This window comes from Silurus aristotelis (genome assembly GCF_946808225.1).
Source record: "Silurus aristotelis genome assembly, chromosome: 25".
In the NCBI taxonomy this organism is placed as follows: domain Eukaryota; kingdom Metazoa; phylum Chordata; class Actinopteri; order Siluriformes; family Siluridae; genus Silurus; species Silurus aristotelis.
In genome coordinates, this window is record NC_139598.1 from 13,427,389 (window position 1) to 13,569,888 (window position 142,500).

Sequence of the window (142,500 nt, forward strand, 5' to 3'; positions counted from 1 at the left end):
ATAAATATAGATTTCTTTCTGATTTTTCAAGCCATACGGTATATGGTTCTTCCCTAAAGTGTTACCACAAATTTGATAGCATAAATTGTATAGGATGTGTTTAGATGCGGGAGGATTTAATGTTCCCTTCACTTTAAAAGTTCCAATCCTGTTCCAGCATTACAATATCACTGTACACAACGCCAGCTCCATGAAGATATGCTTTACATTGGTTAGAGAGGAAGATCTTGAGTGGCCTGCTATATAGCTCTGACCTCAACCCTACTGAACAACCTTGAATAGAATGCTGATGGTGCCCCAGGCCACTAAAGTATACTAATGCCCTTGCAGTTAAATGAGCACAAATCTCTACAAGCACACTATAAAATCTAGTGGAACATTTTCCCAAAAGAGTGGAGAATATTATAACAGTAAATGGGGACCTGATGTAGAATGGTTTTCAAAAAGCAAATCTTATGTTTAGGTGTCTACAAACTTTTGTCTGTATAGTGTATGAGTAATTCATCCTTCTTATTGAACATGTGTAACCCTTAGTTTGCAGTCAAATAAAACCAAAACAGCAATACTCTTCTGTCCTCATATTTAATAACCAATCTAGAAGTCATAACAAAAGAATTCAAAACTCAGCATCCTCTCGCTACATGAAAGCAAACTTCAAAATTATCATACACATGGGTTCCTTTTCTAACCAGACAATATTCTTTAATGCAGACAAATTGCTTTTTGTGCGTATCAGAGCTTCAAACACACACACTGCATTTGGAGTAAACCTACATATAAACACACTCGCACACACACATACATGTAGTGCAAATCAAAGCTGCTGTCTGCTATGATGTAGCCGCGTAAGCATCACGGCTTCATGCAAATGAGGGGGAAAGTCATGTTTTATTCATTCTTTTTGCACTCTGCACTTCATTCAGGTTTATTTTGCTTGGATATCCTTCACTATGATCTTGTCCTGCCCTCTCTCAGGAACAAACGCACACAGATACACACATAAATGTCAGCTGATTAATTTTACTCTATGTGCTGTTTTGTGTGGAATAAGCACAATGAATGTGCAAAAGAGGAACCGAGAGAATAAAAGAGATGGAGAGAGAATGGATGTTCACTTTAAAAGATGACACAACACAGGTTTGTACCAGGTGGCAAGCACTCGATGGATCAAATCATGATGAAAAAGATGAAGAAATGAAAGAGCAAAGGTAAAAACATGAAACTTACAGACGCACTCAAGCATAAACTAATGGAACTCAATGAACATGGCAGTGTCTCTCTGTGTTAGAGGATGTCTTACTTTCTGCTAGAGCTGAGCTAAGAGCTGAGCATCTGTGCAAACTCATAGAAAACAACCAAAACAATCCCAGGTTCCTTTTCAGTACAGTAGCTAAATTAACAACAAATCGGTATCTGAAAAATTTATTTCATCACGGTTTAGTAGTGAGGACTTTATGAATTTCTTCACTGGAAAAATTGAAAGTATTAAAAAAACAATTGTGGAGATCCAACCTCTGACAGCATCTTCTGATCCAATCTCACCTAAAATTCCACAATTACAATTACACTGCTTTACAAGTGTAGGACAGGAAGAGCTGTATGATGTTATTGCCAAAGCCAAATCAACAACATGTTTGTTAGATCACATTCCAACCACTGAAAGAAGTGTTTCATACAGCTGGTGAGCCTCTTCTGAATATGATTAACTCATCACTATCTTTAGGTCACGTCCCTGAGCCCCTCATTAGGAAACCTAATTTAGATCCAAATAAACAATCAAATTACAGACACATTTTAAATCTTCAGTTTATGTTTAATATTTTAAAAAGATTGTCTGCCCAGTTCTGTTCCTTCTTACAAAAAAACAATATATTTGAAGAATTCCAGTCAGGTTTCAGGCCCCATTATAGCACAGAAACTGCTTTAGTTAAAATCACAAATGACCTATTTTTTGCTTCTGACCAAGGCTACATCTCTCTGTTAGTTTGACTAGATCTCAGTGCTGCATTAAACACAATAGACCATGACTTTCTCCTGGATCACCTACAGAATGACATCGGCATTTAGGGATAGGTATTAAGTTGCTTTAAATCCTACCTGTCTGATCGTTGCCATTTTGTAGATTTAATTGGAGAACTATCCAGGTTAATGCAAGTAAACTATGGGGTGCCACAAGGTTTGGTCCTGGGACCCCTGCTTTTCACAATATACATGCCCTTGTGAAATATTATTACAAGGCATGGGATTAGCTTCCACTACTATGCTGATTTTTCCCAGCTATATATCTCATCAATACCACACGATACAGCTCAATTGGCTCGGTTAACTAGGTGTGTTAAAGAATTAAAAGATTGGATGATGCATAACTTTCTTGTATTTAATTCTGATAGCTCTCCAGCATTTCTCTCCAGCATTTTAAACTGCTTTTAGAAGCATGTAGTGTAACTACTAGTTTAACAGTAAAAGACCTGGGAGTTATTTTAGACCGCAAACTATCTTTGGAAAATCATATCACCCATATTACAAAAACAGCCTTCTTCCAGCTTCGAAATATTGCCAAGCTAAGAAACATGTTGTCTATATCTGATGCAGAGAAGCTCGTCCATGCATTCATGACCTCCAGACTGGTCTATTGTTATGCATTACAAGGTGCTTCAATAATAAACAAGCTACAGTTAGACCAGAATGCAGAAGCCAGAGTTCTCACAAGGTCGAGAAAATATGACTATATAACCCCAATCTTATCATCCCTACACTGGCTACCTGTTAAGTTTCAGATCAACTACAAAATATTACAAAACCTAAATGGTTTAGCTCCAATGTATCTATCCAGTCTTTTAACCTCCTTGAGATTCAAAAACTCTGGACTTCTAGTAGTTCCTAGAATAGCAAAGTCCACTTCGCTCCTAAACTTTGGAGTAGTCTACCTGACTCCCACTTTCTTCGTCTCCCAGCTTAAAGAGCAAATTTAAAACTTATTTTTAGCAAGTCCTACATATAACACCTTGTGCTCCAGTACATCTGATCACATGCACAATATCAACCTGTGCTTGTTAATATTATGAACAGCAGCTACGCTAATTTCTCTCCACTGCTTCTCTTTCCCTACCCATTCCGAGGCATCGTGCGGGTGCGCCAGCTCCAGTCACATCCCACTTCATGAAGATTGTGGACCTTTAAAGAAGTAGATGCCGACCCCGCAAACACCCCAAACCATCTAGAGACGTACCAGCGCCAATTGGATTTCACTTTATGTAGAGTTTGGACATTGGACCTCTTTGAGTGTTTAAAGGCTCTGGCATGGAGAAGCTGGTGAGCAATTTTATGAGTTGCTAAGTGGGTCCTGGTTATATAACCTCAAATGACTGTATAAGACTGTAGAAAGGACAATACTCATAATCTTTCATTCCAGTGCTCATGTTAGATCTCACTCTCCAGTGTTCTGTATTGTTTAAAGACTATAATCACTTTTGAGTCTGGTTCCCATCAGGGTTTCTTCCTCATAACATCTAAGGGAGTTGACTTGACTTGACTTTCGCATCAGCCAGACATTGAAATCTGACATATTTTGAAGATTCATGTACAATCAGTAAATGGTTTACCATGTGTAGTAAAATAAAGTTTCAAATTTCTGAATATGAGGTATAACAGTATTTGCAATCAATGTCATGGTCATACACTCTTTTTATGAATAGCTTATATACATATCAAAAGATATTGTGATCGGTAAAAGCGTCCACTACATAACAATAGAATTGTAAGACACTTTAGGGTACCCATTCAACCTTATATTTTCCTTGGAACTCTCTTACATGTAAAATTTTTTGGACCATCCTGGTTTGGAAAGAGCTCAGACAAAATGAGGGCTGCAATTGCTGTTGCTTTGAGGACTGCTGGCTGCTTTTTATTTTTATTTAAAAAAAAAAAATAATTTGTTCATCTGCTACCCAGTATCCCTTTCACGTTTTACATTTTATTTCCTACAGTTGTCATACACACACACACATACAAACACACACACACACACACACACACACACACACACACACACCGTATTTTTCAGACTATAAGCAGCTACCTTTTTCCCATGTTTTGATCCCCGCGGCTTAAACAACGAAGCGGCTAATTTATGATTTTCCCGGTTTCACAAACTTCAAGCCAAAAAACTGAACCCTATAACATAAGACCAATTAAATTTCCGAACGGAAATGAAAAAACGCACCTCACCTGTGTTCTGAGCTGCACGGCTTTGGGAGAAAAAACTTCCATCGGGTGATTCTTAAACCTACGACGATGCCAAAAGATAAACTTCCGAGAGAAATAGTTGTGAAAGGAAGGAGGAAGACAGTGAACAATGACTTACTTGGTCGGCTACTGTTTAGATACAAGCCGTTGTAACGCGTTGAGTCTGGGTGAAGGGAGAGCTCGCTAACTCCAGTTCCAACAGAAATCATATAAGCACAGACATGTTTCCAAAACTCGTGCTTTTTTATTTTTCTTGGCAACAGCGTTACGGCTTAGACGAAGAAACTTAGAAATGAGCATCAGAAAATAATAAGCACATAATCCTCAGTCTTACACACACACACAGTAATACCAGGAAAATGCAGTGGCATGCTATTCCCAAAATACAGCTATGCTCCTAAAGGAAGCGCAACACATTTCACCCGTTACACCGTGTGGAACGTGTCTTTTGTTAAAGCCTGTGTAAAGTACATTAGTGCGGCTTATAGACAGGTGCGGCTTATTTATGTTAAAAATAAAAATATTTGTAAAATTCAGTGGGTGCGGCTTATATATGGGTGCGCTTTATAGTCCGGAAATTACGGTACATACAGACAAGGTACCCTGGTCTAATGATTCACAATCTCTCCAGATATCAATCTAGTTTATTATCTGTGATTTCAAATCCGATCCATGTAGGCACCACCTTAAAAATGATAGGACACTGATTCCAAATACCATAACCAGTGTTGATAGTACTGCAAAATTGACTTGTTTATGAGTCTTCCATCAGCCTCTGAAAGTCACCTGGCCTACTTATATGTCACTGATCACTTTCACCTGATTCCAGTGTAAAACTTAAATTTTTCTTACCTTGAAAAATTGTTGAGATTCTTGTTCCATGGTTTAGAGTTTTGTCTTCCCTTTTCTTGTGTCATCATGTTGTGCTTGGTTTTCAATTAGTTTATTTTGTTCTTTGGCACTTGCATTAAATATTATCTGCACTTTCAACACATTTCTATTGAATTATATTACAGTGTGTGTATTTAAAGCTAATACACGCAGCTTAGTTCACAATTTATCTCCACCATCTGTTTTATCTGTGACAGGAAAATTTGGTTAAACTGTTTGAAAGAGAGATGATTTATATGTGAGTTTTAGAAAGCTATCCTTAATAAAAAGCGCTCACTATTTTTCTCTTTTTTTCTCCTTATTTTGTTTTGTCGTATAAAAATAGCTCTGTCATTTCTGATAGTTTACCTGATGTTCAGTGCTTCACAGTGCTTGACAGTTGCCCTTTGATAACACAACAGCCTTGAGTGTGCTAATGAAATTGTATTTCCATTTCTTTTTTTATTAATATCCCAGAGCTTTGGCTTCTGAGAATGTTACTATATATACTGTACATATATTTGGCCTGTCAAAATTAACGTTATACGTTATAACTTAATAATGCGTTAACGCAAATTAATTTTAATGGCGCTAAAGGTGAATACTATTTTATTAAAGCACGCTCCAAACCTCTACACTACAACCGCAACTGTGCACCTACATCATCTGGAGCAGTTCAGAATCAATATTTGTCTAATAACATGACTAAAACATTAAAATGTAAATAAAATACAACCTTCTCACTAGAGATGCAGACTTATTTGCACCGCTCCTCAGATGCTGTAAGTCAGTGGTAGCGCTCGTATTCACTGGTCTGGAAGTGGCGAACAAACCCTTTCCCGAGCTGAGACAAGCTAGCTAGCTTCGGGGTTGGCCGACCTCCTCACAATGTCTAGCTTTTCTTGAAAATGGATTTTTAGGAATATTTTTTTTAGGAACAATCAATTTCTCTTTCTCCGTAGGAAAAAAAAAAATCTAACTCAGATGTATTCATGTGTGCAGAGAACTTGGCTGTAACAGTTTCCCTTTGACTAACCAATCAGCGAACGGAAAAATGCTGATGCTATTTTGGGCCAGCTAGCTGGCCCTGTGAGGCAAATTTAAAACCTGATTGGTCAAAGAAACAGACCCATTGGTAATAGAAACTAAGGTAAAAAGGCCAGCAGTACTGACTTTGAAGGCCCAGGGAAGATTAGATTGATATAGCAGCACATAGAGGCTGAAATCTGATAGGGCAAAAAATCTAACACCCACATACACGTACTGGAAGCAGTTCAGCCAAGAGAAACACTACAAAATGAAAAGAATAAACTGTTGGGAGTAAATAAATACAATTTTACGAAACAAATATTAGAATTTAGGTTGTAAATGTAGGTCAGTGCTTCTGATAGTGTTTTGGCCAGCAGAGAAGGCTTTGCTGGCCCTGACTGCCCACCACCGATATATATAGTAGAATGTATTTTATTCAATATGATGCTTCATATGTTTATATCATTGTAATAAATGTCTCTTCATTTGTTTATGTATAGAAATAAAATCTGTAAATAAAAAAAAAAATTAAATAATTATCTACTCATTTATATACAGAACCATTGGAGGTTTACTGGCTACATTGTAGTTTATAAAGAGATGTTCAGAAAAGATAAACTTATTTATAAATTGCCTATACAGTTTTAAAAGATATCTTTAAAAAAATGTCCAGCTTAAAATGTTAAATATATAAATGTATAAAGTGTAAAATGTACAAAGGCATAAATCTTAAAAAGAAGCTTGTGACTTTAATTGGAAACAGATTTAATCAAGAAAAAAGCATTTGAAAACAACATGCATTTATCTTACATTCAATGCATGTACTACACTACAGTCTTAACTGGTTTATCCCCCACATGAGCATGCATTTAATTAAGTTCTTATTTAGAGTCCCATTAGGACCTTAAAGCAGCCAGTTAATAAGTCCTTAATTACAATGAATTAGGTGTTTAGTGCAAAACTTGTTCATTGTTCTTTTTTTTTTTGTCTGACTTTTTAATGACTAACTTGTGTTTACTTGGGTACCTATAGTATCTACACTATACAGACAAACGTTTTGGACACAGAACTATAAGGTTCATATGTTGAACATCTTATTCCTAGTTGCTTGTGGTCCAGTGTAAAGTTTGTACAGTCAGTGGTGGTTTGGGGAGTTATGTCTTCTGCTGGTGTTGGTCCACGGTGTTTTATCAAGTCCAAGGTCAGCACAGCCGTCTACCAGGAACTTTTAGAGCACTTCATGCTTCCCTCTGCTGACCAGATTTATAAAGATGCTGATTTAATTTTCCAGCAGGATTTGGCACCTGCCCACACTGACAAAAGCATCAAAAGTTGGTTAAATGACCATGGTGTTGGTGTGCTTGACTGGCCAGCAAACTCACCAGACCTGACCTGGTATTGTCAAGAGGAAAATGAGAAACAAGAGACCAAAAAATGCAAATGAGCTGAAGGCCACTGTCAAAGAAACTTGTGCTTCCATACCACCTCAGCAGTTTCACAGACTGATCACCTCCATGCCCACCACCATTGAGGCAGTAATTAAAGCAAAATGATTGGTCTTATGAGGTATTCACATTTTTTTAGATTGGTGGGCCAAAATCTTTAAAATTAAAAGAAATAAACACATAAAATATATCAGTTTGTGTGTGATGAATCTATATAATATACAAGTTCTTAAATAGTGACTGCAATATTTTTTAGTTTAGTTCAGATTGACAGGATTCAGAGATTATTGTTAACTCTTAGTGAAAGTTAATGTAATATATATTAATAATGTATGAATTATTTGTCTTGGAGTCTTGTTTTAATTTTCTACAGAGATCAGTGGCTTAACTTTGGAAAAAAAAATCAGGATCGCAAATCCACTCACAGTTTTATTTTTTTAGCGATGGGATTTTGTTATTACGTTTGAATCATAAGTAAGCACTGTGCAAACTCTATTTTTATTTATTTGCTGCTTGAAAGTGCTATAAACAGCAGGCCTACAGCTTTCACACAAGACCATTTGGACCAATTTATATGCAATCATATTCAGCCCCAAACTCCAAATTTGGTCATTTAGAATGAGATGAATGACAGGTGAGGGGTCTTCACAAATCTCAAACACCCTATTTTATTTATTTATTTATTTATTTATTTATTAAAGATTTACAGATGTTGTTATGGATATTTATTGTTATGAATTCTGCACTATTAAGTAGGGAAATGCAACAACTTATGTCTCAAGAAGAATTGTGACAAACTGTGTCACCAAATGTTTTTTTATTTTTTAAGTATAAATAATTAATTAAATTATATTGACATCAACTTCACAGCATAATTTTTGCATGTGCATTGCACACATTTTCACAATACTACAGTCTGATTAGCCATTTTAACACAATAGCACCTGTCAGGATTTGGGATATATTTGGCAACTTTTGAAAAAAGTTGCCAAAACATTTTGGCTAATTTTTTTAAACTAAAACATTTTGGGCTGTTTCCAGCATGCAGTGTTTGGTATGTCCCAAAACTGCTTAAACATACATACATAAACCAATGAAAAGGTCAAGGGCACCCAAGACTTGTATAATGCTCCAGGTCTTAATCCACTTTTATCTGTAAAAATATGATGGACCAACAAGTTTGATCCAAAAAGGCACCAAATTACAACTTACAGGTCATGTTGCTAACATTTTGCTGTCAAACACCATAGCACATCATCTGAGGTCTGGTGGACTCAAAGACCCACCCCTTGATGGGTCAGAGCTGTTTATGTAGGTTTATTTATGACCAAATCTTCACATATACACAAATGAAAAAAACTTTTCTCTTCTGTCAGCCATTGTGTAATGAATAATATATGCACAATATTAGGCAGGTGGTTTTAATGTTATGGCTGATTGGCATATATATATATATATATATATATATATATATATATATATATATATATATATATGTCGCATTAACAACAAGTATATTGAGGCTCTTATTCTAACATTATCTCCCAATCACAAGGATTTAGAATCTATCAATAAACACAACCATTTGATTTTTCAAATCTGACCAGTTCATTAAAATCTTGGATGTTGTTCTGCTGTCTTTTTGTCTCTCCTCACAAATATATATATATACTTTTTTTTTTTTTTTTTCTTAATTCAAGTGCACACTAGCACTGTGCCAAAAAGCACCTAAGCTGCAATCTTAAGAAGAACATGATGACATCAAGCTAACTAGAATAATAAACAAAAAATTCAAAATGAATGCAGATAAACAATCAAATATTTATATGAACAGTTTGTTTCTAATATTTACAAATTATACCTACTGCAGGCTCTTGCATTTAAAATGATTCAACTAAATAATATATTAGTCCCTTATGTTAGTCCCTAAATAAGATATAAATTAGTGTGTATAAATTGTTAATAAGCAAGCCAGTGGATACAGCGGCAAAGAAAAACCCCCTGAGAAAAAAACATTAGAGAAACCAGGTTTAAATGGGAACCCATACTCATTTGGGTAATGCGTTTAAGTTTGAGATGTCAGTCATAGTCATGCTCTGATTATTGCATTGACAGGAGGTTATCAAATCGCCACGGCTTGCTCATCAGGGACAAATTCACACCATTCACCTTAACTGTTGATTTGTGTAAAGCTGCTTTGAGACAATGTCTGTTGTGAAAAGCGCTATACAAATAAACTTGACTTGACTTGACTTGAAATTTAACCCCTTTGGGGCATGGCTCAAAATGAAGTGTTAAAAGCCAGATTTAAAAAACCATGTAAAACATCAAGACATAATACAAAGAAATCAGCACCAGCTTCAGTAACTGTGTAACAGCAACATGTTCGGGGCTGCAAAGGAGACTTTGATGATTAATGTAGATGAGTATAAGTCTGAAAGATTTAAAAGTGCTTTGTTGTGTTTTTATTCTTACTTATTGGGTAAAATATTCATCATTGTTCCGCCTGATTATGTTTAAAAAATACATTATATATAAAGTTCCTCAGGGTTATATATTTGGCTCCTTTTCGGTTTTCTTTGTAATTGCTCTCACTGGGTCAATTCTTGGAGAAATAAGACTTTAGTTCTGGCTTATATCCATATTCATATCTATTTCAAGTATTAATATAGAAATAAATTTTTTATGTATCTACATTAACAAAAAACCTTTTGCTGTACAATTTAAATCTGTGGTAAGAAACTTGAGTGTTTTTGTGGGTTTGGTTTCAGTTGAAAAATCTTCTTAAATTTGTGACCAGTAACAATATGATGCATACTTTTGAACAGTCTCACATTATAATATTAGACAAATTAGAATGTGTCGTACCACATTACTCTGGCTTCCAATGTCTGGTATGGCAAATTTTGTGTACAGCTACTTGTTTGAACAATGAAAGGATGATTTGTTTTCCCACATGTTCCAATTAAAATCCTGTGATGCAGGTTTGTTTAGAATAAAACAAGAATATGTGGTAAAGCAGCTTTCTTGTTTTGTGTACCCAAAATTCATAATTTACTAATAATTGTATCTATTGCATTTATTTTTATAATATATTTATTTATTTATTTAAATGTTAGTTATTGTTGTTAATATTATGTCTATATTGCATTCTTATTAGAGGCTTTTTTTTCATTATTTCCTTGTCTATTTAAGATTGCATTTAATGTATGAAAAGTTTTATAAAATCAAATTAATAATAATAATAATAATAATAATAATAATAATAATAATAATAATAATAATATTAATAATAAATCAAAAAAATTATATTAGTTTCTTCTATTTCCTTCTGTGCACCAGGTCTTTGCCCCAAAAAGATGTTATGCAAGAACATATTTATGAACCTTCATAACAATCATAAGCACAAACACAAACACAAACACACACACACACACACACACACACACACACACACACACATAAACCATAAATAAACATGGAGAATTTTACTCCCAAACACCAGGTTGCTGGTAACTCGGGAATTGTTGTCTGATAAGATGGACATCAGAAGAAATAAGGCTATGTACTTTAATGTAATTTAATCTATAAAAACCAAATAAGATCATTTTTCATGCACGTTGGTGTCAACTGCTAACACCAACGTGCAAAACTTCAATTCTTTAAAATGATATGAAATGATGTAATATTTAGAAAAGGCATCAGTAAACCCTCACCAGTGTTACATAGCAAAGTCTCCAATCTGTATTTGTTTTTATTATCATAAATAGCCATGTAAGTTTGTTCTTTGTAAGTTTGTTTGTCCCTGATGAGCAACTGTGGCAAGGAAAAACTCCCCAAGATGGCATAAGGAAGAAACCTTGAGAGGAACCAGACTCAAGAGGGAACCCATCCTCATCTGGGTTGCACCGAATGTCCATTTGAAGCAGATATACAATTTTGCGGGGTACAGTGATGATGATTAGAAGCGAACTGTATTCCTGAGTCAGTGTAGGAGACTGTTGACATCAACTACAGTCCAATCCATCCTCAAAGCGCCCGTTCTTACTCCGGAATTTCATTTCTTCTCCCATCCCTTGCTTTCTTTGAATCTGAGTAGAAATATATATATATATATATAGTGCATGTATCTACAATATTTCTACTCAGAATTGAATAGGTCAACACATTCTGATCCCCTGAGCTACACACTGCAATAATTGTTTGTAGCCGTTTATAAGACTTATGTTATCTAAAATGTTGATGTCTTGTGGAAGGTAAGAGAAAGACCAATGTGTTAATGTGTGTGTTAAGGATGGTGGAGAATATGCTGAAGGAGCAAGCATTCTTCTATTCTATTCTATTCTATTCTATTCTATTCTATTCTATTCTATTCTATTCTATTCTATTCTATTCTATTTAATATTAAAATGATTGATGATTAAAACTGCTGTTGGATTACAATGACCATTTACACCAATGGAAGGTCGTACATTTGTTGCAGAACACAACCTTACACAGTATGTCAGTCTCAAGCTCTCATTCACAAACAATGCATTTTAAATTCAAATACTATTTATCTTTTTCGAGGGAACAATGTTTCATTGGTTTGCTTGCCCTTTTAGTACAATTGTGAGAAAGCCCATTTATTGGCTGATTTTCACCGTTGAGTTTCTTTTGCACCTCATGTTAAAAACTGCAATAATTGCTAATTGATGCCTACTAAGGCAAAGACCACTCTGCCCCATGCTCATTCTCAGATGAGAATAAGGACAGGACAGTTAATGGCATAGTTGCCATGTTTTATATCAAATTGGTCTTATTCAAATTTTTTTTAATAGTAAAATTTTATTGTACTTCTTTTTGTAAATTCGAAATGCACTATAGTGATAATTTATTTTTTTATGCAATAGCTGAAAAAAAGAATGAAATTACCAAAATTCCTAGGCTTGTTTAAAATATTTGGTGTAGGTTTTGAGATGTATTTGGACTGGAATCGTAGCCCAAGGTTGGCCACTTTATTTGCCAACTACATACAGAACACTACTAGATACATTAGTATTGACAAATGTTTTGAGACACCTAACATTTCCTGCCATATGTTTTTTTTTTACACAATTTTTACCACAAAGGCACAATTGCATAGGGCGCCTTTGGATACAATAGCATACATTTTTTCCTTCATTTGAAGTTGCAATAAATTCACAAAAAAATTTAAGGTATTTCTTTTTATTATTTTTTTTTATTATTTTACATTTTTTTAAAAGATTGATATGGAAAAAATTGGGATTAAATGTGCACAGTTTACACTCCTACTCAAAAGTTGTTTTGTTAGTAAGGAGTCGGATGGGGCATAGCTTTTGCTCTCATTCTGTCATCTTGTCAGTAAGTACAGCTGTGAACTTTGCTAGATAGCATTATTAGAAATAGTTTTAGTCTCAAAGCCTCATTAGCGAGTACTTCAAAGCCTGGAGACAGCTTCCCTGGCACTTTTTAGTCAGCGTTGTGAAAAAAAGATGGAGTTTGGACATGTATACTCTGAGCATAGGCATCCTTCTTAAATATTTTTTTTAAAACATTATTTCAGCCATTATCTGAGTGTGTTAATGACAGCTAAAGGAGCCAGAGATTTATTTGTTACAAAGGGGATGAGTACAGAAGTCTATAAAAGCTTTGAAGGTTTCTGTGTCTTTCTGCAACCGACGTCAACAGATTCCCTTAGCTGTGATCTCATGGGTTGCACTGAGGTGACGGTTGCTCGTTGCTTTTCCTATGAATGTAGAACCCAGTGTGAGAGGCTGATTTCCATGTCAGAGGTTGTTTGGAGGAAAAAAAAGATTGTGGTTCCTTTCTGGAGATGTGTTCTATCTAAATTACAAGTTATGATGTACTACAAAGAACATTTCTAACATGAAATGTTTAGCTTCCTTTCAAGCAGCTTTCTTTATGCTCTTAAATACATTCTCTCTTGTGTGTACTATAAAGGTAAGAAGGAGGTCAGCTTTTTAAAGACCATATTTTCAGATTGAACAAAAAAATAATGAATGAACTGAATTTCTAAGAGGTTTCACTTACAGACACTTGATTGTAATAAACTCACTGGGTCTTGGTTATAAACTGAGCTGAATCTTGACCTACTTGCTTACTTGTATAAATTGTGTCGTCTGTAGACAGTATTCATGATAAATGTATTTCAAATCTAAAATAGGATTTTGTAAGTTGTATTTGACAGGGTTGATGAAAATTGCTTCATATTTTGTATCAAAATACTTTAGTGTTTAGTATTTTTGTAGTTTTAAAATACTGTAAAACACTTTGTAGGAAGTTTACATGATGATATCATAAAAATGCAGCCTCTGATTGGAGCCTACTTGAAAGTTTGCATCGACTTATTGAGATCAGAACAGAAAATAGATCAATATGGAAGAAGGTAAGAAATGTGCAGGCTTCCAGCTTTTAAGTTGGTTTCCAATGATTGGTTAATAAATATTTGATTGCCGAATATTGTAGCCTAATTGAAGTAGCTCTTTAGGAGGATTGTGATTCTGCACACCATTGCATGAATGAACTATCTGACACATAATATATTATTATATTAATGATTAAAAATCAAATGATTATTAGTTAGAAATTATTTATCTGTTAACTGATTGCATATGTCAGATTTATTGCGGGATTACATGGTGTTGAAGTATGGAATAGTAGCCATAATGCTTCAGTATTTCTTTCACCCTGAATATGTCTCCAACCTTCCTTCGCTCCAAAACGACCCCAAACCATTAAGCTTCCACCTCCATGTTTGACTGTGGCTGTGAGGTAGTCTTCTAACATCTTCTCTACTGTTCTCTGCCTTCAGAATCAAGTATGTACGGTACATGCACTAGTACATGTGGATTGTTCTTAAAACCTCAAGGAAAGCTACAGGGAGAACTCATTTCAAATGGCACGTCTCTGCTATCTTCAGAGTATAATAGAGCGTTCTAGGACATGTGTGAAAAAAAAACAAGTAGGGGGTCAGTACATTTCAAGTTGGACTGAGAGGCACCACATGGGCAAAGGAAGAAAAAAAAATGGGGGATGGGTAATAGAAGCTGAATAGATGGATTTGCTCTGTTGGAGTTGTATACATTACCCAGCAAAAACAATCTAAGAGTGTGGAGGTATATTGGGCCAATACGACTGAGAGCACAATGTAATAAAACAACACATACATGCACAATTCCAGTATAGGAACCCCAGAAACCTCAGTGTGTATTCGGGGAAAAAAATGCTACCCAAGCACATTTAGGTGCATATAGGAGATATTGTAATATGTGTAGTGAAATTTATAAAACTAATAATGTAAAAAAAAACTGCTGCAGCAGAATCTAGTAGTATTTATTGTTATTATTATTATTATTATTATTATTATTATTATTATTATTATTATTATACTGTTAATGATTATTTGCATTTTCATTGTTGTGCTGCTGTATTTTACATATAGATCATCTACGGTATATGTGCTTTTTTGAGTCACAATGTATTATGCATTCTGAAATGCTTTCCTGCTTGTTATGATTGTAAAGAGTGATTATTATATTAACTCCTGTCCTTTTTAACCTGACATTGTCTCCTCTGACTTTCCTCATGAGGACATCAACAAGGTGTTTCTACCCACAGAGCAGCTGCTCATCTGATGTTTTTTGTTTTTCACACATCTTGTGTTCCTAGGAAAATGTCACAGGACATTTCTTAAAATATCTAATCCATCTGACTCCAGCAACCATGTCACTGAAATTCAAACTGTTACAAGCTGATGTTTGATGTGAACATTGAGCAAATGAAGTTCTTCACTTGTATATGCATGATTTTATAAATTGGCTGATTCCTGATTGGGCAATTGCATGAATGTTCAGATGTACACATTTTCCTAATAAAGTATCCAGTAAGCGTCCAGTAAGCATATAGGATGCTTTTCCTTAATGGGCCACCTGTCATTATGTGTAAACTGCCAGTTGGCATGAACATCCTAACCAGAAACATACCACCTCCTACCACTATATTCTATGCTAAGAGAAAAAGGCACAGCATGGTGCATATCAGTAGTTCAGGATTGTTCATATATATATATATCACATATATTCACATATATTATAAAGCACTAAATCAGTTTGTTTAATAAAATATAGGATTCTTTGAGTTTTTAGACACTGAGTAGAATGTTTTCCTCTTTTTTTTCCCACTTTTCTTTGGCACGTATAGTGCATTACAAATAATTACACATAGGCTAATTAAATTTAAGCCACAAAATGCAGAAGTCAGGCAGGTTTTTATTAAGCACATTATCTGTCCTTCACTTGGGTGCAGTTCACTTCAAGTTATTTAGAGTTTCATTAATGCCTGCAGGCTAATTATGCTCTTACTGATTTACTGATTTAACCCCTCAGGCTAATCCGTAGCTGTCCCTTGACATAAATACATTCTCAGAGACTTTACTGTCTCCTTTCACAGCTTGGCCGCTCTTAAAAAAAAGAAAGAAAATCTAACGGGCTCACAGAAATTCCTGCTACATTTTAAAGGAAGTCAATTTCACTCTATCACTGTTGAATCGTCAAGTGTGACTGGCAGGTACTTAACTCCCTCTTAACCTGTTTTTCCGAAGGATCGCTTCATTCCAAAGCTTAATGTCCGTTCCGAGGATGTGCTTACGGAAAAGCAGACGAGATTAAACGCTGCCCGTGTATTAAGAGTTTTGTAAATCTGTTTAAAATTGAAAATATGAAATATGTTTTTTTTTAAACACAGTGAACAGAGGAATAGAATAGAGGAGTTGATCAATTCAACCATATTCTGGGAGGATGGCCAACCTAGGCAAATCCTGCATAGTTTAATTATAAACTGTATCAAAAGTAAATATAATTTTGTGTAATTGATGTTCATTATGGATTCATCCGGACAAGTGTTTAGACAGCGAGGCATAAATCATATTGAATATATGAATAATATCTCTTGCAATTTTTTTTTTCTTTCACTACCTCACACTTCTTTATCAATACATTTCTACAAAAGAGCAGAAAGCACCTAATGTACTTCATTCCAATATTATTACTTTTACTCTATATACTGTATTATTTTGTGCCATTTATACTTTTGTATTTATACTTCTAATGCTTTTGTAATTGGACATCCTAAACTATTACTTAGCAGAATTTCCAGGTACAATATCGTACTTTTGACAGTTCTCTGATGTCTCTTTTAGGTTACTTCAATTAATGATGAAAAGCTGTTGTGAGACAAATGGATTAAGAATACAATCAAGAGAATTAGCGACCAAGTCATTCAATAATATAGCCATGAATTACAGCATATGAAAAATTAAGAACATGAAAAACAAAAGAATTTCATAAATAAAAACAAACAAAACAAAAAATTTAATTACGACAATTGACTAAAGAAATGCTGCTGTATAGACAATGGAAGGCATATAGGTATAGTCATAACTTAACTTACGATCTAAATCAGATTTTCAGGTGCTGTTTCAGTGTTTTTACACTGTTCATACTGTAATATTTTACTGGCAAAGAGACAGGTCCCACTTCTTTTTTTTTACTTAGCTTTCTGTATGCTTGGTCTTATGGAGCTTTGTGGGCTTCAATAAAGGCAAATGTGCTATGTGGTGAAAAGGCTTATTGCTTAATGGGTGACTATATACACAGGTGAGTGAGACAAAAATCAGCATTATGAAACATTTATAAATCTGGAGAAAAATGTTGTCTGGTTTTGCTGACACATTTGAAGCCACCTTCTCTATGTAAGCAAACCTGTGAGTGCTTCACGATAATTTAATTTCATCTTAATGTTTCAGGATTTGAACAAATTCTGTTGGATTTGGTCTATGAACACTGAACAAGCACTGTTTCAAGTATATAAAATAGGTTTAAATGATTATATTTTATTACATTGTATGATATTATATATTAATTATTAGAAATTTTTGTCACATACATGACCACATAAATTACAACATGTAGTGAAATGTTTAAAATGTCTGCGATATAAAATATAAATTAATTAATGAATTAAAACATAAAAAAAAATAGAGGAATAAAATAGAATTTGCAAAATAATTAAAAAGAATATACTTGCACTGAAATACAAATCACATTTATATATAACCACATCTATAAATAATCACATTTAGAATAAAAAAGAAAAGTGGAATCACAAAAATAAAACATGGAGTATACACATGTAGCAGCATTTACTTCCTGTGGAGGCGATAGAGAGAGATGTGCGTATGAGACCAAGCTTTAGTTCTTGGTGTTCTCCTAGTTGAAGGCCTGACTTGTCTGTGGGATGAAGCTCTTCCACATTCTCTCTGTGCTGGTCTTCACGAAGCAAAAAGCATTTCCCTGACCACAGCAGAAAGAACAGTCCTACAACAAGAACAGAGAACAAGTACTGACACTTAGTATGAGATAGCCAAGACCACCTAAACGGAGACCACGCCAAGACCTGAGCATGTCAAGAACAAGATAAGACCAAGAATCTAAGGGTTTTAGACTAAGAAAGACAAAGAATAAGGCAGGGCATGAACGAATCAAGACAAAGTCCAGACCAACACTTTTCAAATTCATCTGAAACATCCACATAGCTGACCAGAGCTGAAATTCATATCTTTATTTAACACCTATTTTCCATGCTTTATTATCCACCTAACATATAACAACTTTTGTGCAAAAAAAATGGCAAAAATGTAACATTTACCGTATTTTCCGGACTATAAGCCGCTACTTTTTCCCCACTCTTTAAACCCTGCGGCTTAAACAATGAAGCGGCTAATATATGGATTTTTCCTGGGTTTTTCCCGGTTTCACAAGCTTCAAGACAAAAAACTGATGGTGATTTTTAAACGCACGACGATGCCAAAAGATAAACTCTTGAGAGAAATAGTTGTGAAAGAAAGGAGGAAGACAGTTAACAATGGCTTTCTTGGTAGGCTACTTTTTAGATACAAGCCATTGTAACGCGTTAAGTCAGGGTGAAGGGAGAGCTCGCTAACTGTTGCAACAGAAATCATATAAGCACAGACAGGTTTCCAAAACTTGTGCTTTTTATTTTTCTTGGCAACACTTAGAAATGAGCATCAGAAAATAATAAGGACATATTCCTCGGCCTTGCACACATGCAGTAATACCGGCAAATGCCGGCGGCAGCCTATTCCCAAAATGCCGCTCTGCTCTTTCACCCGTTACATCGTGTAACAGACACTGTCTTTCGTTAAAGCCTGTGTAAAGTTCATTAGATTCAGTGTAGACACCTGCGGCTTATTTATGTTTAAAATAAAAATCCTTGTCAAATTCAGTGCGTGCGGCTTATATTTGGGTGCGCTTTATAGTCCGGAAATTACAGTAATATGCAAAAACTGTATATCTTAGATATATTAGATTCTGTGAACTTTTATTAAAATAATAACAGGATAATAATAGAAGTATTTATAGAGTAAAAGTGATTCTGTATTTGGGGTATTGATGCTCATGAACAGTCACTGAGAGTGAACTACAAACAAGTTTTCACTGTTTTGAGTTTGAATAAAATCAATATATCTTTTAGCATTTGTGCTCATATTCATTAAAACAGCTCTCTTGCTTTTGTCATATTGCATTATTATATTAGATATTATACAAAACAAGATCTCATGCAAGTGCTTTTTTTGCAATTAGTATTTGTAGCATTTGTATTCATTTCGGTGATACTGTTAACACAATTAATTTTTTATCCAGCACAACAGAACCAAAATAAATTGAATTCAAAATTATTGATTGCATTTTGAAGCAGAAAGCTTTAGTTCTAATCACATTAACAATGTTAATAAAAAATAAACAATTAAATCAACATTAAAATAACAAATAATGAAATTAAATTAAATTAAAACTCGAAATTAAAATAACATTACAAATAAATCACACATTGTACCAGCTATTTAGTGACATACCTGTAGTTGTTATTTTAACAGGCTTTAAAATAAAATCCAGAGTCCTTGTAGTCTAAGACTGAGACAAGACAAAAGTACAAATATGGTCACAACTGAGACAAGACCAAGACCTTCAGAAAATGGTCTTGAGTGTTATATTTTACTCTTTGTATTATTCCGATTGTCTGTGTTTACTATGTAAAATTACATTGACACCGTTAATATAATTTCGGTTGGTCCATGAGTTGAATGGCAACACACAGTATTCTATCTATCTGTGGTTTCTTTGGGATACGAAGTTTGTCAAGGATTTAAAAATGGCACACATTTTGTCCAAAATATCAAGTAAATGGTATTTAATTTTACAGTTTACAGAACTGTTGTATAAATGCAATAACATGCTCATGTCACCATCCTGCTGCTGAACATCAGCATGGCTGTGATTAATAGAAAATGTTATTATAACAGCACTGATGCTGTGTTTGCGTTCATTTTCTCATTGTTCTGTGCACCCTAATCATTGTACATTGTTTAGCAATAGGAGGTAACTGCTTTCAAACCACATGATGTATAGGAAAATTCATTAATTCGATTATAATATCGCAAATTATTATTGGATTCTATTATATAGTTTTTGTCGCCATTTATTATCAACATTAAGCCGTTGTAAAGTGTGTGTTAAATTGAGCTTTATGATTAGTAAGAAGGCGTTCACTATTATACCATTCCATATCCTTATTAAGCTCAATTAGCACACAGCATCTCATAGCTCATTTCTTTACTCTACACTTTGAATGTACTTTTCCTACCTTTATTCTGCACAAATACAATACACACAATTTGCACCCAGCATTTCACTGTATTACTGCTCAAGGTTTGCCCCATTATTCAACTCAAATAGTTATACCAAACTATAAACTTTACCTCTATACTCCGTTTTGCTTTTGTACAAAAAATAACCCTACAACTGAGCTTTAAATGTCAATACAGCCAAAACACAGTTGGGAAATCCTGTCTCTATAAACCAAAGTGTTCCTTTATTTTGCAGCATTACGATTTCTGGCTGAAAAAAAATATGTTGCCTCCAGTCGTAACTGGCTGTATCTTTTTCTACCAAAGATGGTAAATAAATTTGACACAGCAAATCAATGTCAGATCACCAAAAATATTTGTATTCAGTACCAGTCGACAATGATTTTAAAGCCAGTGTGCTGCACTAATGTGAATCTTCATGCGATGGAAAGTATTGACTGTACAAGTTACAACATTACGTTTTGTTCACTGCACAGCCTAAACTCGGATAGATACAACTTTAGCACTTTAAAGATCGATAGATACAACTTTATAGATAGATAACACAAAATTACCACTTTGAGGTTTCTTTTTATGGACTAGAGATGTTACAGCAAGTTTTTTCTTTCTCCACTTTGCTAGGAAAAAATAAAAATTGAAATATGGCTGGATTTTTTTTACATTACATTGACATCTATGGTATTTGGCAGATTATATAATTAGAGTGACAAAGTGCAGTTTCGATAAATCAATAAATACATTATAATGCTGGTTCACTGGGACACAGATTAGGAAGACCATCAGCCTAAAACTCTTTTAGAATAGAAAGTAATAGACACTTTTAGACACTAGAGATTCAGATGTTCCTACATCAGGTGGAGGTTACTTCCAACACCTTGGTGCCAGAACAGAGAAGAGACTTTCTTGTACCCTGAGAAATAGTGGGGCAAAGGATATGGTGTTCTCTTCAGCAACTTAGTGAGCTGTGATTGTCTTTGAAATATATTTCTTAAATCAGGAAACCCAGCATGTCCTTTGTGTAGCAAGAGATGAATAACAGGTAAGTCAATAATAATAATAAAAAAAAACAGAATGCAAGAAAGTGGCCCTAAAAATTGAATTTTCTCTTTATTTTACTCATAATCTCGACATACCAAAAATTGTTAACTATAAAAAAAATCACAAACCCAATTAGTTAATGTTTCCTACTTGTCTATTTGTCTACCCTGTGCTATATAGCTCAACCTTAATGGCTTCATTATATTAATGTAGACGTGTGTAAGGAGGAACACATTTGTGCACCGTTAAAGTCAGTAAGTGCTACGTCTTCCAGAGGATATGCTTTTGTGACTTATTGTGATGAGTTTTTTTTTTTTTTTTGAGTTTCGATATGACCATTATTTAACACAAAAAGTATTAAAAATGCATAGAAATGTGAGATTCATCATATTGCAAGATTTATTCCACAGACCTGCAAATCCTCTTTTCTGATTGGTTGGCTACATTCATTTGCTATAAGAGAAGCAATGATGGACATAAATGGATTTTAACATGTGTGAATATTCTTAGCATGCAGCTGTACAGATTTTTAAATCTCTGCATTAAGTTAAATTTTACTTAGAACAGTACTGTTCTACGGCAAGACTTCTTAAAGCTTTTATCATCAGGGACTCTTTAAACTGTAAAAATGAATTAATAAATTTACATAATTTGTAAAAAAAATTATAATAACAATGCAAATCCAGTCAGCACAGACACACTGTATATGCAAAAGAATCAGGTGCATAATTAAAATGTGTAAAATTATATATATATATATATATATATATATATATATATATATATATATATATATATATATATATATATATATATATATATATATATATATATATATATATATTTATTGTCTTTATAGCACTTTTTTTTTAAGAATGTAAGAATTTTCACTTATAGTTAAATGTTTATCTCTGATGAACAGGCCTGGGGTGACTATGGCAAAGAAAAAAAATCCTTAGATGGTATAAGGAAAAAACCTCAGACTCAAAGGGAAACCCATCCTCATTATACTTTTATGTTGGGATTACAGGGAAATTCATTCTAAATCAGAAGGGGGAAAATTCAAGTTAATACCAAGAGAAAAGTATTATTATGTCAAAATCACGAGAACATTATTTGGTTATGTTTAGATTACAATAAAACTTGCGATGTCAAAATCCAGAGAAAAAAGGAAGAACAAATAATAACACTGCATGACCTCTTAGCATTTGTGCACAATAGAGATTTTATGCCACAACTTATATACCCTCTTCCAAATCTCCTAATGGATTAGCTATCCAACAGTCTATCTCTTTTGTTGAACATGAATACTGGGTGTCTCATTTGAAAAATTTAGCATGTTCCAATTTCTGGTCATTTGAATTGGAATTTTGGAAAAAGCACTCAAGAAGTGTACAGGTTCCACTCTATAAGGCAGATGCTAGTAGGAAATCTAATGCTTCTCTATTCTGCAAGGCAAGCTTTGTAAATGCAAGTAGCTCTTTAGAGAGTTTGCCAATTTCCCAAAGAAGTTCTATTAGCCAGTAATTCATCTTCACTATACAGGTCATTAATCTGTTTTAATGCTGACATTATTCTAGAACTTGGAAGAAGAACACATAGAGCTTCCACCCATGTGGATTTGTGTGTGTGTGTATATAAAATATAAATAAAATATATTTTAGATTCAGTGATCCCCTTCATTTTTTATAAAAAAAAAAAAAAAAAAAAAAAAAGAACTTAGTACTGTTCTGCATCTTAAAGAAGTAAACAAACCAGAGGACCTTCAACCTCAGCAACACCCAGCCATACATACAGTAAATAATAGGTTACTTCCTCCCTCTGCATAACTTTTTGACAGAAGTCCATTGCAGAAACAATGCAAACAAGAACTACTGTCTGTCTTGAAAATGTGTTCTTAGATGGAGTCTTGTTTTCTTTTTTTTTTTTTTTTTTACTAATGTCTTTACCCAGCATGTAACATTTTTACAGTCACAAAAAAACAATTTCAAAACCTCAACCACTTCTTATAAATACAATTACTTTTTGGCAGTCCATTAGTAAAGATCTGAATAAACCAGGATGGATGCCAAAATACCTAATAGACTAGGCTAAAAACAAAACAAAAAAACTAACAAGCCTGTGAACAAAAAATGGTAATGATTTTAGGATGCTTCAAGAAATTTCAGAAAAATACTGTTTATGAGATAATACATTGCAGTCGAACAAAAATGTATCTTTACTCACATATAAAAAATATCATACAAGCTTTATTTTTTTCCTCAAACTAATTAAGCGCAGTGTGACTACATGTTGTCTTAGCAGGAGAATTCTGACAGCTTTAAACTGCAATTTATTTTGCTCAGTTTCGACCTGCATGCTCCCAATTCTGAAAGATCATCTGTCAAACGTTTTGCAAATAGCGGTAGGCTTTTTTTTTCTCTGACTTTTGAATAAAAACCAAAAATTACTCTGATGACAGCTAGCTTACTGAGACTTCTTGTACGGCAGCAAACTATGAATAAAAAACTAATAGTTCTGATATAAAAAAACTTATCACCAGCGACTGGGTGCTGATATGTCCACCTTTGCTGCTAAATGTTGTTTGAGTTTGTTTGTTTTTTAAGATTATTTACTATTTAAACTTCAAATGTTCTCTCATCAGAAATTGATTGGATTTTTCTGCTGTTTTTTTCTACTGGTAAGTTTTACTGCGGTATTGTGTGCATTGGGATTGGGGAAAAAATTGGATTTTTTTTGTTTGCATGAATGGCATGAATGCATAAAATGTTTGAGAATTCCCACTTGATATTTGATCCATTACTGGATTGACACCACATCTGCCTTCAGACCTGGGATGTAGCCTAAAGCCATGTGAGCCTGTTTTCCTGAGTAATAACCAACAGGTCTTTGTTTACCCCAAAGTTCTTTATTCAGCACATGTCACAAACCTGTATAATTTGTAAATGAACAGGGGGAATGCTTTACAGGTTGTGGGGATTCCCATAGCCTTAAATCAAATGTTATTTATTATGCCTTCACACTAGGCATTTTGTTTATTTACCTGAAATGAGTCAGCTCACATGATAATATCCATGACAACACTGCTAGTCCTAGTTGGTATAGAAAAACTAACCCCCATAGGCTTCATTTATTATAAGATTAGAAGTTGGATTGCTGCAACAGTTAAACCAATCTGTTTATATCAAACGAGCATTACAACAAGCAGATTGGTTTAACTGTTGGCAAGAGGGGTATTTTAAGCTAGCATCTGCTCTTGCCAACAGTTAAACCAATCTGTTTGGTTTAAACATCATCTATCAATGATTGTCTCGAAATTTTACTTATACTGCAATGAAATCTACCAAGCCCAGCACTTTGACCTCTGTAGTTGTTTTTCTTGCCTTAGATCATGCTCATGCTTCAATAATTATACATGCACTTCATGTATCTTTAACATTCAGTTCATTTGCAACATCTATCTTAAAAAAAGAGTCTAATTAACTTAAAAAGTATGAACATTGCTATTCCTTGGTGTATGCACGTCTTTCTAAATATCAAAATGGATTGTGCAATGTTGTGCAAATTTTTCCATGAGATCCCCACCATAAACTGGAAAACTTACTGGAGTGTGACAATTCAGATATTAGATTCAGAAGATCTTTCGAACAGCTTCTAGCACAAATAAAACCATGCACCCCAGAAATCTCATTGCTCTGCCCTTGGGTGCATTGTGGCAACTGTAGGAATTAACTCTCACAGCAGCAAAACACAAACCTCAGACAATTATAAAGATAGTGTTCTCTTTCTTTCTAACACACATACATACTGGAGTATATTACAGCAATAAATCAAAAAGCCAAACCCGAAATAACAAATGAGTTCAAACACAGCAGCAAATAAACTAAAAATATCACAACCCTTTAAATAGCCAGGAAAGTATGTGTAATTGTTTTATTGTTTTATTGTTGTTTTATTATATAATATTCAAGATGTTTCTTTCCTTCCTAATGACTACTAAATTACTTTAAGACAATTTTGGAAGGTCACAACTACAGTTATTAGTGCTGTAATGTATTTGATTACAGTATCACAGCATGTACGGAACTGTACTATACTGTACTGTAATCACTTTTATTACAGTATCACAGCATGAGGTTGATGTAACTGTATGATATAGAACAAAAAAACGTATTATTTGGTGTATTACACTGAAAAATAGAAAACAAAAGAAAACAAAACATTTCCAGACTCACTTTGAGAACAGCAGTACAGCTACAACGATATTCAGATGTTAGGTTGTGTGTGCTTAGTCTGGATTTAATACAATAATTTACTTTGAAAGTAATCATAGTTGTTCAGTAACTTGCGCAGTTGAGTCAAAGAATAAGTATAATAGAGGTGTGTCTCAGTTATGCACTATTTCACTTTTAAGCAAACAAAAAATAAAAATAGACGTTGTTTTCCTCTTTGTCTTTAAGAAGGTCTAGACAAGACATGATCTAGGAAAATCCAGATCCAGTTCTGAACTTCTCTCCTGTACCATGTACAGCTCTTAGTAATGATACTCAGTTTAATTAAAATCATCAAATAAACCCTGGCAAAGAGATTACAACATCGAACTAAAATTTCTAAAGCTAACACTGAAATGAAATGATAGACCAACCTCATCCTCTAAGCACATAAATGTTTGGCATCGATGTGCCATTTCAAATGAGGTGGTGTCCTGAAGCGGTGCTGTTTAAACCCGTTGACCTTACTGATGCAAGGTTAAGGCCTGGAAGCAGATCCATCCTGGTCTTGGTTCGAAATTAAACCGTCAATATAGATAATGCTATAATAAACCAAGCTCGATATCCTGAATCCAGCCTTATGCCTTTCTTATAACCACTGTTCTAAATTGATTCTATTAGACCTGCGAATCCAAAGGACTCTTAGAAGCCCACATTGCAGAACGAATAAAATGTAACATGAATTGACAGCGAGACAGAAAGTCGATATGGTCTCGCGGACCATTTTCATTATGAAACTCGATCAATGGCTGATTTTGAAAGAAGGGAACATTCTGGGTTCTTTGTGAGCACGATAATGCCACTGCTGTGTTCAGACTAGTTCGGCAAGCTCCCTCCAACTAACTCATGGTTAGCGAATAATAAATCTTCTCTTTGTGTGATGTGACGAGTGCATCTGAATCGCATGATGCTAGTTTTAAAATGGTTAACAACAGTGTTTACTGAGAAATCATTGAACTGACATCATTTGTGTGCATGTGTGGTGGTCAACTAATTGGATGACCCAGTAGATTCATTCCACCAAAATGAAAAACCAAAATAAAAAAAAAACTCGAGCCAGATGCTGCAGCCTTCAAACATAACCAACCTGGACTCAAACACCCAGAACACACTTTTCCCGCTCTGACTCTTCCTTTTACTGATTAAACACAGGGTTGTCCAGTGACACACAAAAATTCACACACACAATTTTAAGGACCTTTATTCAGGAAAACAGTGACACAATACACTCACTGACTTGTAACTAATCCCAGGCCATGAGCAGCTTTGTTTGATCTTGCACAAACTGTATAGTTACTGTCTTTATCTACAGGTAATCCTCCACTTACGATGAAGATACGTTACAACATTTTTATTTTTTTTACTACCAGCAGGGGGCATACATGGGCGTTTTTAGGACATGCTTTTATAACTAAAATTGCTGTTTGAAACATTTGAAACAGAAAAAAATACACACTAACACCGAGACAACTTTACTCAGTCGATCGCTAGCGAGAGTGAGGCATCTCACAGGGCGAGAGATACGCTTATCCCAGCTGGGCATCTAGCGTATCGTACACCGTACGCTGCTACCTGTGCCTGTTGAGTGAAATGTAAAATATTTTTACAATTTAGACGTATCGGTTCCCTGGTGGTCTAATGGTTAGGATGCAGCGCTCTCACCGCTGCGGCCCAGGTTCGATCAGGGAACCAACCCCAGCCACTCTTAGTGCCGGTCCCAAGCCTGGATAAATGGGGAGGGTTGCGTTAGGAAGGGCATCCAGCGTGTGCCAAATCAAACATGAGGCTGGTCCGCTGGGGCGACCACTAACGGGAGAAGCCGAAAAAAAGAAAGTCGTATCGTCATCGTAAGGTCGAAAAATCTTAAGTCGAACTCATATTAACTCATATTGCACCAGCACACCATGACAAATCCCTTAATTCCTTGATGATTGGAATGTTGCTTATACTCGCAATTGTGTTACGGAACAAGATGTCAGTTACTGTATGTGAGTCGTCTACATCTCTGAATACGGCCCTAAAAACGATTCCCCTCACATCATTGAATGTCATTCTCTGCTCACGTTTTCTCGGAACAGAGCTGACGTGACTCTAATAAACGCAATCTGTAGTCTTATGAGCTGTCAAAAGCATCCATGTGCTGTCTCTTAGACTATAGTGATGACAGTGGATAAATTGTTATGGTTGAATACTAATCAGAAATACCAGCTGAAGCCACCACTTTCTGAGTTAAATAGAGATTTTACCCAACAGCTTCCGAGTGCAGAGTGATGATGTCGAATGCCACATGTGACATGTGGCTATTAAGCCATCAGGAAAAATGAAAATAGTATACTTCTTTTTAATAAAAATGTCATTAATGTTGTGTACTATATGATAAAAGGGCTAATACTGTGGGAATGTCATCTAAGCAGCCAATACATGTGGCTTCTATATGCAGCCCAAAAGAGATTTGTATTCATAATGTCATGTTACAATAGCAACCATACATAAAAGTAAAGTGCAAGATTGTATTAAAGAGGCCACTTCATTTATATTGCGATTAGGATAACCTATAACAATTTCCATTCATCAATATCCAAACCCCAAACAGAACGTCATTAGAAGATAAAGAAATAATAGGCACCCTGAAATTTGTAGCTTGTCCAGCTATAAGTTTTCCATTATGTTAAGCAGTAGAGTATCTACTAGGACTTTTTCTCTGCGTATAATTAGCATTTAAATTATTCGCGCTGAGACGGTCACATTACAGCTACATCGCCATAATCTATTCTTGTTGGTATCGCATAGAAAAAAGAATTATCGGAAAATTTATATAGTGATGACTTCCTATAGTGCGTTTCTTTTCATTCATCTTTTTTGCTTTCGATAGTGATTAAAGACTAAGAAGTCTCTCTAGTCTAAAAGTAAACCAATACATTTGTCATGTGACTAGCCTGGAATCAGTCCACCAATTAGGGATTCTCTTGCTTAGTCAATGTAGAATCAGTAGCCATCCCTTTTCAGGTATTTCATCCATGTACACTGGATCAGATCAAGCATATAGTCAAGCAATCAAACATTGTTGGGAGAAATGGTTGTATGAAAGAAGCTCAGTGGCTTTAATCATGACACTGTCATCAAATACCTCCTTTGGGACAAGTCAAAGAATTTTAGCCTTCCTAGATCCTCCCCTCTGTCAGCTGTAAATACTATTATTGTAAAATGGAAGACCCTAGGAGCAATAACAGCTCTGACATGAAGCAAACTGTGGCCAATAAGTTGGAAGCAACACTAGCAAAACATCAGTACTGCACTTCAGCACTTCTTCCTGAAATGGTTTCCTGTGGCTTTCGACAAACAGATGAAGTGCACCTGTATGGCAGGTGTACAAAGAAGGTATGTACAAGATGAACTCCATGTGGTGTCGAGGTCGCTAAAGGTTGCGGAAGGGGGCTGGGCCACAGCTGAAGTGTGGAGGGGAGTTAAGCGCAGGTGGAATGTTGAGCTGGAGAAAAAGCACAGCTGTACAGGGCTTTGCTGCTGTTCCTGCAGTTCCGTATGAGGAGGAAGCGCGATGAGTCGACATAGTTTTTCCTCACATCTTACATAGAATAATTTTTTTTTACATTGCTATATTGCGAATTTCCCAATGTTTTAAATACAAGTTGCTTTATATGAAAACATTATTGTGGACTTATTTTCTTTCATAATGAACTGGATGGTTTTTTCATATTGTACTGGATTGTACTGGATATTGTTTTGCTTATGGGCTTGATCGTTTCGCCAAGCTGCCTCTCTTGGGCCCTTTAGCAAGGCCCTTAACCCTCTCTGCTCCGGGGGCGCTATATCAACTCTGACTTTGACCCCAGCTTCCTAACGTCGCTGGTATATGTGTAAAAGGATTTCACTGTGCTGTAATGTACATATGACAAGCAAATGCATTTATTCTATGTAGAATATATAAAATTTCTAGACGAATGAAGAAGTCTAAGTTTGTAACAAATGTGTGTTAAAAAAAAAAGAAGTGTGTTTTTCTTCTGAAAAGGATTTAATTACATAAACTCAATTTCGATCAATACATAGAAACAAAGTAAATTTGCTCAAGCATTTCTCCCCATGTTGCTTAAAAAATTAAGACAAATACAGCAACACTTTTTCCACTTGAGATTCTCTGAATTTGCATTGCTAAACTGGTGTTCTATCTTTTAACTTTGTGTTGTTGCTGTTTGACTGAGATCTGTGCTCAATGAGGGCCCTCTTGTGGCCGGAGTTTATGGTAATATGCTACAGGAAACGTTCACTTCAGCTTCCAGCTCCTCTGCGACTGCGTTAGGTTATGCTTTGCACTGCATCTTCTCATTTTCCTACATTTTCTCCAAAAACTGAAAATTGTTAGGGCAGTGAGGATGATTGATATTATAGGTTACTGAAGGTCTCCTCGTTTAGAGCTCAAGGCCACTGGTGCTGCAGCGCTCTGCTGTTACCTAATATCCTGTGAAAATCATCTATCCCTCTCTCCCTTTCTTCACCCCTCTATCTCTTCATCTCTCCCTCTTTTTCTCTTTATCTATCTACAACTTGCTCTCAATCCCTCTCTCTATCAACATCTCTTCCTCTGCCCCTCTCTGCTCATCCATCCATACATTTCCATCCATCACTCTCTCTACCCCCCTCTCCTCATCCCAATCTCCATCTTGTCTCACAATTCCTTTTTACTGCACCCCCTATCCACCCATCATTCTACATCCATCTCTCATCCCTGGTTTTCTATCTATTCCACTCTACCTTTCTGTGTTTCTCCCTTTCTGTCCATTCTTTCACAACTTTACACATCCTTTCCTCCTCTCTCTTCTACATTCTCATTATTTAACAAATCTTTTTCTCTGTCTCTAAATATATATCTCTTGAAACCCCTTTCTGGCTATCAGTTTCTATCCAACCCTTTCTACCCCCCAACATCTCTTTTCTTCCTGCTAATACATGAATTGTGACTAATGACATTTAAATACAAATGTATGACATTTATGACACAGTGGAAATATATTTAACCTGCTCAATATTATATTACATCATATCGCCACATTTGGTGCTTTATATTCCAATTCAATAGCTGGATATTGGATTGTTTTAACTCCCTGGTTGCTTTTAAAGTGTCTTCGACACTTCATATTGCTTCAGACAACAATACACCAGTGCGGTAATGCTGCTATTGTTACCTTTGAGGATAACGCCATCTCTTGCTGTTTCTGTAACATTGCTCTTCTTGGTCAGACTGCTTGTATTTTGCTGATACAAATTTTGACAATAAATGGCACCAAATAAATTTCTATAAACAGAAAATAATAGTATTAGCCTTTTAAAAGGCTTCTCTTGTTGCAAGTGAATGTCCAACACTGTACATGGATCTTGGATTCCACACAGAATGTTTTAACTTCTACATACCTGAAGCTTGTCTTAAATATGGTCTTGCATTTTTGGTCTGTTTTTAGCTTAACATTGCTTTTACTCTAAGTTGCTTACATTTTTTTTTTTTTTTACAACTGAACAATTGTGGGTTAAGGGCCTTGCTCAAGCACCCAGCAGTGGCAGCTTAGTGGTGCTAGGATTTAAACTCACGACTATTTACAAAATAAAGGTTTAAAACAACAGTTTGTGTTTTTTAGGTGTATCGACACTTTACTGTGAGATTATAAGTAGTTGTTGATGTCTTCAAAGTAAATGCCCTATATTTTTTGTATCTTCAGGCATGGTGGACACATTTTCCCAGTATCCCGACTTGCACACTGATTTATTTATTTATTTATTTATTTATTTATTTATTTATTTCTTTCTTTCTTTCTTTCTTTCTTTCTTTCTTTCTTTCTTTCTTTCTTTCTTTCAAGTTAAACATTGTATCAGTGACCAATTGTCCTGTTCCTTTCTTCTATTCGGATCTGCCCGATTCATCCTGATGCCCTACCTCTGGATGGAGTTCTCTCCGATTAGAGACCACTCTGTGCAGTTGAGGATCCCACTTCATGTGGAGTTTGGACATTGGACCTCCTTGAGTGTTTAAAGGCTCTGGCATGGAGAAGCTGGTGTTGGATCTGTGATGATCGCAAATGTTGAGCTATTTTATGAGTTGTTCAGTAGCTCCTAGTTTTATAACCACAAATGACTGTAAAAGACTGTAGAAAGAACATTACTTATAATCTTACATTCCAGTACTCATGTTAGTTCTCACTCTCCAGTGTTCTGTATTGTTTAAAGATTTATAATCACACTCTTGATATCACCCAAATGAGGATGGGTTCCCCTTTTGAGTCTGGTTCCTCTTAAGGTTTCTTCCTCATAACATCTGAGGGAGTTTTTCCTCACCACAGTCCATGGCTGGACATGAGCCATGGCTGCTCATCAGGGATAAATACACACCCTTCACCTTAACTCTTAAAATTCTGTAAAGCTGCTTTGAGACAATGTTTGTTGTAAAAATCACTATAGAAACTTGACTTGACTTGAGGATGGTTCCACATGAACAGCTTAAAGATCCACAGAGTTCCCTTTTGAGTATGGTTCCTTCCAAAGTTTCTTCCTCATGCCACCTCAGGGAGATTCTCCTTGCAACTGTCATTACTGACATGCTCATTAGGGATAAACTTAAAGGCAAGAATATATACATGAATTCAAACGTCATAACCCCTTTTCCTCTTAAAGATGCTTTCTGACAATGGACCTACTCACTAGAGATGCAGACTCATAATTTTCACCGCTTATTAGCAGCTGTAAGTCAGTGGTACCTCTCGTATTCACTGGTCTGGAAATAGCGAACAAACCCTTTCCCGGGCTGAGACAAGCTACCTAGCTTCGGGGTTGGCCGACCTCCTCACGATGTATAGCTTTTCTTCAAAATTTATTTTTAAATATGTCCGAGACCAAATCAATTTCTCTTCCTCCTTAGACACTATAAAGTCTAACTCAGATGTATTCATGTGTGCAGAGCGCTACACGTGTTTTGCCAGTCGAAATTGGCTGTAACAATCTGATTGGGTAAAGAAACAGAGCTATTTATTATGGAGACAATAGTAAAAAAAAAAAGGCCAGCAGAAAAGATTTTGCAGGCAGATTAGATTGACATGGCAGCACATAGAGGCTGAAATCTGATTGGACAAAAAATTTAACATTCACATACACGTACTGGAAGCAATGCGGCCAAGAGAAATTCTACGAAATGAAGAGAATAAACTGTTGGGAATAAATGAATACAATTTCATGGAACAAATATTAGAATTTAGGTTGAAAATGTAGATCAGATCTATCCATCCATCCATCCATCCATCCATCCATCCATTCATTCATCCATCCACAAATAAATGAATTATACAGTTTACTCTGCATTTCTCGCTACATGGCAACTTTCTCAACCGCCAACCGTGTCAGCACGAGCTTAACGTTTGAATGGCCCAATAACCGCGCGTGCCCTCCCCGTCATTCGAACCGTCTGGATGTGGACAAATCATTCGGAAAGTGACGTCATCACGTCGCGTAGTAAATAAACGGAGTGACCGGAAAGAGCGACGAGCTGAAAAATGACTGAAGCTGCTCCAAACTGCCGTGTTTCCGACCCGAGCCACGGACTTGACCGCTTTAAGTTTTTTTATTCTTCATAACCGGAGTTCTTTATCTCCATTAACACTGGATTCCTGTTTTCCCACTACTGCAGTGTGCTGAGCTCAGGTTAACCATGAATGACTAGGGTTAGCATGAAGCTAGCTGCCAGATCAAATTAAATGCTCCAGAGCAGAAATACTCCGCGTATTACTACAGAGAGAATGTATATCATTCAGACATTATACGTTATAAACGCTATTTAAACAAACCCTGGACACACTGGTAACGTTAACCAGCACTGTAGCTGTTTTACTTAGCAAGTTAGCTCGTTAGATAGCGTCCTTTCTTGTGTTGTGATATTTAGAAGGTAGAAACTCCTCCAATTATTATAACAAAATCTCAGTAAGTACACGACAGAGCTGCTCGCTAGCCAGAAGCAGCTATCCCTCGAGTGAGTGGATGAATGAAAGTGCTGAGGCGACTGGAAGCTAAGCTAACTGGCCCGCGGTTTTTGAAGCTTCACCAGGAAGAAACTCGGACATGTCGGATTTAACACGGGACGTTGTGGAGCTGGTTTGGGGGAAACAGGCGAGTAGCAGCGGTGTGTCTGCGTCTCTGTTCCGCAGGTGGACCCAAGGTAACAGCAATCACACTGCTCCCTGTGTGTCCTCCTCCCGTCCATACTGCTCCCTGTGTGTCCTCCTCCCGTCCATACTGCTCCCTGTGTGTCCTCCTCCCGTCCATACTGCTCCCTGTGTGTCCTCCTCCCGTCCATACTGCTCCCTGTGTGTCCTCCTCCCGTCCATACTGCTCCCTGTGTGTCCTCCTCCCGTCCATACTGCTCCCTGTGTGTCCTCCTCCCGTCCATACTGCTCCCTGTGTGTCCTCCTCCCGTCCATACTGCTCCCTGTGTGTCCTCCTCCCGTCCATACTGCTCCCTGTGTGTGTCCTCCTCCCGTCCATACTGCTCCCTGTGTGTGTCCTCCTCCCGTCCATACTGCTCCCTGTGTGTGTCCTCCTCCCGTCCGTACTGCTCCCTGTGTGTGTCCTCCTCCCGTCCGTACTGCTCCCTGTGTGTCCTCCTCCTCTCCGTACTGCTCCCAGTGTGTCCTTTTCCTGTCCATACTGCTCCGTGTGTCCTCCTCCTGTCCATACTGCTCCCTGTGTGTCCTCCTCCTGTCCATACTGCTCCCTGTGTGTCCTCCTCCTGTCCATACTGCTCCCTGTGTGTCCTCCTCCTGTCCATACTGCTCCCTGTGTCCTCCTCCTGCCCATACTGCTCCCTGTGTGTCCTCCCCTTTCTGCTTATACTTCTCTTTGTGTGTTCTCCTCCTGTCCATACTTCTCCCTGTGTGTCCTCCTCCTTCTGCCTACACTGCTCCCTGTGTGTCCTCCTCCTGTCCATACTGCTCCCTGTGTGTCCTACATCTGTCTGTCTGTCCCTCTCAGTGTTCTCTCAACATGGTAACTCCCCTACACCTACACGCATGTATTCAGCCAGTCAGGAGCTTTAATAATAAATGTCAAACATAATGGCAATAACGAAATTTTAAATCTTGGTAACTATGATTGTGTTTTGTCTGTTGACCTCAGATGAGTAGGTTTGCGTATTTATGAACTTTGCAGACTTTATAGCTAAAATGGTCACTTTTTACAACTGGTGGAGCAGATGGAGTCTCAGGAGGTACATATATTGAACATTGAGGCCTGATGCTTATAAAAGCAGAGCACTGAACGAGATTCTGATAAAAAATGGTTTGCAATTCTGACTTACTTCTTGTAAACATCCAACATTTTTGGTGCATCCACCGTTAATCATGTTGTGGGCCTGAGGTTTGGAGCTGTTGGTGTATGAGCGAGGCTCCTCTGCATCTACTGTCGTGTCCCTTCTTCCCCAGAGCTGATTGTTAGACAGGGATTTCTCCAGGGATCTGAGGCTCAGTTTAATACCATGTGATTCTATCGATTGTAGCCCATTTACTTTTCAATGAGTAGAGAGAAGGCAAACTTACTTTCTTTCTTTTTAATGCAGCTAAAACGGGCTTCCATATGAATTTTCTCTTCGCCCCCCTCTGTTTTCTCCCAGTTCTTCCCTTTTTTTTTTATTCTGCAGCATCTTCTCCCTGTCCAGAGCGATCCAGTGTTTAGCAGGTGGTGCATCAGTAATAAAGGCCCGCAGGGAAACGCAGTGCTTCGCGTGTAGTTCAATGGACTAAACAAACGAAATAATTTGTCTCGATTGTATTTTTTATATTTAATACTCAAATTACTCGAGGTACTCGAGTTCAGTCCTATTCCATGCATCCGTTTTATCACCTCCTTGGACCCATCCAATATAGCTACTTTTTTGAATGAGAAACTAGCTTTAGAAACATGACGGTAAGATCAGGGATATTCTGTCTCCTCCCCAGTTATCCGCTCAAAATATAATGTCGTATATGCAGAATGCGTTGGAACAGGAGATTCGCTGCATGCTGTGCAGCAGGTCTGTGATGCGACCATGTCCACATGGACCAGGATCTCCTCTTGTGGAATCCATGCTGTAAATAATTAGCCTGAAAGCAGCTGAATATTAATGTTGTGTTTTCGCTAATGTTGTCAGTTTGCAAACTGCACCGCTCACGTGATGATCATCAAACCGCAAAATCCCATGAACCGTTTCTTTCTGCATGCAGTAGCTCTGAAATTCACTATACAGCATCCCTGTATAGTGAATTTCAATTGGGTGTGAGTGGGAAGTAAATGGATTTCTAATAAATTCTTTCCTCTTTTTTCCTGCAGGTTTTGTCTTCAGCGAGACAGAGCACAGCGCACTGGAGCAGTTTGAAGGTGGACCATGTGCTGTGATTGCACCTGTGCAGGTTATTTATGTAGTTTGAACATTTAATAGTGTAATGGAAATGTTTTTTTCTTATTCTGTAAAGGCTGTAAGCATTCGTATCGATTCGGGAAAAAAAAGGTTGAGGCATGCATCGTGCAAATTTGATCGTCTTTGGTGATGAAGTGGTGCAACAAAGGTTCATATTAGTTTGAAATTTTGGGACATTCAGGAAAGTCGGAAGAAGTTTTTGTGCCCACTGATAAATTTCTCTGGTATAAATGCTCACCCATGCAGAAACATTACAATACGTACAATAATAAAACTTTGTCTGGGCTTTTTTCTTTTTCTGGTCTATAGCTGACCAGTTTCTTTACTGACCAGAGCAGAAGCTGATGGTATTCTTTTATCCAGTCCTCCTTTAAACTGCATATCAGCTCACCATGTTTGTAAAAGTGATGATCAGTTAATGTGTAAAATAGATCAGAGTTGTTTTTTTTTTTTTTTTTAATACTCCAGCTAGCCATCTACTACCAATATTTGACCACCGTGCCCTGGTCAAAGCCGTCAAGATCACATTTCCCCAACTTTGATGTTTGATGTGAAGATCAAATGAAGCTCCTGACCCGTATCTGCATGACTTGTGCATTGTTCTGCTTCCACTTGATTCATTGACTGGATAATTTCATGAATGTGTGGCTGTACAGAGCAAAATTCAAATCTCACCAAGTGAAGGGTTTTCCTGATGATCCATTCAGACACCAGGGTACATATTCATGAAGCTTTTAAATATAAATGTCACCTAAATTAGATTTTAATCCTAAAATTTTATCTGCTAATGTTTCTCTGTAAGGGTAATTCTTAAAGGACTAAATCTGTGGGGGGGAAATAACATTGCTTTCTGAACTACTTTAGTGCCATAGTATCACATATTATGTAATGCAGTACTAATGGAGATCATAGTTTACACACACCCTGTTACTTGGTCACATGAACTCTGCACCTGTGTACAAAAGGAAAACTATAAATGTACAACACAGTAAATGCCCTCTTCTGAACAGCTGCTATTTGCTTAGCCATTGCCTGTCAATCGTGGTAGTGAATAGTGATCAACTGTTCGGACTGAACCCACACAAGGTGTTAAAAACCCAGCTAAGTTATAAAAGTGGTCGTGACTAGCTCTGTTCTAGCGTTGTCTCTTTCACTGAATGTCCTCCCTCAGATTCCCGAATTCTCAATGCACGATGTGGCAAATGTAAAAAAAAAAAAAAATAAATGATGATGAGCATGCACTTGATCGACCTGTGGTCCTGCCTCGCCTTTTTTCAGTCATGGAGATGATGGGCTGTTCCACTGTGAAGACTGTTTACTTTATCTCAGGGTTGTACCCGTACACCCAAATGTCTTTACTAGTAATGATCCTCGACATGAAGTACAAGTCATCCATGGCACCTTGGTGTTCCTTCTGCTCCTGGGTCAGCAGCCTGGAGATGACCTTGGCAGCAACACTGCACATGTTCAAATCACAAGTAAAGATTACCTGGATAGTTTCGAAAATGGCAGGGGGTTGGGGGTTGAGCTCGTTGAAGGTGTTCCTGATCTCTCGTGTTCCCGTCATGTTCTTTCGCGCCTAAAGCTCGCGTGCCCCTCAGAACACCTTGAACGACTCATTTCAGCAACTTGCTCCGTGGCAGATTTGCCCAATTTCACATCAGAATTTTACGTTTGCTCTTTGTTCTGCCTTGCTGTGCATGATGAAATCCCAGACGTGGTGACGCACGTGGCCTGAATTGCACCAGTTATACACTTCTGACGTACACAGAACAATGTCTTTTGGCACACTGACTCATGTAGGTCGGTGCTCCCTGTGACTGTGTGTGCAACTTTGTGCTGCTATCTGTTGGCATGCTACAAAACATTTTAATACAACCTCGTATGAAAACCCCACAGCATAAGATTATAGCATCTAGTAAGATTGCCACATGGTAGAGAGCAGCATTTGGTTGCTGTGAGGCAGAAGAAAAGTAGCTAAACATTGAAGGAACATATTAAGATAATGTATTACAGCAAATTTACAACAGAAACAAAACGAATCATGTTTCTACAGCTTGAAAATAACAATTTATTGTTAATAAGAAGATTATCCCCTGTTACATGGCCAGGGATCCCCAAATTCCGGGCCTCGGGCCAGTACCATTTCGCACAGGAAGAATAAAACCAATTAAAAATTTTCAAATATAATTTTTTGAATAAAAGATTGCTCCCGCCTTTGCTAGGTTTTTTTTTCTTTCTTTTTTTGATAAAAACGAAGCTTCTATATTATGGTCAGTTGAATTACTTTGCCATTATATATGTGATAATCGTTATGTCATGCACGTTATTGTGTCCACGTGTCTGGAAAAATTGTCGTGTGAAACTTGTCTAAAATAAGTAAAAAAAAAATAAAAAAAGTGGGGACATCATTTCTGTCTAATAAACTCCATGTGACAGGTTTTTTTTATCACACTCGTTTATACCAGTATGTAAAAAGGGGATAGAAAACAGAAAGACATGCTGTTTGTTGATAAAAATGGATTCTTGGAGAGCAGATGTTCATCACCTAAGTCTTATATGCGGATTTGCCTTTTACTTGTAGGCATTCCTGCTGAAGAACATCCTATTCAACATGGAGGGCTTAAACTGGAGAAATATCTCTGGTATGTGCAAAGAATTTTAGCAGTTTTCCAAATCATTTTCAGATTTCCTGATGTTGTATAATATGTAGGTTTATAATCTTTTCCTGTTTCTATAGACAAGATGCACCAGTGTGTTTATAAATCTGTTTAACGCTGTGAAATATATCAGAACACATTCTAATATATATTTAATGTTATACGGTTTGATTAAACAGATGTTCCAAAAATATGACATTGTTATTATATTGCAGCGTTTAAAAAAAAAAAAAAAAAAAAGGAGGAAAACTATTTTACATTTATGAAAATTATTGAAAGAAATTAGGGGGGGGAAAAAAAAAAGGAAAACAAAAAAATAAATAAAGGGAGTGGTGGCTCCAGGGGTTAAGGCGCTGGGTTGCTGATCGGAAGGTCTGGGGTTCGAGCCCCGGTATCGCCAGGCTGCCACTGTTGGGCCCTTAAGCAAGGCCCCTAACCCTCTATGCTCCGGGGGTCCCTTACGAGGGAAATATCAAGGTCCGTGACGTCGGAGTGACATGGGGCCGCCTTCCTGTGGGCTCACCACCTGCAGGAGGGACCGTAAGGGACAGTGCTGTGAGGATTGGGCAGCAGTCGAAGGCGGGGTATGCCTGCTTAGATTGCTGCCACCGCGACCCGAATTACGGATAAGCGGGAGAAAATGAATGAATGAAAAATAAATACATTTTAATAAATAGATTTTTTTTTTTTAATGTTTTAAAGCCTTTAAAACTTTTTTTTATATATATATATATATATATATATACACAAAAATGTTATAGAAGCATATTGTTGTGATGTATTTTATCATAATATTGCTATTATATTGCTAAGGCCCAATACAGATGTACATTTTTTTTTTTTTTTTTTACTATTTCTATTTTTTAGTACTATTGTTTACATGCTAAAATAATTTGATTGTCACATTGTAGAGTAATTGTGTTGCTCAGCCTTACAGTTGAAATCGGTATGTTGTTTAGAGGAGGAGCAGCGCTTGGCCCTGTGCTCCACTCTTACTGAGATTCTGGTGTCTGCCTGCATTGGGAAGACCCACAGCTTTTGCCTGGCCACATGGGCTCCCTCTAAGTCCACAGACGAGAACAGGGACATCACTGAAGACCACACAGAACCCGAATCCAGTCAGAACACGCACACCCAGCAGCAGCAGCAGTCCAGTAAGAGTCTGACTCCTTAATATTGTAATAATGATTGGAATATTTGGTTCGGATTGATTTGGACCGTAAAAAATGTGTATAAAAATATCAGAACCCCTGTCCCATTGTTAGTTCGACACCAGTCATTGTGAAATAATTGTTCCAGCATTTTTTAAGAAGAAAAAAGACACGTAACATGTCCTGTGAGCTTTGATTGTATTTTGCCTGTTTGTATGCAGAACGTCTTTGAAGGAGGTAATACCATTTAACAGCTAAACGAGCGATTGAGAGAGATTGTTTTCAGCTATGCAGGATTACAGCCTGCCAAATAGTCAGTAGTGCTTATGATGTGTGAAGCCTCTTGCCATCACTTGCAGTGGGAATACATCCACATGTTGTGTCTGTGAAGATCTTCAGTCATCCAGGTGACTGAGAAGGTGCTGGAAGTTAGGTGCTGGAAGTTGTGTCCAGGTGCTGGAAGTTGTGTCCAGGTGCTGGAAGTTGTGTCCAGGTGCTGGAAGTTGTGTCCAGGTGCTGGAAGTTGTGTCCAGGTGCTGGAAGTTGTGTCCAGGTGCTGGAAGTTGTGTCCAGGTGCTGGAAGTTGTGTCCAGGTGCTGGAAGTTGTGTCCAGGTGCTGGAAGTTGTGTCCAGGTGCTGGAAGTTGTGTCCAGGTGCTGGAAGTTGTGTCCAGGTGCTGGAAGTTGTGTCCAGGTGCTGGAAGTTGTGTCCAGGTGCTGGAAGTTGTGTCCAGGTGCTGGAAGTTGTGTCCAGGTGCTGGAAGTTGTGTCCAGGTGCTGGAAGTTGTGTCCAGGTGCTGGAAGTTGTGTCCAGGTGCTGGAAGTTGTGTCCAGGTGCTGGAAGTTGTGTCCAGGTGCTGGAAGTTGTCATGTCAACTGGACTATTTGGTCTGATAGAAACATTTCACTACTCATCCGAGCAGCTCCTTTAGTTGACAAGACCCAAGAAGCAACATATCCAATTTTTTATTTCTGTAGTATTGTCTCTTGAGAAAATATAATGCAATGGTTGTTGAAATGTGAGGGGTGTAGTCACTATTGTGAGATACTGTACATCTTGTGGAATCTTGCCAACTTCCCTGAAGAAGCTGCTCGGATGAGTAGTGAAACATTTCGATCCAGCAAGATAGAAGTAATCAGTAGAAGCACAATGTATTAAAATTGCCTGTGTGTGTGTGTGTGTGTGTGTGTGTGTGTGTGTGTGTGTGTGTGTGTGTGTGTGTGTGTGTGTGTGTGTGTGTGTGTGTGTGTGTGTGTGTGTGTGTGTGTGTGTGTGTGTGTGTGTGTGTGTGTGTGTGTGTGTTCAAGCAAATATTAATACAAATCCCAGCATTAAAAGCAAGTGTGTAGGGGGGAGAAACCTGGTCTGAAATTTGAAATCCTAATGTGCTTTTGTTTAATTTATCTGGATATTTCTGTGAAACGTGTTTGTGTTTTTGCTGTGTTTGTGTATGTAGCTGCTTTGGCTGCTGAGGAGTTTGGCTTTGAGCGGTTTCACAGCATGGTACAGTAAGTGCACATTGTTAACTCTACTAAAAACACACTAGGCAAAAGCTAAAAAAAAAAAAATCAATTTTTAACAACTTGCACAATAATCTTATCATATAATAATCAAATGTTATTTTTTTCACAGACCTTAACAGTGATAAGTATTTTTTTTTATAGTGGATAAATGTTAGTGTTGTAAACCGTATTACAAGAGAAACTCTGTGACATGCTGTTAACTTTATTGACCATTTTTATAAAAGAACAGTCATGTTTAATGCATTATATAAAACAAAAACGCTGAAGCGGATGCCCATTGGTTCAGTGGTGAATGGAAGAAAGAAAAATCATAACCACTATGTATGTATTCAGTTAATGGCTATTTTATTGATCCTGTGTATTTTGTTTGTTTTGCAGTAAAAGGACACTAAAGACCGCCGCTGAGCTTAAGGAGATAATCATATCACTGTATGACACTTGGAGGAATAAATTCGGTGTCTTGCTCTTCCTTTATTCTGTAATACTAACAAAGGTAAGATAGACGTTCCAGAGTCTGTAATCTCCATATGTATGTGTTGCTTTTGTGCCTTTAAAGCTGTGATTGTATTGTGTAGGATTCCTTTAGTGTGTGTGTTTTGTGTACTAAAAATATTTTTTCTTTTAACTACAGGGTATTGAGAATATAAAGAATGAAATAGAGGACACCTCAGAGCCACTCATTGACCCTGTGTATGGTCATGGCAGGTATGATTTGACTTTTACAGTTATTTTCTCTATTATTGCAGGTTTTAGCGGGGGAAAAAAACAATAAAAATTAATTGTGTGCAATGAGTTATCGGTCCACTAGAGGGCCAGAAAAGAAAATAGAAAACTTACTAATACAGTGTTAATAGGTGGTAAATGATGTTAAATAGTTTAGTTTCCAGTGAATTTTCCGATTTGTCTTGGGAAGAAAAAATTTGTCAAAGGCTAGGGTAGAAAGACTTGATGTGAGAAGTGGAAAAGGAGAATAGCCAGACTGGATTGAGCTAAAGCAAGCCAAAAAGTCATTCATTACACTTGTGTTGAGCAGAAAATCGTCTCAGAAAGCACAGGTACATTATTTTCCATTATTATTATTATTATTATTATTATTATTATTGCTTATTTATTCATTTATTTATTCTAAATCCATTTCCTCATATTAACCATTTTGTTTTCAAATTTTTTATTTGTATTGTTGCCAATAATTTTTTTTCTACCGATTTAGAGATTAACCAGTGTTTTGTTTATTGTAAAGTCCTTGCTTAAGTGATTTTAACTCACTTTCTGATCAGAAGGCCGAAAAAAGGCTTTAACTGCTGCGCAACTATTTACCGTTCAATTACACAGTGGTCGTCTTCTCTTTCTTTCTCTTTTTCATACTCTTCACTTTTGTCTGTTTCTGTAGTCAAAGTCTGATCAACCTGCTTGTGACGGGACACGCAGTGTCAAATGTTTGGGATGGAGACAGAGAATGCTCTGGAATGAGTAAGCATGTCTGTTGCTTCTACACTTTTCCACTAGGTGGCAGTGTTACATTTTAGTTCTATTAGATTGCACTTGCTGATCTTTCTCTCTGTTGTTGATGATAGTAAACTACAAAATTATCATTAACTAAGATGTTAGTTTGAAGTTATAGATTAAAAGGCTTTTTCCTTTTTGTCTACAGAGCTGTATGGGATCCATGAACAGGCTAGCGTTGGCTTTCTCACACTAATGGAATCGCTCCGATACTGCAAGGTATTCACACACAAACGCACGTGATTGGGTGTGTTGTGGACGCAGGTCCTGATGACTTGTCGCAGGGTTCCTATAATAAATTGGCATCCCGTTCATGGTACAAGAAAGAAAGATGCTTTAATGCTTGTTACATGCACTTTTCAGAACAGTGAAATGAATTCTTCAGTTAGGAAGCTGGGATCAAAGTGCAGTGTCAGCCATGAGCACAGAGCACAGAGGGTTAAAGGCCTTGCTCAAGGGGCCTAAAAGTGGCAGCTTGGCAATACAGGGGCTTAAGCCCCCCTACCTTCTGATAAGTAAGCCAGAGCCTTAACCACAATTGCTGAGAATGAACACTATTTTGTGTTGTTGTAGGTGACAATTCTGAGGCAGAAATCCATCACTACAGGAAGATCCTCTGGGACTTCTGTGAAAAGTTGTACTTTTATTGATTTGAGCAGTGGTTGAAGTATACAAACCATGTACTTGAGTAAAAATGGAGGTACACCATGTAAAATATCACTCCAGAAAAAAAATGCTTCTTGACTTGAAATGTACTTAAATATTCAAAGTAATATTTATTATGGCTATAATGTTCCTATTATCATTTTTGTCACAAGACTTTCGCTCAGCTCGGTTTATGTGAAAAGACTCTGTTACTCGACACACACCGATCTATTAATAGAATGATGTAAACGAATCAAACACTGATTGGTATCTATTAAAATGATTGAGCCCATTTATTCCTTTTAAAATGTCCTGCTTGCTGTTGAACTAACACTGTACTGTATGTTGGGGATAAGTAGATACCACAAATCGTCAATCGAAACCAGTTCAAAGCGGAGCGCACACTCGACCCTGAACCTACTTAAGTACAGTAACGAATCACATTTCCTGTGTTACTGTCCACCACTGGTTTTGAGTAACTGTACAATCTCTTTGGGACCCCGAAACCCAAAATACCATCAAGCCGTATTAAAATTAATATCCACTCTGTAAAAGTGTCTCTCTTCGGACTGACGTCAGCTTATTTGTGCCGCTTGTGCAGTTGCAGTGTTCCTTTTTTATTTCAGTGACCTCCAAACCAAAATAACGGCCTTAACGAACGCCCTGGATTTTACACGCGCATCAACCGTGCTCTAACTGACATGCACACAAATATGTATGTGCTTCAGGGTTTTTGGTTAGAACGCCGAGATTGTATTCTGCGGACAGCAAAAAATGACCCGAATTCCTTTGCACCGTATTCAAATCACATGGGTTTAAGAGAATAACGGAAAAATAACGAGAATACCAGACCCAGGCCTTTAATATCAATTAGAAACGTATGACTTATTGATTTTGTTAACAGTAGACTCCATGCTATAAAATTTGTCAACGGTGTCAGTTTTGAGACATTGTAAACTACTCTCGAGTACATGAATGGTGAGTAAGGCGATCAGATTGCAGTTAGATGGGGAAAAAGTAGGCATATATTACATTTCTCTCGTATAAAAGCTTTTTGGACAGGGTTCGATAAAGTATTCAAACAAAAAATAAACATCCTCTATGTCAATCTGTCAAGGCTCATTGAAACAAATGGTAGGTCTAGTTTTTGAATGCGTTTTCCCAGAGGATTTGTGCTGTTGACCAGGTTGTTCAACTCCCAACTCTAAAAAGTTGCAACTGTCGGGTCCTCGAGAGTGCAACTTAACCCTCATTTGTTTAAAGACGCTCGAGGCAAATTTGGAGCTCTAGCAGATAATTAGGTTCCATACAACAGCATTGCATGTTGCATTTTCTACTCTGCGATCGTTGCACATTCCACACAATTTCCTATAAGCGTAATACATTTTTAAATCCTGGAAAAGCTCTACCAGTGTAATCCAGGTTATAGAAGCAATGATTTCTTGGTATTAGGGTGGTACCATGAAGGTGTATATGAATACACTTGTGTATCACAAAAACATGGCGAAAAGTTTGTGCTCACTTGATATGTGGTGCTTCTGCCAGATTGTTGCCACCGAAATGGGCGAGAACATCTAATACAATGTCCTTTGTATAAGATGTTTGCGTATGCTGAACTTTGAATAGATCCCTGACCTCAACCCCAATGAACACCTTTGGGATGAACTGGAATGTCAACTGCATCCCAGTGTTTCTTACCAAACATCAATGCCTGACTTCATTTGCTCTTCTGGCTGAACACAAATCCCTACAACCACACTACATATTTAGTAGGAGTGTGGAGGTGTTATTTTAATGGCAAAATTGGACTTCATTTGGAATACGACGTTCAACATGTACATACGGGTTTTATGATGTCATGGTAGCCCAGTGGTTAAGGTGTTGAACTTAAGATCAGAATGATGTTCATTCAAGTTATCAGCCCCACCAAACAGCCACTCCTGGGCCCTTGAGCAAGGCCTTAACTGCTTCGCTGTATAAATGCCATAAATATAAATGATTATAGATTCTCATGCTTTTGGTCATTTACAGTAATTGTAAGGTATGTAATTGGAGGGTAAGACAATACACCTTTTCAGTTGGCAATGACCAGGAAAGGTAGTTTGGTAGTCCTGAGAGTGTACAATGTCATAATAATTTGCAGTAGATGTACACTTACGGAAGTATTACATTTCATTTGGGAGATTTTCAGGTCTGGATTAATATGGAGAAAAAAAAAAAAACAGTATTGTAAAAAAATTTTACATACTATTGCCCTAATCGGATTTGTAAAACAATTGCAATGTCTACCTTAATCCGGATTCTTTGAAAAATTCCGTTTTCATCTAAAAACGCTCCGTGTACACACTTCAGTTTTTTTTTTATAATTTCCACGTAAGACTTTTGGACCTGCATCATTTCCTCTTCGTTTCTTTTCGGCCATCATTTTCCACACTGCGACTTTTTAAAATGTATCCACTTTGGAGAGCGTTTAATATATATATAAAAAAAAAATTATAAAGATGTCGTCTCTGTGTGGACGAAAGACCAAAACAGGGAAAAAGGCAAGCGTTTGGTCAGGGCCAAAAGGTTCTTGTTAACCAATTTTAGTTCTGCCTTGTAGTCTCTTCATGAATTACACGTGTGATCCTGAAGAAAGAGGTACAGTAAGTGTGTAGTGGAGGTGAAGAGAGTTTCTGATAAGTGATGAACGTGAAGCTGGAAGTTAAAGTACTTGGTTATTTGTCTTGTCTGTGTTGTCTGTCTGCACTGTCTGTCTACACTGTCTGTCTGCACTGTCTGTCTGCACTGTCTGTCTGCACTGTTTTTTGTTTGCACTGTTTGCACCAGGTTGCACTCGATGCACTTTATGTTTGTGTTGTGGCTCTATGCTGTTGTTGTTTTGTTGTTTAGTGTAGCACCAGGGTTCCGGAGGAACGTTGTTTCGTTTTTACTGTGTACCACTGTGTATAGTAAAAATGACAATAAAAGCCTCTTGACTTGACTAAAGGGCGTGATGATAATTGTCATCAGTGCTTATGCTCCACAAGTGGGTTTTGAGATGGAGGAGAAAGAAAGATTCTGGATGAGTTAGATGACGTGGTAGAAGGTGTACCTAGGAAAGAAAGAGTCGTCATTGGGGCAGACTTTAAGTTGCATGTAGGTGAAGGGAACAGAGGTGATTAGGAGGTGATGGGTAGGTATGGCTTTAAGGAGAGGAATGTGGAAGGGCAGATGGTGGTAGATTTTTCTTCAAGGATGGAAATGGCAGTGGTGAGCACTTATTTTAAGAAGAAGGAGGATCATAGGGTGAAGTATAAGGGTGGAGGAAGGTGGACTATGTTCTATGTAGAAGATGCAACCTGAAGGAGTTCAGAGACTGTAAGGTGTTGGCAGGAGACAGTGTAGTTAGACAGCATCAGATGGTGGTCTGTAGGATGGCTTTGGAGGTGAAGCGTGAGGAGGGAAAGAAGAATAAGATGGTGGAAACTGAAGGAGGAAGACTAGTGTGAGATTCAGGGAAGAGGTCAGAGAGGGGCTCAGTGGTGGTATTGGAATTTAAAAATCATTGTTAGATGTTAAATATGCTCTTTAAAATCTTGAGGGAAATCTGCATATTTAAGTCTGGAAAAGGTTGGAATTTTGAAATGTGAAAATGTTTTATATGCCCCAAAAGAGTGTTTTTGTGTGTCCCCATATTCTGCACAATGTATTGTTTTAACCTGAGAGTTAAAACAATTTGTAAAAAGTACAATCCTGAAAGCAGAGCATTAATTAAGGGAGTTGGTTTATTTGGAATGGCGCCTCACTGTGTGGTGCTCTAGGACACACACTTGCTGTGTTTGGAGTGGAAGTGAGCAGGAATGTGTCGCCTCATATTTAGGAGCATCTGAGCCCTCGTTACAATATTCATTTTGATCTTAATGATGTGTTCCTGATGCTCGCGCATAGACTGAACCAGAGTAACTGCATACATGAGGAGTGATTTGAGGAGGTCCTTCAACACTGTGGTGTTTGAATACACGGTTGGATTCCGGCCTGAGAGGTTCAGAAAACCCACTATAAACATGATTATTCAGCACAATCTGCATGTCTTATATCATGTCTCTGTTCTTCTCATACTGCTGACTCAACTGTAAAAGAAAAGAAAAGCCAGAGATGGGGTCCATAATTAATTATTTATAACTTGAGGAAATATGTTAAATTAATGCAAAGAATTATTCAAAATGTGTTTTTTTTTTTTTGCTTTTATGGCATAACCAAGGTTCCTGAAACTCTCTTAGCATTGTGCTCTCAGGTTAACTACACTTACGCTTAGTTTAGATTACAAAGGAGATGATTAGTTCTTTTGCAAACGAGTTTTATTCCTTCAGAGCAAAGAACAAATCTGCACATTAGAAACATAAGCTAGTTTTTGCAACTCATGGATGTCTGTATAATACCAGATGCTCGGTATGTTTCCTGCTGATGCTCAGACACGCAGTTAGTTTCCACAAGAGGGGGAAAAAAAACTACGTATAGTTTATTGGTACATTTGGGAATATTTGTTTTGTATTTAGTTACATCTGAGCAGCTAGGATCCTTCGATAGTCAATAGTTTACGAGAATAGTTTGCCAAGCTCCTTTTGCAGGATATCAGCGAAGAAAGACACGCGTGTGTTAACAGCATGGAATATCTTCATTCAGCTGCATCATTCGGATCAAATTTTGTGCTATCCAGTGGTCCCGAACCACCAAGCCACGGACAGGCTTCGATCCATGGGTCAATTGGTATCATTTTTATTTTTTTCCCGTTTTATTTAATATCTGATTCTGAACGGTTTTATTTTGGGAAATAATTGGATTCTCTCCACCACATCTGTCTATGACTCACTCTTGATGCAGGTCATGAGGCTTCCCTCGGTCACATGTCTTACCTACATCTTACCTATATAAATTGGCTGCTCTGGCCGCTAACACATATATGTTATATATGTTAGCGCTAAATTGAAACCCTCAAGCTAGCAAAATGAACAAAAAACAACACAATAGTTTCGCGTTTATTATTCTATTTAGAAAATACCAGTTTTTATGCTGGTCGTATCATTTTATTTTGTTGTATTTATTGACCACACCTTAATGGCCGGTCTGTGAAAATATTGTCTGACATTAAACCTCTCAGTGGCACAAAAAAGGTTGGGGACTGCTTTCTTTTACAGATAATTGTAAATGTAGAAATTGGATACTTGTCAATTTAAAGCCATGATTGTATATATTAGAGGTGTAATGCCGTTTTAGTCATTTTAAAATAAAAGGAAAAAACAGGCACATTCTTTTTGTTTTTTTAGTTTGAATGATGCATTTATGTAAGGCTCATCCTAAGTTTATATGTTCTGCAGATCTTTGCTGTGCATTTTGTTCTTTCTTTCTTCAAAAATAAATACTATTCTGGTGGTCACGCTAATTCTTCTTTTTCCCTTCACCTTTTTTATTTTTTCCAGGTCGGATCATTTCTCAAATCTCCAAAGTTCCCTATATGGATCCTTGGCAGTGAGACCCATCTCTCCGTGTTTTTCACCAAGGTGAGTTGCTGGCAAACGTTCTTTTAAAAATCCTGAAAATAGAAGGCACGAACAAAACAAACTGACACGTGAGCCGACTCACATACTTACAGTTATACGTCAGCTGTTCTGTATTTTTAAAACGTACTTTATTTCTTTGTAACACTCCCTGTTTCTGAGTCTGGCAGAGAGCAGTTGTGTCTCGCTCTCTATTCTTACACAGCAGAACCTCAAAAACACAAGAATGTGCTCTCTAATAGATTTAATGCTGCAGACGTGTTTTGAAGAGAAAAGAAGGGGGAAAAAAAGATAAGGGAGGGATTATGGACCAAGTATGAGCAAGAAAGCTTTTGTACTTATAAGGCATCCAGTGTGGTGCGTTTTGGCTGCCGGCCGCTCAGCGTGCCGTAGGGTTTTAGCACATCCAATTCAGATTTTAGGAAGTGTGTGTAATGAAGAACGCTAGACAGTGCGAATGTCGTCGGTTCGTGTAACAGAATTGCTTTGGGTGCGAAGGGCCAGTTGACGGACTTGAGAACCGGTCTCTTGGATAGCGTTGACTTCCTTCTTGCGAACACGGCGTCTCACTTTATCTATTAGCACCCAATTTGTGCGGTTCGATGCATGTATGTTTGTGTGGTGATAAAAAATGAATATGTTCTTTATAAGTGTAAGTTTGTCCCTGATGAGTGAGCCGGTGGCGACTGTGGCATGGAAAAACTGCCCAAAATGGCATAAGGAAGAAACCTTGAGAGGAACCAGACTCAAGAGGGAACCCCTCCTCATCTGGGTTGCACCGAACGTAATTTATTGCAGATATACGATGTTGTGGGGTACAGTGATGGTGATGAGATGTGACTGCATAAAGGCACACTAAATGGGGAAAAAAAGGATTGAGGTCCTGGGGAAACCGTTACCACAAAGTTGGAGGATGTCTTTGGATGCATTAAATATTCTGCTCACTTGAACTAGGAGACCCAAACCTGATGTAGACATATGCTTTACCTGATTTAGAGTTGAAGATCTTGATCTCAACACAATTACTCACTCTACATCAGTAATTGTTTTTACAAACATCCTTGTGGCTACACACTCCAAAATCTAGTGGAACATCTTCCCAGAACAGTAGAGGTTATTATAAATGGAGGCAAATGCGAACCTAATACATATCTTGTGTCAAACTTTTGTCCATGATAGTGTATGACAAATGTGTATCGTCAGCCTTCATATCCTGTGTTCTGCACACATTATTGAATAGGAACTTAATAGGAAAACTAGATCCTCAAACATATGAAAAGGATTCTGGTGCTATATTTTTTTCTTGCTGTATTTTATTTAAATTTTTACTTGGTTGTGTGTCAAGAGTTTTTTTGCCATATCCGATGTCTCATTAATAAGAAACAGTTCTGGTAACCTCTCCCCCATAGTACAGTTGGTGTGTGTATGTGTATGTATGTGTTTTTTTTTTTTTTTATTCATTCTGTGCTGCCTGAATTGAATACAATTCAATGTCAATACTATTAATATACAGAGCGTTTAAGAATAGTGATTGTCACATAGAAGCTTTAAAGAAAATCGGCACATAGATTTGCATTCTCTAATGAGCGGGCCAGAGACAACAGAAGCAAGGAAACAAACCCTGAGACAAGATGCAGAAAAAACAAAGGGAGAAAAACCAGGTCTGGTGGTCATTACAGTGTGCTGTGGTAGAAAAGGAAAGTCAGAGTTAAGTTTGCTGAACAGAAGGTCAGTATGACCAGATTGTCTGTCTGTCTGTCTGTCTGTCTGTCTGTCTGTCTGTCTGTCTGTCTGTCTGTCTGTCTGTCTGTCTGTCTGTCCTGCACTATTTTTATTTCAGTTTTCTATAAGGTTTGTGCCTATTCAAAAGCAAGATTGACAGCCAACATTAATCACTGCCTTCCACTCAGAGCCTCTTACTGTCAGTGCATTAACATCATCGTGTGGGTGTGTGTGGGGAGCGACAGGTTTCCTCTTGATCAGCTGAAACGCTTTTTACATGATGGTCTGTTTAAAAGATTTAACACATTTTTTACCATATGCTTGTATTCAGGGAAATATTTTTTAGGCTGTTTCTTAGTAATTGATTTAATTAGATTTATTTATTTTTCCGTTTGATTCTTTGGCGATGTACAACCCTAAAAGATAAGCAAGCAACTTGTCCCTTGGCCAAGTCAAGGTGGATGCTATAAAAGTGTCTTTGCGTGACTGATTGAGTATTTGGTTATTATTTTTTTCTTTTTTACAGATCACCTTAGTAGACTGTCCTTGAACTGTTATTTAGCCATCTGCAGGCATTTGTTTCCATTTTGAGGCCTGTTCAATGGACATTTTCCACAGTTTAAGTGAAAGGATATTCTAACTGTTGATGGTAGACACCTTGTATAATCCCTGCACACAAATGCTGCAATTAAGTGGCAAAGGTTTCTGCAATGCCAAGCCTATATAAGTTCTGTCAGAGTTTCAGCATTAGAAATGCTAAATCTGTTTCCCTAGAGCCGTGTAACTCCATGGCCATCTGGCTTATTCTTTCCCCAGAGACACTTCCAGGGTCACTGAGCTGATCTTTGCAAGACACGGAAATGCTCTTAGTTTTACCCTTAACAGAGCCGTTAGCCCCTTGCTTTCAACCCAATATACAACCCCCCCTTTAACCCATCCAAGGCTGGTAGACTAATTAGCTAGGACTCTGAGTATGAACGATGAGTAGGAGTCGGGCACTTCTTATGGCCAGATGTGAACATAAAGGTGATCTCTTTTGACTTTTATCTTTGTTCTAAGTCGCTAATTAAAATCTATCATTTAATTTGAGCTACTTTAGTAGAAAATTATACGATTTTGACTGTAGGTTGCTGGTTGTTGGACGGGTTGTTTGTTGTATTTTCATGCACAGCAGTCTCTAGTGTGTATTGAATAGGGCACAAAACAAAAAGAGTAAAAAAAAAAAGATTGGTTCATGCTAAATGAACTGAAGTAATCATTCTTTACATCAGTGGTGAGCAGAAAAGCAATTTTAGAATGAAACCATGTCAGGTTCCACTCCAGTCAACAAAAAAACAAAAGAAATGGGACTCCAAAGTGATAATGTTGCAGATGCTGAGATTTTTCTAACACTGGGAATTTATTGGTTTTTGGAACTGGTTTGGGTTAGGCACCATATGGTCAATATAATACACTGACTTTGAACTGTTCTTTTAATGCTTCTCATAATGGTTTGGCAGATTTTTTTTTTTTTACCTCTGAATTGTGAATTCATGTGAACTCTATAATACTGAACCTGGGAGGAAATTGCTTGCTGGATACATTAAACATAAAGTAAAGGACACTTGCAAAAAGTTACAATCAGAAGCGATTGCTGCAGAAGTATGTTGTGCGGTTTCATGTATTAAGTGTGTAATCCTTATAGTTGGAGATTAAATGGGATTTTAGTAATAGTGTTGAATTAGATTTCACTCCCATTTCCTAGGATTCTGGTTAAAGCAGTAGGTCTGCGATTGCTCTTAATGTGTGTGTTGAGTGCCTCTCCAGGTTTAGAGCGTGGCCTTCTAATGGTCTTTGTTCTCTAACGCTGATGGATGCTTAGTTTCATTGCCAATGGGTGCAGGGTAGAAGGTGTGTGAGAGTGGGTGAGAGAGGTGCCTTTAATGGCCATGCAGGTTTAATGCCTTTCTCCCTGTGGACAGGAGCTCATGTTGCTGTTTTAATGCCTCTGCTTTTAGCCTCTAATAGGGTTTGTGTTCCACTCTTATCTGATTCGTGTACACAAATGTGACGGACAATACACAACCGACCCGGTGAGGTCCCATGAGGGGCACAGGGGGAGCTTCACACACACCTGCTCACAAACATTAGACACTAGAGGAATGAGCTGCTCTGGAAAAAAAAAGTGGGCATTCACAGTTTTGTGCCTTTTTTTTTTTTTTTTTTTTTTTATGTATTATTATTTTTTTTAGCCAGTATGGTAGATATAGCTGTGTATAATGAAAAGTAATGTGATCCATGTGTGTCTTCGAAGCAGAGGCCCCCTGTTTACACCAAACTCACAATCTGAACTTTGTCACATACAAATCGAAAATGACAAGGAGATAGACCAGGTTGCGCCCTCGTGTCTGTTCTGCCACCGTCAGCAGCCGTTTCTCCTCTCGGGATCTCTTTTTATGCCGTCTCCTCTCTAGAGAGTGGCCACGAAGTGGTTCACGTCCCTCATTTCCTTTCCTTCTACCTCACACGGTGTTATTATTTTCAGTGGTTTGGATTCAATCCTGCTGCTTTACTCTTTCCTAGTTTGGCTTTTCACAGGCATTTCTTTTTCCTTTTTTTTTTATTTTTTATATAGAAGGCGCAAAGAGACTGGTGCTGAAATTGTGGAATTTAGAAAGGCCCTCAGATTTTTCTTTCTTCCGAGCACGTCTCGGCAACCTCGGCTTCTCTGCAGCGTGTGAGAATGTTGTGCTTCGAATGATCTCAGCTCCCCTTTTCTGTCACCATGAATAGCATCAATCAGCACCTGCTTCGAAACCCGCAGAGAAAAGATGCCGAAAGCATGCACCCAGAGCCTAAAAGGATGGGTCAGGAAACGTAAAATTATCGCGCCCAATATTGCGTGGCATGGTTCAGGTTCCTCGTCGCACACACAGCGAGGCTCCTGGGGGCATTATGCTGGCTGACAGCTCGTTAATCTTATCTCTAGTCGTAAGTGATCAGTTACACACAAACTGGCATCCGCTTGTCTTTCATATGTGTGTTGAGTAGGGTCTTCTAGTAATAACTCAAATTTTATTGACTCAAACTGCGTGCATATAATCCATATCCATCCCCAAGGGTCTAGTAACACAGAAAAGCCCAACATTACCTCTTAAGAGCAAAGAATAGCTTGTGCAGCTTTGAGTATGTTGGGATACTTTACTGAAGGAGAAAACGGAGCTATTGTGAATTCAGAGTGTGACAAGATTAGAGGCAGAGACAATGTTAACAAGTCTAGCTGAGAAGAGGAAGTGGAATAAACAAGACAGGGCAGCTTTTGAGAGTGTCACCCGTGTCGCTTCATGTTGTATCAGGTTTTTAAATGTTCAGTTGCCCGAAGGTCAAATTTCCTACTGAAGGTGCCTTGCTAAGAGCTCTATTTAGACTGGTTACTGGTTACAAAATATCACTGAATAGCTCTAACAAAACCGTTTTCGATGTGAACACGGGAAAAGTGGTTGCTTTGGCAGCCTATGAAACGCTGACAGATGTTGCTGAATTCTGGCAAATAGTGATTAGTTTATTTTTTTATTTAATTTTTTTGTTTTTAATCCTTTGTTTTAAAAAAAATAAAATTATAAACGATGCCTCCCTATGACATTTGCCACTTGATTGATGTCCAGTCTGAGATCTCTTCTCTTCTAAGACGCAGGTCACTACGCATACGTGGTCAAACACGCTCGAGTTACCGCAAAACTCCCGCTAGTTAAATGACTTCACTTATTTATGTGACTCAGCCCTTTCCCAAATTATTCCCAGATCAAGTCGAAATACCGTTCCACCACGACTGATCATCATTTGGAAGTCTGCTTGAGGCTGCCTACCAGCAGCTACTGCCCAGACTATGCAACCCTGGCAGAGTAGTTAAGGTCATGACCGTAAATGTATTGAATTGTTTTGTGCCTTAAGGGTTCATGCATTTTAGTGTATCTTCTCAAGAAACAATACTGTAAAAATTCAAATTTAAATGTATCTAAAAGTGGTCCATGTGCAGCTTGTATAGCAGTGCAGATTTACTGTTCTCTAAAAAAAAAAAACTCTACATACAAACATTATTGTCAAAATTGCTGGCAAGAAAAGTAAGTGCACCCTAAGTAATAACAGCTGTACGTCATGTAACCGTGCAAAGCCACATGTCCAATTCATCATGGTGAGGACCATACAAATTTGTGTATCTTGTATTCAAGCAGTTAAAATTCTTTCATACTGACCACTGGATGTTCACCGTGGCATCTCATGGCAAAGAACTCGCTGAGGATTTGAGAAATAGAATTGTTGCTATCCACAAAGATGTCCAAGGCTATAAGATCGATGACACTTTGAAACGGATGTACAGTGGCCACTGTCATACAGAGGATTTGTAAAAACCCAAGGCGGGTTCCACTCAGGACAGACCTCGTAAGGGTCCATCAAAGAAGTCCTTGTGCTGTGCGTTAGGTGCAGAAGCTGCTTTTTTTTAAAATAAAATAAAAATAAAAAATAGGCATAAGTGCTAAAGCATTGCTTTAGATGTCTTCGAAGCGGAAGGTCCGCTTGTCAGTGCTTAGACCATACGCTGCCCACTGCAACAAGCCTGTTTGCATGGCCATCATCCCAGAAGAAAGCCTCATCTGAAGCTGGCTCACAAGAAAGCCTGCAAAAACTTTGCTGAAGACAACCTGACCAAAAGCATAAATTATTGGAACCGTGTCTTGTGGTCTGACGAGACTATATAAAACATTTTTTTGGCTTAGATTTTGTCCAACATGTTTGGAGACACCCTGGTGAAGAGGTACCAAGCTGTCAAGCATGGTGGTGGTAGCATCATGGTCTGGGTCTGCATAAAAACATGGATTCTAATATGTACAGTGCCAATTGAGCAAAATGCATTTAATATGCTAATGGTAACACTTCTAATATGACAGTTCATTTGAGAAGACATCACGCCAATGTGTCGATAAGCACAAACAGGAGAAGAGAAACAACTTCTACTGTCTGCAGGATTTTAACAATCTCAGTGATAAGTCGGACAGGGCAATATCCATAACTAAAGCATTGGGGATGTTTATAGCAAAAGATATGCAACCGTGCAGCGTGATTGAGTGTTAAGGATTTTGTCAGCTGATGAATGTACTCGAGCCGCGGTTTAATATTCCCTCTTGCCGACACTTTTTTTTTTTGCCAAATAAACGAAAAGCATGTCGTCATCATCAATGTCTTCTCTCTTGCTGTATCAAAATCTCACTCAGCTTTTACTCCGAGATGGTCCCAATAATGAGCTTAAAGTCAAGTTAAATTCAGTTAGTGCATGATTACATTACAAAAATGTTAATACTGTATCCTAAATTGTGGATAATAAGCTATATATCAAATGCTAAAGGAAATTTCTGGAGTGTTGAAGATTAGAAGAAAAAATAACAAAAAGTACCGTACAAAACCGAAAACCGTGACCCTAAAACCATGATATGAACTGAACTGTGGGTTTTGTGAACCGTGCCACCCCTAATATATATATATAATATATATATTATAATATAAAACGGTGCTAATTTTTATTAAAGCACGATTAATGCAGCATGCATTTCTGTTTGATTATTTCTACTAAAATATAAATAAATAAATATAAAAGAGGCAAAATTAAAACCTTCAATGCAACGAAACGCAATTCAAACATGTATTAACTTTACTCAGATATAAAAAAAAAAAAATACTCCATCGGAAAAAAATAATTCAAATTACGGTGGTAATTGAATTTTGCACTTATCGACCTTAATCTGTTCCTTAAAACCGGTTGAAATGCGAAAAGGTCGAAGAGCGAATGTACACGCGATATACAATATACACGCACTAAATTGTTATATTGACCGCTAAATAACACTTTATTGTTCACAAACTGAAGTATAATTTACAATAGATGCTCTCTCCACGAAGGCTAAGGCGAGACTGGGAAGATCCTTTCCCTCGCTCCATGTGGGTCGGGGTAAAAAAAAGGTCGATAAGTGGGCATTTGATCGTTCAGCAGGCGCAAATTTCGGTCAAAAAACTGTTCGCTAAGTGAAAAGGTCGATGTCCGAGCCGGTTGATAAGCGGGATACCACTGTACTAAATGACAGCTAAAAGTCTGTCTAAATCTAAAGTCCGACTAAATGCAGGCTACTACAATAAGATCATATCTTTGTTACTGCCTGTCATCTCTTTTCTTTGCGTCAGAAAACTCGACCATATGCTTCTCATTTGCAGAGTCAAAACAATTTCAGACACTATATGGTCAAGAATAGACAGAAATCTATACCTCTGGGTTATGTCACATTGATGTGGAGGTACGTGTGCAGATGACAGAAATAGGTCTGATGTAGATTCTGTCAAAAACACTGCCTCGCTTGAGTAATGTTTTATTTTACCTTTTAAGGCTAAATGCTTCCACCAAGATGCTGTTGGTTTTTTTTTTTTTTTTTTTTGTTTTTTTTCTCCCCCTCATTTGGAGCTCCTGGAGTTACTCGGTCATTCTGTCAGACGCCTTGGCAAGCTTTTTCTCTCTTTATTTCCCGAGAGCTTTACATTCAAAGATCGTATTACAGAACGTAACCGATATTATTCTTTATCATTTTTTGCATTCTGTTGACTAGGAGGCCAAAGTCCTGAGTGAAGAACATTTTATTTATATTTCTATATGTAATATATGTATATTAAACATACAAACTATATTTCCAAAAGTATTGGGAAATGTAAGCATCGGCCATTAAAGCTGGGGGGACTTAATTGTATACATGACATCTTTAGATGCGCATTTGAATTTGGAAACCCAAACCTGTCCCAGCATAATGATGCCCCTGTGCACAAAATGAGCTCTTTGAAGATCTGGTTTACATGCTTTGGAGAGGAAGATCTTGAGTGGCCTGCTATAGAGCTCTGATCTCATCACTACTGAACACCTTTGGGATGAATGTGAACGCTGACTGCACCCCAGGTCTCCTCACCTAAATCAGCATCTGCCTTTTTGTGGCTGATGAACACAAATATCCGTAAGCACACTCCACAATCTAGTGGAACATCTTCCCAGAAGAGTGGAGGGAATTATAAGAACAAATGTGGAATGCAAAGTTCAAAAATCACATACTATACTTATGACCAGGTGACCCAATACTTTTGGAAATATAGTGTATATATAAAGGCTACGGCTACCGATTAATTTAATCGTGTATTAGGAAGTATTGTAAAGAGCAATACTAAATCTACAAGAGAAAATATGATCTCTTAACATAAGTTTTTGGTTTACTTTTTTAGAAAAATTCTGAAATTGCATAAAATAATGTATCTGTGACAACTAAACCAATTTATTGCATTTAATTGCAATGTTACATCAACATGCAAATACAAATAAACATAAATATATAAATAAAAAAATCATTGAAATATTCCAAACAAAAACTTTCAAATTACTAAAACAAAAAAAAAAAAAAAAGGTAAACACACTGTATGGTGTTTTCTACCTTTTTTTGTTTGAAATGTTTCCAAACTTTGAAACGATTCGAACAAAAGAAGACGACGAAGATTCCAGCCCTAGACCCTAGTGGTTTATCCCTATTGAGCCCTAGTATGGCTGCACAAATACCATCAGTTGATGCTGTTGATAGTAATGCAATACTAACAATATTGCATTTTTAGAAACTAATTACTATGTGCATGGTTTTCTGCATTGATGCTTGACTGTAGCAGAATTCAGTCTCGCTTTCAGTGGACATACATTGCCAGATGTGCAGCTTTATACCAACGCAAATGTCTTTCCAATGTGCGATCAACTGAAATTGCCACATCATGTTTAACAATCCACCAAATGCAGGCTTGGATGGAAGCACCTCCAGGAGGAAAGCGGAGAAGCCAAATGAAACCCGTACAGGCTGTGAAGTCGGCAGCTGTGAGGCAGCAGTGATACCTACTGCACCAGTGTCTCTGCTCTTCAAGGAACATGCAGAGGAACTTTAAGAGCAATCTGATCACCATTTGCTTTTGTGACCAGGACATGTCTCTCAACATGTTCTGGTTATATGTAATCCTTAGTAGTAGCAGCGTTCAGCGTCCTGATTAAGCATCAAGAATATGGACTTTGAGGGACATGTGAAAGATCTAACCACCAGAGTCTCAAGGAACCCCTGAACCATTAACACTGTTCCTTGTTGCTTTCTGGTTTCTTGTGAGTTTATTTAGAAATGTCTTGCATTACAGGATCTTCTTTATCCGTTTCCTGAAATAGATACCAGCTTTGACTTTCACATTCAACAGCTAAGGAAAGTAGTCATGAAGGTCCTCGAAGGACTGTCAAACAGTGTCTTATAAACCCCAATCTGATGTGCAGTGCAGAATCCATTACATTTGCATTACTGCCATTTGGCAAACTCCCTTATTCTCCCTGATGAGCAGTTGTGGGGTAAGGGCCTTGCTCAAGGGCCCAGCTGGGAGGGTGGTGCTGAAATTTGAACTCTTCACCTTCTGATCCAGAGTCCAACTTCTTAACCACTGAGCTGCCACCATTAACTCCTTCAGCATAGGCCTGACACATTTGTAATCCGTTTTTTGAGTTCTGTGTCTCAATAACATTTTTAAAACACCAATGTCCTGCTCATACTAAAAGCAAAGATTGAGAGGAGTGAAAGTCCTCGTCAGTGATTCTGCAGGATAAACACCCAGGAAATAATTATTTGCTTAGGGAACAGGTAGAGCGGGATGAAAGAGCGAGAGGCTGATTGTGTCCCTCAAAGAGATGTTTCTTTTCCCTCTTGATCGCTCAGACTGTCATTCCTGTCATGTTGTTCCAGACTTGTAAAGCGGCGAGTTTCCTGTCTTGTGTTTGCCAGGACAACACCGAATTTAGGTGTGTGTGTGTGTGTGTGTGTGTGTGTGTGTGTGTGTGTGTGTGTGTGTGTGTGTGTGTGTGTGTGTGTGTGTGTGTGTGTGTGTGTGTGTGTGTGTGTGTGTGTGTGTGTGTGTGTGTGTGTGTGTGTGTGTGTTTTCCTGTCCTGTGGAATATTTCTGAGGCTCGGTCAGCAGCTTGTGTTGGCCGTACAAGCTCCTGTACAAAGCAAATCCTGCCTCTCTAATCTCCTTCTATGGCTTCTTGCTTTTCTACTGCAGTCTTCCAAAGTGTGTGTGTGTTTGTAGGTGAACATTAAACTAATAAAAAACAGACACTCGATACCTAAACCTCAAACTCCTTTTCAGCGCAAGAGTCGAAAAACATGGCTCGGTAAGCTCGGACAGAAACGCGTTCACAAACACACATCTATTCCATTACGCCTCTGCTGTAGACGATAGCAAAGCCAGCCAGGAATGTTCATGACTCTGTAACCAAAAAAGCATTAAGCACTTTATATGACTTCATCATCTGGTTATTATGTGTAATCTGAGTCTGACTCGGGGCATTAACCTCATCTTTATTGTTCCCTAATATAAATCGGATTTCGCCATGGAGCCTGGTTTGATCTAATGCTTTTACAGCGAAAAGCTTTTAACAAAATGTGCATGATGGAGAGTCAAAAAATATGGCTTTATCTGACATTGCAACAACCTTTTACAGGCTTGGTTTTTGCCTGCATAATTTATTATTAGAAGCCTAAACGATTACACCAACAATAGCGTGTAATTGTTTGAGACAAAGCCTATTCGATATGTCTAGGTATTAAAAACATAAAGAAAAATAAAAAAAATTTCTTCCTGTTTCTTTACGCTTGGTCCCTCCTACCAGAACCCGTGACTGCTCCAGGGTTTCTGCAGAATAAAAAAAAAGTCCTAATGTAAAATGCTACCTCTAACGCTCATTAAAATGCTCACTTTAGAATGTTTTTGTTTGTTCGTTTCCATGGTAATTTGTTCTTGCGCTAGTCCAAATATAATTTGCTGTATTACAACTACAAATGAGACCAGCTTTCTGTTATTGGTGCAAATCTCGCATCCATTAAAAATGGATTTTATTTTTCAGCTATGGCGAAGTGCGAGTTTAGCGAAACTACTGCTTGTCCTGCATCACATGATCAAAGTGCCCATTCACACTATACAGTAGCATGCATTCTGGATGAGTGGACAGCTGACACGCACAGCCGTTCACCCCCAGGAATTATGATTATTATGTCTCCATTTACAACTTTCCCGATCGTATTTCATCAATCGCTTCCACCGGAAACGTCGTTCGCACATTTATTGCGTCAGACTTCCGCTACAGTTCTTTGGAGGCTGAAACGTCTTGTTTAATCTCGTCTCGTGTCTTTTACGAGTCGCATTAGAGGTTTTAATCACGTGGTCCACAAGCGGAACTGAATAAGAGATGAGATGATGAATGACTGTATGAAAAGCAGGTGGCTTTTAAAGCTGCTGCTATAACAAAACCTTTAACAGTTAGCCACGAGGCAGAGCGCTCTACCATTCAGCATAATTACCAAACAGTCATGCAGCAATTACGTTTTTCTCCTCTTTTCCCCAGCTAGGGCGGCGCTGCAGTTGATTAGTTGGGTATTTTTTTTTTTCGGTTGCTGTCCAGGGAACAATGAGGGACATTCAGGTTCACCTGAAAATATGTGGCCTTGTGCCTCCCAGATCACCTTTAGACATGTGGTCTGTTTAAGCAGATCGAAACCTGCCTTCAAGGCTCATTCTACCACTTGTTCTCCAATCACCCAAGGGGTTGTAAAGGAAAAAGCTGTCAGACATTTTTCACGTACTCAAGCTCACAGACGACCCTGATTAGCTGCTGCCTTGTTGAATGATCGCCTATCGCATCCCCTCCATTCAGAGCTCTCGGCCAATGCAATACAATTAGATACGATTTTTATTTCAGCCTCATCCCAACCTTTATGCGATAAACTTTGCTTTGAACCTGTTGCCAATTGTGCACATTCTTTGATTTACCCCTTAGGAGTAGGGTTACAAAGGGGTGGAAAATTTAAATCAAATTTCATCTGGGAAAGTGTTTGAAAATTATGGGAATTTACAGGAATTTTGTGGAATTCATTAGAAATTTTGGGAAATAGATATAAACTGTATCATATACATTTTGTTTTGGTCAAACGCTGACATGCATGCAAACTACTACTACGTTTGGCTGCTCCCATTAAGGGTCACCACAGCGGATCATACGTCTTCATACCACCCAGTCCCCTACATGTGCATGCAAACTAATACAGATTAAATAAATGACTTTCATAAAATGTTTAGTTTCACCTTTTTGCACAACAGCTTACATGCAGCTCAAGGAAGTTTTATGTAATATTTCTATAATTAAAATGTCCAAGATGGTCCTTTCTTTTGTTAGTTTTTTTTACATTATTTTGTGTGCAGAAGTTAAGAAATGATCGGTGTTATGGAGAAATGCACAACACATGTATGGCCTAAATAGCTCTGCTGTAAGTGTGCCGTGTGATTGATGAATTAATTCCCATGGAAAGTTGTGAGTTTTTGGAATTTTGCAACCCTATTCAGAAGTAGGGATGTGTACAGGGAACCGGCATTTTCTTTTTTTTTTTTTTTTTGGACCAGTACGTAATTGGGTCAGTACTAGACTACTGATACGCTTCAGGAGAAACAATACTGTTATCAATACTTGCATAGTTTTAACTTCATATACGTCGGTGTTAATGGTGAATTAGAGGCTGTTGCTTTTAATTTCCATCCCTGAATGATGTTATCACGTGGCCGATGTTTGCACGAGGTTCATGTTCGGTGTTTGTTTGTGTGCAGACAGTCCACCAAGGCAGCAATGCTGAAATGGGAAAAAAAAAAAAAATTTCAAGACCAGATCTGTTTTTCATAAAAGTACTTTATATCTACATTTGCACAGCAATACAGCGCTCCCAGCGTTCCTGCCACTTCTAGAATATGTCCTGGAAGTCTACTATTTCGAAGCATGTCAAGCACCTTCTGATATTTGCACACGAGTCGAATCTGGCGAGTAGGGTGGGTGCAAAGTGTGATCATGTTTCTTGCGAGAAACTCGCATGTAAGGGGAGCTCAGTGACCGAGTGCGCATGTGGTCAGAAAAGCAGACACTGTAACACGTGTGGTCCAAATAGCACCAGTTTCACAGCTCCCGATATACACAGAACTATGTCTTGGCACACTGACTTATGAGGGTCGGTGCTCCCTGTGACTGTGCATACAGCCTTGTGCTGCCATCTGTTGGCATGCCACAAAACTAATCTCAATTTTTTAAACAGTGAACAGAGGAGGCAACACTAGTAACAAAACATTTCCAAACAAAACACGCCCACTGCAATACGCAGTGTTTACTGTCTCCGTAGTCTCCCGACTCCCCTGCCTCAGCCTCAACAAAGGTAACATTTGTTATAAAATAAGTCTTTAGTGAGGACTAGGAGTCGTTTTGAGACACCACATCAGTTTAAAAATGTGAAATCTAAACATGAATAACTGACATTCAACATCAGACACCCATAGCGATGTGGAGGACGAGTCGGCAGTGTCTAAACGGCTAAATGAGGGAGACGCCAGAGTTCCCAATTCAATTCTGTTGTTCTCCTATGCTCATGCTGTTGAAATGTGTTGTGATATGCTAAGGAAATCTCTCTCTCTCTCTCTCTCTCTCTCTCTCTCTCTCTCTTTCTCTCTCTCTTTCTCTCTTTTTTGAAGGGCCTTTTTATTTAAAAAAAAAAGTGCTTTGTGCCTTTTTCTGTTTGCTTTGTGCCATTTTTAACCTGCAGTATTAAAGTTCAGCAGTAATACTATATCTTGACATTTTCAAAATTTTTTCACGTCTCTGTGCAAGAAATTATAGAGAGTAGTATCGATAACGGTACCAATAAGTATCAATAAACATTATTAGTACCGGCAACAATAAAATGTAAACGATCGACGTAGGAAAACTGCTATTTGTGAGCCGAAATTGTCATAAAGTCCTTTTCTTTCCATACCTTTTCTTATCATATCTCAGTGTTGGAATATTTTAAATGACAAAACCTGCATGGTAAAAATTATGGTACATTTGCATGCTGTTTACAAGTAAATACGCCTTTTAGCAGTTCTGTTTACTACCCTCGTCCGACATCCTTCCCGATGCCTGGGGTTGTTATAACTCTGTAATTCAGGTGTGTGTGTGTGTGTGTGTGTGTGTGTGTTTGTAAGTGCATGTCTGTCTCTTAGGTTGTCTCTTATTAATGCTGACTCTGCAGTTTGGATTACAGACTCGTGTTTGCTTGGCGGCAGCAACATAAACAGCAATAAAACTTTAAGGATCGCTTCTTCCCCGAACAGACAGCAGGGATGCAAGTGTTCGGAGTTGTAAAAAAAAAAATTTAATTGCACAAACGCCACGCTTATGTCATTGTTTTGTCATTTTTATCTATATTTTTTTAAAGGTTTTATAGCTTCAATGTGTCGCGATTCAATTCCTGCTCGTTTTTATTTTCCCTCTTATTAAGCAAAAGTATCTTGACACGGTAGACTCGTTTCCCAGAATGCGATCTCAGACTATCGAAAAGGATTTAACGAGATGGCTGGTAACCGTCCGCTGTTCGCGCTCTGCTTGATTTCGATGGAAGTTAAAAATAACAAATCTTTTCATTACACGCAGGCCAAGAGTTCATTTTTCCAGCTGGCCTCGGGCGTTCATTTATTTCATTTTTCCAAGTGAGTGTAGTTTTGTGTGTGTGTGTGTGTGTGTGTGTGTGTGTGTGTGTTTGTTTTTAGTTAGAGAACATCCTCCAGCTGGTCTGTTTTGCTCTTTCGCTTTTGCTCTACATCAATCTTCTCTTCTGCACCCTCTTCGTGTCCCCTTGTCCCTCTGATCTCCCGACTGTCAGATGTGTATTTTATTTTTTAAACATTTGTGTCTGTTTTGCGAATGTTGTATGGAACCCATACTGTGCGAGTACACAGGAAATGTTTGTTTGTTTTTCAGTGTGTGTGCTTCGTGGTTGGCCATTTCAGTACGCGCAGTCCGTCCGCTCGTCGCACGTCGAGCCGTTTGACCTGGTTTTTACGTCTGCGCCCGTGGATCTGCACGTGAACGATACCGTCATGCACAAGCGGTCTCACACACTCTCGAACTGCTTTATTAGGAACACATGTACACCTGTTTAACCAATCACGTGGCAGTAGCACGGTGCGTAGAATCCTGCATTAACAGGTCAAGGGCTTCAGTTAACCTTGGCGTCAAGCATCAGAAGGTGAAAAACCATGATGAGGAGCTCTGTGTTTTCGGCCATTGGTTGTTGGGGGGCAACTCAAATACCAGTCTTTACAACCGTGGTAAGCAGAAAAGCATTTCCCCATAAGCAACACATTTGACATGGGCTACAAGAGTGTAAGAGTTTTTTAGGGTCAGTGCCTGTCAGCCATGTTGCTGTAGTTTTGTAATAAAAAGCTTTTAGGAAGCATCTCACTGAGAATAGAATTTAGTTCCATTGTAAGTTATGAAGCTCAATTAAAAGCAGCAAATAGAAAGAAAGCACAGGAATTATGAATCCTCTCAGGATAGCTACAAACACCATTAGTCTTAATAAAAGCATAAATACATACTATGTTTTTTTTTTTTTTAACTATAAATTTTCCTTCGCGTTTTATTTCTGACTGCATCCCAGGCCTCCTCACCCTACAACATTACATGACTTATTTTTTATTATTATTTTTAATAACCGCTTCTTTACAAGCCCAGCTCACACCCCAGCTGCAGAAACTCATGGCTTTTCACCAGAACTTGGTGTTTAATCTTCTCAGATGTGTGGATTAAGTGAAGAGCTGTCGAGATGTCTAACGCAGGCCAGATTTGCAATTCGAGGACTCATCTCATTAACGTGTCCATACTACATACACATGAACACTAACATGCTTCCTAAACAATTGGATCAAAGGATCTGATGGAAGGATAGAGAAGAGTGTTTGGATTAGCGTGTGTATGTTTTGATACTTAATTTCTTGGGTGGGATTTTGTTTGGAGGAAAAACATCTTGTCTCTTTTTATCATTCGGTTTGTTTTAGATAAGCTGCTGATGACTGAATTCAATCAAACAGTGGCCTAGCTGTCTTTAAATTTATACACTTGTAGCAAAACACGTGCATGCTGTCAAAGCCAAGGCTGGTCAAAGTGTTTCTCTGACCAAACTGAGTATTTGGGTGGAAAAAGTAAAGAAAACAGATTGTTTGTTTTTTAAACATTAGCCAGTTCAGCTTCTTTAGTCCAGTCAAATGCATTTATGACCTTTATTCAGTCCAAGGCATCTCATCAGACCAGGAGATTTCTACAAGACTATAGACATTATCCATTAAAATGGAAGATTTTTCCTTATACACTTGTATAGGTTTTTTCCATTTTATAGACTTTCTCTGGTCTGATTAGAAAAGTATGGGAACCCATTTCCATCACAGAAAAAATAAAAGTTCGCCTTATTTCCGTGTAGTTCCGTACTGTGAGTAATTGCAACCGAACAATTTTCCTGTGGAAGCAATAAAGAATTCTGATCCTGAGTTGTGAAAATGGAGCATGACACTGAGTTTGGTGGTTTTTGGCATCATCCTCCATGTAATAATAAATCTTTTGACTTTTATTTATTTATTTTGCTACATCTCACTGTGCACAACTAGCTAGCTCACAAAATTTGCTAACATGAGACAGATCAATTAACATATGATTCTGAAAAATGTAGGCCATTTTTTTAATTGATTCGTAAAAGCATTATATCAAAAATGTACTGTTTTAGGTATAAAATCTCCTTAACCCCCATCTTAGTTTGCACAGTTAACCATAGCTAGCAATATTGCACTATTCTTAAACATGAAATATGGAAATAATTGCCTTCTCTTATTTTTGAACAGTTTTGGATTTTTACGACCCTTTATATTTATTTTATTTTTATATATATATATATATATATATATATATATATATATATATATATATATATATATATATATATATATACAATGAGGAAAATAAGTATTTGAACACCCTACTATTTTGCAAGTTCTCCCACTTAGAAATCATGGAGGGGTCTGAAATTGTCATCGTAGGTGCATGTCCACTGTGAGAGACGTAATCTAAAAAAAAAATCCAGAAATCACAATGTATGATTTTGTAACTATATGTATGATACAGCTGCAAATAAGTATTTGAACACCTGAGAAAGTCAATGTTAATATTTGGTACAGTAGCCTTTGTTTGAAATTACAGAGGTCAAACGTTTCCTGTAGTTTTTCACCAGGTTTGCACACACTGCAGGAGGGATTTTGGCCCACTCCTCCACACAGATCTTCTCTAGATCAGTCAGGTTTCTGGCCTGTCACTGAGAAACACGGACTTTAAGCTCCCTCCAAAGATTCTCTATTGGGTTTAGGTCTGGAGACTGGCTAGGCCACGCCAGAACCTTGATATGCTTCTTACAGAGCCACTCCTTGGTTATCCTGGCTGTGTGCTTCAGGTCATTGTCATGTTGGAAGACCCAGCCTCGACCCATCTTCAATGCTCTAACTGAGGAAAGGAGGTTGTTCCCCAAAATTTCGCAATACATGGCCCCTGTAATCCTTTCCTTAATACAGTGCAGTCGCCCTGTCCCATGTGCAGAAAAACACCCCCAAAGCATAATGCTACCACCCCCATGCTTCACTGTAGGGATGGTGTTCTTGGGATGGTACTCATCATTCTTCTTCCTCCAAACACGTTTAGTAGATTTATGACCCAAAAGTTCTATTTTGGTCTCATCTGACCACATGACTTTCTCCCATGACTCCTCTGGATCATCCAAATGGTCATTGGCAAACTTAAGACGTGCCTGCTTGGCAATTTCCCCGTAGCCCTTTCCAGCCTTGTGGAGGTGTACAATTTTGTCTCTAGTGTCTTTGGACAGCTCTTTGGTCTTGGCCATGTTAGTAGTTGGATTCTTACTGATTGTATGGGGTGGACAGGTGTCTTTATGCAGCTAACGACCTCAAACAGGTGCATCTAATTTAGGATAATAAATGTAGTGGAGGTGGACATTTTAAAGGCAGACTAACAGGTCTTTGAGGGTCAGAATTCTAGCTGATAGACAGGTGTTCAAATACTTATTTGCAGCTGTATCATACAAATAAAAAGTTTAAAAATCATATATTGTGATTCCTGGATTTTTTTATTTTTTAGATTATGTCTCTCAAATTGGACATGCATCTATGATGACAATTTCAGACCCCTCCATGATTTCTAAGTGGGAGAACTTGCAAAATAGCAGGGTGTTCAAATACTTATTTTCCTCACTGTAGATATAGATATATAGATAGATATATAGATATAGATATATAAAATTCAGTCACAGTATTTCTGACTTGTTGATCACGTTTTTCAGAGGAACCTTTGCTATGCTTCAAGTTCCACGTAATGTTCTGCGAGGATGAAGAATCCTTTTAATAACATTCGTTGTCGTGTTATCTCTGCCTGTCATCACCAGTGAAGAAAAGTTCTGGACAAATGAAATCGGAGCCGTCCTCGTCCTTGTGCTGTTCAAACTTGTGTACACAGTAAATGTGCCGTGCCCCCCGCTTCAAGATTCTGACCCCCAGATTGTCTGAATCTGAGTGATTTGTCACTGCTCGTTGTGCGAAGCCGGAGCGTTGACGCGGTTAAGATGTTGAAAGGGCTCCGTTCCAAATCGGCGAAAAGACGGCGTCCGTTCTGCTTTTCAGAACACCACAGCTGTTCACTGTCTGGAGTCGGTTAGTTCTTAATCCACAATTAGACATTCGAACATTTTTATTTATTTACAGTGCCGATTTCTTCAGCACCCACTGATTATGATTATATGTGGCTTTTAATATATATATATATATATATATATCGTCATTAAAACGAATCTAAACTGTTTCAATGGAAAAAATTGCTTACGTGGTGTTTATTTAATCGACTTTGCAAAATTGCTGCTCATTTTTTTTTTCTCTCTGTTTTCAGGAGATGTCTCTGGTGGCCCCCGAGTCCCCGTCAGAACAGGCCAGAAGAGTCTTTCAGACCTTCGATCCAGAAGGTAAAACAATCCCAAAGGAAGACCGCACGTTAGAACAGCTTAACTGTTCAGAAGATTTACAGTTAAAAACAGTTTAAAACGCTGGAGATCAGTTAACGAGAATATGAAGAAAGACAGAGAACGAGGGTTAAAGATATTGGTATGGACTTGAAGTGTCTAAGGTGTGGGGGGGCACTTCTCTTTCAAATGTTTATTTGCCTCACTGTCTGTCAGAGTGACTGAGAAAAAGCAACATTCGCTCTGTTTATTTTCTTGTTCCAGGCAGAATAGACACCCAGTAGACAAAAGGCAGCCTGTCGTATTTTGTGATTTTAAACGGTCTTTAAAAGGGGTTTTCTCCTTATTTCCACAATGATTTATATCAAGACCGGACAGCCACTGATTCTCCCAACCAGGATCAACTCATACTGACTGTTTACACGCAGCACTATTCATAGCATGAATTCTGAATGAAAATGTTAAATAAATAATATTAATAAACGTATTCTCTGCACCATTCTAATTTTCTGCCGTAATACAATCCAGATTCTTCATTATAGATTCTTCTGCATATAGATCTTCTATAAAGTAACACTGAATCACACATAACCAACTCGAACGAACAGACCTATATACAGGACAGCACACAGAGCAGAAGTACAAACGTGCTGCAGACTTGATGCAACATCACAGTAATATTATATATTATATTATATAAACAGCATTAACTCCTACAACACTTTGAACTACAGGAGCTTGTCTGATGGACACGGGTCAGCCTTCACTCCCTACGTGCATTAATTCACCACTGTTCCTTCTTGGACCACTTTTAATAGATACTGACCACTGCAGATCGGGAACATCCCACAAGAGCTGCAGTTTTGGAGATGCTCTGAAACAGTCGTCTAGACATCACATGACATAATCATTTGGTCCTTGTCAAACTCGCTCAAATCCTTACGCTTGCCCATTTTTTCTGCTTCTAACACGTCAACTTTGAGGATAAAATGTTTGCGTGCTGCTTAACATATCCCACCGCTAACAGGTGCCATAATTAAGAGATAATCAGTCATAATGTTATAATGTTACGCCTTATCAGTGTATATGTAAACACTTTTATTTATGTATTTTTTTTCTCCACTTTTAAAAATTTATTATTTTTCCTTTTGATGATGATATCCGGTACGATTTCTTCAAATATTCTAAATGCTACCCCTTTTTTCTGCCTGTCTCCTTTAAACAGTTTAGAACTGTTTCGGGGATTGGCTTTTAATGCAATAATCCTAATCTTGAAATGTTGCACCCAGCATTGAGCTCTGCAAATATGTTCAAAGTTATATACAGTACAGACCAAAAGTTTGGACACACCCTCTCATTCAAAGAGTTTTCTTTATTTTCATGACTATCTGAGTCACACTGAAGGCATCAAAACTATGAATTAACACGTGGAATTATATAACAAAAAAGTGTGAAACAACTGAAAAATGTCATATTGTAGGTTCTTCAAAGTAGCCACCTTTTGCTTAGATTACTGCTTTGCACACTCTTGGCACTCTCTTGATGGCTACTTTGAAGAACCTTCAATATGACATATTTTCAGTTCACTTTTTTGTTATGTATATAATTCCATATATAATTCCACATGTGTTAATTCATAGTTTTGATGCCTTCAGTGTGACTCTTCAATTTTCATAGTCATGAAAATAAAGAAAACTCTTTGAATGAGAAGGTGTGTCCAAACTTTTGGTCTGTACTGTATATATAATATACTTTTGGTCTGTACTGTGTATATATATAATATATATACAGTACAGACCAAAATTTGACACACAAGGTGTGTGCAAACTTTTGGTCTGTACTGTAATAATAACAAAAATAATAATAATTTACTAAACTAGTTGATGACCTGCATACTTTCCTAGTGTCGTCTATAACGTGTCATCTAGAATCTGCCTGCATTTATTTATTTATTTATTTACTCTACCTGCCTTAGTGGGGACTAGAAAGTATATGAATCTAATAGATGCCACTGTGTATATTTATATAAAAAAAAATCCCAAGATTTTTTAGTATAACGAATTGTTACAGTTAAATAGATTCTGTATTTTTAATTTTTTGTAACTAATAATATTCTATTCTCCTTTTAGACTGTAATTTACTCATGTTAAGAGCTTACTAATATAGTGATTTTTACCCCAGGCAGATTTAGAGTTTTAACCCCCACTGTCTTATTCAGTAGCTTTCCAAACAACCAAAACATAGGACGGGGAAACGCATGAGAACTTCCACTTCCCTGGTGGTCTAGCAAGTGAACTTAGCATTTGTGTATCATGTGTATGTGTTCCTGTAGTCAAAAAAAAGCCATGTATCTAATTAACACGTTCCGAAAATGATCCTCTCAACCGATGCATGTAATTCGGTGTAGATTACGATCCTATCGCTGTTTGCTCGTAACGTGTGTTTGTGTGGTTTTAGCAATCTGTTTTTGCCATTTGTGCAAGTCGAAGTATTTTCTGCCGGTTGTCTTTATTTACTGCGCACAGTATGGAAGCCTCGGTACCAAAGCTTCCTGAGAGATCGGGATGAGGAGTTGAATAGAGGGAGAAATACAGTATATCAGAGGACAGAATGGGGGGTAAGAGGGGTCTTTTAGCCTGCAAAGAAAAATGCATCTGGATTTTTGAACTAGCATCACCCGGGACAGTCATGTGACTTACGGTTATGAGGCTGTAAGGACGTTAAAACGACAAAATGTTAAGGCAGCCTAATGAAACTTTCCAAATCCAAGCGCACTCTGAATAGTCACAAAAACGGAACGCCAGTTGAAGTTGAATAATGTTTTTTACCCCCCAAATGACTGGATGCCCTTTCGATGTCGTACGTCTTTTATCAGAACAGCATGTAGCGTCTGTTTCGGTTTCATCCGAGTACAATAGCGATTGTAGGCCTCAAGCAAAGCTCACACACATGCAAGCAGAAAATGTGCCACAGAGGACGTTCTGTATGTTTCAAAACTCAATGTGATGTAAAATCACTCGTTTCTTTTACATTTTATTTATTTTTATTTTTTTATGGAGCCACACAACAAGCTCGTGATGACTGAACATCGTACTGTAATCACTCTCCTGTAGTTCTTATTTTCTTTGGTACATGTTCCTTGTATAAAAGAATTAAAGGTTCTATGGACAGTTGAGTCTAATTTTGACATTTTTGGCTCTAACATGCAGGTGGACTCCTGTTTTGCAAGTTGGAGACTTTTTCTGGGTGACAGGAATACTGGTCCAACACGCCTACCATTTCATAATTCAGCCTTAACGCAAGGCCATGAAATGTCATGCAATGGGAAGTAGTAGCGCCGCCTCTGATTAAGAAGGCCATGAGTTCAAATCCCAGTCTACTAAACTGCCACTTGGGGCCCTTAAGCAAAGGCTCTTAACCCTCATCTGCTCACTTGTTTTAATGTGATCTTTGTAAGTCACGTTTTTTGACAGGCACTGTAAGAAAGTAGTTTTATCTGCATTAGCATTTGGTTGACTTTTTAGTTTTGGGGATTAACCACAGCAGAACAGTAAAAGAGCAGTGGGTACAGAACTGTTAATATTTATGAAGAGGTTTTTGAGTTTTCCATTATAGTGTAAATTCATTGTGGAAATTGCAATAGAAAGACATGTGCTCTTTCTCTCTTTCTCTTTTTTTTTTTTTTTCTTCTCCCTTTGGAATGACATAGATTGTTGCTCTGTTGCCTTGCAGGATAAAAGAACCATTTCGACAAATCTCTGACTAATGGCATGTTTGGCATTGTAACAAACAATATTTTTTTTCTTTCAGAACAGAACCATCTCCCCCTCTATTTCTGTGTGGGGTAAATTCAGAAGCTCAAAATGTAATCTAGAGATCGATAGAGAAAGATAAGCTGCAATGTTTTGAACCTGCTTTAATGCAGGGGTCTGGTGTAAAACTAGAATGTAATATCATTGGTTGTTCAGTGTAGGTTGTGTTACAGTGGTCTTTAGGTTATGTCCACCTTTTAAAAGGATTTTTACCTGAAAGCAGGAATTCCCAGGCAAACAACGACAATTCTTGAGTCTTGTGGCAATCCATCAATCTGGATCCCCGAGTGAGATCCATCATTTGGACGTATAAACAGAAATCTTATAGCAATAATCTAGTATCTCAGGAAAATCGTGTAGTTGGGCTTCTCAACGCAGGTCAGAATCTTTCTTGAATAAAGAAAAAAAAATATCTACAGTTTTATCAAACCGAATAAGTTTCCATGGAAAAAGTAGAAGTTTTTCAGCTTAAGCAACAACTAATAGCACCTCTGTTATCAGTATAAAAAGTTCCCTAATGTTTCATAGTAACACAAGAATATTTAACAAAGAACAACAAAATTCCAAGCATCTACTTGCATTGTATCTCTTACACTCATTTCTCTGCAATATAAACTCTAGGAGTATGTACACAATATAGACAAAAGTATTGGGACACTTGACTTTTCCAACCATATTTGGTTCTTCCCCAAACTGTTACCACCAAGTCGGAAGTACACGACTGTACAGGATGTCTTTAAATAAGGTTGAATAAAATTTTCCCTTCACGTGATTTAGGAGACTCAAACCTGTTCCAGCATGACAATGCCCCTGTGCACAATCTGAGCTCCATGAAGAAATAGGTTGAAGATCTTGAATGGCCTGCTGTAGAGCTCTGAACTCAAATCTAGCTTTTGAGCTGAATCGGAACGCTGACTGCACCCCAGGCCTCCTCGCCTCACCTACGTCAGTACCTGACTTTACCAAAACCCTTGTGGCAGCACACTTTAAAATCTAGTGGAACATCTTCCCAGAAGAATGGAGATTATCAGCAAACGGGGAGGAAATGTCACATGGCATGTTCAGAAAGTGAATACCAATCTTATGGGCAAGGTGTCAACAAACCTTTTGTCCATATAATGTATATTTATTTCAAGCTCTAAGTGAAGAAACATCTCACCAAAGTTGAAGAACTCAAGGAGCTTCATTGGAACTGTGAATGAAGAACTGTCTGCATTTACTTTACATGAGCAGGTGATTAGTTTGTTAGGGTAATCAATTGTCTTTTTACCCAGGATTAAAGATCTCTTTGTTGTGCACTAAGGCAAAGTTTATACTGAAAAATGATTAAAATCTACAAGCCAGATTTTCAAAGCAAAAGTGTTAGAACAGAGGTTTACTGGGAGAGAATGACTATTTATTCTGCTGAAGATGGTGTTAAAGAAAATGGCAATTCTGTCACCAGAGTGCAAATACTTATAAAACATTTTGAGCATTTCAACAAAAACAATGCTTCTCTTTCAGTACAGAACAATTATTATTATTATTTTTTTTGTGATCAAGAGTCTGATAGTCTTTTACAACACTTGTTTGTGCGCCTGCTTGAGAAGTACAGAGAAAGAAGGTAATGTTGTGGACGAGGTGTAACTCCTTCTTACAGAGGAATTACCATTAAATAATTAACTTTTTTTCTATTATATGTATAGTTTTCAAATCGCATTGGCAAACTTTGAAATATTCAGTGGCAGAATTTAGACACGTTCTACTGTCGTACATCAAACACACCCCACATGCACTATATAAACAAACGTTTGTCGACACCTGACCAAAAACCAATAGCTCAACTTGTTCCGGATCCCACCACCTTCCACGCTACACACGTTGGCTGAGGCGGCGGCTTTCTTACGAGGTCTTTCACGATCAAAAGATCGTTTCAGGATCACACCATGTGAGCATTCACATCTTGCAGAGAAAATAGATGCCAATTATCTCCTGCATGTGATTCAGAGCTCAAAACCACAATTTTGTGTGCTATAACAGAAATCTTGTTTGTTTTTCTCCCACTTGTTTAATTTAATGTACTTCACTACTAGCACCACTACCAAACCGTAGGACTGGGAAGAACCTTGGAGTGTTTACTTGCGTATAAATATTTGATATGTCTGTCCTGGGAAAGTTGATCCTTGGAAATGATTTAAATAACAACACAAAATAAAAACAATTCAATGTTCTACCATGAGCTTAATTATTTTATTTCATTTTTGTGTATAACTGAGTCAAACATATCCTCAGTATCATTCCTCCCATTAATTGAAATATATTAGCGATAGCTTTATGATGATGATAAGGAAAAACTGCTAAGACAAGCATAAATCTTGTCTTACGGTTCACTGGTTTTAGGCGTCTTCTCATGTTACATGGATTTAGAGAAAGATTTAGGGTAAAGTTTCTTCATACCTCATTCTCTCGTTTATTTTTAAATTTTTTTTATAAAATAATAACCCCTAGCAGTAGGACTAACCATATGTTTCCTATGTTTTTTTCTTTTTCTTTTCTTTAGATAACGGGTTCATTCCTGACACACTGCTTGAGGACGTTATGAAGGCTTTGGATCTGGTCTCGGAGCCGGAGTAGTAAGTTTGTGCATAGTTAAATGTAATGTTTTCACTGATAACAGTAGTCGGATGTTTTCTGTGTGTTTTGGTATCCATAATGAGCGTGTCTATACAGTATATATAGTTGTGTATGTGTATAAGAAGACGCACCTGCAGTCCTCCTCGGGACGCCACGGTGTCTTTTTGCTTTTGGTTCACGTTTCCTCTGGACGGTCTACAGGATGAGAAGCAAAGCAAAGGAAAGAAAGAGAAACAGAGGAAAATAATCCCCCTCTTTCATCTCAGCTCTGTTAAAGTGATACAGAAGGTCCAGAGGGGTCAGCACATTCATCCAGACTCAGATCTTCAGAGCTGGCTTTCCCTGTAAACACACACTCCAGAACAGAATGGTGGCGGGCCTTTGAAACTCTCACCTCATAAACAGCTCATTTCTGGCGCTCGCTTTAGTCGGCAAGATTCCACGGCGCAGTTTTTAACCAAAAGATCTCATCATGAAATTGCACACCCTGTTATGTTCTATATAACTGCAGTTTGTGTCATTCATGAGGCACTAATGTTTAATATGTAACAGTCATCACATGTATTCACAGCATAAATATAGTGCACATGAATTAGACGCTTGGCAAAATTGGTTCATCAGGGATCCCTTTAAAGAACGGCATCAAATCAGAGCAACTCCAATACCATTTATATGGATATCAATCTGTAATCTTGCTTTCAGCTTCGGAAAAAAACAATCCATCATAACTCTGTAAATGAAAATAAAGTAAGAGTTTATCCATTTATTGGCCTATAGTACGGATATTTTCTGCCCTGCAATACACAGTTAATGAGTTATTTAGTACACAAACAATAAACATATTAGAACGATCACATTGGATGTACTTTGCGATCGGAACTACTACCTGAGCTTCTGTAATAGGAAACCAATCAACACTTTCCAACCAATCAGAATTGAGAAACAAACACAAATCATCTCATCTGTATGTTTTCTAGCTGCTTGTGCCTGAGTGTGGTTGCGCAACCTTTGCAGATCATGCTTCCTTAAAAAGCAACAGTCCGCTCGTTTCAGAAATCAGCATACTTGTGTTCAAAGAAAGAGGTCCCAGACATTACTCATGGCTATATATAACTTCTAAACTTCTATTACTGGCCGTCATAATTTGGCATTACAGCGCAGTATTGCAACATTTTACATATTTTTTTTTCCTCTTATACAAACATTTTTTGTTTTTTTTTACATGAACACACCAGATATACAGTATGTAACTGTGTGTATAGAGTATAAATCCTCTCTCATGTTTTTTTAAAAAACAGTGTCAATCTGATGAAAACTAAGCTGGATCCAGAAGGACTAGGAATCGTTTTGTTGGGTCCATTCCTGCTCGAGTTCTTCCCCGATCAGGTAACGCAGTGTATTCGGCATTGCGCCAACACGTTGTTCTTGTTAGTTGGTGAAACGTCTAAGCTTACAGATTGGAAGAGTCAAAATCCTAATACTTCCAGACAGCCTCTGTTTGTGCATGGGATTTATGCACAATTGAAACATTGATTTGTTTGCACCCTTTTAAAGGTGCTGTGGCTTAAACATGTTTTTTTGTTTTTTTTTATTGTTACACCATATAGACAATTCAGCTATATGTGGTTCTTCTCCAAACTTTTTCCACAAAGCTAGAGGCACGCAATTGTATAGGATGTGTTTGGATGCAATACATTTTCAACAATATTTCCTTCACTTAAAACCATGCACGTGCTCCATTATAACAATGTTTCATGAAGATATGCTTTGCATGGGTTGGAGTGGAAGATCTTCTGCTATAAAGCTCCGACCTCAACCCAATTGTGAACACCTTTGGGATTAATTGGAATGTTGATTGCACCCCAGGCCTCCTCACCCCACATCAGTACCTGACTCTACTAACACCCTTGTGGCTAAATGAACACAATTTACCACAAGAACACTCTAAAATCTAGTGAAACATCTTCCCAGAAGCAAGGATGTTGTTAGAACAAAAAAGGCATACAGATCTTATGGTGAGGTGTCCACAAACTTTTGTCCTTATAGTATATTTTGCAGCTTGTATATTTTTAGTTATTGTAATTGCAGTTATCCACCATGTGGGCCTTATACCGATCAGACATTATATTATGACCATCTGCCTAATATTGTGTCGGTCCCTCGTTTGCTGCCAAAACAGTTGAAGCACGTCGAGCATTAACAGCATTAACTTTTTCAGGAGCTACAGGAGCTCATCTGTTGGTTTGGACCACACTGCTCAACCTTCGCTCCCCACGTGCCTCGGCCACTCACGACCCTGTCGCCGGTTCACCACTGTTCCTTCCTTGGACCACTTTTGATAAGTACTGACCATTGTAGACCGGGAACATACCACAAAAGCTGCAGTTTTGGAGATGCTCTGACCCAGTCGTCTAGACATCACAATTTGGTCCTTGTCAAACTTCCTCAAATCCTTACGCTTTCCCGTTTTTCCTGCTTTTAACACATCAACTTTTCCAAAATATTTACTTGCTGCCTAATAAATATATCCCACCCACTAACAGGTGCCATGATAATGAGATAGTGTTATTCCCTTCACCAGTCATAATGTCATAATGTTTTGCCTGATCCGTCTAAAAACAATCCAATTCTGTATAAACAAGCAATCGAGCTACATGTATGCAAGTTTTTTTTGTTTGTTTGTTTGTTTTTTTTTAAATCACAACTTTTTCTGACTTACTCTCCATCTTTTTATTATTGGTTCAAGTAATAAACTCCTATATATAAAATCTAGTGTAAACAATATAAAGTACATTTATTCAAGTAGCTGTTTGGTTTCAAAATCTAATCGGTGTAAGCCATGCGTGTTTTATCGTTTATGCTGTGAGAACAGAGCCGTCCCGCCTGCCGACTTGCGCTAACGTTTTTGTGGTATAACTCTGGCTTTCCTCTCCCTGCTAGGATTTTTATGTTTATGTATTGGCAGCTACGACTTCTCTTTACTAACGGACGTCGCAGTTTAGCCCATGTGCCGAATATTCGGGTAAAGACGGGGAAATAGAAAGCGACGCTTAGATTTACTGTTACTGTACAGCTTCTCTTGCTGCGTGTTAAATAGATCAGGGGTTTGGGGATACATACTGGCAAAATGCCTCCATTTGCTGTTTCATCATACAATCGAAGCTCGTTTCAGAAACACGCACACGCTGCTGTAGTTGTGTCAGCGCTACACGGCTAGACTGAGTTATTTGGCTGCGTTTTGGGGTCTCAGCGATGCATTGAACTAGGCTCCGGGACTCGCTAGAGCCAAAAAAAACGCAGGACTTATGCTTGTTTGATCTGGCCCTTGCGCTTTCGGTCCAGAAAAATACTTTTCATGTTGCCTGAGTGGCATAATTTCATTCACTTTGATTAGTTTGTGCTGGACAGAGATCTTTTGCCATTTTCTCCGGAATGGGGGGAAAAAAAGCATTAATTAAAGTTCTGTGCAACAACATTTTCGAGGGAGGTCGAGTCAGTCAGTCTGAATGATGCTTTTATTTTATGGCTTTCACCCACACAGTTCATTACATCTACTTGTTTTACCCACTTCAATCCACCTGATTTGAATTATGGTAGATTCGATCAATCAGATCTGTTCATGTGTGGAGAGACTGGGATAAAGAACGACTGCATGTGGTTATCTTGAAGGTGGTCTTGCATTTGAACACACACACACACACACACTTAAGTATCCTCTTGCCATTGCAGGACTCAGGGATTCCAGACTCATTTCCTGTGTACCACTACAACGGCCTGAAGCAGTCCAACCACAATGAGAAGGTAACACGCACGCACAACCTCACCCATATCATGCCCATGCACATTATACACACACACGTACTCCTTGATCTCAGCTGACCCCCCGCACGTCTTTGAAACTCGTCTAAATGTGATTATTATTAAAACAATGTTTGTGTTTAACTTCTAACCCGTTTCAGCAGCCCGCTTACTTCTCCACTGGTCTCCTAAGGGTCGGTCAATTGTTTCTGACTTCAATGGTCGACTGCCTTTGAAGCCCCTTCTTGACGACACATTAATTAGCATACGATGTTTAAGCACTCGAGGAGGGTTGTGCCGCGTTAACGTCGGAGGAGTGTTTTCCTGGTTTATGTCCCAATTTACTCTTTCTAGCAGACGACTGCACTGATGGTACGAGACGAACATCCGTTTGATCCATCAGTCATTCCTACAACCGTGTAACGTAGAAGGACGCAATCGTGGTTTTTATTAAGGACAGTCCAAACATCATCTTCAACATACGTACGTAGCCACTGGTCCGAGAACAGGCAGACAGTGTTAACAAACGCATAGCTTTATTTATATTCGAGGCATAGGCACAGATCCAAAACTTTTACAAAAGAACAGGATCAGAAAGTCATAAAACATGGCATCAAAGTTAGTTGATGGAAAAATACATTTCGACTTTAAATAGATAAACTATAGGAAGAGATATGATTAGAAGTGCATTCACACTGTATGCCGCAAAGTGCAGTGTGCACTAAGTGGGTATTACCTGACAATACACAAGTCGCAAGATACAGATGTTGCATCCTAAAGATTTTTTGTTATACTGCTGATCATCTGAAAATATCGAATCCTTGCTGAATATGCGGTATGAAGCCTTTTTGGCACTATTAGGTGCCACCCAGATGAGGCTGGGTTCCCTTTCGAGTTTGGTTCCTCTCAAGGTTTCTCTAAAAGTTTTTCCCTTGCCACTATCGCCACTGGCTTGCTCATTAGGGATAGACTTAGACTTATTAGGCACTTAACCTATAGGCACTTGCATATAAATTAAAATTTTATAACCTATACCGACCAGGCACCAGACATTAAAACCTTATGACCAGTGAAGAACACTGAATATCACTTCATCATGGCACCTTTTAGTGAGTGGGATATATTAGTCAGCAAATGAACATTTTGTCCTCAAAGTTGACGTGTTAGAAGCAGGAAAAATAGGTAAACGTAAGGATTTGAGCGGGTTTTTTTACAAATAGTGATGGCTAGACGTCTGAGTCGGAGCATCTCTAAAACCGCAGCTCTTGTGGGCTGTTCCTGGTCTGCAGAGGTCAGTATCTATTAAAGTGGTCTAAGGAAGAAACATTGGTGAACTGGCACCAGGGACATCTGTAACTCAAATTGCAGAAGATGTTTAAGCTGTTAATGCTCAACAGGTCGGGACTGTTTTGGTCATAATGTTACGCCTGATCAGTGGCCATAAAGTTATGCTTGGTCGATGTATTTATCTCAATAAAGCTGCTTTGGAACAATGTCCAATGTCATCCCAGCCATTTGCACTATACTGAGCAGAGATGCTTTAAAACCCATTTCCAGACAGAGTACAAGTTTTTTGGTACTTCTCTGTGCCAATATTGAAATAATTCAACCGATGTAGAATTAAACCATCGGGGCCATCACAGAGTCCATTATTTAGCTCTTTTCACTTGCATTAAGTTACTCTTTAGTACGTAATGGCATTTAAAACCTTTAGTGTTGGGCTTATGAATGCGTCCTACTTCAGGAACAAAAGTGACGAAGAAAGTGAAATGAAGCATGCATGTGTTAGTGCCCACTAAGTTGATCTTCTTACTCACATGACATTTGTGTGAATGCAATACACAAGATGTGCTCGTTTTAACAACAGGGTTTCCATGAAGTCCTAAAAAGTCTTAAAAAAAAAAAGGTGTAAAATCTACAAATAAATACTTTTAAGCAGATCTTATTTTTTTGTGAGATTGGTCATCAATTAAATTTTTAATAAGGTCTAATAAAGTCTTAAATTTGACTTGGTGAAACCTGCAGAAACCCTGAATAAGCACTTGCTGCATGATGACTCAACCATTAAGAATTAAACAACTAATTCAGTTAAATGATGACAAGGCCATAGTTAAATGAGTAACTTCCTAATTAGTAAGTCATGCTACTCCCTCACCCCGGCTTGTAGAACTTTTTTATATTTGTGAAGCCTTTAATTAAGAGTGGGTGCACTAGACAACTTCAAAACCGTTTCAAAATCACTTTGGCCTGTAACTTGTATATCAGCTCAAATCAGCTCAGCCAGTGACAGACGTGGGAGTTGTTGCCACTTGCCAGTCACTGCTCATAGTTTTGATATTCTTAAGCTGGGATCCTCATCGCTTACTGTGACCAGTAGCAAAGTGGTTTTCCCCGACCTTGCAGTGAGGGCCATTTCCCATTTTCCACACACTTACCTATAAAGAGCCTGATGGCATTAACACACTATCCCAAGAGTAAGACACACACACACTGCCTGCCTCGTATATCAATTTATCTGTGTGTGTATGCATGAGCAAGCGACCTCTGACTTCCAGAGGAAGTACGAGAGATTGAAGGCTGCCCGTTCTTATTCCAGACAAAGTATCGTCAATCGTGTGAAATGAAATATGTGTACATATGTACACAGGGACAGGAGATTTGTGCAGCGTACAGAGAGTCCTGTGGCAAGTGCATTAGGAACAGCGCTTTATCTTTTTAATCAGCGGAGATTCGAACGTGAAGTCGGTCTCCTCGTAAAAAGGCAGTTGCTGTGTTACCGGTTTCCAAGGGGACCATGCTAAAAACGAACCTCCAGAACACGGATCGCTTTTCTGGAGAAGTCATTTAGGATGAAGTGTCCATGGTCTAGCCATGAATCAGGTGTGTTTGGCATCTGCTAATATTAAAATAACCCTTCTCATTCGCTCAATTGTAATCTAAATTTTTTATTTATTTATTTTTTTTTTTTAAAGAGATAAAAAGTATGTAAATGTATTCCATAAGACTTCTGCACCTGTCAACAGCTAGTTTGGCCTTCATGAGCAAGCTGCTCCAGCTGTGTCTCTGTTTTGAAGGTTGCCTTCTCCAGACTGCATGATTCAACTCAAGAACTTTGAGGATGGATTTGGACTGTAATTAATATCAACAGTCTGCTACAATAGCTCAGGACCAAATGAACTGTTGCATGAACAGTTTTGCATGTAATCGCCCATCACTGTGCACCTCAACAATGATGGCGCTGTAATGAATAGACATTACAATTCGGTGTCGCTCAGATGAGGATAGGTTCCTTTTTGAGTCTGGTTTCTCTCCCGCTTACTTCCTCATACCATCTCAGGGGAGTTTTTGCATGCCACAATCGCCACTGGCTCACTTATTAGGAATACAATTATAATTATAACGAAAACACTTATAGGCACTAAACTTTTTTTTATACAACTTTATAAATCTTTTTAAAGATGCTTTGAGAAAATGCCCATTTTTAAAAGTGCTATACAGATTTGAAAAAAAATTAATCAAACTCTTTCCATAGATGTTTGATAGGATTCAGGTCATGGCTAATAGAAGCTTCGGAATAGTTCAGTGTTTTATTCTTGGCCATTCCTGGGTGCTTTGAGCTATAAGTTCTGGGTCATTATACTGTCAGAGGACCTCAGCACTCCTCAGGTTTCGGTAGGCTCGGGATTTCATTATTCCCAGCACAAATCTAGCGCTCCCGATGCCAGATACAGCAAAGCAGCCCCAAAACACACTCAAGCCTCTTCCATGTTTCAAAGTCAGTATTGCGTTCTTTATTTTTGATCGCTTCATTTCTGCATCTATAAACATACCGCTGATGTGCCTTGCCAAAAACTTCCATTAACATTCTTTGGGTTAGCAATTGTTTAAGGACCCAATTAATTTGAAACATCACAATAAAAGTGACACTTGGACTACCAATGAATGTGTTCACATCTGTAAATTGTAGCAACGCAATTGTTGATTCTTGGCACACAGAACCCCGCTGTGTGTTTCACCACTGTTTTAAACATGTTGATAACACTGTCACCAGAACTAGCATGTTTTTAGTTATATCATGCACAGAAGGTGGCACCAGAATTCAAACAAACAACTGTCTCTCTTTCACTAGGCAGCCTATATGCTTTAATAATAGTTAGTTTTATTATTACGAATGTAATTATTTCCCCGAGAGTGGCAGCTTGGCAGTACTAGGGCTTGAAACCATGACCTTCCAGTCAGTAACCCAAAACCTTAACTACTGAGCCACCCCTCGATCCCCTACACTACTGCACCCCTCGACCTCCTATTCAGACGTTTTGGGGGGGGGTCAAGTCTTGGTATCACCAAGCTGCCACTCTTTAGTATCATACAGTACCATCTATTACCAGACTAATCGTGTTACTACAAATACAAATTCATTGTTGCCCTGTTTGTGCACTATGGCCGGCTCAGACAGGCACGGGAAATTCTCGTTTGGAGTCTTGACGCTTATTCTAATATCTCTGAATCATAAATAGTTGGCTGCACTAAAGGGACTGTGGCCAGCAACAACCAAGTATAACAAGTGTCTAAGGTTCCTTATAAATTAGTAACACCGAGGTCAATGCTGACTAAATCTTTGGACCCGAGTGTAAGAAAACAAGCCAGCCTTATCTTTCAGGAAGCGTGAGCTTTAATTTGTTATGGCTTGTAAGAATAATCTAGAGCACTTCACACACTATCCCAAATAAAGTAGAGAATTTTTATGAAGTAATTCTTACACCTCCCGGTTTTTCCATTCTGCTGCAGCCCGATTCTTACATTCTTTAATCTTCATAGCAGGTGTTTACACATTCTGTCCAAGAGAGAGTATCTATCCCCCCCTTGTAGTTTTCCATGTCAAGGTAAGGCAAATAAAGACACTCTGTGTCGATGGAAAAAGCAGCTGACTTTTTCCATTGGAAGGATGGGTCAAGAATAGGTTATCGGAGGCATACAGAATATATAGAATATTAATTTGTTGTTACTAAAATTCGTGTATCAGTTTTGAGAAACGAAAACTCCCAGAAGTTGATTTGACATCAATTTATATGTACATTAAAAAAAAAATTATGTTGAATTTAGCACTACATTTTACTGAATAGCAAATAATTTATTTTATTTGTTTTTACTGGATGACTGAAACAAGTTGGGACACTAAAATTTAAATAAAACAGATCATGCAATTATTTGCAAATATCATAAACCCCTATTTTTATCACAATAGAACATAGAGAAATGTCAAATGTTTCTAAAAAATTACAAAATGTACCATTTAAAGGAACAAAATAAGTTAATTATATAATCTGTCTAAGACTGTGTTTTCAAATAGGTAAAATCAATATTGGATGCCCGGAACTCTTAAGCTCATTAACACCTCCAGAAATCTTTGCATATTTGAGCAAAACAATGCTAACTGCATACTGCATCTATTACGATAGCATGACTCTATAGTAGAAGAGTCCGGGTGCTGAACTGGCCTGCCTTCACTCGAGAACTTTTACCTTTTGAAAACATTTGTCACTTCATAAAACGAAAAACACAACAAAGAACACCCAGAACTGACGAGCAGCTAGAATCCTGTATCAGACACATGGGAGAGCATTCCTCTACCAACAATTAAGCAACTAGTCTCCTCAGTTCCCAGATGTATACCGACAGATGTGATTCTACACAGTGGTAAACATGGCCCTGTCCCAACTTTTTTTATACTTTTGCAGCCATCAAATTCCATATGACATTTGTTTTTCCTTAAAATGGTATCTATTGTCAATTTAAGCAATTTGTTTTTTGTTTAACTAACTTTCAGTTGTTTCACTAACTTTCAAATCACTAGTATAAAACCACACTATCTGACATACCAATTTACTGACATACTTACTGACTGTTTCACAAACTTTCTTTCTGACTGACCTTTGAATATACTAATGCATATACTGTACATATTGACTGGCTGACATACAGACTGCTTAGCACGGTTACTGACTGACTGACCTTTCAATATATTTATGCCCATAGCTACTGACTGACTTTCATATTTACTTAATTACGTAGTGTCTTTGAGTACATGTATTATTCCTCAGTGTTCAGCCCAGACCACACAGAAGAAAAAAAAGAATGTTCTGTGAGTGGAGTTTCAATTGACCGACGCAATGTGTCCTTGTTTTACCTACAAAGCACCAAACGCAGCATGGTTTTTTTTTCCGTCTCAGTATGTTCATAATTATATTCTTAAGAGAGCGTGTTCGCTGTACCGAGAAATTACGCAGGTCAACATGCAAACGAACTCAAATTGTTCCCAGTCGAGAACGATTCAGACGAGTCGCATGCTCGTTTTGGAAGGAGTTAAATCGCACAATTGGAGACCGCGAGCAGACCTCGGATTTACGTCTTCTCGGGTCGTCGAACCTCTCATCTCAGCCATGTCGGCATCCGGACCGTTCCGATATGGCCTTGACCGTGACACTGAGCCATCTACACACGGTTGCCATGACACAGTGCTGTTACACATGCATATGGCTCTTGTGATGTTGTACGTAAGGCATGTTAAGCACGCGCTCTCACTAATGCGCACAAAATATCCTCATATGTTTTTAATGCAATCTCAACTCTCACTCACACCTTAGTAATGGTTTTCAGTTATGAAGGGCCACTTAATCACATACACACACAGAGGCAGCGTTGCACACATGGTCACCATGGCATAGTGTAGGTTGGGTTCCACACTGGCAATGAGAGGCCCTCCATATGGAAGCCATCGAGCACCTCAGGTCTCATGATGTCATTGCAGGAGGCCACGTCTGTAATGAGAGGCAGACTGACGCTCGAACACTGACCTAAAATTTAAACACTGTCTTCCGACCATGGCCTTCCTCTTCCTGCTTACAGCAATCTTCTGGTCATCACTTTGTTTTCTGTCCAACATGAGCGTTTACAGTACATACGGATATGTTTGACTGTCTAAGGACTTCTCACTGGCCCTCAACTCCGCATATTTCAGTCAACTTTACTGGCGTGACCACACGAGGGTTCTGTATTATCAAAGCAATCATTTTCTTTAACTTTTTTCTACATTTCCTTGCACCATGGCTTCACCGGCTTGATGGTGAAGTTGTAATTATATTGTCCGAAAAGATTCACTTTTTTCCCCATATTTATTTATTTAGTGGTGTTGGGGTATTTATTTTTTTTTATTATTTATTAATTTCATTTTTTTGGACACTGGAGACATCAAATTTGCACAACGCAACTGATCTCCTGGAAATTCCCCCTTATCATCCTCATCATCAAAACATGTTCATTCCTTTTTGTCTTAAAGACACAGAAAAATTGCCATGTAACTTGAAAAGCACAAACTCCTTTGCCTAAAGATTTTCCCGTTTAGGACAAAACTTACTGACTGTTAAAAAAAAAAAAAACACTGTTACTGCCTGTTATTATTTCTAGCTGTGATGTTGACACTGGAAACTCCTTCCATAACAGTCAATGTGTTTTCTTAGATAGTTAACCGCATGTTTTTATTTTATCCGTCTACTGTCAGACTTTGTATTACGTGGCAGGTTTATCACAATGTTTCTGCATTTGCACAATACTTGCACAGTAAGACTGCGCCCCATGTTAACTTATGAAAGATTGCCTTTTTTTTTTTTTTTTTTTTTTTTTTTTTTTTAGGTCTGTTTCATGCATCGATTGCTGTAATACTTTGCATGCAGGGGTTTCTCAATCTACCTTAAACAAATTGCAGGCTGTTCAAAATTCAGCTGCTAAAATCCTGATAATGTCCAGGTCGAGTGAGCACATCTATCCAGTTTGGCTTTCTCTCAGGTTTCAGATTGACTTTAAAATCCTAATGCTGACTTACAAGGTCACTCTAAGGCGTGATCTTCCCCGCTTGTCTGATTTCGGTCTTCGAGTTGTTCCGTTCGGACCGGGTCTTTTCTTTTTCGTGCCCCAAAACTTTGGAATTCTCTGCCCATTAAGATCATACCGGCTGAATCATTTAGTGTTTTAAATCTTAGTTTCTCAGAATATCTTTCAGGTGATTAGTTTTTTCTGATGTATGTATGGTGTTTTTATTTACATTTTTTTATGCTTGTGAAGTGCTTTGAAAACTTTTAATTAAAATACATAAAATAAATTATTATTACTACTACTACAGAAACTAATAATTAAAAAGTACAGATTGTTGTATGTGAGCCTCCTGGGACGGCTTTCTAAAGTGAAAAGCTTAATCTTGTCTGACTCTCTGCATACAGGTGAGTTATGTCGAGGGAACCGCATTAGTTCTCGGCTTCGAGGATCCCATGGTGCGTACAGACGACACGCCGATCAAGCGCTGCCTCCAGACCAAGTGGTCGTACATCGAGCTCCTGTGGACCACCGAGAGATCTCCATCCCTCAATTAACCCCTTCACCTTATCACATCTTTCACTTCAGGACCCCTGCACGCTCTCCACATCCCTGAATTTCAGGAGACTGGCACAGCGCCCCGAACTAAATCCCTACGATCAACGATGCTGCCTGATTCGCATCGGCTCGCTCGTTCTCATCTTTCATTTCGCTCAGCCTGTATGTTTAAATAAAAAATGATGATGCACAGGGTTTTGGTTACTATTAGAAAACCATCCTATTGAATGAAATGATTAAAATTTTTGGTTTTGGTTTTTTTCTCAAAGGTGTTAATATTTTTCTGTTTGCAGATTTTCTATGGAATTTTTTTGTTAATTTGTTTACAAAGCTAAAAGACAGCATTATAAATAAGTCGAAAGAAGTAAGAATAAGCCAATCAAATAAGTCCTATAGATCCTTGGCTAGATTTCTGGACAAATGTAGATTCGATGGTGGCAATTGTGTCCAAGGTTTAATTTGACACGAGCCTCCCGGTGATTCAGGCTACATTCCGCAGTGTTTATGTAACGTGGAGAAAATAAAGCCGGGCTCAGTTAAGACCGGTTTGCAAAGGAATGCACTACGACCCACAACAGGAGGAAGAGGAGGATAAAAAAAAAACCGAGAAGGAGGACGGTGAGACAGTATTGGTATTTGATCTTGGATGTGAATTAGCTCTTTTATTGGTTTTTTTCTTTTTTTGTTTTTTTTGCCACTGCAACAGTGCCATCTATTTATTGTTCACTGGCCCTTAGGTGAACAGACGAACAAACCTGTTCATTATTTATTCTGACTCAAATGATTTACCAAAATAAACTTTTTATGTCTTATTGCCTGGATTATGTCTCTGTCTTGTGACTGCTTTGTTTCTAATAATATCATTCCAACATTGACATTTCCGGAATGTACATTTCAGGAACTGCCCCTAGTGGCAGTAAGTATAAGGGCGGTATGTAAATCAATAGACAGGTGTTTTGAGTATATATATATTTTCTCTGATTCTGCTGCATATTCTCTGGTCCATGATGCAATATAAGGATGAATGTGTGAAAGAAATATGTTTCTTTTTGCAGACTTCTGGTGTCACAGGAAGTGCCTGTTAGGCTTTCTGATCCTGTAGATCATTAGATCAGCTGCTCAAGCCTCAAGTTTTTCCATATGGTTGAGTCTGATCATTAAAGTGTTTTCCCCTATGGGCAACATATGTGACATATGGAACAGATCCCTCATGCACCAAAGCGACTCGTCCACCCCCCAAAAAAAACTGTAATTATGTCCAAGATATAAAACGCAGAGTTTTCATCAAGCTCTCATATAAAGACTGTTTTGGCACCACATCAAACATGTCATTTGACTCATGTTCAGCAGTAAGTTGAATTCATAGGCTGGATTCTTTATAAAAAGATTAAAATAAAAAAAAGCTCAGGGTCTGTGTTGCACTTGTGTACGTTTGCCCCAGGTATTTTATTTTAATAAAAATTTTATTTACAATTTAAAGAAATTGTAAAAAAAAAGCTAATAAATCAAATAAAAAAAGTTGCCAACAGCAGCCACAATGGGACAAAAATGAAAACTACACTTGGAATGTGTAAAAAATGCGATTTTTATATGTATGTGAATGTATAAAAGCTTTTTATATGTATGTGAATGTATTTATATTTTTTACACTAATTCGGAACATTTGAACCAAATTTTGGGCAATGGCAGTCTTTATTGCCACCATTAGTTCAAATTTGGACCTAATTTGAAAGTGCATTTGTGGTCATAGGTGTTGAACCTTGCATCCTGATTCCCTGGTTGGAGACGAGTGCACTGTCAAATTTCATCAAATTCTATTTTAGAAAAATTTGTCTGCTAGAGAATACAAGGACATTCTTTATAAATGTGTTTCCACATTCTAAGAAACCGTTGGGAAACATACGTGTGTAATAGTGCGACGTCCATACACTTTTGATCTAACAACTCAAAGTACATAAATGGATGTTAAGGACCACTGAAGTACTCTGAATACTTTAAATCCTAGTTAATAGACCACATGCGCATTCCCAGGTAAAAGAAATGTATTTCAGTACAGAAGAGATAAAAACTTTCTTTCGGCTTCTCCCATTAGGGGTCGCCACAGCGGATCCTCAGCATGTTTGATTTGGCACATGTTTTTACGCTGGATGCCCTTCCTAACGCAACCCTCCCCTTTTATCCGGGCTTGGGACCGAGTGGCTGGGGTTAGTTCCCTGACCGGGGATCGAACCCGGGCTGCAGCAATGAGAGTGCCGCATCCTAACCACTAGACCACCAGGGGAACTCAGTACAGAAGAGATAAACAATATATATTTTAACACCTTGGCAACAAGATAATAGTTTGGCCCCATTTTGAGAGTAGATTACAGTGTTTGGAAAATAAACAAGAATATACAGTACAGTCAAGTCAAGTTTTAATTAGCCATTCTAAGTGAAAGCGTCCCCATATTTTCCAGTTCTTTGGAACAAAGTTTCAAAGTCAATCATAATTTAGAGACCCCCATCTCCTCCCCCTCCCCTACCAGCCCACACTGTAATTAAATCATATCTAAAGTGTATTTGCGCAGTCAAGGCCAGGTTTCTGTACGTCGAGCGTGATTAAACGTCAAACCGCTTGACCTGGCAACACTGTTTGACACGATGATCAGATCGTAAACAGTGTGAGCACCTCGCGGTTTGTTTGAAGAGGTTTCGTTCCAGCCAGTCCCTGACGAGCGTAAACACTGTAATGACTCATTTAAAAGGACTCGTGTTTGACATGTGGGCTCAGGTTAGGAACGACCACGATAATAATATCTTCCGGGGAATGTGGGCTGTTTAAACTTTTGTCACCGAATCCATTTAGCTTTTTTAGTCATTTCGAGCTTTATAAACGAGGAGAGGAATGAAATCTGGAGCGGAGAGGATCTGTTCCAATGAAGGAATAAGGAGTATTTTTAGGTGGAAGAAATATTTGGGTATTTATTTAATATGTTCAGCAACAACTTGTTGATTAAACTCCATTTTTCTTAATCCAGTAAGAACGATTTAACAAAATTAAGGAAATGCTTATAACGGCACATAACGGGTTTATTACATGGTAGTTCCATGCCAATAGCTGCATAAAATGTCTACACTCTGTACTGAAATATAGCAGTGGGTGTTGAGTTCAGATGTGCTCAAATGCCTTTGTCTTTGGCTTTCAATCTGTAAGGAAAATGTTCTCCAACTCCTGATGCTCACTCTTTCCTCAGGTTTCTGACCAGCCTCCTTTTATACACACCGTATTTAAATCACAAAGCCATTTAAAAGTGTGTGTGTGTTTTTTGCCTGGAATCCTCTAATGGCTGTAAACCAAAAAAGATTCAACAAAGCATCTCGGACTCGCTTTGTGCCATCCAGAGCTGGGAAACCATTACCAGATGGGATCATGTTCAGATCAATGTCTTTTCGACGAGTGTTTAAATCCGCCGTGCCCATGCTTATGGTGTTGAATTGCTTGTTTTGGCGTTGTGTGAACAACAAATCACAGCTCAAGATTTGACATCTCGGCTGGAAATGAGTTCGCCACCTTGTTAATGCGATACTTTATTTTTTCTTTGGTGTCATTATTTATTTATTCATTCGACTCCTGAATTTCTTTACACGTGTTCATCAGCAGATATTCAATGGGACGTTCTGTCAACATTTCTAATGTGACTGTGACAGGAACTGCATTTTACAATAACAGTGTCTCTTTCAGATCATGGCATGTTGCGTATGCACCGTACTGGCAGAAGCTTGTGGACACCTGACCGTAGCACACGTTATCCTATTCCAGATTTGCCTCTTTTTTTCTATTACAGTAACATCCACTCTTCTGGGTTTGAATTGTAAAAGAGTACCAGAGAATCATACTTGAGTAATAATACATTTTATTTAAAGGCACCTTTCAATAAATCTGGATCTATGATGACCGCTAATGTTATTAGTTGCTCAGTAGTTCCTGGTTCCATAACCATAAATGACTGTATAATACTGTAGAAAGGACATTACTGATAATCTTGCATTCCAGTGCTCATGTTAGTTCTCACTCTTCAGTGTTTAAAGACTATAATCACACTCTTGATGTCACCCAAATGAGGATGGGTTCCCCTTTTGAGTCTGGTTCCTCTCAAGGTTTCTTCCTCATACCATCTAAAGGAGTTTTTCCTTGCCACAGTCACCATGGCTGCTCATCAGGGATAAATTCACACCTTAACTCTAAAATTCTGTAAAGCTGTTTTGAGACAATGTCCATTGTAAAAATGATATAGAAATAAACTTGACTTGACTTTCAAAACACTCAAGGACATTGTACAGTGAAAACAAACAACAGCTGTTTAAATGCTCTTGAACTATTTGAGTCCTACTTGAGTTTTGAGGCATGGCCACTTTCTCATATTGATTGTGGAAGAGAATTCCAGTGATGAAAAGCAGCCCAGCTAAATGCCCTAAACCCCATAGTGACCAAACGGACAGGAGGCACAGTGAGGGGAACAGCTGAAGAAGATCTGAGTGGGCGCTTCAGTGTGTAGGTATGAAGCAAGCCAGAGAGGTATGAGGGTGCAAGATTATCAGCCTGGAAAGGTAACTTTTACTTCAGTAAAAATGTAAAAGTCACCAATTCTAATATGACTTGAGTAAAAGTCTTATAGTATCTGATTTAAACAGTATTCAAGTATTTTACTCATATTGAATGTAGGCTCAAAGATGCACTAAGTCCCCAATGCCAAGACGTGTTAGTAAAAAGCCAAAAACATTTGATTTGTGTGGTTTTATTTCCTAAACTACAACTCAAATTGTTCACCTCAAACCAGCATTAACCAAAATCAACACATCTTCTTCAACATGCTAAAGATCTAACAAGTCATTCCGATTCATAAGTGTAGTTTAGAGTAGAAATTAGACCAAAAATTATTTAAGCACGGTAATGAAGTACATTCACTCAATTTGCACCACTGCTTCTGGGAAGGATTTCCACTAGATGTTGGTGTCTGGCTGTGGCATTTGTGTTTATTCAGCCAGTTCACAAGCTTTAGTGAAATCAGGTCCGTCAGAGTTCCAGTTTATCCCAAGGATACTAATTTGGGTTGAGGTCAGAGCTCTATTGCAGGCCCCTCAAGATCTTCCACTCCAACCTAGGCACATCATGTCTTCAGGAACTTGCTTTGTGCACAGGAGCCTGTTCATGCTGGAATGGGTTAGTTCCAATGAAGGAAAATTTCAATTATACAGCAACAAAAGAAAAGAAAATGCAACACAGTTCTGTTGTTTAAAATCTGTGGCATCAGTTTGTTAAGGAACCACTTGTAGGTGTGATGTTTAGATGTTCACATTCTTTAGACTATAGTGTAATTAACAATAATAGCTAAGCATTCATATTTTATCAGAATTTGGGCGTTTGTTACTTTCCAGAAAATATTTACTGGAACATTATCGGAATCTACTACGAAGCACGGGCATAGTGCTGCTCCCAGTCAAAATCGGAGCCTTTGCTTATAACGATTGCATAATATGCCAGGAAGATTTTTATTTTAATAACAAATGTAAGCAAAAATATATATTTTAGGATTATTAGGTTTTTGGAGATCCCTGTTTAAAGAGGCTTCCCTGTCCAAAACCCATATCTGTGTTAAAATCAAAGCAAAATCTCTTTTTGTGGAATTATTGGACCATTTGTACAGAAATGAGGTTTCATTATTAATCTCACTAAGGCAGCGATTAGGTTGCGTTAACGAAAAACCTCTACAGAGAGATGAGAAAGCAATAGTGTGTATTTATTGTTTTTTATTAATTCTAAATAAAAAATAATTTAAAAAAAAATATCTCAGGAGCTTCATGTTAGCAATTGTCAAGGTGGCTTAGTGGTAAGAATATGTTCCTTGTGGGTTTAAATCCCACCTGATGTTCTACTTATGCCTCAGGGGTTTCCTCAGAGCAATTCAGTTTCCTCCACCAGTCCAAAGTCAATTTGTTTGTAGTGTGTGATTGTGCTCTGGTTGTCACATTGTCTATGTTCAGGACAGAATACATAATACAATGTCTTATTTAATTGTAACTGCTAAAAATATTTTTTCAAATATGGCATGTTTTGATATACATGTATATACAATTCTATTGGAAAATTGCATCTTTTTGTGATTGTGTTCCCTGTGTATGTATAATAGTTTTGTGCTTACGTTTAGACTCTACTGAAAGGCACAGCCATAAAAGTTAGATGATCATAATACAGATAGGTAGCACTCCATGAATCCAATAAATAGTTGGAAAAGAATTGATAAGTCAGAAAAGTGAAATCTTACAGCAGCCACAAGTTTACTGCTGGAATTTATGAAATACACATCATCTGGCCAAGTTTGTGTTCGAGCCAGGATCTTGCTTCTTCATTTGATCTTGAGGAGCAGTGCATTATATGAGGGTTATACATATGCCAACTATATTCTTCTCAAACTCTTTGGTCCACTTCTTCAAAATCAGAGAATGAGTAGGACCAATATTAAATAGCCAACATTCTGCCTACTGTTTTTATTTTCAGCTTTTCTAATGTTGACAGGTTCTTCCTCAACTTATGTGTGTTTATTTGAAGAAGACCAGTCCTCCTCAGTCCAACTGTCCTCCTCTTCTCTGAGGTCACCTTCATTTATTTGTCTTCTAATTACTCGCTCCAGCTGTTTCGCTCCACTCTTCCCTATTTATTCTACCTTTCCAGACTGGGTTCTAATTCAAAACCCACCGTTTTTTTTTTTAATGTCTTTCAATCTCTGTCTTGAGTCTCGAGGAGGAAAGTCGTATGAATGCCGTTCTGTTCTCTCAGGGTTTGAAGAATGTGTCACACCTGGCTTACATTGTCCCTTGCATTCCTCCTGCATGTGCTATGAATATTTGTGTTCTCTTTTTAAACAATTTACATTCAGGAACCATTTGTGCTCTACAAATACATACTGGTCTGATGAAACCAGCAGTGAAATTGTTTTTTTCTTTTTTTATATAATATAAGAATTTTCAATACAATTTATATGATTGAAATTGACCTCAGCAAAAAGTAGAATGTACATGAATTTCAGACTTTTTTAGTATTTGGTAAATTCTGTTTTTGATTTAACGACTCAGGCATGGACTTTGCAATATTTAAAAAATAAATGTTGATTTAAAGAAATTAAACAATTACTTTCTTTGTTTTGAACATTTCAACATTCTAAAATTCTGGATGAATAAAAGAATACAAGATTTTCAATGTAGACTTTTTATTTGCTGTATAATAAAAAAATATATTTAAAGCTTCATGTCCCTTATCATTTTTTGTTTGTTCTAAATGTACCCTAATACTTTTCAAGTTTTTAATACTCTAATCAACATGAGCATGGACAAATGTATGTTTATTATTTGTGAAGCCAAACTCAACATAGAGACTGAAAACAAAATATCCTAGTAAAGATTTAAAGTAATTATGGTGTTTTAAATTAAAAAATTTTTATATATGTATATAATTTTCTGCTGCTGCTGCACCCAAATCTTCATATGGAGTCAATAAAACCCATCCATCTTCCCATTTCAGTAGCCATAAAATTGATTAGGCTGTTGACATTACTAATTAAAGCTGTGGTAGAAATTAACTTTGGAAAATAAAGGATACATTGTCCTATAATTTGTACAATGCAGTCAGAACTTTGGAACTTTGGTTGATTATTGTTTCAAATATTTTAGACATTTTAATGCTAGACAAAGTACAGATCTCAAAAAAGAAATTCTGACCAACCCTACAGACATTCCTGAACAATTCCACTAACACTATTCACAATATTCATGACATAAACAAATGAGTTACATTTGCAGATTGTGATTTGTTTAAACATAAGTATCATATTTGACTCTACACTCCTGTACATATGAGAGTAATAAACCTCCTCTGCTGGTGGATTCAGTCCTTACTACAAAGCCAAGGGTTAACGCTGGATCTGATCCAACTCCTCTTATAAATCTAAACCTAATCCTATTTCGAAATGAAGCATCAAGTCAAACACATGTATAGAGCCTGAAATGCAATCTAAATACAATGCAATCTGGATATTTGGTATGTTAAAGCAGCTCTTCCATACTAACCGCATTGATTTTTTTTTATTTTGCAGTAAGGAGTATTTGGGAACACTGTGCATGAGATGGAATACACTGGATATAGGGCACCAGTCCATCACTGTTCATCATGCACAAAGACCTATTAAAAAAAACCCATACACTTAGCTACTAGTAGGTAGCTATTTCACCTCCTAAATCATTTCAGAAAAATTTATATTAGGAATTCATGCAAACATGTTACCGAATGGAGGTTTTTGGGCGCTTTAGGTAAATGAAAGCATGATTAGAGCCCCTGAGGAGTAGCTTGCTGCCATGCGGCTGCTCATGTAGCTTGACCCAAAGGCCACCGTATCCCATCTTCTCTCTCTCCCCTAGAGGACGCTGCTGTGCCTCCTTGTTTGCGTGCCTCTGTGCCTCTTCCGCCAGCCTGTGAGGCTGATGGCATTATCCCCCTAGGACTTTGTTCCTCTCCAATGCTTTGAGGTAGCTGTCACTCATTTGGACTGACACTGACCAGGGGACGCACCTTAAGGTGGGGAGGTGCTCTGTCAGGATTATGCCTAGGGACTCTACTACCCAACAGCCTTAGCACTTTCTAGCTTCTCACATGTCACTGATCACTCACACCTGTTCTTATGATCTTGATTAGCACTCTTGTGTATAGCGTCACCCTTCACAGCACTCATTGTGTCATGTTTGTCTTTTCATATCATTGCTCATGTTCAGGTTTGTATTTTTGTTGTTCTTTGTTCATGTTTCAAGTGCGTTTTGTTTCTATTGCTTGCTAAATAAGGAATATCATCAATGACACTCTTGTGCTCAGTCTCACATAAATGTGGTTGAACGTCGAAAGTCAGGAGCTTGGACAAAAGAATTGGTGTCTTTGCCACCCCAAAGACAATGTGCTGAGTTGCATCAGGAGTCAGTAATCACAATCACAAGGATACAATCACAAGATGATGTTTTATTACAACAGTGTTTTGGTGAGTTTATTTGATATACACAATATTGCCAAAAGTATTGGGTCACCTGTAGTGTGATTTTTGAGCATTGCATTCCACATTTAGTCCCAATTTGCTCTCCACTCTAATGGGAAGATGTTCACTAGATTTTGGAGATGTGTATAGATATTTGTGTTCATCAGCCACAAGGGTTTTATAAAAGGCAGATACTGATGTAGGTGAGGAGACCTGAGGTGCAGTCAACGTTCCAATTTATCCCAAAGGTGTTCAGTAGTGATGAGATCAGAGTTCTACAGCAGGCCACTCAAGATCTTCCTCTCCAAAGCATGTAAACCAGATCTTCAAGGAGCTTACTTTGTGCACAGGGGCATCACCATGGTGGAACAGGTTTGGTTATCCAAGTTCAAGTGAATGCAAAATTAATGTGCATCTGTACATTTGTGTGCCTCCAGCTTTGTGGTAACAGTTTGGAAAAGATCAGGTGTCCCAATACTTTTTGGCAATATAGTGTAGGTCAACAATACACAATAAATGCAATGATTACTAATTAACCAAGCCAACAATGATAACGGTGGCTGAGTAGTGAGATGCAAGTCAAATGACCAGATATGAGATATGTCATGGCCCCTATGAGATGTGAACAAATCTATAACAAAATGTCTACACCTATGCAAGACAGCATCAATATTCAAATCGATTGGCAATCTTAATCACATTTAATCGTGTCACCAATTTCACGAGTGGGCTGTGTCTCAAACCGCATAGTCCTATAATGAAGAGTTGCATTTCTTAAACCCAGCCTAATGTTTGGTGCTGTAACATCCAGTTTTGTATGGAACCTCACTTGGTGCTCCGTTCACGTCTGCCAGCAAGATGTTTTCTGATCTGGGATGCGGAAGACCTATTTTTAGTTTTACTTAAGAACAGTGGGATTGTGCAATTTCAACTTGCCATCAAAACACCCGCAGTGCTTGTGCTTGTATGGTAGAAAGGGTTTTACTCCAGTTTCACACAAGCTTTTAACTAATCCCTGGTAATTATTTTCAACTGGCACACATGTTTGAAAGCATCCGGTCGAGGAGGATATATCACTTAGTCATTACACAAAATTAGATTCGAAGTGGTGTACTGTGAATGCAGCTGGAACATGGGTTAAATGTGTGTGTGTGTGCCATAAAATTTTGCTCGCAGAGGAAACCGGATCTTTTCAGTTTTGTCTTGATTTTGTCTTAGCATTGTGTACCTGCTTGAAATTACATGTAGGTCTGATGGTTGATCTGTATACTAAAAATGATATATCATGACATTTGCATTTTTTATTCTCATTTTTCTTTTCAAATCATGGACAGGATTTGTATAAAATTTAAAGATGGATAATAGAACAAATGAACGAATGCTGAAAACATTATAAATCCTGTTATATACTGTATAAAAGTTAATTAAGGAACCATTCATCCATGTTTCATACTACAATCTATCAAAAATACATTTGCATGAATGGACTATTACAGTGTGGATTCAAAACCCAATACAAATTCAATAACCATTAAAAACATGAAACGAGGATTTCTGAGGGTTTTTTCACCATTGTGGGAAATATCAGCAAATCAGTTATTTTTTTCAGTCCAACATGGATTTCAAAACCATGCTAAAGATGTGCATTGAATCAAATTGCCTTTAAAAGTGACTTGGTTCCTCCTTATAAGGATTTCCCCTAGTGACGTGTTGAGGGCTCGCGCTCTGTGATGCGATGAGTAGAAGCGGGGGCTCGCGCGCAACTCGTTATAACAGTGCGCGCACACACATGCACACACATACACACACGCTTACGCGTGCACATCAGTCCGGCGGGAAAGGCGCGCGCAGCAGCTGAATGAAAGTGGAGCGCATGGAGCGCGCGCTGGCACTCTAAAGGAGCGGACCGAGGGTGCGAAAACTCTCTGCACGGTGCAGGTTGTACGGTGGGATACCGGGAGTGCATGCAGAGATGCAGGCGCGCGGGGCTCGAGCGTCCTTCCTCGGGCTTTCTTGCCTAATAAGTCTAATTGTGGCAGAGTTCCTTGGCGGATGCGTCGCGTTCAATTTGGATTCGGAAAAGCCCGCAGTGTACAGTGGACCACCTGGAAGCTACTTTGGATATTCCGTGGACTTTTACCATCCGTCTCAGGATAGGAGCGCGTGAGTTTTGTGTTTGTGCATGTAAAATTTAAAGCATCTGGTTGAGATGCATGCGTTGGAGCAGTTCTGTTGGTTTCCCTGACGTGATTGTGTGTATCAGGTTTGCATGCATCCAAATCCCATTAACATCTCATTCGTGTCATGTTTTCTTTTTAGCATGTATGCACTGAAATGCAATATAAATATGCATGCAATATAAAATCCACGCGCATTCGGATTTACATGCTGATCCATTTTAATGGTGCTTTCATCCCTCTCTCTTTTTATGCAGTGTATCAGTGCTGGTCGGAGCCCCTAAATCCAACACCACCCAACCTGGGATTGTAGAAGGTGGTGCGGTTTATTACTGCTCCTGGCCCCCATCTGAGCAGGACTCATGCCGCGAGATCCCTTTCGATAAAGCAAGTGGGTACACAGTTTTGATCATTAGAGAGCGCGCACTCAATGCATTGCATGATCAAGCACGCGCGCACGCACGCACGTGTTCAGCTCCTAATTGCAATAGACTCCAAACGCACTTTACACTTTCCCTCTGTAGAATTTAATACGCGCCAATCAAATCACAGTTTTTATCCAGACTTCCGTTTTTGGACATTTGAACGAGATTTGTATTTGGTTTATTACACATTCCAATAAAAAAAAAGAAAAAAAAAAGATCAAAAACCCACATCCGAGACCGAGTTGATTTCCCCGCATATGGTTTTCTTTAAGCCGGGGGGAGAGGAGTAATTACCACGCGCTCCACGAGAAATGCGCGTAACTCAAGCTCTGTGCGCAAAACGTGGCGCAGTGGACATCCTGACGCGCAGGGGGTCCCGCGTGCGCCTTCCCCTACACTGTGTTGTCACCATTTCCCATGCACTATTATAATGTAAAGACTCTGTTTATGGCATGAATTATATTAAGACTGTTGGTTTTTTGCGCAATGAGAACGCAATGAAATGGCTGCAGGAAATACAATGGAGCTTTCGTGGCTGTGAGGTCACGTTTAATTCACGTGTCAAGCAGATGCTAAAACCGCCGCAGGCTGAATGCTGTTTGCGGTTTTTGGGTTATTTGCAATGCAAGTGACTTGTCAGATGTATTGTGTCGTAAAAGACAAGGTGTTAGAGTAATAGGGTCGGTGATGCCCCTGTCCATGGTGAAGAACTTGAACGATCCTCGTGATGAGTGATTGGTCATTGCAATGCAGTATTGTTTGATTGATTGCTTGGTTGATTGATTGCTTGGTTGATTGATTGATTGATTGATTGATTGATTGATTGATTGATTGATTGATTGATTGATTGATTGATTTTTGGAAAGTAAAGTGATGACTGATCAGTTACTAAACAAGTATTGGCATTGGGTTTGGAGCAGAAGGTGATGAGATCAAACTCAAGCACCACCAAACCAACCCTTGAGCAAAGCCCTTATCCCTGCACTGCTCAGTTGTAATTGTATTTCACTCTGACAAAACCAGCAGCTGTAAATATAAGCTAAAGCGATATAGCAGTTACAGTCCAGTGGCCAACATCAACTGAGAAACGTGTCAGGTTTGTTCCTGGGCTCTTGTTTTAAAGTAAAAGGGGTCTTAGATGTAGTAGTTTTCCCCATCACAAATTCACTTGACATTCTCTGGGCTCAATTTGTCCAGCTGATCTCTGTTCAGATGGGCCATCACAGGTTGTTGCCCTGTCCGTACTGAAGAACGTGAACATTGATTGATCTGATTGATTCTTGGGAAATAATGGTGATGGGTGATCGGTTATTAAACAATTACTAATCGTTGATTGTTCTTGCTTAGCCCACTTACGCTGTTGGTCAGTCGACCATATTAAAAAACATCACATCAGTCTCATTACTTGACATTCGAAATTGAGCCTCTATTTCTTCAGCTGATCTTTGTTCATGCTGACATCTGCGGCAAAATAATCGATAAATTCAGTTCTGTTGGTTAAATAAGACAAAATATTTTGTCTTCATTAAAAAAAATTTGTTCAGCTTCATCCGTACCCAACATGATCATTGAAGATAGACAACCGCAGGAAAGTTATACTGTGCATTTAAAAGCCGAAACAAAATCAGTATCATTGTTTTGTAAAGAAGAATATTTCGTTTTTAGCTGTTTAAACTGACACTGCTTGAAAGATGAGTGATGAGCAAGAGGAGAGAGCGTCCTTCAAATTACAATTTCCAAATCTTTATTTTACATTTAATTCTAAAATGCAATGCGACCTTATTGTGAATATTTGAAATTCAGTTTTTGTTTTTAGTCAAATGCACCACCCAAGTTTCTGTTCACTGTGTGAAAGCCAAGAGTCTGTATCCCTTTACATGTAATAATCTGGAGTTATAGGTCTATACACTGACATGAAAGAAGTGCAGGCATGTTATTTAAATGGGGGATACATTTAAAGAGGTGGGAAAAAAGAGACAGACAGGAAGACAGCGAAGGGGACAAGGCGTTTAAAAGAACAGTGAACACATGGAGGATTAGTGGAACCCAGCCAGCCAGGTTGGCTCACGTGGAGAGGTGTCTGCTTTTTATTAGACACCGAGAAACACTTTAGTAACCCCCACACCACCACCCCGGGCCTTTCTGCTTAGCCAACTCTGAATTCGTGCACACACATTATCAGATTCATTAGTCACGTTGCCGTGACCCCTGAACCCACCATGGAATCCAGACATCATTCAGGGGAAATTTACATCTTTGGTCAACTTTGATGAAAGACTAATGCTGTAGAGACACAGCGAGGTAAATTCATTTGGTACACCGAAAACTGCCACATACCTGAAGTCACAGAGAGAGAGAGAGAGAGAGAGAGAGAGAGAGAGAGAGAGAGAGAGAGAGAGAGAGAGAGAGAGAGAGAGAGAGAGAGAGAGAGAAAGAGAGAAGGAGAGAGAGGGATACATGATGTATCTGGATCTTCTCGAGTTACCCCCAGACACATTCCATCGCTTTGGAGTTCAGGAGAACAATACGTATATAATACGGTTAGACAGATGCCCAAGTTATAAATATTTATTGCGTTCTTTTGGTAAATGGTAAATAGTTTGCCAGTGCCCTGAAGCGACCTGCAATCTGAAATTTGAAGGCTAATTAAAACAAGTCATAACGTTTTAACTTTGGATTTTGAGGTAGTGATGGTATGTGTGTTATATATGTTGCTATCAGCAGATATCCTAAGGCTGAAGGTAGGGCTGAAAAGATTGGGCTGGTTTCATGAAACCAATGTTTTCTTTATTCTGCACATTACATGCCCCCGAATTCAGTGCAAATTACAATGATCTTATTTATACAACTGAGCACTCGAGGGTTAAGGGCCTTTCTCAGTGGCAGTTAGTGTTGCTGGGATTTAAACTACGATCTTCCAATCAGAAGTCTAAAATCTTCAACATTGAGATACCACGTTCCCTGATTCATTATCAAGCTATTTAAATAGCAACATGGGAGTCCAATCACGGTTCTTCCATTCTAGCAATGTAAATTCAGGTACTTGAGAAAATCCGGCGCTTTCCCTCTGACTTTCAGAATAAATAAAAAGCACTTGAAACAAATATCATTTCTAATCATTTTATTAATCCAAAACCTGTTATCTGTACTTTTATATATTTACCTAAATGTGCATATTAATGCAACTTTAACTTACATCAACACAAAAAAGAGAATCTGGACCGGCTCTTCTTATTATTATTCATTGGTCAGTGCCAAATTTTGACAATAGCTGTTTTTTTTGGGGTTTTTTTTTTACAAACTTTTAAATTTTTCTGTAGTATTGTAAAAGTCAGCTCCTGGCACAGAGTCACTGTAGCGTCGATCAGCAAATGTAGTCTTAACGCATCACGATGCTTTTGCTGTTTTCAATTTTTTAGAATTAATACAACAAATAATGATCCATCTTCAAGTGCTGACAGGAATGGGCATAATAACCCTCCATTTCTTTTTAGAATACATTATAATCAATACTAACCAAAAATACACAATGACAGCTCACATAGCTGCATCACGAGCTGCAACCCACCCACATTTTAACGGTGATATTAACTTGTTTCACTTCAGGTAAGTGACTTTTTCTTTTAAACCCAATGGATAAATTCCCCAGTCTTACAGTATGTTGCTCTTCTTGATTAATGAACTAGTGTATAGGATTGTTATGGTTATGAAGGCCACACCTCCCTAGGCAATCGCCTGCTCTGCCTATAGCTAGCACCACCCCTGTGTATGTCCAATATATTTGATTTCTTGCTAGATCTTCTTCTTCTTCTTTCGGCTTCTTCCATTAGGGGTCGCCACAGCGGATCATCCGTCTCCACACCCCCCTGTCTGCTACACCCAACCTGCATGTCTTCCCTCACCACATCCATGAACCTCCTCTTTGGTCTTCCTCTTTTCCTCCTTCCTGGCGACTCCATCCTCAGCATTCTTCTACCGATATACCCCATGTCCCTCCTCTGAACATGTCCAAACCATCTCAATCTCTCCTCCCTCCCTTTAATGTCCTACATGCACTGTCCCTCTAATTAACTCGTTTCTAATCCTGTCCATCATTGTCACTCCCAACGAAAACCTCAACATCTCCAGATCTGCTACCCCCAGCTCCACCTCCTGTCTTTTACTCAATGCCACTGTCTCTAATTCATACAACATCTCAGGTCTGACCACAGTCCTATAAACTTTCAGTTTTTTCACTCTTGTAGATACTCTTCGTAGATTCTCCACCCACTCCTAGATAATTTTGCAAAACGAGTCGAATGAGAACATGTGCTCTTATGGCCTCTATAGCTAGCGGAATTATAACTGTAATAGCGCACGTACAAAAGAAAAGCTACATTGGATAGAAATTGTAACAAACAGCGAGCGATTTGTCAATTGTGTGAAAAAGCCCCAATCCAGAATCGGTTATCGTCTCTCATAACCTGTCGAATACAGTTAAACCGATGCAGTGTGAACGCATGCAGACGTTACACTACTACTAAGATACCCTCACATAGGGACTCCAATAAACCTGATACTTAACACACTGACCTCTGGTTCATTTAAAGGTATTAATGAAATTGTCATGTCCCATTATTTCAGCCCTGCAAGATGATAATAACAGCGGAGTCCTACAGCTTTTAAAAGCAGCTGACTTTGTTTGGCTTGTCTTTTGGAGTGTGTAGTAAAACAGGTCACTGAGCGCTGAACTTTTAAATGAGCCCCTGCTGTTTGTTTATGCAGTTTGTCGAGGAGAAAGCAGCAGAATGGATTTAATTAACACGTTAGGTATCGGGATGTTTGGGATGCATGTTTCTTGTCTGTATTGGATGACGGCCTTGATTATTTTTTTTTTGCTTGCTTACTTGGTTATTTGCTGCTTTTAGGAGTCTAGTGTAGTTTTCATTGGTATTCAGCAGCCAGACATTTCCACATGCATTGAATCAGGTATTTGTTTTTATAGTGTATTAGTCGAAATGAAGAGCTTTTTCAGCAATAGACTGAACCAATCAGAATGGAAAAAGTCATATAGGATGATGTTATTTGACTTTATACCAAAGAGCTGTTCCAGAAAACTGACTGATCAGTAGGTGTTTATTTGTTTTCTAATAGAAGCTCTGAAATGACTTTCAGAGTGTTATTTATGATAGAAACAAAGAATTGTTGATATTGTGTAGCTGTCTGTAAGGAGACATTCATCCATTAAGAAAGGAGTCTGAAGTCAGAGGACTTTGCTTTATCATTTTGTGACCACCAGTTTATTTATTTATTTATTTTTTTAATAAATACCTTCCCTACAATGAGAATATATGAGGTTGACTAGGAAGTGACTGTTTAAAGCTGTTTCAACGTAAACAGAAATGTCTCTCATGGATATTTCATAAGATTAGATATACATGGATAAAATCTATAAATGCATACAAAATTTCGTTTTCATTAATACATTTCAAAATATTTTTTGATTTGTAGAAAATTCACACTGATATAAGGTGGTACTGGTACATTCTCGGTAATAGAACCTACTCAACTTTACTTAGCAGTAGTTGTGATTTACGTCATTGATTATTTGCGTGCAAAGCGCACTATATTTTATTCCTCAGCTTATGTTCGTCTGGAAGTTTGCAACATAATATAAACTCCAAAACCTATGTTCTGGGACTATTAAGTAACAGATGAATATTTAGTACATAATGTTGGATCGATCCATCTATCCAACATTTCATTCAGCTGATGAGTCCTTATTACCCATTTATAAACATAGAGGGAGATATATCAGAGCAATATTGCATTAGATGGACCCAGCTTTTGTCTCAGTGGACTGAGTTAATGTAAGGGACAGTGTAATAGGAGGACAGGGAGGAAGAGGAGACAGATGAAAGATTAATGTTCTTGCATTTTAATGAAGTGTGGACTGTGCCATACTCGACTTTAACCAGAGCCATCTGTGTGACCTGAGGTCTGTGGTGGAACACACTGAACCCCCTACAGACAAACACACCACACACACACACACACCACACACACACACACACACACACACACACACACACACACACACACACACACACACACACACACACACACACTTTTATCCAGAGTAACATTTGTTAATGCACAGTACTTATAATAATTCAGAGATTTAGCATTTTATAGTTATTTTGTGTCATATTTTTGTCAAGAGATGCCCAGAATGGTCCAAAATGTCATGTCATGTGTGTTCCAAAAGTCCGAACAGATTCTGTTCAGACAAGAGTTTATTATTTCTGTCTTGTAGCCATGTGGTACAGACATGGTCCTAAAGGTACTCTTAACCCTCCTCAGCTAGAACATCATTAATACTAATCCTTTGCAAATGTTGCAAAGGTTATCTTTTTTTTAAATACTCTTGCAATAGTTGCAGTGCAGTATTATTGTACACCTGAGTTTGTTAGATCCATTTTTCTGCTTTTCCTTATCATAACACACATTTTTACTCTTACTCCTGGTTTCATCAAGGTTTGGCTGTGATCAGCAGTAGTTTAAACTCTTTAACGGATCTTGAAAACCCCAAATATTCAGCATTTTGTCAATGGTTGCTACCTGGTAAAACGTATGCATTAAATTGCATTGTATAAATATTATTGTCAGAGTCTAGATTAGGTGTCTTAGATGTAGGAAAAAGTGACACAATCATGCAACATTTGACCTAAAAATGTAATACAAATAAATACCAAACAGCCAAATTTCACAACTAGAAAGTGTTTAAAACTTTGAATATAAGTCTTAAAGCAGTGCTTGTCCAAAAGCCACAAGTAAGAGGATGGCATTGGATGATCCGAAACTCACAGGACAGTGTCATGTAATAAGGCAGGGATTGGTGCAAGTGCAGATCATTTGAATTAAAATGCAAATAAAAAAATAAAAAAAAACCATTTAATAGCAAGTGTGAAAGTGAGTGTAAGCGTAAGCATGAGCAAAATAAAAAAAATATGTTCAACCAACGTAAGACAAAGAGTGCTGTGAAAGATGAGACTATACACATGTGCTAATCAAGGGGGATAAGAACCAGGTGTGGAGAAATCAGTGACATAAGACTTGGTCATGTGCTGGGAGAAGTAATCCTGTGGCTCTAGGTAAAATCCTGACAGCTACAAATTTTTGAGCGAGCAATTGTTTCCAGTGGTAGACAGTATCAAAGTAAATGTAATTCGTTACTGTACTTAAGAAACTTTTCCACGTATCTGTACTTTATTCAAGGATTTTTTGGTCCTTTTTTCTCAACTACATTTTGCTTTTTATTTATGAGTGGAGAAAAAGGTAACTGGTCAAGCACACAGCAAACCACCAATCAGGAAAGAGCTTGCACTCTGTTTCGATTGCCGCCTGGTGGTATCTCCTTATCGTTATCAGTGTCCTGTATTTCGGTCCTTCTCCTGCACCTGACAATCATGAACAGTTCAGTTCAGCATCAGTTCAACAGTAAGCATTTCGAGAGTAATAAATGATGGAAGAAACTTCTGACTCTAGCTTGCCACAAGTTTTTAATTGCTGAAAAGAAGGTTTTGGGCTCATGATCATTTGAATAGATATCAATCAGTGTTTGAGTCATTAATATCATTCTATTAATAGATCAGTGTGCTGAGAGTCTTTTCACATAAACCGAGATGATTAAGCAACAGTCTTTTGACAAAAATTATATTAGGAACATTATAGCCATAATAAATCATAGAACTGTGGATACTTATGTACATTTAAAGGCAAATTCTTTTGTACTTTAACTCAAGTACATGGTTTGTGTGCGTCGTCCACCACTGATTGTTTCAAATGCTAATAAAGACTTACTCATATGAAGTAATGCAATATAGACATAATATAATAGATCCTTTTGTATAGTGAAAATAATCCAGTTAAAAAACTCCAGCCTATTGTTTTAAAACCTTATCTCCAGACACAACATCACCACATTCATACATTTATACAAAGAAATTGTACGTGTTTACATGACCCAGTTCTCGACCCAAATCCAGATTTTTAAATGTAATCACTTTCTTTTACTGTTTATTGTTATACAATGTTCATCAAATGTGAAACCTGAAATGGAGAACATGTTATTGTAGTTTGTTATATAATTTGGTTAATATTGTATATAGTATTCATTTTGAAAGACTGTAATTATCACAGTATAAACTCAGCACCTGATATATTATATGGACAAAAGTTTGTAGACACCTGACCATAAGATTTGTATGTCTGTTTTAAACATCCCCTTTGTACATTAAGTCCCTGTTTCCTGGTCTAATACCCTCCATTCTAGATTAAAGAGGTGGAGATCTGTTCTCATTCATTACACAATTGTAATCTTCTCTCTCTCTTTCGCTTTCCCAGATAACAGGATGCTGAAGGTGAATGGGACACGAGAGCCGTTGGAATTCAAATCCCACCAATGGTTTGGCGCAACTGTCCGAACACACAGGGGGAAAGTAGTGGTGAGTGTTTGTGAAAAGATAAGCCCTCGAAATGGCCCTAACGAGGCTACATCCATCACGATAATAGACAATCTATTACTTTTCCTCTTCATAGATGGAAAACCATAGTTAGGTTTTTTATTCTGTCAATATGCATTTAAACGCTGGTGGTTTGTGAGATTAAGGCACGTTGGGTTGATTTACTGGATGTTGAATCGTCCATAAGATATGAATATTTGCGCAGGTTTGGATGAAAAAAGATTTATAGAGTGGGGAAATGCCTCTCTATTTTCATACCATTAAAGGTTTCTTGGAAACGTGAGCATGCGGTTGATATCGTATACCAGTTTTTTCAAAACCTTGCTATGTAAATATGATGAATGTTTGAATCATAACCAGAGCCTCGTTCAGATTACACTGATAGATACTGTGTCATGTCTTAAAGACATGGTCGGAAACAAAGTGGTGTTCATGCTGTAGGAGGTGACAAAGAAAAGGAAAGGTGGGAGAATGGATTTACAAAATGCAGTACAAAAAGGGAGTATTCAGTGTAAAGTGTATGTGTAGGACATTTTATTGAGATATTTGAGTAATCAAACATAGCTGATAGTGATAACTCTATCTCAGTTAAACAAATAATGCAGTTAGAGGAATGGTGAATATAATCCATCAAAAAGAAAAGCCATTTCTATCTGTAATACTACTCAAATTTACCTGGCCGCATATCTTTGGCACATATCCTAAAAGAAAATAGTTAGCTAGCTACATCTTCTCAAAAATCGCACAGTGTCAGGACCGTATTTATCATCCGTACTAGTATTGCTAATTGAAGAGAGAAAATTCCACATTGTTTTGATTGTAAATGTTCCTTTAACCTCTGTATTGTTTGATAATTAGGTACATACTAGTTATATGAATCATTAGCCTCGTTTCCACAAAGAGCTTGAAGTCACAGTTGCCACAGTCAGGAGCCAGGAGACACAGTTGCCTACGAGCAAACATTAATAGAACTTTTTAGAAAATATTTGGATGATTTTTGATGTATTCTCATCCTATGTTCAAATATCATTTGAATGAACTAGAAGAATTATATAAAAGGCATCTTTCAAAATGCACGGCTACGAATTTCTGATTAGGCAGCAATCTTATCTTATTTCTGTATTCTAATGAAAGCACATAGCACTGACTAATTTGTGTGTGTCTGTGTGTGGTTCCACAGGCCTGTGCTCCTCTGTATCACTGGCGAACATTGAAGATCAACAGTGAGATGGATCCAGTGGGCACTTGTTATGTTGCTGTGCAGAACTTCAGTGCCTATGCAGAGTACTCACCTTGCAGAACAAGTAAGTCAGAACAAAAGTACCCCCAAACCTTAGTCCCCCCTCATGTATGTAACTTATTCACATAACATTATGACACTATAACATTATGACCAGTGAAGTGAATAACACGTGATGGGTTAGAAACAGGAAAAATGGGCGAGCGTAAGGATTTAAGCCAGTTTGATGAAGGCCAAATTGTGATGTCTAGACGACTGGGTCAAAGCATCTTCAAAACTGCAGCTCTTGGGGTGTCTGCAGTGGTCAGTACTTATCAAAAGTGGTCCAAGGAAGGAATTGAAGTGAACCGGCGACAGGGTCATGGGTGGCCAAGGCTCACTGATGCACATGGGGAGCAAAGGCTGTAAAAGTTAATCCTGTTAATGCTCAATGGGTCAGAACTGTTTTTGCAGAAAAAGGGGGACCAAAACAATATTAGGCAGGCAGTCATAATAATATGCCTGATTGATGGCCATAAAGTTATGCCTGATTGGCGTATGTTTTATGTAATTAACAATGATGGTGTCAAACTGTCTTATGAGTTTCCTCTGAGGAAACTCATGTAGTGTGTTTAGTTGCTCTGTTGGAAAGCACATACAGATTAATAGATTTGAAGGCTTCACATTTCTCAAAGGGAAACACACGATAGCCTTTACATTCTCTGGTTTGTAGCTGGTGAACATTCCAACTGGGATTTAGCAAACTTATTTTATAAAGCTAATCATAAAGAGCCCATGACTATTCCTTCCATCCAAATGAATCATTTTAACCTTGCATACTGCTAATGCACAAAAGTGCAGCGTTTGGGGTATAACTTTTAGAAAACACACTCTCTTCAATCCACACATTTTCAATGTTTCTCACACCACATCACTAGGCCTGATGCCAAGGCAGTTCTGCGCTCAGCTATAAACAGCAATAAAAGCAGGGCACAGGGGTTTGTTTGGATGCAATTTCCTGCCCGAATATTGTGCTTTGATGGATTTGGGAAGATTAAGGAGATATGGCTAAACTATATTGTTCCGGTATTTGAAGAGATTATAAATCACCCACCAGCAAAGAAATGTTATAACATAAAAAACAAAAATCATTAAAGAATTTACAGAAGGAAAGAAACAATTGGTCAAATTTAAGGTTACAGACTAATATCCAAACAATTCCTGTGTCTTGTGTAGTTATATCTCGACAATGTAACACCAGTGTTTGTTATAATATACTGTAAGAGCTTGTCTCTTGTCTCTTTTGTCTCTAAAGATTCTCATTGTTCCAGGTGCAGTTATCAAGTTGAGTCATGTCAAATGCACTTCTATTTGGTTAGATTTAAACTATATAATAAAAGTATTAGAATATTTCTCTCCACTCTCCCCTTACTTTCCTTCTCTGAGCTCTTTACATCCCATCAACCCCCTGGATTCCTGACACCTTTCCCCCATTCTCACCTACCCCTTGTTCCCTCAACAAGGCTATCCAGGGAGGGGAGGATCCTTAACAAATTTCAAATCTGTGAAATACTGCCAATTTATCCCAGACTTCAGAAGCTCTCAGATGAGTAGTGAAATGTTTCGATCTAACCAGATAGAAGTCCAGATGACATGACTCAACTGTTGAATGCTCATGTGGCATTCGTATCCTGATTGCAGCATGTTCATACATCGCTGACATTTTTCAGTATAGTAGAACTCATAGAAATACATTTAAAAGTCAAAGTTAAGTATAATCACAGTGTCGTTTTGGCTAAACAATGTATTCTTATACTAATTTCCCAGCACATCAGAGGTAAATATTGTTCCCCGTCATTGTTTTGTCTTGTTATTATTATAAGTTTTCAATCACATTGTTTGCGTCATTAAATAAAGGGGTACATTATAGCTAGCTAGACTTTTTGCCTCTTTTGTTATTAATAGTAAATAGTTTTAGCCTTAGCCATCAGTTGATTTACCAGTAGAATGACAATTCTATTGTTTTTCCATTTTAAAAGTTCCAGTTGAATAATTTTTGTAGGCTCAAAATCACACCCTACCACACACACTTTAATGTACATGAAACAGTTTTAATGTTATGCCCTGGGTGCTTATTTAAAGGCTCACACACTTCATAAAGAATGGTTCTATTAATATAATTTCTTTAGCAGCTACTCAGTTCTAGCCGGGTATCATTTGCTTGGCATTATACATCTGTAATGACTTTAGAAAGGGAATTAGTGGATGATATATAATAACTATAATAACTATTAAGTCTTCTTGACTCTCTGATAAACACTGTGAAGTGGCTGCCTGGCAGGTCGTTATAGCAAGTGCGCCAAGGCAAAAAGCTCAGTGTTTAACCTAAGCAGATGTTAGGTTTATGATACGCATACACTTGGCAGCTCAGAGTGAAATGCCCACTACGCTTGGGTTTTTTTTTTTTTTTCAAGACAAAAATGGCATCATTTTCTGCGAATGAAACAATTGTATAAACTCATTGACTGTGATTTACATTTTTTTTACTATAAATTTATTACCATTCATTTAAATGTATTTTTAAAAGAATTATATGATACAGTCTAATATATTCATGTTCCATAAAGCTGTCAACTTTTCAAGTGACTTCAAACAATGTATCTGAGAACAAGTTATATCCAAAAATATATCGGCTTATAACATGATTCAAAACAGAGAACATAATTAGGCTCCTCAGATATATGCTGAAATTATTACTATGACTACTGCTTTATGTAAAAAAAATGTAAATAAAAAAAAGAATATTGACCCTATGGTTATTTCTGATGTAGATAATCCAGACCCTGAAGGACAGGGCTTCTGTCAGGCCGGCTTCAGTGTGGACTTCACTAAGGTAATGTTATAACTTTATTATTTTACTTTGTGTATGTGATAATATTTTACCCAAAAATAAGGCTCAGCATCTAGAAGTTACTACCTCCAAGTTTAACAGCTTGAGGTGTTTTATTCTTCTTATTCCCCTACTTTTGCAACTTATTACCGAATGACACTTCAAAAGTTTAACAATCTTTGAGTACATTTAATGATATAGAACTTTAAACCAACTATAGCCAGTCTTTTGCCAAACACCTTACCAAGACATCTCCATGTTTTCTTTGTATTTATCACCCATTATATATTCAGGGCTGGCAATATAAGCAGTAAAGAAAGAAAATCAAGATGTGGGAAATGTTATAAAGACACAGTTCCTTTTTTTTTTTATTATTATTATTTTATTAAAAACTAAGCCTTGTATTCATGTTTATTGATTGCCAGAGGACATTCCAACTGTTAAATTTAGCAAGCTAACAAAACACAATATTGGATGACCTATTCAAGCCGTGTTTTGTTAAAAGATTAATAAATTCAGTAAATAATCAAATCCTGTCCATACAGCAAAATCAATTACACTCATTTAGTGTGTGCTTAGTTAATTATATTATAATTATATAACTGTGCATGTGAAATCTCTTTATTGAGAAAGCCAGCTTTATCCCTTTACTCCTCCTGTCTCTCTGCTTCTCTCAGCCTCCCCTCTGTGTCATGAGAACTATAGAAGAAGTTTATTGAAAAGGGTTAAGGAGTATAAAGGGGGAAAAGCTAAATAAGAGAGAGATTATTCACCCCGACCTTTGACCTTTTCCTAAAGCAGGAAGAGGCCTCCTTTCCTTTAACGTCTTTCTCTTGCCCTGGCCATCTCCCTGTTCTTAATATAACTGTATTCTCTCAAATGCTTATGTAGACAAATTGTTCACGGTTTACTTCCTGCGCTCAGTGTTGCTTGTTTGTGCGCTATTCTGTTAAACTGTCATACATGTGTGTCAGCAGTAACATACTCCAGATGCACACACATGATTTTAACCTTTACACATAAGTAATGGCAACGCATCTGCCCCATCCTTTACCCCCAGATAAACAGTTTTTTCTCATAAAACATACATGTATACTTTTTTAGCTGGGCGAATGAATTTACTGGAAAGGACATGAGATGGACATGATGGACAAGCTGGATTTGATGTGGTCTCCTGCTCTTGTAGCCTAATCCTCTCATAGTTTGATGTGTTGTGTATTTTGAGATGCTTTTCTGATTGGTTGTAAAGAGTGTTTATTCAAGTTTTATATTTATATAAAGAACTAGTTTTATATTACATTTTCTTTTACCAGCCTTTCTAATGTCTAAGAAATGTAAATTATGCTCTTCCCACCAAGCCCTCAGCCTGTCCTATCATTAAAACTGAAGTTACAGTGTTGCCCTACGCCTGACTGTACACTAAATCTGATTGGAGCCTGCTTCATGGTATATTGTAATTAGTGTATTAATTTAAGACGTGAGAATTTAACATCACTGTTATTTAATGAGTCTTTCAATAACAAAATGTAAAATAATCGCAAAGTTGCTGGTGTTGTCATATTTGAGCGAGATTGTAGCACTATTAGAAGGGGTATGCTTTATATGGCCTGTGTAATGTATGTCTTATATCCCTAATTTTACTAAAGGTTCATAAAAACATGGTCAGGTTATATTAGTTAATTCAAGAAAAGTTTCATTTCAAGATAGGAGCACATTAACACATCTGAAGTGCATGCTCTCTGACTTAATATGGACTTGGCCTTGCATTATGTTGGTCTCGTCATGGTCCCCATTGGTCTTAACTTCTAATTTGGTCTCGAATCCAACAATAGAAGATATTGTCTGTAGAAATTCTTAGACTGTGACCTAGTCAACCAATATTAGAATGTATTCATAGATAGAGGCTTCAAAACAGTTTTGTAATTCGCTTTGCATAAGGAAGTCTGCCAAACGCTATTAATGCTGTTTATAATAAAGTAAATGTAGTGGGAAATGGACTTATGATCATAAGCATTGAGCTCAAACCCCAGAACAGCCAAACTGCCACTACTGGGCCCCTTTAGCAAGGCCTTTCAGTCTTACCTGCTATAAAAAAAAGAAAATTGTATGTTTCTTTGGATTGGGCCGTTAATGTTATTGTAGTTATAAGAGTATAAGGAGTATCTGAATTGCCCAGTGGTTAAAGGGTTAACTATTATCAAATATAAGATGATGCAAACATGATGCTCAACCATTTAACTATAATTTGTGATGCATATAGGAAACGGCACCCTACAGAACTTCATGACAAATGTTCTTTCTAGTCCAGTGTAGTAAAACAGATCTGGAAATATATTTTCATAATGTTTTCAGACTTTGACCTGGACTATTGAAAAAAATGTGAAGTCTTAAACAGAATTTATGATATTAAAAAAAAAAAAAAAAAAGGTTTGTTGTTGATTTCACCATTTGGATATTAATCATATTTACATTTCCACATTCCTTTTTCCAGGATGGGACATTAGTACTAGGAGGTCCAGGAAGCTTCTACTGGCAAGGTAACACAATCATTTATTTCTGCCCATTACCGTTCCATCCATTTGGTGAGCTTTTCGTATTTCTAATTTTCTCATTATTCAGAATTCAAGAGGATTCCAGAATTCAGGATTTGTTAAAATAATGGGAAAAATCCTCCTTTCCCTGTAGAGCAAAAGTGTAAAGATATATAGAAAGACATCCCACTATTTTGTCTCTTGTATTAGCTGAGCTTTCCAAGTGAATTTTGATTAGAATCCCAATTTCATCACTTCTTTGCAGCTAGACCAAACAGAAACTGAGCTATGAGAGAGTAGGGTTTCTTCACAGGGAATGCATCAGTGGTGATTGGGCATGGGCTGTGGGAATACAGAAGCTAACTACGGGGTTTAAGCTAGCAAAACAGTTTAGCCTTATGGTTAATAAGTTCTGAAGATATTTTTTTTTCTGACAGGCTACTGATAGCCAATGCTTGCATATCTGTCATGTAATAAGCTTTCAGTTGCATCTATTCCACCATAAAAAGACAGACGTTTACAGAGTGTATATGGAGTTTCTATAACCTTGAACTCTCTCGCCTGTAATAGTTTTTAGCACAGGGTTGCTATTAAAACGGCGCCTGCTTTTAACAACAAGCATGCAAAACTGTTCACGATTTCGTAGCAGCAAATAACTAAGTCGGAGCAACACGGCCTGTGCGTGTATATGTGCGAGTGTGCACATGCATGTTTGTTTGCACAGTGATAAATACAAATTGTCGGATAATTGCAGCCATATGTGTGTGTGTGAACAGATGCATGAACACAAGGCTGATCCACAATCCCCCACCCCTATTCTCATGCTATTATCAGTTTCATGTAAAGGGCAAAAGAATCGCAACATTGGATTACTATACAATTTTACTTACATAATTAAAAATATTAAAGCTTTATTAAAGCTCTTCTTTTATTTTTAGTGTAATGACAGGATCTTTGTTATTAATACAAGTATTCGTCCATATATGAGATTTATACACAAACTTTTAATTGAGAAATGTTAAGCGGTAAAACAGTTGAGTTTCTACTGTTGAAAGCAGCACATTTCTGCATACCCAATAACAATTCATGACTGATTCTCACCTTTGCTTCAGTGAATCATTTGACCTAAATTCTGCTGCTGCAATCAGAAAGACTGTCCTATGCTCATTCCACGTTGTATACTCATGCCGGAAAAACTTTTTTCTATTTTTTTTTACAATATAGAATCTGTTGAAGGTTTCTTTTGAATTTCGGGATTCCTGTAAAGCTATTTATGACGATATCTTTGTTACACATGCTATGCAATTGAAACTAAATAAATATTGTATATTGTAGTATACATCCTACTGAGACTATTGAATCAATGTTGTATCTTATGACTGCAGAGTTACTAAGGTTCTTTATTCAGATCTATATTCAAATGGTAAATAAATTTCCCTCACTATAATATTTCTGATAGTCTAAATGAAATCATAACTCGAGTCCACCGCTCGCCTTTTCCCATTTTTCTTACAATTTGATCACTGCTCTTAATTGCACACTTAATTTTGTTGACACTTTCGTAGTCTGCCCCCTGTCTTCTATTCCTTTCTCATGCTCCAGCCATCTATCCTGCCCTGCACTCTATCTCTTTGGCGTTTTTAGGAGTTGTCTGCCCTTTGTAGAGTAACACAACAGAAATATGAGCTTCAAGAAGGAGTGTGCTTCCATTCATCACACTTCCTCCACTACAGTGTGTTCACTGTAAAGGTGTATTTTATTTTAATGGTATTTTGCTAAATCTTTCTATGAGGCTTGACTTCATAAATCACCATAACTCTTTGCAAATGCCTTGCAAATTAATTCAAGTGTGTGAAAGCATTTTATAAGCTTAAATAATGTCATAAAGTGCTTTAGTAAAGCTCTATAACTGTTATAAGGTGCTTAAAATGTTGCCAAAGTTTGAGTTAACAAGGATGAACTGTAACATGTTTATAATAAATTGAGGAATTTACAGGGAATATATAAAAATGCTTGTTGTGAAAATGCTAAAAATTATGAACACCGTTATAAAGCTTTATGAGTATAAAGTCTCAACAGTATTTCTTAAGTAACTAAGCATAAACAGTGGTGTTGTTCCTAAGCCTAGATCTTTAGTGCCAGTTTTTTCTGGGATTAAGCATTTTTTTGTCAGCTTTTTCACCTGAGTTTGAAGAACAGTGATGAAAAACAACCTGTCTGAGAGGAAATCTAATTTTCTGAATCGAGTTTGTCAGACATTTTTTGGTAAGCCAAGGGAAATTTGAAAAATCAGAACTATAAATTTGCTTTAATACAAATTATTTGGCCTAACAATAAAAAAATAAATAAAAAAAAACGATTGCTGGCTGCTTCCTGGCTGCACCCTACCTATTTCTATGTAGAATAGTCAAGCCTCTTTGCCCACATCTGCCCCAATACAATATTTTATATTAATATTACTATTTTCTTGGTTTATGAAAAATAAATTTGCACAAAGTTTCTCAAATTTCTTTTGTTAGAAAGTAGAATCTTACACACTGATGATCAGACACATTTTGGCAGCATGGTACAAGGTGAAAGATTGTGTCGTGTGAACTCCCTTCATCTACCAAACTACTTAACACGAGTGATCAATGCAGTACAGCAATTCTAAGTTTTCACATTTTGGTAATCTGCACTCAGCTTCACTATTCTTGTAAAGAAATTGTATAGACCAGTGTCCAAACATGGTCAAGCCCTTCAGATATTCCTATCCTTGTGAGGATAACGGTTCTCAAGATTTGTTGGTTCTCAAACATATGTACACACACCCAGACACACACACACACACACACACACACACACACTTACAGAGATTAATGACAGGGTCCCAGGACAGCCTGCAGCCTTACTAATAAAAGAGAATAATGAGTTTGTCTAACCTTTGGTGGAGGAGGGTAATGTAATCTCTGTCTTTCTCCCAGTGCAGATAGAGACGTTTTTTTGTTTTTTTTTACTTTAAAGTTTTTTCATAAACAAAATTTACACAATGTTCTCTACCCCCAAGTGTAGCCAATTAGCCAAAAGTTTGGTATCCAAAGTAATTTTTTGGTTTTACCCTAATGTTGAAAAGAAAAAGAAAAAAATGTTTTATAACCTACAATGCCCATGTTTGACTGTGGAGGTGAGGCAGTCTGCTACCATCTTCTTTCCTTTTCTCTTTCTTATAAAGTTCTTCTGTTAAAGCCCAAAATGTCAAATTTAAATATATCTCTTTACAGAACCTTTCTTCACCTTCCTTTACCTAGTTTGTTACCTATAAACAAAGGAAACATACATGTGTCTCACAGTAAAATAAAAAAGACTAGGTGTTTTCATACGTTTGACAGTCACTACACTAGTATTTAGTTCAATTAACATACAGATATCCAAAGCTATCAAAGTGATGATACAGTTTCTTGTTTTCAGAATGTTTCACATTTAGCTGGTTAGATTGCTAACAAAAGATGAAGATGAACTTTTTTTATTTTATTATATTTTGGAACTCAAAAGCACAGAGTTTGAAGGAAAAAAAACGACCACTTTGTAGGTAAACTGCTAATGCAACAAACTAATGCAGCATTAGATTCAAATCGGAAGTGCAAGTTAAAGAAAACATAAAATAGACACTTGTGAATCATATACACGTGTTTGTGTGCAGGTCAAGTGGTCACTGCAGGAGTAGCGGAAATCTTAAACGGCTACTCCATGAAGGCAATTTTCCGAAAAGTGCATGGAGAGAAACAGACAGCAGCCGTCTCAGACTTCTATGATGACAGCTACCTGGGTAAAAGAGAGATCTCTCTCTCTGTGTCTGGTTTTGTGTGTGTGTGTGTGTGTGTGTGTGTGTGTGTGTGTGTGTGTGTGTGTGTGTGTGTCTTCTTGGGTGTTAATCACTGTGACTCTTTTTCTATTGTTCACCAGGATACTCTGTAGCTGTGGGAGAGTTCACCGGTGATTCACAACAAGGTAAAAATTTCTCTTCATTAGTCCTGGGGGTGTATATGCAGCATAAAGCTTCGAAGTAGTGGACATCCATCCCACCCTAAAATGTTTCCCATAACATATCCCATTCTTAACCATCTTCTAAAACAACAGGAGTAATTCAGGTTTGTCCAAATTGAAGGTTGGCTGCTATTGATAGTCTTTGGCTTTAATTTGAGTTTTGCACCGAATGTTCTGGTAAGTTCTGCCAGAACCAGTGAAGATACGCTTCATCAGAAACTGAGTTCAGAAACTGACCTCATAAAATTACTGCAGATCTGGCTTTGTTTGTGCGTCTCTGCGTCTGTGTGTGTGTGTGTGTGTGTGTGTGTGTGTGTGTGTGTGTGTGTGTGTGTGTGTGGGGCAGACTCTGTGGGTGGTAGCTTTAGCGCTTCATCGACTGTGTTCCGTCTTTGTAATGATGCGCAGTCTCTGTCCAAAATTACAGAGTACTTCCTCAGCCAATCAAAGCCAGACTTTCACCAGATACCACATACTGTTATCTCTACTGTCCCCCCCCCCACCCCCCACCCCACACACACACACACACACACACACACACACACACACACACACACACACACACACACACACACACACACACACACACACAGATTCACTGACTGTTTCTTTCTGTCCCTTGCTCTCTCACACACACACACACTTAGACACGCACACACTTCTTTTCTATTGATAAATACATCCATCAGCAATCTATCAGTTAGTTGATCACTTATGTTCTGTGTGTGTGTGTGTGTGTGTGTGTGTGTGTGTGTGTGTGTGTGTGTGTGTGTGTGTGTGTCTTTTTTGGTCTATGTGACTGTCTAAGTCTCATAAATATTTAAGTGAGTGGGAATGAGTGCCTATTCTCACCTCATTGTTTACTCTTAGATAACACAGATATATATAAATAATAAATAATTTTTTTTTTACTTGTAAGAAGTCTATACATGTAGCACTGTGTGTTTATGTTCTATATATTTATCCAAGCCGTGGTTTTCTCTGCAGAGTTGGTAGCGGGAGTTCCACGAGGAGCACAGAACTTCGGCTATGTAAGCACAAACGACCCTATTTGTTTCTCTCACTTTTAGTTTCTCGCTTTCTGTCTCTCGTTCTCATTATCCTTCTGTCTTAAGGAGGTCAGAGGTCAGTTCAACCAGACGGGAAAGAGCAGACATGGTTAGGGTGTGGGAATGAAAAAAGGAAGTGCATAGAGAGATGTGTGTACGATACGAGCTATTGACTTAAGCAAGGCAGCGATGCAGCAAGAATGGTTTGAAAAATCCTGGTATATATATTTGAGGACGTTGTGTGTGGATTTCGTGTCCTTCATATGGGAAAGCGCACGTGTTAGTGCGTTAGTGTGGTAGGGTCGGCATGCATGTCTAGTAAGTGTCAGCAACTCAGCTTCACCCCATCTGGATGTTATTTTAGATTCTGGTAAGGAATCCCAGGTTTGGGTGGACTGGACTGTACTATCAAGGGTTTGGGGAGGGGTGTATTTTTCTAGATCGTGAATATGATTCCATTGAAAAACTGCCTTTAGTTGTATTAAACAACAGTTTGTATGTTTTGTTCTATTAAAAATCGGTTGATGTAACTTTAAATTCTTATTAATTCTGGAGTTGGATCGATCATAATCCATAGATTCCCTCTTATTTTTTTAGGTTGCTGTGATAAACTCCACAAATCTCACCCTCATTCAGAATTTCACTGGCGAGCAGGTCAGTTCAAATCATCGTATTATTTTTTGATAATATTTTGTATTTTTACTTTAAGGTTAAAAAAAAATGGAGCAACTTGCTGTGTATCGTTATAAACAATGAACATATATTTTTATATATGATTTCAGTTAAAAAATCTTTAACATACAGTGCCTGTCATAAGTTTGGAAACACCAAGTCTTTAGTCTAATCTTTAGTCTTTTATGCTTTTTGAAAGACACATGCATATTCCTTGTTTCTGTGCAACAAATTAGGTTGTTTATTGTTATGAAGATTGACTATGACCACTCAAATATCAATGTTCAGATGTTCAACTTTAGTTTCATTGAAAAATCCAAACTGCATGAATAACAGCTTTACACACTTTTGGCATCTTCACAGTTTGTTTTTCCAAACATTCAGCGGAAATACATTACTATGCCTCTTGTAAAACTTACCTAAGTTTTTTTTTTTACCAGCGCAGTTCAATAGGATTTAGGTGCAGTGACTGGGCAGGCTATTCATAATAGATAACACTGTTGACTGCTCTCTAAATACCGGCTAGAAAACTTGGACGTATGCTTCGGGTCATTGTCTTGTTGTGTGGTGAAGTCGGTTTCAATTGGCCGAAGACCAGATGGAATTGCATGGTGTTAAAGTATGGAATGGCCATACTCAGACCATTTACCCAGACATGTATATAAAGAGTTAGTAAGCGCTCCAAATACGAACAGGAACTTGAAGTAGAATGTGGTATAACTCAGCCTAATCTCACGGCATTTGTAATCTATATTTGTAAATGCAATCTATTGATTCGTGTTCATAGATGTGTCACTGAGGATGGTTTTCTATGTAATATATTTCAGTAGTAACTATTTTTTGGTGCCTCCGCCAAAGTTTTCTTTCTGCCACTAGATACCACAGACGCTGTATTTTTTTTTCATATGTTATTGATTTTTTTTAATCTTCAAGCACTATTACTCAGCATTTAAGCAGTAGAATTTATCTACTCGGGTCATTATAAACCATCATCAGTGGTTCTGTCCAGTCAAAAAACAGTAAATATATTTTCTCGGTTAATTAAGGAGACTGTGATAATTAGATACACAGACATTGACTACAGCATAACCCTAACCCTTATCTTAACTCTAACCATATATGTTCTGCCTTTTTTTTCTATAAAAATAGGGAAAGATAACATTTGCCATTTCTGTCAAAATAACCCATTAACCTCTGCCTCAAGTTGCTATGGAGATAAAGCCTGACGGAGGCTCTCGTGCTGAGTGACGCGAAAAAAGAGGGAAATACGTGTCCATGAACACGAATCAATAGATTAAAGACTGTGTTGTATAACTGCATGTATTTCATTAAAAACCTATTGTTATTGCCTAAGAGGACAGTTTGTTGTATATAATAAAAATGTCAAATAAATTCTCCAAAACAATTCTCAAAAATGTTTTTAAAATAACAATAAAAATCTAGGTGTTTCCAAACTTTCCGCATGTAGTCTTGGAAAAAACACGGACAATTTATGTTCTGGAAAACATTTATTTTTTGCTGCTGTTTTTTTTTTCTTATGTATCTATTTTTTGCTAGATGGCTTCATATTTTGGATACACTGTGGCAGTGACTGATATTAACGGCGACGGGTGAGTTTCTTACACCAGCTACAAAAGCATACACACAATAACACAACGCAGCTAGAAAAGGATGAGGAGTTAATGAACACTTGTATGACCTACAAAGTTTTGACAGGTCGATCATCACATGTCCCCAGTGACATTAGATTCGTTTATTGGATGATTAGGTTTGGCTTTGAATAGAAAAGTGTAGGTGTTGTTTTACAAGGCGTGCGCAGATGTTTTTGCTTCCTTATTCTATTAACTGTGCAGCCTGAAGATCTGATTCATCTGATTTATGAGATATAAGTAGGTGTAGAGTCAACAGAGTCAATTTGTTCAAGTGTGAATGCATGTTGGGTAAAATTATAATTTTTGAATGATTACTTGACAAATCCAAAGACTAACCAGCTCTCCTTTTTATCTTCCGTTTTATCTTTTTATTTCCAGTATCTTTTCATGTTCTTTTCATCACCGTTTTCTTTTTTGTCTTTTTTTTCTTTCTTTTTCGTCAAATTTTAGTTGATAGTACCCTGTACTTTTGCTTTTTAGAATCTTTGCTCTCTTCTCTTCTTTTCTGCTTTTTGTGTAGCATCTTTTTTCTGCTTTTCTTTTTTCTTTTCTTTTCTCTTTGGTCTTAGTTTTGCATCTCGTCTATTGTCTTATTTCTTTGCTTTTCATTTAGTCTCTTCTTATCTTTTTTGCTTTTCATCTAGTATGTTTTCTTTCTTTTTCTAGTTTTTAAATTTTTTTGTCTTGTATCTTTTTTCTTTATTTTGTCTAGTATTTTTTATCTAGTCCCTTCTCTTTTTTGTTAAATTTTGTTTTGCCTTTTGTCTAGTATCTTCTTTTCTTTTCTTTTCTTTTCTTTTCTTTTCTTTTCTTTTTTTTTCTTTTCTTTTCTTTTCTTTTCTTTTCTTTATTTTCATCTAGTCTCTTCTCTTCATGTCTTTACTCTTTGTTTTGTTTCTCATCGAGTCTGTTCTCTTATTTCTTTGCTTATCAACTAGTTCCCCATTTCTTTGCCTTTCATATGGTCTCTTCTCTTTTTTTTCTTGTTTTTGTGTAGTATTTTTATCGAGTCTCTTCTCTTAATATTCTTTTTTTCTTTACTTTTCACTTCTTTTCATCTAGTCCTATCTGTTTTTGCTTTTAAAATAGATTTTTTCTTTATTTTGCTTTTTTTTGCTTTTTTGTCTAGTTTCTTTTCTTTTCTTTTTGTTTAGTTTTTCCATGTAGTCTATTATCTTCTTTCATTGTTTTTGATCTAGTCACTTCTCTTTTCTTTTTTGACTGTTTTTCTTCTCAATTTCTTTTTTTTTAATTTCCAACTACTCCTGTTGTCTTGTCTCTTTTCTTCACTCTGCATTTACTCCATCCTCTTTCTTTTCTTTTTTTCTGTGTCATAGATTATTTGGAGTAGATGCACTTTGCTCGCTATGCTCTCTTCCTGTGTTGAGTCTGTGATTTTCTCACTGGGCTTTGTGGACACACATGGCTGATTGCACTGTGGTCACCTCCTCACTCTCTCTTTAGACTTAAGCTTGAAATGTAGCAGTGTTTGACTTTACAATGTCCCTTAATTTGAGACCAATCCCAGTGTTTACACCACAATGCTATGTTTCTATTGACACTAACATACCCAAGAGCATACAGTGCTAAGCACAAAAGCCACTAAACAGGAAGTGGAGATGAAGAGTATGCTGAGTGTTCTTGTAAAGACAGCCAGGGAAATAGACAATTTGCTTGAGTCGATGTAAAAATTACTTTTTGTTTGCTTTTTTGGTATCGCACTTTAATCAGGGGGGAAGTCACACTGGTTGGTTGGGACGTAACCTACAACAATAGTCTGATGTGGTTCAATAGTTTCATGTGGTTCGATTTCAGCTTGGGAACATGAGATGTAGGAACAAAATAATTCTTTGCTTTATGCATCAGTCCTGGTTATTTTCCAAATCTCTTCAAAAGTGCAGCAATGTTTGGCATGCCTCCACATGAACATAAATAACCCAAAGCTTTTTTTTTCAGATCTCCAAAAAGATTTGATTTAATAGGTTCATATATTTTGCTGGTTATTTTATACAGCTGATGTTTCGATTCTGGATGAGTTATTGGTACTGCTTTTTATTAGTCATATCTTTCTAGTAATGTACTCAAAATGGAAGACATTTTGTGCTTGTGTGTGTTAGTGCTATTCTTTCCATAGAAAGCCTTACTTTAAGCAGGTCTTTGTATATTTATCTTTGGTGTAATGCATAGTCTTTATCCATACCAGTATCAGCACAATACTTTAAATACATTATATGGACAATAGTATTGGAACACCTGACTTTTCCAGCCATGCGGTTCTTTAACAAACTGTCACTACAAATTTGTAGACACACATTTGTTTAGGATGTTTTTGGATGCTGTAGCATTAAATTTTCCCCCTCACTAAGGAGGAGACCAAACCTGTTCAAGCATGACAATGTGGAGTGGTAGATCTTGTGTGGCTTGCTATAAAGCTCTGACCTCAATCTTACTGAACACTTATTGGATAAATTCGAATGCTGACTGCACCCCAGGCCTCCTCACCTTTAGCTGAATGAGCGCAAATCTTTACAAGCACACTCCAAAAAATCTAGTGGAACATGGTATTAATTGTCGAGTGGGATTTTAAAAAAGATATTACATACAGATATTTTTGCCAGGTGTCTGCAATTTTTTGTCCATATAGTGTGTTTGTATTTGTATTAATATGCCTGTTTTCCTGCCTGTGGTTTTCTTGCCTGCAGGATATTTTATGGGATTTAGTTACATTTAGCTAAATGTAGTAATTCTTGCCTAATTACTAATCACTAATGAAGTCCAGGTTTACAACAATTTTTCTATTGCATTGTCTCTAGTAATTATCTGTATCGCAGTGGTATTTAACTGATACTGATCAGGTTTGTGCTTGTGCTTTTCATGATCGTGTGCATTGCTCACGCTTGCTAAATCTAAATTAGTATTTTTTTTTTTTAAGGACATTTATAAAAATAAAGTTAATATTGTATTCTAGTGGTAACCCAACTATTAACTGTATCATGGCTGACGCTGCGCTCTGACCCCAGCTTCCTAACATATGTGAAGAAAGAATGTCACTGTGCTGTAAAGTACATTTGACAAGTATAAAGTAACTTTCTTTCTTTCTTTCTTTCTTTCTTTCTTTCTTTCTTTCTTTCTTTCTTTCTTTCTTTCTTTCATTTCATTTTGATTTGCAAACTCATTAATTTTGCAGGATTTTGTGTAATAAAAAAAACAATTGACAAATTTAATTAGTAATTAAGTAATAAGTAATATCAGTAATAAGAAATATCATGAGCATCAGATTGTGTGATTGAGTAATGTCCTCTCTAAGGGCTTATACAGTAAGTTGGAGTTAAATTATAAATTAGCTTAACATCTGAGTTCCATATTATCACCAATTGCTCAATGCCAGAGCCTTTAAATGATAAATGTAGACACAGTATATGTAGAATGTTTTTTGATGATTACCATTCTTTTAGACTCCTGGTAGGCTAGGCCATGTCTCCACTTATGATATTTTCCAATTACAATGGGGTCATCAGCGCGCATCACTATAATAAGTCGGGGGCTATGTGTATTTGGTATTTGGTTACATTTCTAATTTGTCTAATCAGAATTCTAGGTACCTTATAATCTTGTGTCCTCACATTTGTGTCTGTAGGTTGGATGATGTTCTGGTAGGAGCGCCTTTGTATATGGACCGGGAGTTTGAGAGTAAGCCACGAGAGGTCGGCCGGGTTTACCTTTACTTACAGGAAGACACACTACTCTTCTCACCTCCCATAACACTTACTGGGGTACACCTGTTTGGACGCTATGGTAGCACCATTGCTCCTCTTGGAGACATCAATAAGGACGGTTACATGGGTAAGTATGCGAGTGTGTGGGTGTGTTCCTATTTTTGGATGTTTATGCATGTGAGAAAGCAATAGTTATTTCTCCTCCTCCACATTTCCTGATCAGGGGCCATGTTTAGTCTTGGGTTAGGAGGAAATCCTATTATAAAGCTAAAATCAATCAGGATTTATGCGTTCAGCTAGTGACCCAGCACCTCTGTCACTTGTTTCCTGTTTGGAGATGCATAACTTGCTGTCATATGCATGTGTGTGTTGGTAGGGAAAGGAATATTTAGCTACACTAAAGTGTAAGCAGGGGAAATTAGCTCACAATGTTGTGTGCGTGAGTGTGTCCTGTAAAGAAAAATATTATAAACTTTTTTAATGGTCAGGGCAATGGAAATTATCAAAGTGAAGGAACTCCACATCGTGTGTGTGTGTGGGGTGTGAGGGCTGTGTGTGTGTGTGTGTGTGTGCGTGTGTGTGTGGGTGGGGGACTAGTTTTACAACCCCATGCAGAGGCCAAATGTCTCAAAATTGATAGAGTAAACAAGAAATTTCATACCCTGTGGAATATTATGGTATAGATAATAGAGATAATCTGTAGTAATAATAAACATGTGTGTACTTGTGAAAGTATGTACAGTACAGACCAAAAGTTTGGACACACCTTCTCATTCAAAGAGTTTTCTTTATTTTCATGACTATGAAAATTGTAGATTCACACTGAAGGCATCAAAACTATGAATTAACACATGTGGAATTATATATGGAATTATATACATAACAAAAAAGTGTGAAACAACTGAAAAATGTCATATTCTAGGTTCTTTAAAGTAGCCACCTTTTGCTTTGATTACTGCTTTGCACACTCTTGGCATTCTCTTGATGAGCTTCAAGAGGTAGTCACCTGAAATGGTCTTCCAACAGTCTTGAAGGAGTTCCCCGAGAGATGCTTGGCACTTGTTGGCCCTTTTGCCTTCACTCTGCGGTCCAGCTCACCCCTAAACCATCTCGATTGGGTTCAGGTCCGGTGACTGTGGAGGCCAGGTCATCTGGCGCAGCACCCCATCACTCTCCTTCTTGGTCAAATAGCCCTTGATGCCTTCAGTGTGACTCTACAATTTTCATAGTCATGAAAATAAAGAAAACTCTTTGAATGAGAAGGTGTGTCCAAACTTTTGGTCTGTACTGTATATACAAGTCTGTTTTTGCTGTGTCGATGTGTGATATCTGTATCTTCTCCTTCCAAGTTCAGAGTGCTGTCAATTTTCACATTAGTTTTTTGGTTGTCCACAGTTTGCCCACTGTCCTCATCAATTTTAGATTTCTTTCTTAAAGCTATTTAAGCTGTTATTGACAAGTTGACAAGTGACTTTGAATATGGTCTTGTCAAAATACAGGGCTGGAAAAAGAATTGAGTAAAAGTACAGTACTTTATTCAAATTATAGTAAAATGCATTGAATTTTAATTCAATGTGAAAGCATCCAGTCTAAAATATTTTACATGATAAAATTGTTCATTCAAAATTCTGAGAAAATTCTTTAGTTTAATTCCTATATAGTCATTGACAGGACAAGATAAAAAAAAAGATCTTTGTGATTTTTTTAAGTACTTAATCTTAATAAGTAGTAAAAAGTAGTTTTTTATGCTGATGATGCATAGTTATAATACAAATTAATATAGTTCAATCAAATAAATAATAATAATTTATAATAATAAATAAGTATTATGGTACAGTGGCTTATATTAGAGGTAACAGCAGGACCAATAACAATGCTTTGTTGCTAAATGTCAAGAGGTCAGATGGAATGCCAGGTCATCGGGGTCAAATGGCCCACGGACAAACATGACAACAAGAGTCTTTTATATGTTACAAACATGACCTCACAGTCCCAATGAAGAAAGCTGCTTAGGTGGTCCTCCACATATGTGACCTACTAGTCATATTTTGCTAATGGGGAAAAACACTGTGTTCAAGATATCAGAAATTGTGCCAAAGCAACATGTGAGAAGCTCCAGCTCAGTCACAGACCAAGATGTTCAAACTGATAGGATATTTCCAGAGTAACTTATCTACTATGATCAATAAATATTTAAGGTGACCTTACTGATATCCAGGCTGGATATTTAAGGAGGGAAGTGTGTTAGCAAGTGTTCATTCCAAAAACAGTTTGCTTCACCTGCACAATTCTTATATCTTAAATGTTAAGCGGTTAAATGGTCATGGCTTAGACGTGATATGACCCCTGAAGCTGCTCCTAGCCATTTATCACATTTTGAGGAGGTTATTATGACACATTGTTTACCACATAAATGTTACCACCTGAGAGTGTCCTGGGCATTCACATATGGTACTTTTAATTGTCCACAGTGTGCACACTTTGTCTTCATCAACATCACTATTGTAGATTTCTTCCTATAAGAAATTTGAGCTGTTATTGACAAGTTTACAATTGACTTGGAATATAGTCTTGGGAAAGTACAGAGCTGACATATCCAAACATGGCCAGTTCTTTTCAACTTTGTACCTTAAAAATGACCAATTTTATAGTAAAAATTAAACTTTTTTTTTATTAAGCATTACCCTCAGGTAGGAGCTGCAGACAAAACAAACAAGTAAATTAGACAAAACAGTCATTTGTAGTGTTGCATTTATACCTAAGCAGCTTTAGCCACATGCGCACACACACACACACACACACTTGTGTGTACATGGTTGCACTTTTCTGTACATACTATTATAATCATACTATAGTACATATATAGTTTAAGTGTTAAAGTGTTTGTGTGTGTATGCCGGTACCCCTGTGAATACACATTACACCCACCTTTACTGGAATGAGATAAGATTTCTGTAAGGCATGAATTTAAAATGTGCATCTCAGACTCTGCCAATGTCTCACACAAAGCTACACACTCAAATCACATTGTGTGTGTGTGTGTGTGTGTGTGTGTGTGTGTGTGTGTGTGTGTGTGTGTGTGTGTGTGTGTAACCCAACACTCTTCGATTTTTGTAGGAAAAGATCACAAGGGATAAATTATAGTTTATGCAGCATGAATGTTTGGGATGCTGCTATGGAAGCCTATGAAACAAGGCTCTTGGATAAATAAGAGAGTCATTAGAGAGTCCAAATCAATAGTTGTAATAGCAGCTGTTATGTCTGTATTTCCACATCTCTATATTGTAGTAAAATAGTGTACATTTGATCTTCCATGTCTTTAGTGAGCACCCTGTGTGTATCTATTAGTGAAAATGACATCCGGTTGTCATTAGTCAGGTCAGAGCCACACTGACCTGACTAACAACATGCCATGCAATCACAGCTATGAAACTATTTCTTTGTAAGCCTGTGCTTTACTTTGTAGACACAGAGATGAATATTTAATTTAGCAGAGGTTTCATAACTTCCGGATTACTGGCGCCAAAATGCCACACTTAACTGATACATCCTGTTCATCATAGGGTCTCATGTGGGACATCTCTTTCGATTTGAATACTTATCACAACGTTTTGATCAGGTTAATCATTCGCATCAGAAAATATACTCCAATACCAACCTTGTTTTGGTTATCGAGCTGATACAATGCTCATTTGTGCATTAACAAGAATTGGCAGCAGTCAGGTTGTATTTCATTATATCTAATTAGAATGAATGATAGCAAATCAAGCTCTGAAAAGCTACTACTTCTATCCTTTTTTGCAAGTCACCTCATAAAAATATTATACACATAAAACAGTACTGGGAATTTATTGCTAGCAACACAAAGTAGCAACTAACACTGGTTATTAGCAAATGCTGACTAGGCAAGGAAAATGGATGCAGATGCTTTTTAAGTAAACAACATCGCTTTGACCCAGAATGCTGTTCTTTACTATCAGCTGCTTTGGTTATTACCAGTGAGGGATGCATATATAAATAAAACCTTGACAAAACTTTGTGGACACCTGACCATAAGATTTGTATATGTTTTTTTGAGCATGCCATTCCACATTAAATCCCCATTTGCTCTTATAATAAACTCCACTCCTCTGGGAATATGTTTTAAGATTTTACTCATTCAGCCACAAGAGTGTGAGTAAAGTCAGGTACTAATGCAGGTGATGCGAAGAGGCCTGGGATGCAGTCAGCATTCCAATTCATTCTAAAGATGTTCAGTAGGGTTAAGGTCAGAGCTCTAAAGCAGGCCACTCAAGATCTTCCTTTCTAATCCATGCAAACCATATCTTCTAGGGCTCATTTTGTGCACAGGAGCATTGTCATGCTGGAATAGGTTTGTCTCCTAGTTAATGCTACATCATCCAAAGACATCCTGTACAATTGTGTGCCTCCAAATTTGTAGTAACCATTTGAGGAAGAGTTGCAAATGACTGGAAAAGTCAGAATCCCAATGTAATGCATAGTTTTAATATTAGAGATATGACTTCCTGGGTTGTTAAATATGAAAAAGGTTAAACATTTTGATTGAAAAATGGCACCTTTGCAACTCTATTTAGACTCGGTTTGGAAACCTCCTCATTGAAGATATGTGAGTGTAAAAAAAGAGATTAAACACTTCTAGCATTTTAATTCATTTGCATTTAATATATGTCATGTTATGGTTTTGGATTAACTGTAAGAGCCTTGCACGGTACATTACTTTCTCTGTCACATAACACAATATATACACCACCATACCGCATTTAAAATTCTTTTAGTTCCAGGAAACTATGGTGGTTTCCATACTAACCAGCAGATATTTGGTCTTTTGGCACCATGCCAGTTGCAGTGCGATTATGGGAGTACAGGATACGTAGGATAACAGTCGCTAGGCAGGAAGAGGAAATAAACTGGGCACTTACTCAAAAGCATGCCAAGTTCAAACTAAGCCTATTTATAGCTTAGGATGTAGTTCATTTACTAAACCACCCCCAAACACACGTGCATATAAATACACACAAGCACTAAGTATGTGGTCTCTGTTCAAGGATATGAAACCATTACTTGTGGTTATTTTGTTAGGACTAATTAAACTTTTCGCCTTCTGCTCCTGTATGCTTTGTTCAGTTAAAAACAGTTCTAAGTCCTCCGACATCCTTCATCACGAGATCTTTTGGAATTCCCATACCGCATTTTTTCCATTAGTGTGAAGGCTTTTATTATTTTATAATCATTACAGGTATAATAATTGATTTATTACTAATTTAATTTCTTACAATTTTCAATGTTCAAGTACTTTTTAATAAAATTATTGCTCAGCTTTATGGGCAATGGTACCTCAGAAGATCATAAGTTAAAATCCCAGACCCACTTTTGTCATTGCTGGGCCCTTGGGCAAGGCCCTTAACCCTTAATTGCTTAGCAGAGTAGGTTGCTGTGAAGGAATCTGCCAAATGCCATAAAACTACATGACAATTCTGCTACCAACACTTTCTCCTCTGTTGTTTTCTTCATCCTTGTCTCTTGTTTTTAGTCTTTAAACCTTTTTTGATAAATAAGCTAAAAAAAAAAGAGAAGAAAAAGATGTAGGTTAATGGTTTTCACAGTGGTGTGAGAGAAGCACTAGAAAGGGATAACGGTACCTTAGAGATACGGGTCAGATGCAGTAGCAGATTTGTGTGTCTTTGTGTGTGTATGTGAGCACACTTTGTCCCCATAGAGCTCCATGCCTCTCTGAGTATCCATTTAATCTTTTTTACTGAAAGCCACGCTTGTGCTCTTGCCAGTTTGAACCATCTCAGTGAGAAATAACAGACGCAACAGGCGAAGAAATCGAGATTTATCGTCTATCATGTTGGTTACCTGCAGGGACCGGTGTAGCTTGTCTGCTTACATCTTTAGGGTCCCTGGTTTCGCTTCTAAGTTGGGGTTATAGGGCATGCATGACTTTCCACATGATTTATGAGGTTCCTTCGGGGTTCTCCGGTTTCCTCCTATCTGGCAAAAATATGACAGTAGCTGGATTAACTATGCTAGATTGCCCCTGAGTTAGACCGAAGTATGGTGGCCTGCAATGAACTGGTATTTGACCACTTCTTACCCAGAATTCCGAGGATATGATCGAAACAATGATGATCATGGCCAGAAAAAGTGTCTACTCTAAAAAGATGAATGATAGACCTTAGGTCCATTTGTAACAGTTGATTCAAAATTCCTTGCATTTCCTTAACAAATCACTATCCATTATAGGATCAAATTGTGCTTTGTAGAGAAATCTATTTGATGGTTTACATTCTAAATGCGCAATAAATCAAAACACTGCATAATACTTTTCAATGTCTTGCTTTAATTTGTCTTTATTCATCATCTCTCTTTGTCTCAGATGTGGCAGTAGGAGCTCCATTTGCTGGCGAGGACCGCAGCGGTTGTGTGTTTATCTATAACGGCGAGAGGTCTGGCTTAAGATTGAAGGCCTCGCAGGTGCTCAAAGGATCCTGGGCGACGACTGGAATCCCGGCGGGCTTTGGGTTTACGCTGCGTGGGGACTCAGACTTGGATAACAACCAGTACCCCGGTGAGTAGGGACAGATCCTTGAGCTTTCTGTTTTTCATCTCTTTTCTTTTTTTTCCCTGTCTGTTTGTGCTGTTTATACATGTCTCTGGCAATGCAATTATACCAGTGTTGTGGATGTAAAACCACAGAGATGAGACAAAAGGAAGTTCAGCAAGACCATGAGCGAGGCAGAGGGACTCAAATTTGATTTAGAAACATCTGTTGGGGCTATGAATAAGGCTGAGTCTATTTTTTAATGCTTTAGTTGTTTCTTTGATTTAGTTGTTCTTATAATTGCCTTTTTTGTTTTTGCATTCAAAACAATCTATCGAGTACAATTGCATATTTTTTGCGTGTGTGTGTGAGAGAGAGAGAGAGAGAGAGAGAGAGAGAGAGAGAGAGAGAGAGAGAGAGAGAGTGTGTTTGACCCCTACACACTTATACACATTACCAGCACAACGGTTTGCTGAGGAATTCTCTGGAACATGTTAAGCTTTACTGCTACATGTTTATTTCTCAGGCTCAGCTGTAGTGCTATTATGGTGGTAAGTCTGGATGTTTTCACACAAAATTTTCAGCATCTCCCCAGGTAACCCAGAGCCAAATTTAGATTTTCTAGGCATTGTAGGGAGCGCCAACATCCATGATTTATCATCAACAATGTTTGGCCTGAATTTAAACTTTCTATAGTATTTAAAAAGTTAAAATCAACATAAACCATTATTAACCAACAAAACTCATTTAAGTGTCTGTTTTTTAGGAAAGGAAATTAAGAATTGGCAATGAAAAGGAAATAAACCGTATAAATAGTTATGAAATATTACTAAAGTGTGTTTTATATCAGCAAAAACAGCAAAGTGGCATTTTTCCAAGAAATTACACTTTTGGGCCCTTGAGTAAGGCCCTTAAACCTCTCTCTGTTCCAGCTGACCCTGTGCTCTGATCTGAAGTTAAAAAAAGCAAAAGCCTCTTTATTTCTTTTAGCAGTATTATTCAGTAAAAAAGCTATAATGTTATTACATTTACACAACAATGTAAATAAGACACATACACACACAAACATAACCAGAATTTTTTTTTTTTTTTTTTTTCACTGACTGCAACAAAACATTTATTTTACAAGTAACTACATTTAAATGTAATGTCAAAGAAAATAGATGTTGGCCAGTCTCAAGTGGTATCACTTCATATTTAAATTATTATTATTATTATTGTTATTGTTATTATTATTATTATGTCTGAGGACAGAATAGTGCAGCTCATAGCCAAAATTCAGACCAATAACCTGATTTTTTTGAGTCAATCCGTTTTTGAGTCAATCCACCTTTTAATACAGTCATTGTCATGCCATGGCTACAGAAACCATCAATATTATAGAGAAAAGCAATATAACAGAGGGCTGCATCACAGACATGTATCTCATGCAGCGAGAATAAATGCCATTAATGAAGCAAAAAACCCAATGAACGTAAATCAACATGACTCCTTTCGCGTTCGCTCCCACATACATCATCTTTATCAAAAGCATCAATATTAACCTCATAAAATGATCTCGGGTTTTCTGTGCAGTTTTTCCCTGCTTTATGGTTTTCCGGGGGATTTAAAATTAAATCAGGTACAGAAGAAGCTTATCAATTGTTTTGAACTGTTTTAGCTGTGCTTTCCTCCAGCTTTCCATGAAAAGTCCGTCTTGTAAATGTCCGTCTTTCAGCGACTGTGGAATGAAAAAACAGCTATTAAATCCCACATAAATATGTTTGAGTTTGTGCAGTTTGCTACAGCTCTGACTAGTGCACACTTTGACTATCCAATCAAAGGACATGAAAATGCAGACATTACTGTAGGCCTGCTAGATGGCCCCAGTGCCGTCAACTCGAAATCTGATTTCGTTTAAAGCATATTCATGTACAAAAATATTTTGAAAAGAAAGTCAGTGATTCTGATAGATTCTTTTCAAGCCAACAGAGAAGGTCAAGTTGCCCCTGACGGCCCGCCACTGGATTTGTATACATATTTGTGTAAATCTTATCAAACTTTAAATTTCCTGCAAGATTCTTGCAAAAACAAAGGCAATACAATGACTGAAAATGCATAATGTCCTTAAGAATCAAAGCTAATATTTGCAAAACAATCGCACTGTAATATCTTATAAACTGTAGAAAAGATTTAAGAAAGGATAGACAGCCATTTACTGTGTTTCTACTTGGACATTTGATTTAAAAACGTAGGGTGGCAGATTAACTTTCCAGAACACCACTACGTCAACAGTGTACGAGACCAAGCGTTTCATTCGAAAAGGAAACTGAGTCAGTGCGTGCATGGGTGTGTGTGTGTGTGTGTGTGTGTGTGTGTGTGTGTGTGTGTGTGTGTGTGTGTGTGTGTGTGTGTGTCTGTGTGCACACAAAAGTGTGTACGTGTATGTGTGGTCTTTTGACTCTACAATTAAGACAGATGTTTCTTGCTAAACCTGAACCCCACTGCTGATTTAGCTGTAACCTTACAGTGTGTTGGCCGTACGGTTTTCTCTGTAGCGGGAAGTGTTTAATTTCTTCTGTTGCCCAGTAACACACATCTCAGTATCACATAGGAGTGTGTAAAGTTCGTTAGCGGCAGGTTCTGAACTTTTCACGTTTTCGTAATCCGCTTTACTTCTATGTTCGAAAAGTGGACCACCCTCAGCACGAGCGTTTCATTTGGGACTTTTTCCACCCGATCTACCAGAGGAAGCCATGCAATAATGCTTCGGGTGGATTTTAATCAAAAACCGAACTGGGTAATAGTTTGTTTACTCTGACTGCCACTCTCGTTTTGTCCAGGCTCTTTTATATGTTTATATACAAAATAGGGGTCCATAAAGGGGACACCAGATGCAAGCGTTTAAACCTTTTTCCTCCCAAATGATTCTGAAATTATTGATTGGCGTTCATTAGAGTTTGATAAACCAGCAGAGCTTGATTTTGAAGCCACACTTGAAATCCTTTTTGTTTCTGTGAGATTAAATAGGATCATATCAAGACTTTGTTTCTGATTCTGGCTTTAGAACACATGTTTCTGGTACAGAATGAATTTTAGGTGCTCTTTCATCCATCCAATATGATCAAAAATAGAGTTCCAAATAGATTTCAAAATGTACAAAAAAAAATTACAAAAAATGTCTAAATACATTTTTTATAAATACTTTTTTCAAATTTTTTTGTATATTTTCTCAAATATATTTGAAAATTATTCAAAAATGTATTTTGCCCTCCATATATTTCAATCCCAAAAAAAATAAATTCACATGAAACATTTTAAGAAAATCTTGGCAGACGCCCATATCCATAGTGACTTACAACTGAGCAGGGGAGGGTTAAGGGCCTTGCTCAAGTGCCCAGCAGTGGTATCTTGGTGGTGGGGGGATTTGAATTTCTGACCTTTCGGTCCAATCCTCATTCTACTGTAAGGCTGGAAATTAATTTTTTTGACCCTAAAATATTTGGTTTAAATGAAATATATTTTTTATTTCAAAAATACAGTATATTTTATTGAGCATGACAGCATACAACATATTTTTTTAATATATTTTGCACAAAAAAATCTTTATTTTTTTTACCGTATGGTATTACCCATGTGATTCAATGTTCATTCTTTATTTTGTATGCCAGAATGGTACCTCAGCTTTAAACTTCCATTCTGCCTACATACTTTATTGAGTTTGTCTTGAAAATGATAAACCTACAACAGAAGCTTTCTCATTTATGAGAACATTCAAAATGTCAAGACCTGGACAACCCAAAAAACCCTTGAGGAAATGTTTTCATCTAGGAGTGTATGGATCTAATGATCTGCCTTGCATATTGTACACTTATATATGCAGAAATTATGTATAATAGGAGAAACATTTGAGATCGAGTCTATATTCAAAAATATCAATGCTTGACCATGCGCAAGGTTTCCCACATCACCACTATATAAAATGCGTTAAAAAATTGTGATGCCAGAAAGAAATTCAAATAAAATAAACCTCTTCAAATGCAGTCTTTGGAGAACTGGTGAAACAACTTTACGATAATAACACATGTCCACTAAGCTAGGCTTAGCTGTTGATGTAATGGACACATGCACTTTCCATCAAAGTGGACGATGCCAGTACGTGTGCAATGCTGACTTTGTAATCAGCATTTGTTCAGGAGTTAATGAGGTGGTCTTCAAAGATTGAGTGGTTGATTTATTTAAAAGAAATGTTCAAAAGTATGGGGTTTTAGAATGTGCGCACACACACACTCACGTACGCACCCACACTCACACGTCTGGCAGGGTGATGACGCACAGCAGACCCTTACAAAACAGGCTAAGAAGAAAAGCAGACTTTTCTTTTTCTATCAAGTGAAGTCATGATATCACAACGTTGAAAGCATACACACCTTTATCTCTGATTAGAGTAAAGACTAGGATCTTGATTAGCCTTTGATGGTTATTATTGATGTTGTGAGTATATGTGTGTGTGACTGGTGTACACATGTGTCGGTGTAATCTAATAGTCCTTGCGTAACATCAATCAGGTTTTCATGTGCATTGCCCGCATGTGAGTTTTGTAGTTTGGTATTTAAATGCACACATTTTATGGTCAAGCGTGAAATTCAGGGTTAAAGTCAAAGGGCAAATGTCAGCTGACAGGAGCTGTCAAATAGCCAGTCACAAATAAGTTCATATTTGGTTCTGCTTTCCATAATATATTCAAAAATGCAGTAGTACATTAATGTAGACCAGTGCAACCCTCACCAGGATGAGTATAGTGTAGATTAATTGTTCATATTAATGAATGTGATCTAAAAGAGAAAAACCTCTGTTAATGTGACTTTTTGGTGTAATTAATTTTTTTTATTTTTTTTGTAGAAACCTTATTTATCGTGCAATTATTCCCAGCAAATGGCCTGTAATATTGATAACAGAAGATTTGCAAAGGTGTTGTAATACCAGAAGATTATGAGAGCACTTTAGGTTCTTTTTCAACAACCATAGCATTTTAGAATAAAGTACTTCTCAGTTGTCACAAACACATTTCAGATATATTGTCAAGGAATTTTTCTTGGTGACAGAAATATTCAGATACAATAATATATTAATAAAAAAAGAACAATTTATATACAAGGTTCAGTCAAGAAAATACAGATGGATCCCGAGTTTCGATGGTGTGACTTTTATGATGTTTTGCTGTGATGGAAACAAACAGTGTGATTAAAAATATAAAATGCACTGACCAGAGTACACTCAAAAACACTCTTCCTGTTATGGCAACCCTGACGCTACACATTGTTCCATGCAATGTGCATAAAAATAGATTGGATTACATGCGACATGTAAACAGAGATTGACTACTGAGTTTAGAAAACTTAACAGCTCATTAAGCGAAATGATTGTGAAAATCTTTGCATGTTAACACAGGCATTTACCGTGATCTTTCTCAGGAGGAGATGGTTGATATATAGCAGGGCCAAACATTTATAGGCTACCTAGAGAATCTGGCTTTATATAGATTTCATGCTGCTTGAATCAATAGCATATTGTCTAGGAGAACTGAGCATGTATGTGTGCTTGATGCTACGCCTGTTTTTTTTTTGTTTTTTTGTCTTGGCAAAAGGTAGACTTTACAAGACCACAATAACTCTCCTTTGTTAGGTATAGTTATAAAAAGAAATCATATAACAGTACAGATATGTGCATGACATATGGCAGAATTGGTTTGGAGTGCTTAGTGCCCTTGATATGTCATATGTCATGCACATATCTGTACTGTTATTTGATTTTTTTTTATAACTATCAAACCGAGTTATAAATCCAGAATGAGTCATTCCTTAAAAAAGAAGTATACCAGGCGATCATTACTGATTACCTTTGGGGTAATGGACAGACAGTTGGATGGAAGGATGGATTGATGGATGAAATGAGAGATGAGGAATGCGAGGTTGGAGGTGTAGGTGGGAACTGCAGTTGCTGGCTTTGTTCAGATATTTCTCTGGCAGGAGAAACCTGTGTGCTTTGTGATAGCTTTAACAGACGTGAGCATCGATTAACCCTGTGAGACCCGAGGCTTAGCATGGACGAAAGTTGCCGTTTGAGCCTGAAAATGTATTTTTGACAGCAGCTTGGTGTTGTTTTATAGTGTTAAGAAAGGAACAATGGACTGGACATCAGTTCGAGCTTAGCATTTTAACTGCAAGGATAATTAAAACAATGAGAATATATTGTGTAAATACCACAATCAGAGTTTAGCTATGCATGTGCATTTAGACCTTAGATTATCTAAAAAGTGGAACTTTGAATTTACACACAGCGATTGGAATTTAGGTAAAGCAAAGTGCGCCTTGGCTAATCTAAACTGGAAGATTCATCGTCACATTAAGATTTGGTGATTTCTCTGGACAACCCTCCTTGGTCACTGCACATGTTCATTGGCTAATCGTGCATAATCAACAGTCTTTGTCGTTGATAACCATCCAATTCTTCACACTTTGCTAATCTGATATGCTCATGTCAGTTTCTCATTTAAACCATTTTAACGATTTGTCCATTTCCATCCACACAGGCCATTCAATTACTTGTTTGCTGCTTGTCATTTCTCGACTGGATTAGTGATATTTCAAAATAACGTCTGCCAGGTCTGACTCTGAGGTATATTCACCCTCGGAATGTGATCTTGTTTTGAACCATCCTGAATTCTCCCACATCGTCCTATTGCTACAGTATCTCTACTGGCTTCCTCCAGCTGCTTACATCAGATTTATTATATTGATGCTTGTGGATTAGCATCCCTCTATTTAAAACACTTATCTAACCCTGCACTGATCCACATCCCTCTGATGTTTTAAGGCTCTTCTCTGTTCTGGCACCAAGATTAATGGCCTTGCTCAATGGCCCAGCAGTGGCAACTTGGTGGTGCTGGGATTTGAATACACAACCGTACGAATACATGTTAAGCACTGAGCCACCACTTTCCAGACACAACTTTCCTAACTGTATTTAACTACTATAAGTAGTTTTGGTTTCAGGTATTCTTAGTTTAATAGAGCAGTTTGTGAATGAATTTAACGATAGAGATTTCAAACCACTTTTGTAGTTGCTCTGGAAAAGAGCCTTTGCTAAATTCCATGAATGGTAATGTATACGCCAAATCAGCTCAAGCAAGAAACAACGTTCAGTCTTATGTTCATTGTCATTGACAGTCTGCTGTAACTAATATATATCATGCTTGTCATGTCAGCGTCTCACTCCAACTTCCAGAACGTGTTGCAGCCGCCAGGGACTAAAATAGCCAATACACACACACACACACACACACACACACACACACACACACACACACACACACACACACACACACACAAACACACTCACTCACTCACTCACTCTCAAACACAAGCTAACTCACTCACTGCTGATCACACACACCTAGACTCAATCGCCCTTCACACCCTATAGGATGTAAGCACACTCCAAACTTGCAGACAGCACAAAGTATTGCACAGTGTATTGCACAGTATTCTCCTGACATGCCAAGCCTTGTTATTGTGATTGTACATATGGTTTTTCATTCTCATATTGTTAACTGTTTGCACTTCGCCGGAGTTTTGCCGGTTTTTGCCTTTTGTTTTGGGGAAAGCTTCCCAGGTAAAATACAGCATTTGCCAAATTGTATACTTTAAAATTGTATTTCTTGCGCTGTATTTCTATATAAAAATCCGATTTTGGGGGTTTTAACCCAATTATAAAATGAAGATATTTTCAAATTCAAATATTTTCAAATTCACCTCTTCACACTTTTGATAGCAAGGTTGGTATCAAGATGTTTGTCAGAGAAGATTGTGATTGTGAGAAGTGGCGTTTACTAAGCAATAATAATAATACTAAAAATTTCATCGGTCAGAATACGTTCTGTCACGTTCTGTTTGCTAAATATTTATCACGTAATGAGTGAGAAACCTAATGAGATGATAACCAAACTAGACAGGACTAGACCCTGATTATATTTGTGTCCACCAAACATCAAAACATATTTAGGAAGCAAATAATCCTGAAATATTAGAAAACAGTTAAAAGTGTGAGTAAATATTGATTAAATGCATTGTACGAGGTGGTATCAAGTTTCAAGACTAACTGGTGCTATTCTGACAGAAATCTGCGATTTGGACAGCAAGTTAGAACAAAGACCACACATTAAATTCTGCATGAAACTGGGCAAATCTGCCACAGAGATGTTTAACATGACATACGTTTCACATACGGCGATGCTGCGATGAGTGATTTAAGGTGTTATGAGTGGAGGAACGTCAGTGGAAGACGACAAGAGATCAGGAGACCTCAAATAAGCTCAACCCCCGAAAATGTCGAAACCATTCGGCAACTTGTGCATGATGATTGTTGGGGAACAAGCCACATAATCTCACTTCCGCAACCACCCTATTCACCAGATTTGACTCCTGCGGACTTCGCCCTCTCGCTGATGATGAAGATCCAGCTCAATGATCGCTTTGACACCATTGCAGAGATCCAGCGCAAATTACAAAAGGTGCTTGAAACTCTTCAAAAGGAAGACTTTCAGGACATATTTCAGAAGTGGCAGGAATGCTGGAAGTGCTGTATTGCTGTGCAAGGGGACTATTTTGAAGGTGATAGTGTGTAAACATAAAACCTTTTGATACCACCTCATCTAATCTCACCTATATTCTTTAGACTGTATCTAAAACTGTATCTGTTGTCATTTTAAAGTCTGTCTAATGCTCATGCAATGACTCTTAATCACAATATTTGCATACGGAAAATCTGTTCAATGGACTTTCACCCCTTTATAGTATACACTTTGTACAAAAGAGTAATGATTTATGATCCTACTACACAATAGGGTGGGTTTCTTCTTGACTCAGGTTTCTCTTAAGGTTTCTTCATTATGTTTTTTCCAGCCGCTGTTGTATTTGGCTTCCTTGTTCGAAATCTTAGGATTTTTGTAAAGCTGCTTTTTGACAATGTAAATATTTAAAAGTGCTGTACAGTTAAAACTGGATTAAAAATGGTATGAGAACTTGACAAAGAAGTGAAGCAATTACACTTAAAATAATTGTGAGGAAAGGGTTCAACTTAGCCAAGGGCCTTTTGCTGATTCTTCTACACAGAGGGGTTTGACCTTAATATTTGAGTCTGATATGCTTCAGTGTAGTCTCACAGTCAGTACATGATCACAACACACTTCAGAGCCCATCTGATAGACATAACATTAAAATTATGTAGCCAGATTGGATGTCAGATTGGATTTGGTTAAATAAATCCATTACCCTCTCTGTTGTGCAGCACTATAGACTGAAGCAAAAGAAAGCTCTCTCTTTGTAAGTGTGTAAGGTATATGTAGCGCTGGTGAGCTTCAGTAATCTGAGGTGTGTTTTCTATCACAACACCAAAAGCTTGTCTCGTGGGTTGGTTTTTAGACGGGCACTTCTCCAGGACGACCCAAATGTAAATTCCTGATTGCGGAGCCTCTTCGAGATTTTGGAATCAGACAAGAATCGGAGCACTCTCCCACCACTTATTAGGGTTTCTGGAAGTGTGCTAGAACATTCCTGCCTGTAAGCCGCAGATTTTGGATGACTCCTAGAGGCCCTCCAGGAGCAATCTGTAGACCACTACATATTAACCAGCACTGGAAAAAACAACATTCCAGTGAAAAATCTCAATCAGAATTTTTTTTTTTCCACCAGATAACTGAGTAATTGATCACACAAAAGCCTAATAGTTGGATTTGAGTTTTACAAATGTTAGTCTCATCAGTTCAGAGATATTTCCACACGACAGAGAGAAGCATGAACGTTTTAAATTAGGTTTAATTGCAAATGCAAGCACTGATTGATAGTCCAGGATCCCCGTAATGCGGTTTGTAGATGATCATAAATCAGGATCTGATGATGTTTAATGAGTGGTCGAGTTATTTGATAGTAATTTTTATAAAATGTGTGGAGAGACTGACCTACAGTAATTGCTAAAACAGCTGTCACTAGAAGAAAAAAGATCTGCCAGTGACAGCAAACTGTTTTAATCAGGTGTGTGTTTATCATTGCTAAATATACTCTATGCTCTTATCTGTGTACTTTCATATAGAGTCACAATGTATTGTTTCATTGTAAGGTCAGAGTATAAGAATTTGCCACTGGTTTTAAACAAAGACATTTTAGAACATTAAAAAAAACATTAAGATGTATTGCATCATAACATGTACAAGCCTATCAGATTGCAGTATGCAAATCTGTTCTTCTGTTTTAATATGAACAGTGGATACAGGGTGGGTTGTATGTAGGATGTTGGGTACAGCTTTTCTATGAATGTTCAGAGCTGTGACAGGTACAGTTCAACAACAACACGTGAAATTAGATATTCTTATATCGCTAATGCCCCAAGTCCAAATGAATCGCTCGAATGATTCCTCTGAGCAAACATACAGTATGGCTCAAATGGTATGTCTTTTTTAATTTCCATTCTTTTAAGGTTAATTCCTACCTGCAGTTAGTGCCTATATTCTGCCTAACTAGGAAAACATGGAGGAAATA

The 142,500-nt window shown here is 37.7% G+C and overlaps 2 protein-coding genes across 2 annotated transcripts in view; both read left to right on the plus strand.

The window, feature by feature from the left end:
• The first annotated feature begins 33,098 nt into the window (after positions 1–33,098).
• Positions 33,099–88,274, plus strand: mindy3 (MINDY lysine 48 deubiquitinase 3). Its single transcript, XM_083529355.1, has 15 exons — positions 33,099–33,852; positions 35,997–36,076; positions 38,669–38,729; positions 39,704–39,898; positions 41,352–41,403; positions 41,797–41,911; positions 42,050–42,123; positions 42,809–42,888; positions 43,070–43,140; positions 49,026–49,106; positions 68,737–68,809; positions 75,158–75,230; positions 76,530–76,617; positions 78,961–79,032; positions 87,303–88,274. The coding sequence occupies exons 1-15, from the start codon at positions 33,756–33,758 to the stop codon at positions 87,450–87,452; spliced, it is 1,362 nt and encodes a 453-aa protein (XP_083385481.1). The 5' UTR covers positions 33,099–33,755; the 3' UTR covers positions 87,453–88,274.
• A 10,012-nt stretch (positions 88,275–98,286) lies between these two features.
• Positions 98,287–142,500, plus strand: part of itga8 (integrin, alpha 8) — a 90,262-nt gene continuing 46,048 nt past the window's right edge. The window contains exons 1-13 of the mRNA XM_083529872.1: positions 98,287–98,666; positions 98,938–99,071; positions 107,491–107,591; positions 108,790–108,913; positions 111,660–111,721; positions 114,210–114,255; positions 117,929–118,054; positions 118,192–118,236; positions 119,260–119,303; positions 119,919–119,975; positions 121,551–121,603; positions 125,283–125,488; positions 131,762–131,953. Of these exons, the coding sequence (XP_083385998.1) occupies positions 98,476–98,666; positions 98,938–99,071; positions 107,491–107,591; positions 108,790–108,913; positions 111,660–111,721; positions 114,210–114,255; positions 117,929–118,054; positions 118,192–118,236; positions 119,260–119,303; positions 119,919–119,975; positions 121,551–121,603; positions 125,283–125,488; positions 131,762–131,953 (1,381 nt within the window). The 5' untranslated portion in view covers positions 98,287–98,475. The remainder of the gene's footprint in view (positions 98,667–98,937; positions 99,072–107,490; positions 107,592–108,789; positions 108,914–111,659; positions 111,722–114,209; positions 114,256–117,928; positions 118,055–118,191; positions 118,237–119,259; positions 119,304–119,918; positions 119,976–121,550; positions 121,604–125,282; positions 125,489–131,761; positions 131,954–142,500) is intronic.

Excerpts from the sequence above, each read along its gene's own strand:
- mindy3 (XM_083529355.1), top strand. The coding sequence starts at position 33,756 with ATGTCGGATTTAACACGGGACGTTGTGGAGCTGGTTTGGGGGAAACAG. Across the intron at positions 38,730-39,703 it reads AAACTGGAGAAATATCTCTG|AGGAGGAGCAGCGCTTGGCC; the intron begins GTATGTGCAAAG and ends TATGTTGTTTAG. Across the intron at positions 49,107-68,736 it reads TCTCCGTGTTTTTCACCAAG|GAGATGTCTCTGGTGGCCCC; the intron begins GTGAGTTGCTGG and ends CTCTGTTTTCAG.